At 32.3% G+C, this 144179-nt stretch overlaps 8 protein-coding genes across 10 annotated transcripts; 3 read left to right on the forward strand and 5 right to left on the reverse strand.

The window, feature by feature from the left end:
• Positions 1-1968: 1968 nt before the first annotated feature.
• On the reverse strand, positions 1969-22673 carry LOC129913832 (glutamate dehydrogenase, mitochondrial). Of its 2 annotated transcripts, XM_055992724.1 has the most exons (7): positions 21864-22673; positions 8681-9115; positions 8373-8530; positions 6516-6677; positions 6244-6448; positions 5780-5818; positions 1969-2660 (listed from the first exon to the last, which is right to left on the reverse strand). In XM_055992724.1, exons 1-7 carry the CDS (start codon positions 22270-22272, stop codon positions 2389-2391), a joined length of 1680 nt encoding a protein of 559 aa, XP_055848699.1. In that variant the 5' UTR covers positions 22273-22673; the 3' UTR covers positions 1969-2388. The 2 variants fall into 2 exon arrangements, with proteins under 2 accessions (XP_055848699.1, XP_055848700.1); XM_055992725.1 differs by lacking the exon at positions 5780-5818 and having other exon boundaries at positions 21864-22662.
• Positions 22674-25968: 3295 nt separating this feature from the next.
• LOC129913903 (programmed cell death protein 2-like) lies at positions 25969-31305 on the forward strand. Of its 2 annotated transcripts, XM_055992873.1 has the most exons (4): positions 25969-26254; positions 26318-26471; positions 26551-27515; positions 30409-31305. In XM_055992873.1, exons 2-4 carry the CDS (start codon positions 26364-26366, stop codon positions 30662-30664), a joined length of 1329 nt encoding a protein of 442 aa, XP_055848848.1. In that variant the 5' UTR covers positions 25969-26254; positions 26318-26363; the 3' UTR covers positions 30665-31305. The 2 variants fall into 2 exon arrangements, with proteins under 2 accessions (XP_055848848.1, XP_055848847.1); XM_055992872.1 differs by having other exon boundaries at positions 25969-26471.
• A 1945-nt stretch (positions 31306-33250) lies between these two features.
• On the reverse strand, positions 33251-38981 carry LOC129913902 (F-box only protein 9). The gene is made up of 3 exons (XM_055992871.1): positions 38617-38981; positions 34177-34910; positions 33251-34111 (listed from the first exon to the last, which is right to left on the reverse strand). Exons 1-3 carry the CDS (start codon positions 38617-38619, stop codon positions 33466-33468), a joined length of 1383 nt encoding a protein of 460 aa, XP_055848846.1. The 5' UTR covers positions 38620-38981; the 3' UTR covers positions 33251-33465.
• Positions 38982-42358: 3377 nt separating this feature from the next.
• LOC129915374 (uncharacterized) lies at positions 42359-43362 on the forward strand. The gene is made up of 3 exons (XM_055994875.1): positions 42359-42672; positions 42728-42897; positions 42954-43362. Exons 1-3 carry the CDS (start codon positions 42415-42417, stop codon positions 43342-43344), a joined length of 819 nt encoding a protein of 272 aa, XP_055850850.1. The 5' UTR covers positions 42359-42414; the 3' UTR covers positions 43345-43362.
• Positions 43363-45346: 1984 nt separating this feature from the next.
• LOC129914131 (proteasome subunit alpha type-2) lies at positions 45347-46232 on the reverse strand. The gene has a single exon (XM_055993203.1). The coding sequence runs from the start codon at positions 46122-46124 to the stop codon at positions 45420-45422; it is 705 nt and encodes a 234-aa protein (XP_055849178.1). The 5' UTR covers positions 46125-46232; the 3' UTR covers positions 45347-45419.
• Positions 46233-48770: 2538 nt separating this feature from the next.
• LOC129914688 (late histone H1-like) lies at positions 48771-52556 on the reverse strand. Its single transcript, XM_055994028.1, has 2 exons — positions 51782-52556; positions 48771-49093 (listed from the first exon to the last, which is right to left on the reverse strand). Exons 1-2 carry the CDS (start codon positions 52415-52417, stop codon positions 48917-48919), a joined length of 813 nt encoding a protein of 270 aa, XP_055850003.1. The 5' UTR covers positions 52418-52556; the 3' UTR covers positions 48771-48916.
• A 4031-nt stretch (positions 52557-56587) lies between these two features.
• Positions 56588-68479, forward strand: LOC129915827 (Fanconi anemia group D2 protein homolog). The gene is made up of 28 exons (XM_055995519.1): positions 56588-56761; positions 56836-57088; positions 59850-60129; positions 60186-60392; positions 60453-60591; positions 60651-60719; positions 60785-60957; positions 61943-62015; positions 62090-62259; positions 62320-62488; positions 62558-62721; positions 62779-62936; positions 63098-63299; positions 63357-63479; positions 63536-63815; positions 63875-64016; positions 64073-64262; positions 65592-65696; positions 65769-65925; positions 65991-66168; positions 66224-66424; positions 66491-66710; positions 66768-66960; positions 67018-67167; positions 67228-67395; positions 67459-67655; positions 67837-68040; positions 68103-68479. Exons 1-26 carry the CDS (start codon positions 56675-56677, stop codon positions 67618-67620), a joined length of 4413 nt encoding a protein of 1470 aa, XP_055851494.1. The 5' UTR covers positions 56588-56674; the 3' UTR covers positions 67621-67655; positions 67837-68040; positions 68103-68479.
• A 2089-nt stretch (positions 68480-70568) lies between these two features.
• Positions 70569-84120, reverse strand: LOC129914985 (ras guanine nucleotide exchange factor B). The gene is made up of 3 exons (XM_055994439.1): positions 83196-84120; positions 82811-83125; positions 70569-72019 (listed from the first exon to the last, which is right to left on the reverse strand). The coding sequence occupies exons 1-3, from the start codon at positions 84118-84120 to the stop codon at positions 70575-70577; spliced, it is 2685 nt and encodes an 894-aa protein (XP_055850414.1). The 3' UTR covers positions 70569-70574.
• Between the last annotated feature and the right edge of the window lie 60059 nt (positions 84121-144179).

Raw genomic sequence — 144179 nt, forward strand, 5'->3', positions numbered from 1 at the left:
GAATCCGAATCTGAAGTCAGAAAACTTTGATTGGCCTTCGTTTTTAAAATATTACCGTTAGAAAATGTCAAAAAACGTAATTTTGCCTGTTTTCGAGGTTCTGTTTTTATATGCGGTAATTCATTACAAACAAATTTGTAACGGTTATTATAAGAACAGATATTCTTCTTTCAAAAACTGTTTAAATTTTCCCGATATCTCTTTTATTGCCCGAAATATTTAAAATTAAAGTAGTGGTCTTTGATTCAGAAACAACCCTGGCCAACCAAATTAAACTTTTTTTGCCACAAGAATCAAAATATACTTTTCTGAAGGTTTTTGGGTTGCTGAACTCGAATCCACAATCAGAAAAATTCTATTAGCCTTCGTTCTTGAAATATTACCGTTATAAAATGCAAAAAAAGGATTTTTTTATAACGGTTATATTTCAAGAACGGAGGCTAATAGAATTTTTCCGATTGCAGATTTGAGTTTAGCAGCTCGAAAACCTTGTGAAAAGTATATTTTCGTTCTTGTGGCAAAAATTCTGTGACCAGTGACTTGAACTTTAGATTAAGTTTAGTTTCTCTTTGGCTTATTAAATGAAACTTAAGATATCTCGAGCAATAAAAGGGATATCGGGAAAATTTAAACAGTTTTTGAAAGAAGAATATCATTTCTTATAATAACCGTTACAAATTTGTTTGTAATGAATTACCCCACATAAAAACAGAACCTCGAAAACAGCCAAAATGACGTTTTTTAGCATTTTATAACAGAAATATTTCAAAAACGGAGGCTAATCAAATTTTTCTGACTTCAGATTCGGGTTCAGCACCCCAAAAACTACTAGAAAAGTATATTTTGGTTCTTGTGGCAAAAAAAAAGTTAAATTTTGTTGACCAGTGTTTTCTTAAAATTATAACTACCTTACATCTCCCTTCCATTCGGCCTTATTAATAAAAAATCTCAAAAAAAAAACCATCACAGAATCCGTCCGTAATGGAAAATTTGTTTTCTTCGGGATTCGTAGAAAATGGAGTTTGTGATAAGGATAAATTGCCCTGGCTCAAAAAACAAATTACCACTTTTGGCAAATAGAATTTAAAGTACCAAAATTTCCCGGTAATTTTTGACAGAAGATCAAAAAAGAATTGATTTTGTGAGGCAAATGGAAATTCACATGAGATGCCATTTGCCAAAAGAGGTTAACTTTTACTTTTTCAATTATAATTCGTATGGCGCCTTAAACCATTTTTCATAAGTTTCAATGTCTTTATTTTGGAATTCAGCCAACTTCCTAGAACATGTCCATAAACTATTTTTCGAAATGTATTAATCATTAAGTAAGAAATAATCTCTGTATCCAGTGTCTCGGCTTCAAAGTTTAACTAGTTCTATCACTTTGCGTGATAATCATTTTAGAAATGTTGTTTTAGAATTTATATTCAAACGGTCACTGTGGCGTATGTGGAACATTTTTTTTTAATTTTAACGGTTTAAATGCAAAAAAAAACTATAGTTGACCAAATCATAAAACAACTTTTATTTTGGTGTCTTATTTTTTCCCCCTGTAAAACTTCACCTGCAAGTTGGATGCAAATGATTTGTATATTGTCCCTGTTATATTCTTGGAGAATTGTGATAGTTCATTTTAGCTTATTTCTATCACTGAAGGATTCCACGATAAAAAAATAAATGATTCTGGACAAGGTTATTTAAATTTTACTTCGAAAATAGACTTGATAACTTTATTTCAAAAAAGGCTTAAAATGCAACCATAAAAGATTCTTAAATATTTAGAAGTCAAAATTTGATGTTTTAATTGTTTTTTTTTTTTTTAATTTTTATTTATTTAGTAAAATGCATTTTAATGTTTTACAATCTAAAGAAATAACAGCAACAAATAATAAAACAGATAATAGAAAATAAAATTAAAGTAAGAATTAATGAGAAAAAATAAAAAGGAATACACTTTTATGAATACAATGTTTTGTTTTGTTTTTTTATCTTGACTAAGTTTTTGCGAAGGCCGCTATTTTTTTTAATGATGACGAAAAGAAAAACGTTTAAAACTAAATTTTACTTATAAAGATAGACCGCGTGCTGAAGCTACTCGACTCGACTTCTGTATTTATTTTGTTCGTTTGGTCGATTGTGTGTGTGGTTTTTTTTTAACTTTTTTTTTTTATTTAATTTTGTTCGGTTATCTTTAATTTACTTATATGGCAGGAGTTGGAGATGAATTACATATATTTTGTTTAAACATAAATTCCTTTTTTTTATTTCTTGTTTAAGTTCATTCATTTTATAGCTTATTCAATATCCTTCATCAACGTCTCCATTCCCCTCGCTAGCGTTTTTTCATTTAAAAACTATTCATAGGTTGTTTTTTGTTCTTTTTCTTGCTTAGAAAGCTAAACCAGCATCACGGTAAGTGGTGAAGATCTTTTCGATTGAGTTAACATAGGCAGCTGTTCTCAAATCCAGACCCAAGTTATAACGCATAGCTGTCTTCATGATAGCACGAGCTGAACGCTCCATGGTGTAATCCAAACCAGAGTGGACAATGTCTTTTTCAGATGCACCAGAAATACGTTTTTGGAAAGATTCTGATGGTGTTACTGGGATACGGCCACCTACACGTCCGAAACGACGTTCTAGAGATTCCTGGACAGATTCTATATGGATAAAAAAAAAAGGAAAATATTGAAAAAAATGTTATTTTGATTAAGATATTGAATTACAAACATCAAAAAGCAAAAAACAAGAATTAGTAATGCTTGAGTTGAAGAATGGTGTTTAGAAACAAAATTATTTATATAAAAAATATGAAAAGCAAAGAAAATAAAATTAAAACATGCAAAAAAAGGATTTAACAAAAAGCATGTTGTGTGCTGTTAATAAGCAAATTAATGATAAAACAAATTTATTAATAAAAACAGTTACAATTTTTTTAATATAAACTCAGTAAAAAGATAAAGTAAAATTATAAAAGCTTGATGATGGTTTTCAAAATCGGTGAAGCTCTTAACCCGAAAAAAGGTGAAAAATAAATTTAGAAGAATACAATAGTTCTTAACGTAGGAATTTTTTTGTCAACTCAATCAGTACAACATATCACGCAACATTCATATTTAGTTGTGTGAACGTGTCTTTTCTCTGAGCTATACAAATTTACGACAATTTTTCCGATAAGATGCAAAAACACTTAGAACTATTTGAAAAGCTGCTAAGGGCAAATTCACATTGAAAATGGACAGCATACAACGCAAACAGTTTTCTCGAACCAAAGTAATTAGTAGTACAACTAAAGAAAGAATCTCTGCACTTTACGGTACGTCCGATTGCATCTGTCAAAATTGAAAGGAATTCAACCAAGTCTTTACTGATATACAATATCTTGTCATACCTCGAACTGCCCTCATCAAGTTCAGTTCTAAAATTTGGTTGTGTAAATATATTTTCTGATAAACAATTTTTTCTTGAGTTTTTGCCTCATTACCCTCTGAAATCTAACCAACAAGCTAAGAAAACTGAACTCTACAATCCATTAACAGTTCAAGAGGCGTTGAACCGAAATGATTCGAAGTTTTTGAAAACGGTCATGAAAAAGAAATACGATTCTTTGATTGAAAGTGAGACTTGGGTGTTGACTTATTTTCCGCTCAATAAGAGGCCAATTGGGTACAAATGGAGTTTCAAAGCCAAGAAGGATGCTATAGGCAAGATTTCCCGAATCAAAACTAATTTCTGCACGTTTTGTTTTGGGCATTCAAATCAAAACAGATCGCAAGAAGGGAAATATTTTATTAGATCAAGAACAATACATTAATGAAATTCTAAATCGTTTCAACATGATGGATTGTAATCCAGTTTAGATGCTTTTAAATGCTAATCAAAAATTGCAGTTAAACATAAACGGAACAGGAAATTAGTTTATACCGTTGGGGACAATAATGTATCTGCGTTTTGCTGTGCTGACTGGGCAAGATGTTCTTTTACCGGCTAGCAGCAGTGGCTCTAGAAGCAGCTTAATTGAAAATGTTCCAGAATTTCAAGCAGCTTCTGCGAACAGTCATTGCCTACAGCTTTCCAGTATGGTACACCATATCCAAGACAGCCATGAAGGAACTACAAATATTCGAGAGAAAAATACTGAGGATGTGCACCGGACTCATCTTTGACCGACAGCGGCAGAAATACTATAGCAACAAGCGACTCTACGAAGAAGCCAAAATCATACCACTGGACAAGTATCTACTGCAATCGGCGAAGGTAGGAAATATCGCCAACCATCCCAATCAACTAATGAGAAGAATGACAGCCCAACGACATCCGGAACCTAGGTACCTTTGCGCTTTGGATATACTGGCTGAGAACATAATTTCAATGGACAACGAAGAAGTTAACTTTTACGCCGGCACCCAGTCGGCTTACTACCGTGGCTAACGCCAACCAAACCAACCCAACTCAACAACCCCACAACTGGATATCCGGGTCTGAACACAATTTAGTCAGCAGACTTTTTAAATTAAGTTTATCCATGTAAAATATTTATTTATATTAGTCATTGTATAAGGTTAGGCCCCCTCTGTGCCAACAAAATTTTGTATCTATCAATGTATCTTAGACATAAGTTAATTTTAAGTCAATTGTAAATAACAAGTTCAATAAAAACAAAAAATTGAATTGAAAAATGTTCCAGAATTTCATAATCTTATTTCCAGTTTTTAAGTACGAGATAATCGTCGTGTTAGGGTTGCCTAGATTTAAACCTACTAACACGTTTCTTAGTAAATTTTGATACCAGGGGTCGAATCACCGCACACGATTACGATCATACGTTAACGTTTTGACTATTGCTCTATCTATTTAATCAGTAGAAAAAGTAAGGGACACATAGCAACAATACGTTAAAGAACGTATGCCGTAGTTCGACCCCAGGTTAAACAACCAAATTTGTTAAGTTAAGGTCAATTAAATTGAACAGAGACACCATGAAATCAATTTAGTGTCTAAGTACAGTAAGATCCGCTTAAGTGAAACCCGCTTATCTGAAACACTTTTCTTATTCTCAAATATTGTATTTCACTTCACCGGGGTTCGTTTAAGTGAAAAACCCACTTAAGTGAAAGAGGGACTATGCATTTTGCCGTTTCTCTTAAGCGGGTATATGTTGCGATTTTAATCTAGGTTTAATCTTTGGAAATTTGACGATTTTTTAAACATGTATCACCATAAAACATAGAAGGAGATACAAAAATTGCAAGTCAAAAGGAAATGAGGCAAGAAAGAAGTAATATTTCAATTGGAAGGGCGTATATCCCCATTGTGAAGTAGACCCTTCTCCTTAAAAAAAATACACCCAAGATATTTTAATGCAGTTAATTTATTTTGATTCCATGGGTATATGGAAAGGTTCAGGCCAAATATTATCAGTCCATTACTTTTGAAAATGAAAGAACCGCGAACTGAGTAAAAACAATACACCCGATGATTCTTTCCCACCAAATGATTGATATATACATGCTTTGAAGTGCCAAAAAAAATGCAAATGACGAAGGTTAAAACTAAATCGCTAACTCTATGTGACAAAATAAGGAAAAAAATAAAAAATATACAAAATCATAAAATGCAAAAGAAACCAACTTAAAAAAATAATAAAAAGCCGGATAAAATTTGGTTGAAAGGGAATTTTCTTCTTTTTTTTTTTTTGGTGATGGGAGAAAATTTTACGAATAAAAAAAATAAAAACAAAAAAGGATATAACAAGGAACAAATTGAAAAAAAACTGTACCGTCAAGAATAAATCTTTCGATAGACTGTTGGACTGAAGCTAAATAGTGGTAGAAGAAAATAAAAAAATATGTATTTTTATTAACTAAATAATAACTTAAAAAAATGATTGGTTTTAGCACTAATTTTAAATAAAAAATAAAAAATAGAAATTAGCCTATAAGCAAAATTAAAGATAAATAAAAAATAAATATCAAATTAATGGAAAATAGGCGCAATATTAAGATAGATGAATGAGTACTGTAAATAATGTTTGTTTGTTTTAAATCAAAAAAACAAGTAAAGAAATAAATAAAATTAAATAAAATGTAAATTGGCATAGCGAATATGTATGTTTCTTTTTTCAATATTATTTTTTTTAAGTAAAAAAGTGTAAAGTTGAAATTAATAAAAGCGAATTTTGAAACCCCAAAATGAATGTAAAAAAGTACTATAAAACCAAAAAAAATTTAATAAACAACTTACCCAGAAGATGATAATTGGATTCACGTTCATATTTGAATGTAAGACGTCCATATGAAACATGATTAAGATTTTTCAGCCATTCGAAGAATGATACTGTCACACCACCAGCATTGATGTACAAATCTGGGATAACCAAAATATTTCTATCAATCAAAATCTTGTCAGCAGCCGGGGTTGTTGGACCGTTGGCAGCTTCAGCAATAATCTAAAGAATTAAAGGTAAATTGTAGTTTTTGTATTTGAATTTTTGTTAAATATGTATATAGTCAAACCTTTGCTTGAATTTTGTGAGCATTCTCACTGGTGATGACTTTCTCAACAGCAGCTGGAATAAATATGTCACATGGCTCGAACATGAGGTTTTCTCCTGAGTATGGCTTAGCATCAGGGAAACCAACAATGGTGCCTGTTTCATTTCTGTAGTCCTCCAATTTCTGAAAAAATAGAAGAAAATAATAAATAAAATTAAGCTATTAGTTTTTGTATGGCCAGTATGCATTGGGATTTGGATACGAATATTTTCGACTAAGCAGTCGATTTAATACCCAGGAACTTTTTTGTAAAAAGTTTGAACTTCTAAAGAATACCTACATCTCTAATTTGATAATAATGACTTTTCAGTGAATTAGAAAAGTTTGAAAAATATTTTTATAAATTTTTTTAACTTGAATATTTTCCAAACTGTTAAATTAATAAAAAAAAATGTATAGAAGAACTTTTTTCTAAAGCAATCTGGTGCCTGCAAGAATATGTCTTGCCCGTTTGATAATTATAATTTTTCTACATATTTGTTACAGATTTAAGAAAAAAAACGAATTTTTAATGATTTTCTAAAACTTTGGACCTCGAATATCTTTTAAAACCTTTAAATGAACGAAAAAACTTTATTAAGCATTTTTGTAGCGCGTTCAATTTCCTACAAGAAAAAGAATATGTTAATAAAATTGCCAAAGAGTCGAGCTAATATTTAAAGAATATGTTTTAGAGGTGTCTAGCAATCAATTTTTCGGAGGATAAAATCAAAAAGATATTCGATTTTTTTGACCCACCCTAATATTCGAGATTGGTTAGAACTTTTCTTAAAAAAAAAAAAATTGAAGAACGTGTATTGTTTTTACAAAAAAGCGTTTAAAATTCAAATCTGTACATAATTTCAAAATTTTGTACGAAATCACTCATGGCATCAAATAACAGAAATCCTTTTTTGGTGTTTTTTGTATTATTTAATGAAAATTAAACAAGAGAGCTACTTGAGTGGGTCTATGTAAGCAGTGACTACGTTTAAGAACCAAAAAAACCATTTGTGCATAAAAAAAATTGGTATTAAAAGTTTACATCAAAGTTAAATCAGGCCAGAAATAATTTAAATTCAGATTTCATTGTTGTAAGTGAATAAGAAAAATGACTGCCAAAAACATCAATATGCACAACCACAACACACTTTACTTCCTCAAAAAAAAGAACATACACTTAAACCAAGTTGTCTTTGCCTTAATCAAGAACTGTGAAAGGTACATATGTCTTGTCTTTTTTTTTCCGAAAACAATCGACAATTTTACAACAAAACAGAAATTGCATATACTGCAAAAGAAAAAGACCATCATTTGGAAAAGTTTACGTACCATCGTAGTCCTTTTTTTGCTTTCCTTTTCTCATTTATTATATCGCATTCTGATTACAAACGAGAACTCATTACCTCATTTTCACATCCGTTTCAAAACAAAAAATCAATGTGTTCTATTTTTAAAGTCAGCAGACGATAGATATTTCTCTGCAATATGTGCACGTGGTATTGAACGTTGTATGTAAGGTTTATCCAATTTGAACAATTGCAACCACTTCCTGACATTTTCAACCCCATAAATACCCCCAAATACAAAGTTACATCTTACAACCTATAAAGGCAAGGAGGGAAAGAAGAAATTATTTGAAAACTTTTCAAATGAATTTAACTCACGTGTCACCGAGTATTACGAAAATAGATTTGTTAAACATTTTGGCAAGTACTTAAAAGAATTCTATACAAACATCTGGTCAAAGAATAATGCTATTAACAATGTTATGTGCATTTTAGGTAGTTTCTACAAATCCCACTTTTTTTCAATATTTTTCTTTTTTAAACTACATACCTTGGGGTCAATGCCATCTGGGTTATAGATTGATCCATCATGTTCAATAATTCCAACACATGTAGCACCAGCACGAACAAGGTAACGGCATGTGTGAAGACCTACATTACCGAAACCTTGAACGATAAATGTCTTGCCACCCCAACCGGGTGTGGTACCTGCAAGAAAAAAAAAAAGAGGAAGAGAATAAAATATAAATCCAAAATCTATATACATAAGCTTGCGGTTGAATTGCATAAGTCTCAAGTTCTAATGCAGTAGTGTGTAACTTATGCAATTTTGTGTCGCAATTGTCTGTAAACACTTACCAATCATACTCATATAATTGGCTTCATTGATGAAGTTCTCCAAACCGTGGAATACACCACGACCTGTAGCTGACACACGTCCATGAATACCACCTTGGTTAATTGGCTTTCCTGTCACGCAGGCATGGGCATTGATATCTAAATGACCGATTGTTTTGGCATATGTATCGGCAATCCATGACATTTCACGTTCTCCGGTACCCATGTCAGGAGCGGGTACATCAACACCGGGTCCAATGAATCCCTTCTTGGCCAATTCAAGAGTAAATCGGCGTGTGATTTTTTCGAGCTCATGTTCAGAATATGTTTTAGGATCAATCCTAAGACCAGCTTTAGCACCACCAAATGGAACATCGACGCAAGCACACTTGAAGGTCATCAAAGCTGACAAGGCTTTGACTTCATCACGACACACATCCAACGAGAAACGAATACCTGAAAAGATATATTTTATTTTTAAGTTTTGGAATTATAATTAAGAATTGTAATTAAGGTAAAAAAAAAAAAATAGGGTTTTGGATAAAGGAACTCAAGCTGATCATTTCGAAGGGTACAATATCATTATACTAATTACAATAAATGGTTCAAAAAAATTGATCATGTTCTGAATGTCGTAAGAGACTTGAATTAATGTCTGTTTCGAGAGACGCCAGAAGATTTATGGTCAGCGGTAACATGGATCCACAACCATGAGTTAAATAAAGGGGGCATCGAATTCGTACAAGTAAGAAGGAATGTTAAAAACCAGTTGAATCTCCTCAGAAGTTGTTATTATTATTAAAATGGATAGTAGGTAAGACATAAGACAAATTCTGTAAGTGCTGATAAATCAAGACCATTGAATGTCTAAGAAATCTTGATAAGATTTCAATCAAATAACTCGAAGTGTATAGAACAATAGTTAATAAAAGTTTTGTTCTTGTATAAACATTTATATAGATATAGTCATTCAAAATGTTATTTCTATTTCTTTGACCTGTATTGTTCATTACAAACTGCAATCAATACATTCTTATGCATAAAACACAAGATGTTTGCTTTTTTTTACTCAATCTTTTCAAAAAGAGGCTTGTCATTGACGTCATAAAATCTGCCTTCAAAGTATTAATACGTAGATTTTATAGTAAATTAAGAAAAACAACACCACGACAATCACATGCTTTGGCTTGTATTCAGAGAAATTGTTTTGGCGGTCATTGTAACGAACTTAATGACCTTTTGATTTCAGTTGAATAAATTTTACTTGGCATTGCAATCAATTAATGTGATTGTTGTTTTTTCTACTCCACCAGTTATATCAACCTATATGTAAACATTTTTAAATTCGAACATCTGTGTGTCTTAAAAAATATCTTTTTATTGTTTTAAATTTTTTTCTACAATCTTCTATAAGAAGCTGACAAATACATTCCTTCTTGTCAATTTATGATGTTTTTCGATAAGAATCGACTGGTTAAAGCTTTTATACAACATACTTTATCATTTACTTTTCCAAAACATTTATACATATTTTAACTAATAGTAAGGCTTTTTTCACGATAATTTGCGCTTCACTATAGCGAAAAAATTAGTCATAAACTAGAATTTTGACAAGAAACTTTTAAGTACCTACTACATCATATTTAACTCACGATAAGAGCCGATTAAGATAAGTGTAATATGTACTTAAAATAGATTGCAACATTCTTTGACAACAAAACCACTTAAAAATGAAAAATTTCACGAGACTTTTATTGAATTATTATTTTACACTTTGTGTATTTCTGTGAAGTAGGTATTTTTTAAAATAATCATTGGTTTTCTTATCATTTACGAAAATCTTGACGCTATCAGTTCGATTAATAAATTATAATATTTACAATTATGTGCACCTAACAACAAGCAGAATGCCAATTCATATTGCAGTCTTTTAAATATAGACCAAAGTTTAAATGTATATGTTCATCATAGAAAAATATTGAATGAAATAATGTCTTGTGAACTTAAAATATGATTCATCCCATCACAACAACTTATGAATGCATTTGCATTGAAATGAAAATTAAATTTCTTCTTGTATGTATTATACAATTATGTTAAATTTTTAGAAAAGAACCAGACCGTATGACTAGTCTTTAAAAAAAATATACATATCTATAATGGTCTATAAGAAAAAGAGAAAGGGGTTTAGCACAAAATAAACATCTATTTTAAATGAGCTTCAAAAAATGGCATTCATCCAAAAGAAATTAATTTAGCAAACAAAAGGTGTGAGATGGAAAAAATTTGCTTTTATCACAAAAAAAAACTTAGTTGTTATGACATAAAATATAATATGGGAAGTTTTTGTCTTCCCACACTCAAACATTTGCTTAGAAAAGTCATAATTATATCATAGCACGAACATAATTTATTTCGTGAAAAGTGGTTAAATTATTTAAATAAACTTTCTGTTATAATCGATTCTAACATAAGTTTTTCATCTCAATGCCTAGAACACATATTTTCTTAATTACTTGGTAGGCTTTGATACACCACGTAAGGTAGAACAAACAAGACCAAATGTGTTAATAAAGATACACCTCAGTGTGGTTTTATATCGTCTCTATAATAGCATTTAGTCATATTCTAATTCTCGATTTTAAATTGCATGGCCTGCATAGCCTTCTATACCTATCATTTGGTAAAAAAAATTATGTCTCTAATGGAAAATGATTCTGTGGGCTCATCCAAGAGAAATCCAGCTGCGACGTTAGTTTTTGTGATTTTCTCACATTATAGAGATATTTTATAAACAAAAGCCATATCGAAAAATCAGTAAGTTTGAGTAAATATTATAACTAATGGCTTATAGAAGAATACAGTCATTGAATTGTTTCGAATCGGTCCATTTTTTTACTTAAACTTGTTTTTCGTAAATATACTCCTACGAAATGGCAAATTTTTACTTGCGATATAGGTACTATAGGGCAAGTTTAGGATTCGTAAAAAAAATCGAACTCGAGATAACAATTTTACATGACATTACGATGATGGAGAATGCCAAAAAAGTGGGTCCGGCAATTCTGTCTGTCTGTCTGTATGTCTGTCTGTCTGTATGTACCTCGAGCTACAGCCAAATTATTCGAGTGATTTTGTTCAAACTTGGTAACAGTTTTGGGTAATTCCTTAGAGGACAAATTGAAATTTTTTTTAGGACCAAAACTAACGGTACCTGTCATATAACGGAAATAGAAAGCTAAATTTTTTTCAAAAACGGCTCTAACGATTTTAATTAAAATTTTTGAGTGTAGTATTACACATAAGAGCCAACTTCTTAAAAAAAAAATATTTTTTGTACCGTTATTAACGGTACCTGTCATAGAACGGTTTTTTTTGATTTATGAATATCTCGTTCAAGACCACCCCGATTTCAACGAAAATTTTTATACAAAAGCGTTTAAGTAAAAGTAATATTAAAATTACAGAAAATTTTCAAAAAACTCATTTTCAAAATTTTTTTTTGAAAAATCAATTTTTTGAAAACGGGTTTATGAAAAATTTTGAAATTTCCTTTTTATGTGTAAATAAATTATTTCTTCAAAATGGAATACCAACTTTTTTTTGAAAAATGTTAGAAAATTTTTATACATATATACAAAATTATTTTTTTAAAAAACGGCTCTAACGATTTTCGAAAGTTTTTTTCTAAAAATTCCTTTTTATACATGAAGTCAACTGGCAAACTTGGTTTTTTGTGAAAGATCATTTAAAACAGTATTTAATTAATTATAAAAACAGATTTTATTTTTTTAATTTCTTGAAAATATCAAATTTTAAATTTTCTTAATTTTCTTGAATAAAAGCTTTAATATTTGAGTAACTTTAAGCATAAGAGCAAGTACGTGCGACCCCAGTCATGCATTTTATTTTATTTGCAATATATAATTTTTTTAATTCAATAAAAGGCAAATGCATTAAAAAAACATTCTTTAATTCTTTAAAACCTGCTGAGTATTGAAGTTCTAAGTAATTTAATCAATAAAAGAGCAAGTATATGAGACCCACTCGTGCAAATTATTTGATATGATCTCGTGCACAAAAAAATATTTTTGAAATGACTTAACGTATTCAAAACAACAAAACCACAAAGAAAATTTTATTTCATATTCAGCTGCATCAAATGTTTTTTTATATGAATTGTGTGGATTGATTAATGTCCAATAAACACTATCAACAAAAATAACGGACATAAAATATTGCAAAAATCAATAAAATGAAAATTAAATATTTACTTTGTAAACCCAAACAAATTTGTGTTAATATTATGTGAATATAGCTATTAACATAAACGATCAAAGTTCAATTAACAATAACTAGGTAATAGCAATTGTCTAAATAAAAAGCATTTTTAATTGATTTATTTTTTTCATTTCTGATGGCAGAAAAAAAATTCTAGATCAGAACAAACGAACATTTTAAACATATTTTTGTATCATACTCTCGGTAAAAAACAGATTTTTTATCAGTGAGAAAAACAAAATAACTCAAATAGCATCTTTAAAAATAAATAAAAACAAATTTCACTAGGTGTTTACTTTCAGAGATCTATTTGTAGCCAAAACTAATATTTCTTCAAAGATCATCTGTGTTAATTTAGAACTGATCAACATTGATCATGTGTTGTTTTTTACAACTTCTCTCAACGTAGAACAACAACAGCGAAAACACACCTCTTGCAAGCCCCTCGATCGTGCGCACATTTAGATAAGTTGTAGAGTATTATTTGTCTAGCCAAGGATGGATTATTATAGTCTAACAGGCTCCTGAGTTAATTTTTATTCTTTCAAAATAAAGGGTGTGTTCGTAGAATTGTGACTTCATTTTCTAGGTCCCTTCTGCTAATTCAGTTGGAAATTATTATTATTTATTTAAAATTAAATTTTTTTGATAGACAATCTCATTTCGAAGCAATTTGAAACACGCTTTATAAATGTATAGCATCGACGATTTTTTTTTTGGTGATCTTACTGAATGAAACAGATCAAATTTATTATGATTAATGTTTATTTTTGGGTTTTCTCAAAGAATTAACCTCAAAATATTTTGCATGGGGAGCTGTTCAAATTTCTGGTTTCAATATTCTGCTTTTTAAAATTCTGCTTTTCAAAAATTTATGTTTTCCAAATTCTGTTATTTCAACGAAAATTCTTCATATCAAAGTTCTATTTATATTTGTTACAAAATTCGCCATTCAAAATTGTTAATAAATACATATTTGAACAAAAAAAATCTACTTATTTTTTCTTCATAAGATTGACAATACAAAATACACCTAACAAATTAAGTTCTCTTATTGTAACATCTGTTTCTATAATTATATCCCAATGTGGTTTAAAACTCAAAATATTTATTTTATCCTCCAAAGATTTGCCAAATTTTGTTCAGTAAAATGACCTGGCACTTGTATGTTAAGAAATAGTATTTCAAAATGGTTCATTAATCTCTCTTGATTTAGAAAAGTTACAGTTTTCAAAAGAGTCAAATTCGAAACAACATGTACAAAAATTAAAACAAATCGACCATTTTTAAGAAAAATTTCCCTCTCCTACTGAGTGAATTGTTCTAAAACAGTTTAATTATTCGACTTCGAATAACAAATATAATTCTAGGCTCTGACTTTTGGAAATGTTATATTCTTCAAGATCGTCAACAATGTTTTTTCCATAAATTATTCTTTAAGAGCTAAAATCGACAACGACTGAAAAAATCGTGTTGAAATTTTTTAATGCATTATTGAAAATGTTGCATTTAACATTACAGCTCAAAAACTTACGCATAAATGTATAAGCAATTGTGTACCAAAAACAAAGAAATGAAACTTCAAGATAATTTAACGGTTAGTTTGTAAATTTTGTTGGCATTAATGTTATGAATACTTAAAACATCATAAGTTTTAAATATTGAATTTAGGTTGAATAAAAACTTAAATTTAGCCTTTATTAACATTTAAGGCTTTTTAAAATATAGTCCACCTCTGGAATTTATTTTACAATTTCTAGAATTATGTATAATCTTTGAATGTAGCGCCCCAAAAACAAAGTAACTTTTGCTCTTTATTCTTGAATTTATCTTTGTCAAATTATTTTTAGCAAACAAAATAAATCTAAGTAGAAGGGTAGAAAAATTTAGAAAAATTTAGAAAAAAATGTTCGCTTTGAAAATAGGCTAAACAACGACAATCTATTGATAAGTAATATTTTTTTCATACTCGACATTTTGCGTTGTTTTATGTTTGTTTTTTTTTTTTTTTTAAGATAGATATACAGTAGCGAGCAAAAAAAATGCAAACGATAAAGGTTAAAAGAGTTTTACATGATAACTAAGTTATTTTACATCGTTATACTACCAAATTTGGCACACAATATTGAAAATGTTTTATTTTCACGAAACAGAGTCGATTTGTGGAATATCTTACTTCAAGACAATTATTTGGTCAAAAGTCTGCCTAAATATGCGTTTTTAGCCGAGCAAAAAAAATGCAAATGTGTAAAAAACAATAAAGTATAATGATTTATTCATATTTTTTGTTTATGTTTTTGGTTTTTTAGGTTCATATTTTATTAATATTTTGTTGGGAACCCTTTATTTGAAACAAAAGCACGGATTTTTTTGGTATTGAGTCTATTAAAGACTATCATAAATTTTATGGTATTTGTTCACATTCTGATCAAATTTGCTCCATCATAACTGTGCATTTTAAATGCTTTCGCTTTCTCATCACCCGATCTACAAGATCCTACAAATTTTTTTGTGGTATTGGGGTCGGGAGATCGCGTAAGACACTTCAGAACAGCAAAATTGGTCATTTTCAAAAAGCTTTTTTCTAACCGGCTGGTGTTTTTGGGGTCTTTATATTGTGTAAACAAGCTATTTTTGAGGCCAAACTTTGTGCAAGACGACCGGAAAAAAAAACCTTACAAAATTTCAATTAATAGCAGAAAGCGGTTTGATTTCGCGACGTGCCATATGCATTCGACAAGTGAAAAGTGAGGTAGGATTTTTTGAGCGATGAGAGCAAGTTCAACTTGTTCTTGTCAGATGGTTTTTACTGTCTTTGAAGGCCTCTAGGATATCGATATAACCCTATTTATCAAGCTCCTGCTATTAAACACGGAGGAGGTTTGGGGTAAGTACAAAATACTCATGAAAAGAAATTAATAGTAAGTTTTTGTTTAGGGTTCGTTTTCTCGAGAAGTGTGTCACTTGTGCCAAATGAAAAGAATAAATCGGATGAATGCAGAAATGTGCAAGGACATTGTGGAAACCCATATTTTCCACATTTTTAGTCCAATATCCCTGAATACAGATTGTTTACACAAGATAACGACCCCAAAAACACCAGCCGGTTAGAAAAAAGCTTTTTGAAAATGACCAATTTTGCTGTTCTGAAGTGTCTTACGCGATCTCCCGACCCCAATACCACAAAAAAATTTGTAGGATCTTGTAGATCGGGTGATGAGAAAGCGAAAGCATTTAAAATGCACAGTTATGATGGAGCAAATTTGATCAGAATGTGAACAAATACCATAAAATTTATGATAGTCTTTAATAGACTCAATACCAAAAAAATCCGTGCTTTTGTTTCAAATAAAGGGTTCCCAACAAAATATTAATAAAATATGAACCTAAAAAACCAAAAACATAAACAAAAAATATGAATAAATCATTATACTTTATTGTTTTTTACACATTTGCATTTTTTTTGCTCGGCTAAAAACGCATATTTAGGCAGACTTTTGACCAAATAATTGTCTTGAAGTAAGATATTCCACAAATCGACTCTGTTTCGTGAAAATAAAACATTTTCAATATTGTGTGCCCAATTTGGTAGTATAACGATGTAAAATAACTTAGTTATCATGTAAAACTCTTTTAACCTTTTTCGTTTGCATTTTTTTTGCTCGCTACTGTATCTAACTACTCTCTGAAGGGGTTGTGTTTCTTTTTAAAATTTTTTTACAATAATGGGAACTGTTAAGACTTAAGATTCAAATAAGAAGAAGTGCCCATTATGTAAATACAAATTTAAAATTTTATTCAGCTCTGTACTAGGACTGGTTTGCTTCTTTAAGGAACTACATTGTTGAACTTGGTTGGGCCTGTTTTATTTTTTGCATACAAATTTGTCATGTATGTATTTCTATAGTCTCGTGATTCCGGAATGATTGCTGGCTTATACACATGGTTCAGTTAATTGGTGACACAATGTGACATTTGCTTGGGCCAGATAAAACAAGATTTTAATACGATTCAGTTTCATTATCTTCCGTCATTTATTATATTATTTTTTTTTTTTATCAAAATATAACTGTGAGAATTAATTAACTTGTCAGTCATTGATGGTGGTGTGAAAGAAACAATAACAAATTGAGTATATTAAATGTTGGAATCATCATTTTTTGTTGCTGGGTGTTGTGTCTTTAAGCGTCCAATTAAATGAGTTTTATTTTAATCCAAATAAATGAAACAAATTGACTGCAATTAGTTTGTACAATTTAAATTATTTAAATTTGTATTAATTTCGTCAATAAGATAATATTTGCAACAAAATTGCAATCTACAGTTAAATTTAATCGAAAAATACTATAATGATTTTTGATAAAATGTCGATGTCAACATTTTTCTGGGCATAGTCCACCTGGGACCTTAATTTGGATTAAGGATGAATTCCGCTTAATCTGCCATAAATCTGTCTTGTTATTTAATTTAGATTTCTAGTAATTCTAGGTCCAGTAAGTTTAGTATTGGACGGTACTCTCTAATCAAATTTCAAGAATCCAGAGTTGGCCTAAAAGCGAAAAAATTTCGTATGAACAAAATTCAAAACAACAAAGACTGAATAATTTTAAAACTACACAAAAAAAAAAAAGAATTAAAAAATACTACGTGGCCTAGTTACTAATTTTTTCCTGAATTTGATTTTTTCTTTCCTACGAGTTTGTAGTTTGCCCTATGGTACCCAATATCGCACGGAAAATTGTACCAATCAATTTGGTGATGTAATTCTGATTTCATCTTATTACTTATTTATAATCACCCAATCAGTCAAAGCCTAATGACTCTCAATATTTTCTTTTTTGGCTGTAAACAACCTCACAATCTAGATTCATTCAAATATCACTTGATATAACCAGAACCACTTTTTTCTCATTGTACACAGCAACAAACAATGCACTTTATTTTCCCTTCATTAAAATGGGGTTAAGTTAAAAGGACCATACTCTCATATCAGACATGGCACATGAGGGGTATTATATAACTTTTGTCTCCATGTTTGTATATATTTTGATTCCAATCATCTCAGAAATATTGAAGTACAGTCTTTTGCTTACATGCAAATTGGTTGTCATGTTTATGTTTATTGATTTTAACTTATAAACACTTTTGCAAATTTTAAATGCAAACATTTATAATTTTCTTTCATGAGAGTTTTATTATATACTTTGCTTTTGGAATTGAATAATATGAAAATAGTCATAATCATATTATGACACCATAATCAGTCCAAGTTCGAATTAAATACCAATCAATTATTACATTTTGTTAATCTTGAAAATTAACACTGCCACTCTAATGCACGTGATTTTCTATAAAATTTTCAAAAACATACGAGGATTAATACCTACCTACTACTCGTATCGTATATAATTTTAAACCAAAAAAATAAAAACAAAACAAGTTGTTCGCTCGATTCGCGATTAGATTGTATTAATTTTATTTGCTTTTAAAATAATCATTATCAGATTGTGGATTCTAGAAATGGTGTCAACGTCGTCGTTTGTTGTCGTCGCTGCATTTGTATTACTTAGTAACAATTTCACCTGAGTCAAGCTTGTTATCATATTCAAAATTTGTAGGTACATATTGAAAAAGATAATAATTTATTTTTAGATACAAGTCCTGACGGTATTGTTTCTGACTACAAAAAAGATTCTGTTTAATTTAATTGAGAGGGTGTGTCATTTTTGGAAATATACTGTGATAATAAGTGACACTATGAACTGAAATTTCTAGGTACAAATGACAAGCTTAGAATCATTCTTATCACAGAAAATTAGTTATGCGAAGTAGAAAAAAAAATTGATAAGGACAAAAGAGACGAGACAATTTAAAGATTGCGGAAAGTTTTTGCTACCTAATTAATTAAGGTTTTAGTTAAGTTTTAATTTTTATCTATAGATATGAATATTGGAAACCTTTCACAATTTAAAATTTCCATAGTTATGACGTCAGGAAGAGTTTAAAAATCTTGATTTAAGTATTTGTACTATTCCACTATTAAAGAATTTTTACTGTAAACATATTTTCGGAACACATAAAATGAGGTCCAATTGAACGAACTAAAAGAAATGATTCAAATGTCCACTTAATATGGAGGAATTTTTACTCTGGGGATAGGGAAAATTACAATGAGTTTAAGTTGAAGCCAAATATAGAAACCATACATATTTAAATTCAGATAAAATTTATAAGATTTAATAACGTCTTTAGACTAGTGTTCAACTAAATTTAATGACATGAAAAACCCCTGAATTTTAAAATAAGAGATTATTTCGCTTATTTTGACACCGATTTCATTTATGAGCTCGCGCGAGGTCCGTTTTTTAATATAAAGTTTGATACAGATAACTTCAGTTTGTAGACTCTTTCCGTAAATTTACCAAAGCAAATTTTCGACGCTAGGCGGCCATCAATCAATTTGATATTAAATGAAAGAACTATAGCTTAGGTTTACTATGGACAATTTGCACTAAGAATTAATATTGCAATATTAATAGTGTTAATGCGTAGTGCAATTATAAAAAATATGATGCTGTCAGATTTACTGATGCTGATGATCTCTTCATCTCAGATGGTACTCTTAATCCGACCAATAAAACTCAAAATACATTATGGGTAAGCTTTCAGCGAATACTCACTCACAATAGCATCTACCTAACTGATGAGCCCAACTAACGTACCCTGAGCGAAACACATTATTTGGACTAAAGGTCATAACATAACAAACCAATAATATTAATTTTATGAGGAATGTTAGAAAAAATATAACAAGTTGTATTAAAATAATTACGAAAACACCTTTCAAATTGTTTTAACCTCCAAACAAATTAAACTATTTGATTTCTTTTATAACAAAGATTTTTTGATTTTTTGTTTAAATTGTTGGAGGTCTTTTTCTATATACAAATTTTTAAACATTTTCAAAACAAACAAAAAATTGGTATGCCGTTTTTTAGAAAGTGCTAATTTCAAGAAAAAAATTTTCAAAATATTGATTTAAAATGTTTTTTTATTTAAAAGCAGGATCTTATTTGCCATAATACACGTTTTTCTATAGTCAAAATCGTTAGACTCGTTTTTGAGAAAGACAATTTTTTTCAAGTTTGGTATTTTGCTGTAGCTTAAACCACAAAAGAATTCCAAAATAGAAAAAGGAGTGTATTATACATTCACACTTCTCTCTGCATTAGTTGCCCAATGGGTAGGTTCAGAAACGCAAGGCTGCTAGATATTTAGCCATTTAGGTACATTTCGCGTCTCTGATTGGTTAGCTGTCAAAGAAAATCCTTTTAATTTAGGCAATTTAATTGGACGTTCACTATAGAAAGTTAGGCAAGAAAAATCTCCCTAACTCGATTTATGGCAATCAGAAGCTTTTTGCTCGTTTTCTTTGACGTTTTAATCCGTCGAGTTCGGCTGCGAGCGCTGTTCCCTTTCGTTCCGTCCGACATTTCAGTCAATTATAGTTCTAAAAATACGACGATATGAAAATATGTACATAAATGTAGTTTCCAATTTTGTTTTGTTTCAAATCAAATGGTACAGGTGTCAAAATAAAGGAAAACGAAGTGGAAGGTGGATTTTTCATGGATTTTGGATTTTGTGGCTCACGTTTTAGGTATATATATTTTTAATATTACTCTCCTGAGCGTTAATATATACCTACCAATACTAATTTGAAATTTTTTTTTTTCATTTTAAAAAATCGTAAACAAATTGCGCGGTTAGCAACCATCTGAATTTGACTCTTGATTTTTATCTTAATTTTCATTTTCGATAATTTCACGCCCTTATTAATTAAAGCCAGTAAATTGAGTTATAAAAAGAAATAAATAGCTAGTACCTAGATAAGTATGACTTCCAGCTCAAAAAATTTGATAGTTTTGTTTTTTGAAATAATGAACATGCAACATGAATAAATTTTTATTGAATTACATTTTTTGATAAATAGACGATTATTTGCTTTATCAAACTATTGTTTACATAAGTTTAAAAAAAAAAACAGAATCAAATTATCAAATCAAAACAAATTTGGTTGGAATAGAAAATTGCATTAATTAATCGATTTTTTTTTTTAATTTAAGTACCTACCTAGTTTTCTTGGAATATAATTTACATAAATGCATCTTATACTTAAAAAACTGTTTTTAAATTTTTAAAAATCTAGTAAAATAATCGTAAACAAATTAAGTGGCTGGCAACTAAATGAATGACTCATTTTTTGTATCATTATCATAAGCTTCATATCCAAAAATTTACCGCCCATATTAATTAAATCCCGTTTATTATCACAACCTGCTGATTGAGTATTAAATAAATAATAGCCTAGTTGAATACGGGCATTTGATCTAATAACTTCCAAAGCATTAACTTTAATTGAATTTATTTTGATAAATTAACAATTCCCTGGTTTATCAACCAAAGTCTAATACAGAATCAAATTACAAACAAAAAAAAAAAGAAAAAGCTTCCTCCCCAATTTAAAATTATATTTTCTTGGACAAATTCCAAAGGAAATCACTTGTTGAAATGTACAAGTTACTCCCAGATTGAAAGGGATTTGTATTTCCTTCTACACAAAGGCATTTTTTCTTCTTTTTATATGATGATTATTAAAGTCCAATTACATAACTGAAAGACAAAAGAGAAGAAATACGAGCAAGCACAAGGAAAAAAAGGAACAAGTAGTAACGAAAAAGAAAACACAACACACACTATTGTGCAGCATTGCGGAATACGGAATACCTAAAAGCTGACCTGACACGTATCGATTTATTCATCAAACAAAAAAAAAGAAAAAACCTTTACAAGATGAAGGAATTACTTAAAGAAAAATGGTTTTTGTTTAATAAAAATTAAAAAAAAAAGGATGACAACTCACCTCCTTTTGTTGGAATACGATGTGTACTATGCTGAGCGCGATACCCGGTTATCATTTCATAATCTCCAGAATCACGACGCAGGGGGAATGCAATTTCAATGATATGGTCACATGGTTGCATAAGCATCAGAATGCCTTTGACTTTCTTGCGTTTTTCCTCATCCGAAATTTTACCCTTCATTTCGCCAATTAAACGATTCTCGGCAATTTGGCAACCGCGATGGAAGAAGTACTCAACCATGTCAAAGAAACGAGGATCCTTGTCGGTGGGGACATTCTTTAGACGATCGGGAATTTGATGTTCCGAATAGCCACGCGATTGAAGGAGTGCAGTTGGCATAGCTTTGACGAGAGTCGAAACATCCTGCTTGACAGCAGTGTGTCGAGCTAGATTCTTTAAATGGTACATAGTTTTTTGTTCTTTATTGAATTTGATAGGTATATAGTTTACAACAACAAAAAAGGAATTCACAAAATATTAATACATATATTTTAAATATATAAGAAAATAAGTAACTATCGTTCTGTTTTTGCACAACCGTTCACTGACCGACCCCGCAACGAACTGAACTGATCGAATGCTGAATGGCTAGAATTTATTTTATTTGGATTTAATTGTGTGTGGAGGAGAATGGAGGAACTTTATAAGTTTGCTTCTTCTTGATGGCTTTCGTGTTTGCTTCTCTGCACAAAAAAGCGCCTGGTTGGTGAAGTCGTTTCTGAAAGTGGTGAACTAGCGCTAAAATGGTATGTGTGAGGAATTTTTAAAATGTGTGAATTCTGGTTCTCTCTTTTGTTCTTAACAAAATCTCAAATCTCGTTTATAATAATTGAGGCTGCGGCTTTATTTTAAAATTTTCTTTGCGTTTTGCGAATTTTTTTCAAAGCGCAAGACGGCGCAACACCTTTGTTTGAGTACAAAGCTTCGGGTTTCGGTTCACCGCCAGTTGGTGAGGTGGGTTTGCGTGAAAAAAAAAATGCAAAAAAAATGACAGTTGCTGTCATTTTAATTTTCACCAATGGGCACGTTCAAAGACCTATCGGATAGGCTATCTGGGATCACAGTACACATAAAAAGGTAATATATTCCGAACTGACATTGGTCGCCAGATTTTCAAAACATGACACTTTGGCGACCAATGTCAGCTACCGAATTCTTAATTGTTTAAAATACGCACGAAAAACGCACAAAAACCGATAAACCACGCACACCACTAATTTTTAAACAATTATTTACCATTTTCCGCGATGAAACACGAAGAAAATTTGTTATTTTTCAATTTATAATATTTTTAAATGACATTTTATAAATTAAATCAAAAACAAATTTCCTGTTTACTGCGATTGAAATATAAAAATTAAAAGGCCGACCTGACAGATTGGTGCCCATTTTTGACAAACAAATTTTGACAACGTTCGGAATATATTACCTTATTATGTGTACTGTGATCTGGGATACCCGTATCTGGAATATCTCTTTGAACGAAAAGCTATCCAGATAGCTTGCCAAAGCAGCTACAAAAAAATATGTAAATATTAAAGAGAGAAAATTTTTTCTTTTGAGCAAATTCCTTGTTTTTTATTGTTGCATAGTTCTTGTAAAATCGATTTAACTTTAATTCTTGCAAATTTATTTTATTTTCAAGCTGAATAATCGCGAAAATAGTAATCAAAATAAACAACAGCCAAATATTTATCAGCTGATCACTCGAATACCTGAGGTATACCAGAAATTCTCGGATACCTTCAGATTATTTTTTGACAGAAAATGGTTCGTTTCTTTGCTAATTTTTAACATTGTTTACAACAACAAAAAGCTATCTGATAGCTTTATGTTAACTGTATTGAATTGAATTGAATTTTATTGAGTCTTCAAAATTAGGTTACATTTTATATCTTATTCTAACAATAGCTTTTATTGTACTAAAGTGGCTATAAAGTATTGCCTTCTTTTTCGAGTATTTTTTTTGTAAAGCCTCGTGGCTGTCAGTATTTATATAAAACTAAATATATGGTTGGACTGCTTTTGCTCATAAGCATTTAGTTGAATTTGTTTGTGACGGTAGTCACGGATACATATATACAATAAACTTAACCTATCTTAAAACTACATATATACGAAAACTGGCCAGTGCAGTGATATGCTTAATATCTAACATATTGCTTGAGATTTTTATTTTTTTTTCGTTTCTTTTCTTTTTTGTTTCTTTTGAGTTTATGAAGCGAGAGCGCCATATATACATTAAACATACAAGTAAAATCACATTGTAGCAAACAATAAAACATTCAATTTAGATGAAATTAAATCAATTAACTGGCGAATATGTTTTAAAGTATTTTAGATGTACTAGGGAATATGCTTTCAGTTTTAGCATCAGGTGTTTCGATGCGCCGTTATGATTCGTACCGCTTACTTGTATGGATATAGCGTGCGATGAAATGCCGCTATTTACTGTTGTGGTGTGTTATGTTGTACTGTTAGCACAGTTTAACTTTTTGTACATACTAGTTTCCCTGTTTTATGGCGATGTAATTATCCATCCTAGTCACTTTTTGTGTTATTATTAGCTGTGGCTAATTGTCTGTTGCTGTTGATGATTTATGTCGACTTCAAAGTCGCACGTTCTTTGCAGGACACACGAACGGGTTGGGGCATCCCGCAGACCCGTAAGTGACTCGTCCGGATCTCCATCACTATTTGAATTAATTAGCTGTGGCTAATTATCTATTGCTGGTGTTGACTTATAAGTCACACGTGTTTGTTGGACATACGAATGGGTTGGGGCAATCCCACAGACCCATTAGTAACTCGTCCAGATAATATAACTTTACGTTAAACTTTTACTAGCTCCAAGAGCTGCGACTGCCTTCGGCCACGACTGCCTTCGGCCACGGTTACTTCCAAACTCCCTATTGAAGCCTTTATGTTAACTGTTTGAACGTGCCCAATGACAATGCGTTGGTGAAATTTTAACCAGTTATGCCATTTTATTGAAAATTGTGGTACTTTTGTAGTAGAAGATCATTTTTGGTATCTACCCAGCAAACGCAGAACTACAGAAAAAACCGGTGAAATATGTACGTAAAAGAAGTACTTCTTTTCCACTGAAAAAAGATAGGAGCCCGGGAAAAAACTCAGTTATATACTTTCTGTATATAAGAATACGTGAAGCAGCTATCTCTTTCTTGCATGCAAGATGAAATAAATTTCCCCTCCATTAATAGTACAGACAAATGTTCTTCAAAAGTGCATCAGCGAAGCACTTCTGGAAGTGGTTCTGATGTACATTTTGCAGTACTTTTTTACCTACAGAAAAAACACTGAAACTTGTACTTTTAAAGTACTTATTTGGAGCACTTTCATCGGTTTATATCCGTACTGCTAAAATCTATATTTTAATTTCATCTGAAAATAAAAAAATCTTCAAAACAAACAAACAATTTTTTTAAACAACTATTCTTTAATATTTTATTGGAAAAACACAAAATAGTTTTTTTTGAAAAAAAAAAAAAAATAAATAAAAAAAAGAGATCCTTGGGCACGCGACTGTAGCCTGGCCAGTTAAGAAAAATGAAAAAGAAAAAAATACTCTGCAGTCTGCACTTTGTTTTCACTTAGTTTTCACAAATAACACTGAGAAGATTTTATTTATTTTTTAAGTTAAATTGTTCTATTTATCTATCAAATGGAGCACAGAAATGTTTTTTTTCTTAACGAATATGTTGCTGCGGCTATCAAGGTTTCACTAGAAAATATAAAATGCAGGAAAAGTCAAATCAATGGCGCGCCGCCATTACAAAAGAGACAAAACTTTGTGCATTGCATACATCGCTCTCTTTTCCTCCCATTTACCAAAGAGTTTATTTTTTTCAGGAGAAACAAAACTACAATATTTTGAGGGGAGAGATTTTGGTAAATAAGGAAACACATACACCTACAAAGTATAGACTTTGTTGGTGGTTGTAATTTCCCCTAAACTACTGAGGTTTGGTTTGCAGGGAAATGCAAATGGAAAACGACAGTAGATTTGTGATTTCCTCCCATCTAAATCTTCAGTAAACCTGCGCTGTCATTTTGTATATATCCATGACATTTGTGAATTTTGTACAGGACAAAAAATTTCCAAAATAATTTCCTTTTTAAAATAATTTCAATTAAAATTCAGTTTTTAAATTAAATAAAAAATACAATTACATATATTTATTAAACTCAATAGATTCTCATTCAATATTATTGAATTGAAACAAAAAACTGTCCAAAAAAACTCCGACCATCTACAAGAAAAGAAAGAAGAAAAAAAAAACCTGCACATGCCACTTGCACGTGCCCCTAATTGAAAAATTGCACTGTTTTTTTTCAATTGATTTCCTTCGATTTACACTATAGAAAGGTGTATATAGTTTCTTTTTTTTTTTGTATTGTTAATTTTAACAAAAAGCATGTCTTTATAAAGCAAAATTCTAAAAATCAATAAAAATCCAATCTTTCTTAAAAAAACAATGGCAAAAAGCAAATCCATTGTTTATCTTGGTTATGAAGATGAAGAGGTCACCGAAAAGCATAGGAATCTCATGAATAGTACTGTCAATAAAATTGGAGGATGTCCTGTAAGTAAATATATTATATATACATTGTAAATATTGCATAACACATTTTTGAATATCTTCCACAAAAAAAAAAAAAAAGGACTGGCCGGTTGCCGATATTAAAGTTCCAAATTGTCCAATCTGTAGCTCAGTTCGTCCATTGCTTGTTCAATTATATGCTCCTCTAGATAATTCCCAATTCCATCGCACTTTGTATGTGTTTGCTTGCTTGCATCCTTCTTGTTCAAGCTCGAGCAAAGGATGGCTTTGTTTACGCACTCAAAATCTAGACACGTCCCACTGCGACATTGAATCTGCCGCAGCGGCAGGTAATAAAAATAAGAAATCCTCCTCGGCTGCGCAAAAAATGTCCTGGTGCAGCGGAGTTGATGATTGGGGTGACGATGCTGATGATTTCAATCAGAATGAGGAAAATGGAAATGTGATAAAAATGGACAATTCGAGATTGTCCGATGACGAAGATGAAAGTAATTCAATGGAAAATGATTTAATTTGTGCTTTGGACAATTTGGATGTTGATGATAAGAATGCAAATTGTAATGGAGCACAAGGAGATGGTGGTGGTGGTGGCGGAAATGGTTGTGGTGCAGGAGTTGGTGCTTTTGGCACTGTCAATGTTCAGAATTGTTGTGCTGAAATTGAAGGTGGCGAGTCGGATGTTGTTTTGGTGGAAACACCTCAAATACCAGAACGTAATTTGATGGCTTTGTTGAAAGAAAGTGGAACGGATCCGTGTAAAATTACTGATCCAACATTGAGAAGTTTCTTTTTGGCTGTGGATGAGGAGAGAAGTGTTTCATCGCCAACAAATTATTTTGGATTGACCGATCATGTGCGGGATTTGTATCAGGAATATAAAAAGTTGGAAGATTCTTTGGGAAGTTCAAGTCCAGTGACTCCGCCAACTGGATCGGGTATTGGTGGAAGTGGTGGGAATGATGGAGCTGAAGGGGAGTTGTATGAAAAGGGGATACCCGTTCATGGGGATATTATGTTTCATAATTTCTTGTCTAGTATACAAGCTAATCCGGGACAGTTGATAAGGTGAGTTTACGAATGATTTTGATAAAATTGATACTCTTGCCATGCATAATATTCCGAAGCAAAAAAATACTCATTTAACTTTATATTCATTCAGATAATAATTTTCATTTTATTCCTGAATCAGTCAGTACAAGACAAGATTTTGTCTAGTGGGTATCGTACTACCATAGTCCGCTCAGTCAATTCAAAATACTTTATGGCTAAATGAAAGGCCCAATCCTTTGCCTGTTAACTGATCAAATATAATTATGACCTCAAGAACCAATTGACCCCAAAGATACAAAAGTTTTATATTAAATGTAGATAGATTTTGTATGAAGCCAAACTACTCTTATGTAGATTGCTAAAGACTGAAACATTCTGGATTGAAATTGTGTCTTCTTTGAATACCGCATTGATGTTGGTTCAAAATCTTAAATCATAATCGAAATGTCATGAACGATTAATACCTCTTTTTATAATGAATCATCATTTTGCTTTCGAGCAAAAAATTCAAAATCTTACAAACTGAACACTATTTTTCGTTCGTAAGAAGATGTCAAAACAGTTGATTAACCTTGCCTTATTTTTATTTGTATCTATTTGCGCTCTGAGTCGATTATGCATTGCAGAATTAAAAATTGTATAAGACGCGTTTACAAATGAAATACCTCTGCAATTTTATTGTGCTAACCTTAGGATAATAGGCGCTTTCTTGAATTCTTGGGGTATTTTTTCCCACACAAATATGTAGTTGAATATGTGCGTTCGTTTGTTGAGTTCATAAGTGTTACAATTCAAAAGATATTCTATACGATCCAGCTGCTTTAATTTCCTTGACTACATTTATCATTTCGAAAACCTCATTCAACCTGCATTCAACATTTCTATAATTCATTGTAATAATTGCATCTTATTATTTTGACTGAAATGAATCTTGGCGGTATAACAATTGAGTTTTCATTATATTTCAATTAAATTAATTTTGTGTATGTACATATCGGAGCCGTAAAGCAAAACTGTTCTAAGTCACAAAAAGCAAATTTTACATGGGACGATTTTTAAGTTTCAAATTGGTTTAAAGCCACAATTTTCTGCTCGTTTGCCATTCAAGTTATGTTTTTTATAAAGTTTGTTCTTTTCTCTCGAAAGTTTACCTCATTAGTAGGTGCATTCTATTTTTAAATATTTTTTAAAACTAAGGCCGTGTGTGAATTGCGTTAAATAGTTAACACCGTGTAAAATTTTTGACACTATTGGGGTGAATAAAAAAATTTCAAATTGTTTAATATTTTTCTCTGCCTATTTTCTGTCTCTTTTCTGCCATGAAACTCCTTTTTAATAAAAAAAAAAAAAAAAAAAAACAAAACGAAACCATCTGCAAAACAAAATTTTACTCAAATTTAACCAGGTCCCAGAGCCCAATAAATTTTTAACAGCTGAAAATTTTTTATTCACCTCAATAGTGTACAAAATTTAACCCGGATTTAACTATTTAACGCAATTCACACACGGCCTAAAAACCCAAAATTGGACATAGAACAATTCCTATACAAGTACGTTTTTTCCTTAGATAAAAAGTGGACTTAGAACAAAATATGATGGGACTTAGAACAATCAAGAATACTCGGGGTCATTTTCAAAAGGCTACTTCCCTGTTTTTATTGTTCTATGTCCCATTAAATTATATTATCTGCGGAATGAAATTTTTTTGACAAAAACGATTTTTAAATTCGGAAAGAGCACCCTTAAATTAGTAAAACTGCATCATTAACTCATTTTCGGTAAAAAGGATTTAGAACAATTTTGCTTTACGCCGACGATATGTAGGTGTAAAATAGTTACGTTTCATCCCACCCAGGCTTTTTAAATATCTGATTTCGTCCACAATTGCTATAAATCCACGTCTAAATGCACTCTTCAATACAAATTTGATGTAATATTTAAATATCCATATACTGTGTAATACCTGGTATCCCAAATTCTATTTGCCAAAAGAGATCATTTTTTATTGATCCGAGATCAAATCCAGATCTCAAATTCTATCGAGATTTAAACCTATTTCCAAACGCACTGTTGAACAACATTATAAAATCACAATTTTATATTTTACGGTTAATTATTTGATAAAAAACACTTTGAATGCAAAACACAAGTAAACGCGATTCCCATTTTCTTGGATGCATCAATAATGTGAAGATAAATTTTATGCACACTCTTTAAGACAGTTTCCATTTTTTAATGTATTTTCTAAATAACGGCTTTGTTTCAGATAAATCATCGGTTCCCGATAGATCATCGAAATCTGCCTGTTTTGTTTAAAAGATGGGGGACCTTCGAACCACTGCGTGCTGTTGTTGTGTTTTTTTTTTTTCCTATTTTCTTCTTTCTCTTCTTCGTTTCACTGCTTTGCATTGTATAATAAAAAAAATTAGAAATTAAATAAAATTTTAGAAGATTTTTTGATCTAACCAATCAGAGACCCGAAACTTGTACTTATTGTATCGACATAAATCATCTGCTATCATATTGCACAATGTTATTTTGCGGAACCCCATTCTATCAAAAAGCTCAATCTTCTGAGCTTCTTATATCTATTGATCTTTAATTTTCATATGAATCGAAAAAAAAATTGCCACTCCAGAATGCTCTTTTTAGGGTCCCTGTTTTGCTCCCTCCCACAATTCTTTGAAAGCGGCGATAGCGGCAATCTATTACATCCGTTTTTTTACTCGCGAATTTCATGGCAACGTTCGAATTTGAAGTTTATTGACCATGAATCCGGCTCAATTTCTCGTTCTCAAACATGGGAGATATTATCATTCATAAATAAGAAAGACGGCTTGCGATTTTCAGTTTTTTTTTTTTAATATTCGCAGCATGATCGAAGTTTATATTTCTTTCTATTTAATAGATACTCACGTGATGGCCATCCACTATTAATAGCACCACTAACTGAACCAATACCAAAATGTCCAAATTGTGGTGGCGAAACGGTCTGTGAAGTTCAAATACTATCCACGCTCATTCCCAAACTACGAATGCAACAAAACGATGATGCCGCTCCAATTGAATACGGAAATGTCCTGGTTTTTACATGCCTCAACAGTTGCTGGGATACACCTGACAAAATGCGTTACGAAAACATAATTGTTCAAAAGGAAATCTAAATGCTAATTTTTTAATTTAATTAACATTTCCATAACTAAAAGACAGTACCTAGAATGCTTTTTAGTAAACTTATCTAGTCATTTATTTTTATGCATTTTTCTATATCTGCTTTGGGGGCAGGTCCTTGTATGCTAGATAGATTGTAAATGCACATCTTAATTTTTTTTTTCTAACAGAAAATTGCACACTCAAAAGTGCTTTGTCAATTAAATAACTAAAAGAACATCATAAATATTTTTATGAGTAGAAACTAAAAATTAATAATATTTTGATGGAACATATCGTTTTTTATTATTTTTCTTTTATTAACCAAAACAAAAAAAAAAGAATATGAGGGGAAATAGAAAAGTAAGAAAACAGCAATAGGCTGAAATGAGTGATGTTCGTTTAAGAAAAAAAAAAAAGAAACTATGCAACGATTGATGATTGCATGTGAAAGTGATTTTTGAAAGTAAAAAACAAAATAAAAACGTATATTTACAGAATTGTATTGTAAAACACGAAGGAAATAAAATACCGTGTCAAAGTTTAAAGCATTGATGCTAAATGATAAATATAATTAAATATATTTCTTCCACTATGTAGATTTCTATTTACACCACAAACAAAAAAAAAAAAAACCTAACAATTATATTCAGAACAGATGAGCAGGAATACAAAAAAAAATGTAAAACATAAAAAAAAAACAAAAACTCAGTTATTTTTAAAAAAATGCATAATGTTTGTCCTTAATTAAAACTACATACATTGACATGTAACGGTGATAAAATATATATTTATTTGAAAAAAAAATAAGCTCATTTAAAATATTTAAATATAAGAAATCAATTGTAGTTCCGTAGTGTTTTCAAACAAACTAATTAAAAAATAGAAAACAAAAAAATAAAACTAAATGTAGATTTTATGAAAGTGAAACATTTTAAAATAACCTACTTATAGACAAGACTACTTTATTAAGAAAGTACGTACTTTTTTCCGCAAAATAAATTATAATGAATCAGTTATAGATCTTAACCAGAAATTAAATAATGTTTTCTTTACGAAGAAGAAGAAATCTGGCAATCATTGAGAATTTAAATCACACATAAACCGCACGGAACAGTAAGGAGGTAAGTTCGCGACAATGGACTCTGATATGTAATCTAAAACATCTAGGCTTGACGAACGTCGCGACGTATGCTTAATCTTTTATAGGATCCTAGGTCTCCACCAAAAGTCATCAAGGGTTGAACGAAAAGTAGAAGAGGAAGATGTGGAGAGTACTGAATACATCTCTGAAAATGGTAAAGGAACTTACGCGCATATCGAACAGAAATATTATGAATAGACAAGATGGTTTTCATGAGCTACCGTCTACCAAAAGATCATAAAGAACTTCAAAATCGAACAGTAAAATTCTTTTAAAAATAAACTATTACACAGAACCTTAACGCACCGGGTTGAAATTCAAAAAAAAATCACAGAAATGTATGTAAATCGTTCATGAAATCTTTAATGTAACTTACGCCAGATGTGGCCAGAAAGCTAAAAATACTAGAGTTAAGAGGGCTAGGACACATATATCGAAAACGCACTAACAACCTAAACTAACTTTGAGTTAGCAACTGGAGACAGCCAGCTGAGAACCCGACTGGATGTAGAGGCTTGTAAGCAAGTAAGTATGTACCTGCAATTAATATACGTTAACTAACTAAAAAATCAAGAATCAACTAAAAAACAAAATATATGCTAAAAACTGCATGCATAAAAAAAGATTTTTTAAGATGCCGGCAAGCTATATTATTAGTATATCCCAGTGTTCAAACTTTTTGAGCTAGCGACCCCCTTGAAGAGAAAAATATAAAATGGCGATAAAATGGCTTTACTCCACAGTAATCTTTTTTACCACACAGGTCAGTTGGCTGTCAAAGGGAAAAGTATTGACACAAGTTTTGAAATTAAAAACCGAATTATTGGTGTTTTTACAAGATTAAAATCTGAAAATTCGAACCATTTTTCTGGCCCTCCGTGGGTTTTAAAATTATCATTTCTCGCTGATCTCTTTGACCACTTAAGCATCCTCCAAAGAAGAGAGGAAAACATTATAACTGCAAAAGACAAAATTAGAGGATTTCTTGGAAAACTTCTGTTATGGTCTGTGTCTCTACAAGCAAACAAATTTGATTCTTTTCCCTGCGTTCAAAAGATCTTGAAGAAAGTTAATCCCATATTCCTCTCATAGTACAGAGTTTATTAAATTTGGAAATGACTTTTTTTTCTTTATTGACACTATTGAGTTACTTTCGAGAAATGGACTTTGAAAGTGAAAATTGCTGTCTTGAAGCCGATGATAAGATGTTGGGTCACGACTTGACATTCGTTGGTATTTTCCAGAATTTGCCTCAGTGTGAAGTTCCACTAACCACAATCAACTTCGGAGTCCAAATATAACGCATATTTTAACATACATCGTCTAGAGTCACTGTGGCGTATACGCATCTTTTTTTTTTTATATAAAAACATATATTTTGCGATCATATTTAATTCTTTCAGGGCAGTACCAAACTTAAGTTTAATGATCTATGAAAAAATAAAAACACAAAATATATTTCCACTTTTACAGTCCATTTATTTTCTTATTTACAAGAATTAAATTCACAATTCCATTATTTTTTTTTAAGCAAACAAAATGGTTTACATTCACTTTTGTTGTAACTTGGTTACATTATTTTTTTAATAGCATCAAAATATGTTATGTATTTATGTATGTATAATATAAAAAAAGACAAGTTCTACAAGCATTTTTTTTTAGTTACCACACTTACTGCAATGGTGCTTCAGCATCCAAATGATAGCTCCTTACACAGGAAAATCTCAACGGTGGATACTTTGAAGGAGTAAGCTCAAAATCACTTGAAACCTCCCGTTTATTACGAACCAAAATAATGGAGTAGTTCTTCCATTGCAACTGGCTAAAACGCTTCTTAGGTGTACTTGCAATATTAAATTCAATATAGTACGTAGTGAAGTTAGCCTCTATGTCATTTGCTCCGGGTGCAACACTGCCTCGACGTTTGCCACCCCCATAATAGTGATCACCTTTTGGAAGTCTCTGATTTTTTTTGAGCATAACTGTCACAGTGTCACCATGCAAGCGATAATGTCCACGCAATACTTCAGAACGCAATTGATTTAGATTTTTTAAGCGTGTAACTCCTTGTGCTGGCTCATCGGAAGACGTCATCATTAAGACAGTCCCATCGGGCATGAAACGTATGTAACGGTAGTATTCGACCAATTGAACTGGTCGATAGAATTGATCTTGAAAACTATTCTCGCCCAAACGTAGATAAGTTGTCTTGCTTATGTAACAACCATTAAAGTGAATGCGTTCTCGTTCAATGAACATCTGTCGCCAGCTGTCGTATGGTGTTCCTGTGATGCATCCAAGATTAACTCCCCAAACTCTAAAATGTAAAAACAAACATCGGAAATAGGAGAAGTTTTTTTTTTTAAATCAATTCAAGCTCACTTCAAACATGCCTGCCTCCAGATTTCTTCATCTCTAGCACAAAGATAGATACCCTTGCACACAGCAGCACACTGCTCTAAAGATTTCATATCCAACTGCGTAGATACAACCCAACGAAGAATATACAAGAGAATCTCTGTTGGCAAATCGGAAATATGCATCTCAGTTCCAATGACACCTGGATCGCGATTACTCATGATCAGTCTTCCTTGTTTGGCTATGTCATTTTGAAACCGGATAAACAAATCCTTCTCTAGTGGTTCTTCGTCATCTTCCTCATCTGGTGGTACATCAACTTTTCCTTTGGCAGCCGTAACATTATTGTTATTATTTGGCTCATTTTCAATTGGCTGTGGAATCTTGCTTGCTTCGTAAGCTTTAAATTCAATATCAGGATCCAGCTGGACAGCTCGCCGATAGTATTGCAAAGCGTCATAGACTTTACCACGTTGCTCGAGTTCCACTGCATGCTTGAACAAATCTTCAGCTTGTACTTCAGGGCTAGTGCTGTTGTCCAACGACAATGATTTGTTGAGCGAAGCATTCTGGTTGTTTGTTGTTGGTTTGTCATCGGTTTTTAGCTCTTTTTGCCAATTCTCTCGAAACTCATCTAAAACTGAACGAAACTCATTTGCCATGTTATCCATTCTATTAGCCGTGGTAGTGTCCGACGACGAGGAGGATGAAGACTCGGCTTCACCTTCATCATCGCCATCTGATTTATTTCCACTTAGCTGTAAATATTCCAAAGTGATTAAACATTTTTAAAATGTTTTGTGTAAAAAATAACAGATTAAAAGTACAAAAAGTGATGTGCGTTTAAAGTTTAACTGAGCGCATGTCATATTCAGCATCAAGCCGAGTTTTCAATCGCAACGTTGATCTTTCCTCACATAGAAAAAATGTCTTCTTTACCGCTCAAAGACCCAATCAAAAGGGCCAAGAGTAAAAAACCAGTTGATGATACAAGTTAAATGTACGGTCATTGTGCGGTCATTGATGTGATGCTTTTTGCAACGAAACGACCAAAACGAGATCGCTACAATATCTAACGGCCAATTTCTCTACTAAGGACTAAGTCAGTACTCGGTCCAGCTAGACCAGGTGCTTGCACTGGTACTTAAAGTTAATATCTGAGTTAATACCAATTTGAGTACTAACTTTTTTTTATTTATTTTATTTATTTATTCAAATCAACGATCGTATAATCCACTAGCACTAGGACCGGTTATAGCCTAAAACTCTGTAAAGAAATTGGCAGTTAGATTTTCTAACGATAAACACAGAATGGGAATAACTCAATCATGAAATTAGAGGTGAAAAAGTTTGATATGGATATCGACAATCAAGGTATGTATATTGTTTTAAGTAAAAATTTATTTGTACATATATACAACTCAATGTTTTCATACCGTTGAGTTTAAGTATATCCTTTATCCTTTTGCAGAATGCTGGATATGTAGAACATTTTAAAAGTTAGCCCCTAAGAAAAAACAGCCTTTGAAAAAAAAACTTCTTAAAAACGACGTTTACAAATAGAGCCATTGAAAAAAAACTTCTTAAAATCGACGTTTACAAATAGAGCTTTATATTATTCCAGATGAATCTAAATCAACCTTATCTATGACAAAGGCTTTTTGATGAAAAACTTGAAGATTTGGATACAAAACTTATGGGTATAACAAAGTGTCCCCAAGAGAAAAAAGATGAACTCCTCGAAATTATCAAGTCCTTCAAACCAAATTATAAACGAAGATGGCAACTCCGTAAAAGAACAGAAGGGCGTTTCTTGGCTAATAATGAAGAGTGAATTAGCGAAGAAGTAACACTACCTGTTGGCATACTTCCCGGAAGGTCTAAAAGTCGCCCAAGCAAAGAATTCGAAAGCGTGTATCTGTTGATGAACCGACATTAGCGGTACAGATAATTCATATAGCGGCAGGAAATATTTATCAGGACTATAAAGTTCCGGAAAGCAACTGCGATTTGCAATAAAAATCCTAAAAACGAAGAAACACACCTGAAAACGCTTTGAGGATATTCGCCGAAGCCAATTTAAGTGCAATCAATACGAAGTGATTCATAAGACCAACAAAGATATCTATCTGTGCTATACCTACGTTTAAAAGGCTAAACAAGATTTTTACCCACCAAAAATTGCCGATGGTAAGCTCCAAGATTTAGTGCATCACACAACATCGCGATTGTGTAAATATTCGGAACCAGAACAACAGAACAACAGAGCCTTCAGAATAGGGAAACACATTTAAGTTGGGATGCGATGGATCTATTCAAAGTCAATACAAGCAGAAATTTGAAGATGACGTTAATAGTGTTAATTTTTCATCACCAATATGGTGCAGACCAATACGGATTCGTTATGTTAAAGACAATAAGGATATAACCAATGAAAAAATCGAATAAGTTGAAAATTAGGCCCAAAATCTTCAAGCAACAACAGTAAGCGACAATATAAGAATCAACCATGCTTCCAGAAATAATAATGCTTCGACCTTATGACAATGAGAGCCCTTCTGCGAAAAAAAAAGTTTCGCGATCGCATAACTCTAAGTTTCATAGCTAAAATGCAATACAATCTTTGTTATCTCTTAAAATTTTGAACACTTTTATATCATCGACAAATATTAAGCAATCCGTCCGCGATAAGACTGATGGAAAATTGTCTATGAATATGTCAGACAGCGGTGGGTCTAGATAGCTTCCTTCAGGAACACTTGAAATTACTTCATATTCTATTGGAGTTGATCCTAGATCACCAATTTTAACTATTTGTTTTCTACCAATAAGATAGGATCTAAACCAATTTTAATTTTTTAACTAAAATGAAGTGATTAAGTCTACTAAATGCTTTAACGAAATCGTTATAAACTACTTCCATTTTATATCGCTTTAAAGCATTGGTTAGAAAAGCTAGCCAAATTTGTTGTAGTTGATCGACCACTAAAGAAACCATGATGAAAGGAGACTGGGCAAAAATATATGGGAGCTGGTCCACCTAATGAACAGAAACGCCACCTATGAAAACAACTTAGGACTATGGAGTATATCAACATTCGAATATTTTTTTGTCGAGAACAATGGGAGATGGGTTAAATAAGCGACCGAAAAATATGAAAAACACTTTGCGAAATCGAATAAACAAAGAATTTTACTATATTAAATGATAGTATCATCAAGAATAATTTTATTCATGTTGAAAGCTTGTGGAGTGAACACGTCTTGATGTCGGGCTCAAAATAGATACCATTAAATCGATATTGCATGTGCACAAGTACCGATAGTGCGACGCACTGTTAATCTAGTGCAATAAAAGTGTTTAAAAGCATTTCTTACTTCCGCTTGGGTGTTAACAAGAATATATGTTTAGTATTAGATCTACTATGCCGGGACTGTATATTTGCTCTTAGTAAAAATGTTGCTTGTCCAGGTTCTATGTGTCGTCGCTTTCGCTACACAGAACGGTCAGATACAACTAAAAACTAGCGTCTGTTTCTTCCATTTCCAAAGACAATTAATAAATTTATTGGCAAAATATCCCGAAAACTCCCGGCGAAAAAAAGTCAGCGAAAACTAGTGCTGTTTACTATATTTCGTTACAACTCAATACAAATGTCACCTAGGAAAATTACAATCTTCGTTGCCATGTACTGCTTGAACCCAATGGTTTACATATTTGTATCCATATAAATAAAAATGATGTACTAAGACTAAGCTTTTAAACGATGTATATCTCATTCGTGGACGCTAGGTGGACCAATTTGCCCATTCTCCTTAGAAATTTGACCTTTTACTATAGTAGGTATATAGTTTATTTTTGACAATTTTGTCCAAAATCTTTTGAATAGTTGCGAGCTTACTGATTGGGCGATAATTCACAATTCACTATCTGTTTTTTTGTCTCCAAACATGAAAATTGGGTTTATGTACGACACTTTCCATTCATCTAAAGAATGACCATTGGAGAGGCTGATTAAAAATGAATTGGAGTGAAAAATTCAATGATTTAAAACAGTGTTTTAATGTAATATACCCAACGCAGTGTCCAGAACGACAACATCAACAATCAAACCCAAACTCAATTTTGAGACAGCAGACAATTTTGTATATTTATAGTAGACATATTCTCTCTGAACTTAACATGAAGCAAAATATAAATTGTCCTCCCACAAAAATTCCTGTATATAAGTATGTATCATGTTGTACGCAATAGTTTATTCCTGAAACGCAAAAGCCAAAAGCACATCGTCCCTATTTTTAACTGGGTGGTTGGGGGTATAGTAGAATGATTTGTATTATTTGGTAATCAATGTCATAGCCCCAGTAAAATGATGTACAAACAAAAATAGAACAATATTATTCAATAACCCCGCAAAATTGAACCAAAATATTTATATTTATAGCCCTTGTGGCCGGTCTTACCATGTTTTTTTTTTTGTCAATGAGAAGATTTGTGTTTTTACTTCCTCTTTTGTTGCGGGTCACTCCGTTTGTTATCTCTGGTTTTCTGAGTTCAAGGTCTCTTTTTCTTTACCAATCGTTTGAAGGAGGCTCAGCGATAAATAGCTCACGGTCACTGTACCTTATGATGAATGGGCGATTGTTAACTTCTTGATATTGCAATTTGATTGAGACTGTAAGTTGGAACCTTTTGGCCATATTATTTAATCGAGAGAAAAAACCAAATGGAATTTCTCACACACAACACACAATCTTCCTTCAAAAAATCCTAACCTCTTTTTTAATAGAGTTTAATCAAGATTTTTATATGTTTTTTGTTTTTCTTTTTTCTAAGCTTGAAAACTTAATGTTTTTATCTTCTTGATTTATAGTTCAATTATATTTTTATAATTTTTCAAAATATATTTGTGTTGTATATGGGCCCGGCCTTATATACGACACACAACACTCAATACTTTAGAGAGTAGTGGAGTGATGTTTGAAAACTGTTTTTTTCCTTCTAATTGCGCACTTGAATCATTCCGAATAAAATTAAATCCTTGCCTTGATGGGGGACCAATAAATTCTTCTTCGTTTGGAAGAAGAGGGTGAGTTGAAAAATTTATATTAAATTTATGCCAATTCAACCAAACACGACGGAGTTATTTTTGTTATCATTCCGAATGAGGTGAATAAAAAAGTTGTACAAGTGTACGAGAGGACACTTGATTGACCAATCAAATTCACAGGATTTACAAACACAAATGTAAATTTTCGTAACAAATCATCCTTTTTGAAGTGTTTTTCTTTTTTTTTATTCGCATATGGTGAAATGCAAACTGTCAGTTGTATGTATGTGGCTTTTGTGTTGAATCATCAGCTGACTGTCATAAAAATTTTCGATGAATGTGTTCAGTAAACTTTGGCGAACAGAAAGTTTCGCTCAGCGACTAAAACGCAAAATTCGCCTACCAAAATAGCGTCAAAAATGCATTCGCGCAACAGTTTGTAAAATAATTTGCCGCCATTTTGAGGTTAATCACATTATTAGTCATTAGCTGTTTTCCTTTGGGAACATTTATCTACTGCTGAGTACTTAAAACTACTTTGAACTACTTTTGCTATATTGAGTAGTAGTTCAAAGTAGCTTTAAGTACTAAGCAGTAGATAAATACTTCCCAAAGGAACGCAGCTATTCTCTTCTTCCCAAAGATGGGAATTGCATTGATTTCGTTGAAAGTGCGTTCCATTGAAAACCACAAGTAAACTACTAGTATTACTTTGCCACCTCCCAAAAGCCCCGTTCCTTTGGAGGTGGTAGTTTACTCATGAGTAGATAATCTATTACAATTACTACTAGAATTACTCACGCTTTTCTGCAGAGTAGATTGGAATTGCATTGATTCGTCGAAAGTGCGTTCCATTGAAAATCGCTAGTAAACTACTAGTAGTACTTTGCCACCTCCCAAGTGAAGAGGTCTAAATTAGCAAGGCTATTGTTACCTTCGCTGTGTTCTTTTGGGCTATAGTATCTATTGCCGATTGCATTAAACTCCTCTTCTTTTATAGAAAGAACCTCTGAATTCATTCAGAAGTAGGTAATAAAAAGTATTTTGCAGAAGAAACTATACTCCAAAGGAACTCGTTTAACTGGTGCTGTAGCTTGTAGCGCGCTCAAAGTAAAAAAGGATGAAATTAGTATATTGGTGCCAGAATGCGTAGCTGTGGCTGTAGCAAGGAAATTCGCTGTGGTACAAGTTGAGTCAACTTTTACTTCAATCTACAAGTGCAATGACTTTTGACGTTTCTAACAATTCGCTGGCTGAGAATTATAGGGTTGTATGTTTGCAGGGCTTTCCATAAAGGAGACTTTTAACGTGTCGATTTTTGCCGTGCGGCGAAGCTTTTCGACTCTTGTGAACGTGAGTCGCAGGCGACTAAAGTAACATCCCCATAGAAAAATCCTAGTCGACCGACATATCGTGCGGCTAAAATCGACTCGTGAAATGTGGGCATAAAACATACAACCTTATAATTCTCAGACAGCGAATTGTTCAGTTAAAATACTTTTTTCAACGCCCTTGACATTTGAGCGCGCCACATATTCTGTTCGTCTTTCCGACATTTTAAGCGATTTTATTTGACATCTTGTACCACTGCGATTTTCTTCGCTACAAGCGATTCTGTTCCACCAGTAAATCGCAATTAATGTCGAATTCCTTTCAATTGAAAAATCGAATTTTCGGCGATCTCGAAGCGAATTTTTTCTGAAAATCATGTTCCATAGAAAAAAAATTCGCCTCAAACGAAGCAGAATTCGAATTTTTTTTAATCCCTCTTTTTTGAGAGATTTACACGGATTTGCACACACACTTGGAACATTTGACATTTCTCAAACGTCAAGCTGAAAGTTTTCTTCGTGTTGTTTGTTCATTTGAGAACACCAACTTCAAATAAAGAGTAAATTTCAATAGAATATCGTATTTTTATTGCGGAAAAATAAAAAATAAATAAAAAAAAAACAATGTGTGATCAAAATATATTTTTCCTGGCATAGTTCTTGTGAAAAAGTCAAATTACTGTGACTTTTCTTCTCGTAATTGTCGTCAGAAAATTTTTTCTCTGTAAAACCATAGCATACGGCCAAAATAATAATTTTCTACTTCACCTTCACTCAGATCTTAGTAATAACTGCAATTTCCCTTTGATTCTGATTAAAATAAATTTATATTACCGAAGAAAATAAACAAAATTATTGATCAAAGGAATCTCTGGTTTTATTTTGCAGAAATTGTTTTGGTTTCAGCTTGACGTTCGTGTAAAAATTGTTGTCAAATGACACACATACAATCGCAAAAAGAATTCGGTCTGTTTTCATGTTCCTTTTTGACACCAAAAATTCGATTTTTTTGAGGCGATTCAAAAAATTGAAAGGAATTCGACATAAAAAATTAAAAACTAGATTAGTATGAGTCGCACCTTAAAGGACGCCACTGATAACGAATTCCACCATTCTCCATTGAACGCGCTCATCTACAAAAAAAATAAAATGCACGACTGGGGTCGCACGTACTTGCTCTTGTAGTTCAAAGCACTTTTATCTTAGTCTACTTGTAGATTTTAAAAGCTGCCTCTAAATTAAAAAAAAAAAAATGATATTGGGGAAGAGCCGACATTTAGGGCAAAATTTTGTGAAATGAAAAAATTTTTTTTTTGTTATTTGACTTTTTTGAGAAAAAATAAAAATGCAGTTTTATTGCCACTGCTTTAAATATAACGTATACAAAGTTTAATCAAAATCGTTAGAGCCGTTTTCGAGAAATTTGCAATATCGTATTTTTTTGTATGGGAGGTATACGTTCTAAACGAGATAGAAAAAAACAAAAAAAAACCAACTTTCAGAATTCCATAAAAATCATCTGTACCAAATTTGAAGAAAATCCGTCCACCCGTTTAGGCTGTGGAAATGTGTACAGATGGACGCACAGACGCACAGACGCACAGACGCACAGACGCACAGACGCACGGACGGAATTGCGAGACCCACTTTTTCGGAATTCTCCATCATCGTAATGTTGGTTTTGATTAAAACCTCAATTTTTTTTTTCGACACGAAACCAATACTTGCCCTATAGAGCAAGTAAAAACTATCGCAACAAATCTGTAATTTTTTATTGCAGTTTTTCATTTTCAAAATAAAAAAATAATAAAAAAAATTTTGTTTTCTTTTTACTTTTCCAAAATAAAAGCAATAAATAAATAAATATTAATCATTTAATCATGGAAAACTCTGTAAATGTTAATTTAGAAACAGATGTAGTAACTGGCGAAACACTAGCCCACTTTGTCACTTCAATTCTAGAATTTCTTTTATACCAACGAAATCAAATTCCATTTGTTTGCAAAACATTTAAATATTTAATTTCAAAATGGAAGAATAACGATACAAATGAAGATGTTGTTCCAAGTAATTTCCAGCTTGAAAGACAAAAGGATATGGCCAAACAAACTCTGGATTGTATTAAACTTATGGGAGAGGTTTGGTAACTTAACAACCTTTTATATTGCTTCTTTAACTTTATTAATTTAACAGGTAATAAGCAGAGGATTTCAACAAAGTGATATAACACGAGTGAGATTTTTATTTGGTTCGACAGCTATTCTACCAAAGGAAGCATACACAATCGTCGTTCCATCAATTTCTAGAACACACTCCTACGAACATCACAAACTGCAGACACATGTTCTTAACCAAGCTTTAATGTAAGTTCTAAAAATAATCTTGATACCTTCATTTCACAAATCTGTTCCATATTTAGTTCCCTCCTAACATCCGACTGCCTTTACAACACATTCTCCACAAATCTCTGTCCGACAAATGTTTTCCTTGAATTGAAAATGCCCGATCATGATGCAAATGGATGGGAACAAGTCTTTTCAACGGATTTGTGTGAATTGCCATCTAGTTGCAAACATATTGTAATAAACTTGATACATGTAATGCCTGCGGATTATGTTCAAACAAATTGTTGCAAAGATTTGATGATATTTGAAGATTTTGCAAACTTATCTGTTGAAAAGAAGAGTTCTGAGAAAATGGATAGTACAACACAACAGAATACAACACCACAAGTTGGATGGTGGGAAGCTTCAACTATTGTTAGAGGATTTAAGCAAACAGCTGTTAAAGGCAACACAATTTGGCAGTAGTTATTAGGAATTTCATCTTATTGATAATAAACATTTTTTTAGTTTTATAGAAATTAATGTATTGTAAGGGTTTACCTTGTACATATTATATTTTACCATATTTTTTATTCTTGGGTCTAATCGAGTAGGCACAGATTGGGCATTTTATGAATACAAACAAGTGAATCTGCATGAATATGGTCGCATGAAAGCATGTCTGCAGGATGGATCCTCAGCATCTTCTGACGATGCTAAGGAATAAGTCTTCTTTACATCGCTTATACAATATTCTGCAGGTATTTGAACGTCCTTCGCCTTTCGTCAACAATCTTATAGGTCCTTATCTGTTTGATTTTAGACCAAGAAATGCTACCATCGACCAATGATTCGCAATTCGGGAAAAACCTAGGAACATCAAATTAATACCTATCACCTGGGATGCCAGCACGTAACTTGGTTCTATCGAGGTTAACTCGATACAATCGAGAATCTTTTTTGGATCAATCGGGCATTTTTCATTAACTAAATTAGATGCTGCCCATACTCTGTTTGAAAAGTTTAAATATAATCGGTTCGGCCTTCGATGAAAAATACGCAAATAACCAAAATGTCAGTTTTCGAAAACGGTAACGCCAATCTGATTTTTTGAAGAAAACTTAAAAATCAATTTTGTTAAAATAACTTGCACCTTTACTCATACCAAATTTAATCGAAAGCCGTTTTCGAGAAAAAAAACCGACGGACGGCATGACGAAAACAACTTTTTTTAAATTTCTCCATCATCGTAATGTTGGTTTGGAATAAAACCTCGCAATTTGTTTACACACGAAACCAATACTTGACCTATAGAGCAAGTTAAATAGGTTTGAAGGTTGTCATTACGAATCGTAAATTTTAAATACACAAAATTATGTGTACATTAGAAAAATATTTAGACTAACTATGTTCAGAAATAAAGAAGAAGAAGATTGGTTTATTACAAATTCTATATACTACTGGAATCAGTAAAGTAGAAGAATATGTTCAGAAATGTTAGGGACTTAAAAATTCGTCAAGATATGTGTTCAAAAAAATGACGTTGACTAAAAACCAATCTAATGTGAGAGTAGGGAAAAAAAACTTTCATCCCCGAACCATAGAAACAAGCTTTATTGACATCTCAGGACATTAAGGTCTCAATGTAACAAAATAAAGATCGGATTAACATACGTCTGCATTTCTAATTCTGAATTGACAATTGAGACACATCCCCTTAATAAATGAAGATTATGGAGAAGACGAAGATGTTCGTCTGCATCATGTCTTTCGTTCATATTTTATTTATTATTTCGGATTCCTGACATGTGCAAACAACAGTAACAAAAACATTGCCAAAATTCCCGGTAGTCTGGCTGCCCCTGAAAGCACTTAAGTCATACACAATAAACTAACAAGCATGGGAGTGAGGACCTATGCAAACACAAACCGAAAGAAATTGGTGAGACAAACAAGTAACTTTCCATCGGTCATCTGGGCAAGTTGGGGTGCAATGTAGACCCATTAGCAAGGGCAAGAGCAACGATTCCCTTATAGGACCCTAGCCCTATTGCGACAATTAAACTCTTAATGTAAAGATGTAGGTACTCAAAATATACAATTTTTTGAAAGAAATCAATTTGTATGTAGAGCCGAAGAGCTATAAGCTTAGGGGCATAAGGAGTCAGCTCATAAGGAAGGCACAATAAACCAACAGGAATAATCTTAGGTACATTCTTAACGTTCGATTCGTTATTCATAATGAAGAGCTAAGTTCGTTTTATTATGGTTCTATCCAGCTCCTCGACCTTGAATTTAGATTTTGTCTGCAGAAAGAAAAATTGTTCTAGCTCCATAGAGTTTGCTAACGACTTGGAATTTTGCTTTTCGCCGACGATATGGTCTTTCAGATTACAGCTTTTGTTGTTCTGTTGAACTCTTAAATTGATTTGAAGTCCTCAAATTATAAAAAAAAACAAATAAAAAAGTACTTTTAAAGTGAAAAAACTTGTATTTAAAACCAGCATTTATTTAAAACCATACAATGATTGGAAAAAACTTAATTATTACAATTTGTTTGTTTATGGGATGTTTGCCAAATAATCCTTAACAGTATTGGCATCCAAGCGTTTGAAACCATTCTTGTCACAGATACCAATTTCAATGTTGTCTGCCGTCATCTTACCCTCGAATCCTTCCTTCAAAGTTAAGATAACAGTATGAACAGCATCATCAAGCTCCAAGTCCTCACTGTATCGTTTTTCCAAAAATGTCTTTCCATTTACTGCATTCTTGCCCATAGCAGTTGCCTTCCATGCAAAATATGCTCCAGATGGATCACATTGGAATAAATATGGACGATCATTGTCCCATCCACAAATCAAAAGTGATACACCAAATGGACGTACACCACCAGTTTGTGTGTACTCTTGCATTAAAGTTGCAACGCGTTGCACCAACTGAACAACTGGTATTGGCTCCTTATAGGTTAAAAAGTAGTTTTGGGCGATTTTACGAGCTTGTTTGACAAGAAGACGAAAATCTGGACCCATACCAGAATAAACCATACCAATGTGTCCAGTGATCATTTCAACTCGGTTAACACTGTGTTCTTCATAGAGTGATGATTTGGGCTTATTCTCAGTGGCCAATACAACGCCATTTGAAGCCATTATCCCGACCGATGGAGTACCGGCTGAGACAGCGGCCAAAGCATATTCGATTTGGACTAGTTTTCCCGATGGGCTGAAAGTAGTCAGCGAAAAGCTATATCTTTCAGAAGCCATTGTATTAATTTATTTTTTTATTTGCTACCATGAACAAAGAAAATAAAACAAGTAGAAAATGTACAAATTTAATTCCGGGACGTCGTGAGCAGTATGGTTATAAAGAAAATGGTGTAATGGTGATGATATGCTGAAATTTTGAAGTTTCATTAGTCCAAAACAAAGATTAATCATAAAAAGATTGAAAAGTATTTTGGCAAATAGTTTGCAAACAAACTGAGAATCATGAGTTTTACCGATGTATGTGTGGAAACACACACAATGTTACAAAGCAAAGGAAAACAAATGATGTCATATCATTATATTGTTGTTGTTTTATGTTCATCTATTCACGCACAGAAAATTCAAAAATGTCAACAAGTAAGATTTGTGCATGGTATACCATGAGGTTTGTGGGGTGAAACGTATGAAGCTAGTTAATCTTTAATATAAATGATCTATGATTCATACTATTTGCATCTCATTTTTGTGCGTTGTCATCGTGTTTCATTTGGCAATTCTTTTGTTGATTTATCTATCTGACTCTTTTCTTCTTACATATTTGCCTGAATTTGTTTTGTACTTTTTTCTCTTTTTATTTATTTCGTGACCTATTCACAATAGGTTTAATGTCGAAAATGTTGGCGCATGTTTTTCTTTTAAACCATGTTTCGACTAGTGAACAAAATGAGATTATTTCGCAAAAAGCCTACAATTGAAAAAAAATTAAAAATAATTGTGTTTGTCCATTTTATTGGACTTTATTTGAAAGAAAATATCTTTAGCTTTGCATTTGCACTTAAAGTCGTCTTGGCTTTAATTGTTAAAGCCTTCCACGTTTATTCCGGTAAATTTGAGCTTCGATCCAAAATTTATTAGGGGTATTCATGCAATGGTGTAGACTCCGGGTAAACCTAGTAAATTGTGGTAGACAACCTGTCAAACTCAAACAATATTTTGACAAATTTACCACTTTACCAGGGGTCGAACTACGGCATACGTTCATAAACGTTTTGACTATTGCTCTCTTTATTTTCTTAGAGTTTACACCGTTTCATTAGGTTCAGGGAAATCTCTGAGGGCTTAGAGATTTTTTAAGTGAGACAAAAAATCTCAGCCGAGCGCCCACTTTTTTTTCGGAGATTTCTGAGACTAACATTTTTTTAATTCATTTCTCAGTTTTCTTTGGGCCTTACCAATAATGAATCGCTAAACACACGTTTAAGTATCGTCGGGTTAAAATTTACCGTCGCGTTAAATTGGGTGTATACTAATAATCAAAATAAACACGCGTTTAACTAATTGTGCTTCTATTACCAGATCTATTACATTTGTTGTCAAAATGACACCATTGAAGTGACATTTTTTGCATGTAATGTAATAATGAACAAAAACATAACCACAAAATACCTACATACCTTCATATATTTTTATTTTGGTTGTAAAAGTTAAAAAATGGAGCCTAAAGCCTGGTACGCTGCTCGCGCTAAATTTTAGCTCCCATACAAATTATCGAAAAATTTTATCTGAGCTAAAATGGATTCCATACAAATTATCGATAACTTGTATGGGAATTTTATCTCAGCTAAAATTTAGCGCGAGCAGCGTACCAGGCTTAAGCAAGAAGGCCAAAAGTGCATAAAAAAAAACTTCATCTATCGGAAGTATGCCGATGAAAATTTGCAGATCTATTTCTTTTTAAGTTTTCTTTTTCAGCCTTTTCTGAAAGTAATGAATATTTATTAATAAAAAAGAGAAATATTAATAAACAAATAAATTTTTCCACTTACTTATTTAATAATTTGCCGCCAATATTATTAATTTTTCTCAACAATTTGTTGACTTGACAAATGTTTTTTTTTTTGCCGTCAAATGACAGTACAAATCGTGCGTTTTAATTTAACCGTGCGTTTATAGTTGAGTTTCCCAACTATAAAATTAACGTGGCGTTAAGCCTTAACCTGACTATTAAATTGGTTATTGGTATGGAGAAATATTTAAAGCTCAGTTAAATATTTAACTGAGCTTTAAATTTGATTATTAGTAAGGCCCTTTCTCTTTAATTATTTTTTTCTTATTATTTTGACGTTTGTTTTTTTGGTGGTGTGCAGATATAAAAGTGCTAAAAACATGAAAAATTTGAAGAATACATTATTTTGAGCTTGCTTCACGAAATAATTGTTTTCACAGTTGAGTACTTGAAGAAAAGTTGGAGTTGTGTCAAGTGGCAGTTGAAGTGTTGGATTTGAAAAAAAATTTGAGTCATGTGAGAAACTTGTACCACAAAATTATTTTGTTCTTTTTCAAAATGACATTGAGTCCTCAGAGATTTTTTCTTGTTTTCAAAATATTGGGATGTATCGTGACTAGAAATATCCCTGGGAATATTTCACTTGTTTCAAATCATTGGCACTAAATTTTCCAGGGAAATTTAGGTGTCATTTCATACGATTTTTTGTTCCCTGGAAATAGTCGTTCATTTTATTACCTTTGCTGACAATTTCCTTAGAGTTCAATACATTTTATTAAATTTAAATTCTTATTTAGAGTTTCCAAAAAATCACCTCTTATATTCCTAGAAGAGTTTCAGTCGGAATATGCGAATATTTAGGCGGAGTTAGCTAAGACCTAGAGTTTATAGCGATAAAGTAATAAAAAACATTCCAATTTAACGATTAATGATATTTTATTTGTATCATTAAAAAAAAATCTTTTACAGTGTTACCAGACTTGATATTTATATTTTTTCTTCGTTTGTGATTAATGATTTTTTATTTGTATCATTTTTATAAAAAAAAAAATCTTTTACAGAGTTACCAGACTTGATATTTATATTTATTTTCCCATTCTTCCTTTGTACACCATATGTACCGGTTACCATTGCCACCTCTTTTAGGTTTAGACTTTGTTAGTTTTGCCTTTTTTTTCATTTCATTTGCTTGTTCATCTGTTAACCACATGTTACTGTTTCTATTACCTCGAGTGCCAGCCTTTAGAAAAAAGAAAAGAAGAGCAATATAAAAACAAGAAATTAGAATTTTATGGTATTTATGATAAAATGAAAATAAAATGTTTGAATACGATTACAAGTGCATGTAGAATGGGAAGGTTCAGAAAGGTAAGGGAGTAAATATGTATTTAGTAAATTTTTGATTGGTCAACTGTCAAATAAAATTTAGGCAATTTTATTGGAAACTTACTTTTTTGTGCTTATTGATCAGAAAAAGTAGCTATATGATAACGCTGCAGTTAAACCTAGTTTTAACTATGTGGAGTATTAAACTATTAAAAAGTGTCTCTCTTAACAAAACCAATTGGATTTGAGGAGGTATTGTCGTAATCTAAATTATAAAAATTAAAAATGTATGCAAAATATAGTAGAATCTTATGAGAATCTGAGAAAACTAGATTTTGTTTCGGTATAAAAACGCAATTTTACAGTCAAATTGAAAAAAATTAGGTACATCAAAAGAATTATTAACTAACAAGACTTTCTTTGTATTTTATTAGGGGTATTCACGATCCGATGCAACTGGTCTTGTATCATTGCAAAAGTACAAAAGTGTAAAATCTTACAACACTACAACAACAAAATATACGGATTAAAATTTTACAACAGTCTTGCACTTTTGCTATACCCTAGACCTACCTATTGCAAAATAAAAATACAATAGAGTAAAATTATTTTTGACAGATGGCAGCTCACCGTCGCGTCGCCCATGATAAACAGTTTGTCTTTTTTATTCTGTTTATTATGGTTGTCGGCTTGTCGGTACTCATGTCCCGTAATTTAGTTTCTTTTGATGTAAAATAATTTGTGAAAATTTATTAACCCGAACAAAACAAAGAATTAAATTATAAAAAATGGAAAAAAAGAAGAAGCAACAGTGGAGGAACAACCCTGTTAAAAAAAAAACATCATTGATTTCATTCATGCTTCAATATTTACTATAGATAAGAGAAAGGGCGTTCACGATCTATTGTAAAAAATAAAATTTTACATTTTTACTAGGCCTGTTGCACCAGATCGTGAATACCCCTATTATTTCCTTGAAGTCTAGGGTATAAGAATAAAAATTGGCGTAAACATACCCCTTCTCATATGCTTCTTCTTTATGTCCATCCCTCATTCTAAGCCAAAGGTTTGACACTTTGTAGTTTCGCTTGAGAGGATAGAGGGCGGCAAAGTGCCCGAAAAACGATTTTTCTTAATTCTTAACAATAAAGTTGTTGTCGAAGATAGAAACTTTATATGCCATTATGTAAATCGACGGTTAAACTTGCCTGTTTTTTCAGATATCAAAAAAACCTCTTAAAACAACTTTTAAAAAATGAAAGAAATAAAAGAATAGTTTATTTAATACCTCAACTCAACTATTTTTTTATTTCTTTCATTTTTTTTTCAATTATTTAAGGTTTGAGGTTTTTCGATTTCTGAAAAACAGGCAAAAACGACTTACGAATTATGAAGTTTAACCATCGAAATAGTTAATAAACTACTGCGTGTTCTAAGGAATAAGGTTTGGTGAAACAAGTTGCGACTTTTAAATTCTTATTCAATCTCATTCACTCATTAATCACTCAAATTTCATAAATTTTTGACAAAACAACTGAATACTGTGAAGATGAATTTAACATCTGGAAACAGACCACCAAATTTTATTTATTTAATATGTATTAAATAATATTGGATTTAAGTTATAGGATTTACGTTTGGATTTAATTAGTGAATATAATAGATTTTTATTTATTATTTTTCTTTAAACTAGTATGGCGTAATACCACGTTAAAATAAATTTTACTATTTCGTGGGCTATAGGTCTTTCTTGTATTTTCTAATGCTTAAAATTCGTACAAGTCAAAAAGGTCACGAAATAAGGAATAGTAATACTACGTTTTCACCTACCCAAAATCCGAAATTTAGCTTAGATTTATTCTTATTCTACATTTTTGGAGGCACTTTTAAAGTTAGGGAATTTTTCACCCTACCTTGAAAAGTGCCCTAATTTCAAAAGTACTTCAAAAATGACCTACCCTCAAAAATAAGCCTGAGTTCTTGATCTTCCCTTAAAATTTAGGTCCATATTCATGTTCATATATTTTAAAACCGGGTCTAGCTTAGGCTAGAGTCTAAAGTTATTATTAAACAGGTTAGAAGCACCTACTTTCTATAGAAAATTGGTCTAAATAAGAGCTTATCAAAGAACCATGGTATGGCTCATGGTGCCAGTCTTTTTAAAAGTGCTATACCTTCAAATATAAATTGCATGTCTTTTTCATAAACAAAGACCATGATTTTATTTATGTAATTTATATAATATAGAAGATTTTTAAACTAGGGCATTTTTAAAATTTGGTCCTTTTTGAAGATAGGTCTTTATTGAAAGACTCTTCAAACTAGGGCATTTTTATTTTAAGGTAGGGCATTGCCCCTCAATGTTCACCCCTCTTGCCTACGGCCCTGAGCAAAATCCCATAAGAAACTTTGGCTACTGGGATGTACCTATGGGTTAGAATTAAGGCAGGTAGGTATTTCTTTTGTATTTAGGTATATCAAACCATATAAGTTTCTGGTAGCACACAAATTCCAAATTGCAACCATAGTGAGCAACTAGAGATTCTTATTAGACCTTAGTCGCTACTGTAATTAGATAAAGTTTTTTCTAATAAGTTTTTACCTTGGGTTTGTCCACGTTCTTTTTTTGAGGAGTCTTTCTTGATACGTTGACTGGCTTGTTACCTTTCTTCTCACCAGTTTTCTTCGTCAAAGCTTTGTCACTGACTTGGGCAGTTTTTGATTTAGCAGCGGCACCTGCTTTTTGTTTGGAGGCAACACTTTGTTTAGCTGCAACTTTCGATTTAGTAGCAACTTTTTTGTTACCACCTGATTTTATTTCAGTATCACCTTTTGACTTATAGTTGGCTTTAAGTATATCAGAAGTTTTTGGTTTAACAAGACTTCTTTTTTTAACAGGTGCACCCTTGTCAGTGGATTTTGTGTTGGGTTTCTTGTTTGCCACCACTTTTGGCAATTTAAAGGATCCAACAGCACCTTGACCTTTTGTTTGTATTAAATTACCATTTATTACGGCACTTTTCAAATAGTTTTTTATAAATCGAGAATGTTTTTCAACATCAACTAAATAATTAGCTGCAATGTATTTTTTGATGGCCTGCACCGAAGAGCCTTTGCGTTCTTTCATTGCTCCAATAGCGGTATCCACCATTTGTTTAGTGGGTGGATGTGTTGCTGATGGCTTCATCGATTTTTTATCGGCATTGATTGCAGAAGATGAAGTGTTTGTTTTCGGCATTTTAGAGTGTTCTTTTTGTATTCTTCTTTTGATTAAAATTTTTATTTTTCGATAAAATAAAACATAAATTACTGAGAAATCAAGTTTGCTTGCTGTTTGCCGATGAGCAAAGTACAAAAACAAACAATTTTAACGCGCCAAGTGAAATAATCAAATATCAAACGGTACATTTCAGAGATTGTAAAACTGTAGCACTGTTTCTTTTTTATTAATTTATGTGTACTCCAGGGTTGAAAAATCGTCTTTGAGCATTGTATCGAAAGTGAAATAAAAAGTGTATCGAATTGTACTTTTTGAATCTTTCAAATTTTATTAAAGAACAATTCGAAAAATTTATTTTAAATAAACGAAAATCTTTGTTGTACAAATATTTGATCCGTTGTTCAACAACTTTTATCTTCTGAAATCGGTGGTAAGGTTCCGGTTTAGCACTGGTGCAAGGTACACATATGTAAAAATAGCCACATCCATGCTTGAACCGAAGTTGACCCGAAGCTAATCCACCGAAATCGGTGTACAACTGGCCCTAAGACAAACCAAAAACTAAATTAATTTTTTTATTCAAAAAACTTTTGAGGCCATTTTTTGATTTGTTCTTTGTTACTGTGATCCTATTTACAGTTTACAACTGCAAAACACTGATGTTTCCTTACAACTCAAAACGTTGGTCCTATCAAAAAGAACCTTTCGTGATATATAACTACAACGACCACTTTTTGCAAAAAGTCAAAAAGTGAAAATTTTCAAACTCATTTTGTAACAATTTCTCCGACCACAAAATTGAAAATAATGATGGAGAAAGCTTATTTTTGGGTTTAAAAAACAATTTTTGTAATTTTTTCCAAAAACAAATAGCTCTAGAAAAAATTAAATTTTTTTACTTTTGTAAATTTCCCACTTTTTCACTTTTGAGGTCATTGTAGTTAAGGCTTAAATGTGTAAATTTTCAGAATTATTGCAGGTGTATTAAACTTTAACATATAGACTTTTAGGTATAGTCAATGGCTATGAAAATTGAGGTATATTTTCCAAAAATAAAAAACCTAACCTGTGCCAATTTTTTCTAAACAAAAAAGTAATGTCCTGAAAAGAAAATTTTATTTCTTTGAAGAAAATGATATAAAGACTTTATAAATTCACCCTTGACCGTTTAATGTTCTATTCAAATCATAAGTGTATTTGATTAATATTGCAGTTTTAACAGTATCTTAGAAGAATCGATAAGAAAAAATTGATCCAGAATACTTTTTACATTGATATAAGCGGAAGGACAAAACTGTATCGAATTTAGTAATAGTGTATTTGTGTACTTTAGCCAAGCCAAGTGTATCGAAAAAAGTACAATCGTATCGACTTTTGCAACCCAGAACACACTCACATTTAAGGCTCTAAACACAAGGGCCAGTTGTGTACAAACGTGGTTCAGCTTTCGTGGCAAACAAAAACTTCAGTAGTTTGCAGGGTTGTAAAAAAAATTGAAAAATATTTTCATTAAATACATTTTTTTTGCAACTGAAAAGTATCTGTATTGAAAAAAAAAATATTTATTGCAACTTAAAATATTATTTTTTTAAATATTTGCATTAAAAAAAAATTGTATTTGAAATAAAAAAAAAAAAAAGAGTGTGTGTACACATGTACACTCGACTGAAGTTATACTTCTCATTCAGTATACATATATAAATGAATTTCATTTGATATTTTTAATTTCTATTTTTTTAGTAAAATATTTCTTTTTTTATCATAAAAAAAAAATTCCGGTACAATCCGGTTTTTCGACTTTTTTCAAAATTCCGAGAAAATCGCGTTTGAAAGTTGGGGTAAAATTTTTTTTCGAAAAATCCCCGAATCTTTGAACGCTCCTGGAAGCTAAACCGCTTGAGAGCAATTTTTGGGAGTGATGCCAAATGATAGCTTGTGTCATGGGCCTACGCTTTGCACATTCTCAGATTTTTAAAAAATCATCTTCCATGTTAAACCGCCACATCATACATATTTTTTCAGAATCGGGCTTAACTTTTTTTTTACCTTTAAGTTCACCCGGTTTGAGAACGCGTGCACCTACAGGGATGGGAGTTGTACCCAAATGTAGGTTAGAGTCCTCGCTACCTTTTGGCATCAAAAAATTTTTTTTCATTTTTTTTCAAAATTCCGAGATATAGGCGTTGGAAGTTGGGGCGCTCACTTTCAGCTCAGCTCAAATGAGCTAAGCTATGGTACCTAGCTCAAATTTGAGCTGAGCTGTGAGCTGAGCTGAAATGTGAGCTTTTTGCAACCCTGGCAACTTGCCACATGGAAATTAACACCTGCAACTTGCCACACGCAACTTGCCACATGCAACTTGCCACACGCAACTTGCCACATACAACTTGCCACATGCAACTTGCCACATACGACTTGCCACATGCAACTTGCCACATGAAACATGTAACTTGCAACGTGTTGTGTGTTTTATGTTTGCCGTACTGCGGCGTACTGCATTTTTAAATACTTGCCACATGCAACTTGCCACATGTAACTTGCCACATGCAACTTGCCACACGCAACTTGCCACATACAACTTGCCACATGCAACTTGCCACATGCAACTTGCCACATACGACTTGCCACATGCAACTTTCCACATGAAACATGTAACTTGCAACGTGTTGTGTGTTTTATGTTTGCCGTACTGCGGCCTACTGCATTTTTAAATACTAAAGTACTGCCTACTCTAAAGGTGAAACGACAGCCCTGCTACCCAGGGTGATCGCGTCATAATCCCTTTGACATTCTTGTCAAAAAGTAAATTTTCATACTCACCCTCCCATAAGAAGTATAACTTCAAAAACTGCATTGAAAATAAACTGCAAATAGAAATATTTTGCATTGGAAAGAAAATATTGAAAAAAAATAGGGGTATTCACGATCTGGTGCAACAGGTCTAGTAAAAGTGTAAAATTTTATTTTTTTACAATAGATCGTGAACGCACCTCTTCTTATCTATAGTAAATATGGAATGGAATCCATGATATGAATTATATCAGCTTCACTTTTTTTTTATGGAGTTGTCTTTCCACCGATGCTTCTTCTTTTTTTTTCAATTTTTTTATAATTTCATTCTTTGTTGTGTTCGGGTTAATTTATTTTCACAAATTACATCAAAAGAAACAAAATAAAAAAGAATAAGAATAAAAAAGATAAACTGTTCATCATGGGTGACACGCGACGGCGAGCTACCATCTGTCAAAAAAATTTTACACCATTGTATTTTTATTTTGCAATAGGGTTAGGGTATAACAAAAGTGCAAGACCATTGTAAAATTTCAATCCATACATATATTTTGTTGTTGTAGTGTTGCAAGATTTTACACTTTTGCACTTTTGCAATGATACAAGACCAGTTGCATCGGATCGTGAATACACCCCTAATGCATTAAATATTTTTTTAATATTCGTCGAATTTTCCTACAATTTTGAATATTTGACCATACATTAGGTTCAATGTTATAGTTGAAATAGCTAATGGTCAAATAGTCAAAATTGTAAGAATTTTTTTTTTCAATGCAGAAAATTTTTGATTTGCAATAAATTTTTGTTTTCTATGCAAAATATTTTTATTTGCAATACCTAAAAATTTTATGCAAATGCAAATTTTTTTCAATACAATTTTTTTTAATGCTAAATATTTTTAGTTGCAATAAATATTTTTTTTGCCAATGCAAATATTTTGCAGTTGAAATAAAATTTTTTTTCAATGCAAATATTTTTCAGGTGCAATTAATATTTTTTTTCTCAAGCGAGTTTTTTTTTATTTGCAATAAATATATATTTTTTAATTTCAAATGCATTTCTTTAATTAATATTCTTACCCTGGTTGTTCGTTTGAAAACACGACCACAAACAAAATGATTGCGAAAATGTATGTGTTTCAAACTTGTTTAATATCAATTCAAGTGTCAAATTGAAAATAAAAAATTTGAACTGACCTCATTTGCGAAATTATCAATTTTGGGCTCTAGCTCTAGTGAAAACAGGAAGCTTATGTCTTGCATGAAACATCGCGCAACACTGTGTTTCAGCCTTTAATCCGGTAATACAGATAAACAAAACAAACAGTTCCACCGTTTGAGAATCTCTGAAATCAACCATCGTATTTTTATTTTTTTGACATTTCAAATTCAGCGCGCCTCAGCGGGTTATTTGATTTGAATTTTTTGTTTTGTTTTCGTCTGCTCGATTTTGTCTCCGAATTTATTTCTTGTTTTGTTTATAAAAATGTATAAAAATAAAAGATTCAATAAAGGTACGAAAACAAAAGCTCCTTTAAATACAATTGGTGAAGATACAACAATTAAAATCCCGGTAAGTAATGTATTTTATTAAAAAAAAAAATAAAGGCTCCTTATTGGACTTACACAAATCTAATTAAAAACCAGCGATTAGAAAATCCAATTGATAAAGAAAATGAAACCAATAATGAGAATGACAACAACGAAAAAGAACTCTTTAGCCAGGAAGCTTTGGAAGCAATCCCAGCATCTCAGGAACCAACCCAAAGATATCTTTCACAAAGGAGCACACTCTGTCGCACTCAGTCGCGCAGCACTCAACGACCACCTACCACATATTTTGAGTTGGTTTTAATAAAATCAGGCGTGAATCTGGATTCTCCTGATAATTTTGTTATTTGTAAGTTTGTTTTTGTTTGGGCCAAAACACTTTTTGATGCCTAAAAGTTTGTCTCCATGATTGAATTTCAATTTCCTCTAGGAAGAAGTAGGCATAAATAAGTAGAAAAAACTATAGGGACTTATAAAATGAACACTATTTACGTATACAACAAAATATAATTTAACCCACATTTTGATTGACATTTTAATACATCATTTTAATACATCTTGGTAACGCAGTTGTTTTTCATACAAAATATTGGTGTCCCAGAACATCAGTCTCATGATATACATAAGAATTTTTCATATTCTAAAAGATGATCCAAAACTCGAGAGTCTGAGCTGACGACCTTGATCTCACCTGTGAGATCGATCGAGCAGAGCCAAATTCGGACTCGGTTTCATATGCAAAAAAAACGAGATCAAGTTCAACGGCTTTTTCTCATAGAAGTTGAGATTGATCACAAAGCTTTCTGTGTAGATTATTCGTGGAGGCGCATTTTATTTTATGTGAAGTTAGTTATGGGAGAGGAATTGTTCTTTGAATGAAAAGTTATGCTATTATGTTCAGTAAGATATCGGTTAGTATACAAGGTAAAATAAAATCTTGTTAAAAAAATTAATTAAATGGCTAATATGAAAAGTCGTTTCAGCAGTAAAGCCTAGTTTAAAGTCCAGGATTCAGAAAATGTTTCAAAACATAACTCAAAGTAAATATCTTCAGCTTAATTTAATATTTTTTTTTTCGATGTGATTTGAAGCTGGGTGTTATAATTGCAACTTACTTTTTCTATTTGCATTTAAGCACATTTTTAAAAAAATATAATAATAAAATTTATCTATTAGCTTTAATTGTTTACAGTTAATTTTAACTTTACAATTAAAAAAAATGGTATAAAAAACTGAAAACGGGTAATCAATAACAAAGTATTAAGGGGTTTGTCATGTTAGATTTAAAGTAACCAAGATATAAAAAATTGAAATCATTATGGCAAAAGAACTGTACCGACTAGCATGTTTATAACTCTTGAAACTGGTGTACGCAAGGTTTTCTCCAACTCCAATTTAAAATCCAGACTTTCCTATAAAAAAAATTGTTTTGCTTCTTTCTTTAATAATCGTATGTCTACCTAAATAAATTGAATAAATCCTTCCTAAATGGACACTTCTGCAACATAATTTACCTGAAATTAAAATATTTTAACCATTTTCTGTGAAGTGAGTTAGAGAAATACCATGGTTAACAGTTTGTGAGATCGATCTCATGTAATCCAGCATTTGCTCATCTTTTTGCATATGAAAACGAGCTCGATCTCATGGAGAGCTTTCATTGTAAGATTGATCCTTCTGAGATTGAACTCACTACATAAGCTCTAACGGTAAATATATTTTTTGCATGCCATCTTAAGAATGGTTTAAAAATAAAATGCACGGCTGGGGTCGCACGTACTTGCTCTTGCAGTTCAAAGCACTTTTATGTTAGTCTACTTGTAGATTTTAAAAGCTATATTTAAATTTTAAAAAAATTGATATTTGGGGAAGAGCCGACATTTAGGGCAAAATTTTGTTAAATGAAAAAAAATTTTTTTTGTTATTTGACTTTTTTGAGAAAAAATAAAAATGCAGTTTTATTGCCACTGCTTTAAATATTACGTATACAAAGTTTAATCAAAATCGTTAGAGCCGTTTTCGAAAAATTCGTAATATCGTATTTTTTTGTATGGGAGGTATACGTTCTAAAGGAGATATAAAAAAACAAAAAAAAACCAACTTTCAGAATTCCATAAAAATCATCCGTACCAAATTTGAAGAAAATCCATCCACCCGTTTAGGCTGTGGAAATGTGTACACATGGACGCACAGACGCACGGACGGAATTGCGGGACCCACTTTTTCGGAATTCTCCATCATCGTAATGTTGGTTTTGATTAAAACCTCAATTTTTTTTTCGACACGAAAGCAATACTTGCCCTATAGAGCAAGTTAAAATGAGTAAAGAGATCGATCTCATCTTTTTGCATAAGACCCAATATCTCGTATACGGCGTTGTACTTGAACATTGTTGCCAAAGTTAAGAGTTTTCAATTTTATTCCAATCAAAGTAAAAACTTATTTAACATAATATTTAAATAATTAAAAATATTTTACATTGTGTCCCCAGTAAGGAATACAATTTTAGCTACACTGCGTTACCATGTGAAAATAAATATCAAGTTACTTTAGCTTTATTTATTGTAACTCCTTAAATATGAGAGATAATGTTTTCAACTTGCGCTTTAAAAGCCAATAAACGATGTGCAATATAGAAAAACTTGAGTCGACACTTTCGGATGTATTACAAGCTTATTTATCAAATTATTTTACTACTATATTCTAGATTTATTAATTTGACGGTATTTAAATTATATTATGTTAAGTTGAATCTTTTTTATTTTGTTTTTCAATCTAATAGTATCAATCTTCCCATCCCATTTCAAAACTCAGAACTTCAAAACTAATGTTCATCGGTATCTCCTTTCAAACCCCTCCCTATTTTCCTAATGCTCGTACTGTGTTCACCATATTAAGGGTACATTAATCCCTTTAGTGCGCGCTTATTATAAAAAAAAATCTTATTTTGTAGGTGAGATAATACTCTGGTACTAAGATTACCATTGCGTCACCCTTCCAATTTTAAATTAATTTTTTTTTTTTCAAAATTCATTGCCCTATTTAGGCATCAAAAAGTATTTTAGTCCGTATACCTGATCCAGAAGATCAAGATAACCCTTTATTTCTAGCTTGTGATCATGTCGCATTTGTTTGTAAATTCCGAGAAATATTCGTTCAATGTCAAAACTATCCATCCAATGTGGAAACATTCAAAACTGGCCTTAAAAATGCTTTGAATGACAAGAATCTGGCAATGAAATTGCTTAGTGGATGTACCATTAACTTGCCAGGAGACGAGAATCCGTATTTATCGCAAGACAGTATGATGGTCAATTTCCTAATGATTGACTTTCTTCAGGAAATTGCAATAAATGTTCTATTGGATAAAGTTGAAGAAATTTCCAAAACGTAAGATCTATTTGATTTAAATTTTAATATAATTAATTCCAAAGTCCAATTAATAGAGAAACCTCTGCAAGTTCAGATGTTCCAATTCTTCCATTGATGTTGTCTCAGTTGCGATATGTGACACAGTCTCATGAGGATTTAATTTACACACGAATTGTTGATATATTCGAAGGAGCTGTTACATCTGTTCAATGGGATATAATTGCCAATGCTGAAATGGTTTTTAAATCATCCAAACATGATGCTTTTGCTGAGATGCTGTTGTAAGTTCAAATAATCGGAATATAGTCTGCCACTATTAACAATCTGGTACATCATTTCAGAAACAATTTTGCAAGTAATAAAGATGTTTTCCATTCGATTACAACAAAAACTTTTACCAATTTGTGCCTATCGCCAAAGATGCAAACCAAATTAAGAAAGAAAGCAGTTAACTATATTAAGGATGGATGTCCGCCAAAGGTAATAAAAATATCTCTCTTCTTTTTTTTTTACTTTAATTTTCAATCATTTAATTTTAGATGCTTCCGTTGTTGGTTAAACTCTTTTTAAAAATATTGAATGAAGATGACGAAGATGTTCTACGTGATGTAATTAATATGATACCTTCAAATGTTATAAAATGAATAAGTTTTTAATTTTTTTTTTCTCATAGCTGGTAACCGACTTAAGAGATATTTTAATGGGAGAGTTTGATTGTAGTAAGCCAGAAGTAGAAAAATCACTTGTAGATGTCTTTAATAACATAACTCAAGGATTGACGAGGTCGAAATCATTTTTCGATAGTTGGCAGAGACTTATTCAAAATCTAGCACCTGCTAATTTTAGGTGAGTAAAAAATTGAACTCAATTGAATAAGGACAAATCTAGTCCTCAAAATGACCAATTACACTGTCCAACACACAGCCCGTAAACCAAATATAAAACTGTCCAACACATACAAATTTTCTAGACCGTTGTCTATCATTTTTTACTAAATGGAGGGTGCTGATTCCGAAAACAACATTAGTTTTTTTCTAGCAGCTCTAATTTTTAAAAGGCATATAAATTTATCGAATTAATGCCTCCAAATATGAAACATTAATTATTTCAAAAACTAGAGCTGATAAAAGAAATTAAATCCAAATTCATAAATAGATATAATTTTTTCTGTAAAATTTAAAAATATAGAAAATTTTTGGCCAGTCTTTTTTTTCAGTTTTCAATTAATTTTTATTTTATTTTAAGGCTTCATCTTAAAACAATTTTTTGGCAATTTATTAATCTAAAACAAAGTCAGATGGTAATCCTTATATACATTTATGTACCTTAAAATATTAAAAAAAAAACTCTTGTAGCGTTTCCAAGATTATAACTACATAATTTATTTGCCAATTTGTTTCGTATAATTTGAACTCAATAAAAAATAAAAATGTTATTGCTACTGACTTCAGCAAGGCGTTCGATAGAATCTCACGTAAAATTATGTCGTTTAAATTTAAAAATCTGAGATTTCCTCCTAGTTACATTCAATGGAATCCTTAATATCAAGCCATATTTAGATCAACAATTTCAGACCCATTCATTGCAAGGTCGGGCGTTCCACAAGGAAGTCATTTAGGACCTATCGTTTTTATTCTGACAATCAATGACGTAGAATAAGTGATTCAGTGAAGTTCTTTAGAAAAATTTCTTCGTCAAACTACGCTCTATTTTTGCAAGCCGATTTGAAGAATTTTTTCGTTTGGCGTTATTTTAACGTAAACTTTCACACTATCTATGATCCCCCAATTATATCAAACTCTTCATTCATTATGTAATTGAAATTTTTCAGACCCATTGATTTTGTCATTTTATTAAAAATGATTTCAATCAAAGAAGAACGAAGCAATTCCATTGAAACTATTGTAAGTATTCATAATATTAAAATTTTTAATAAAATACATATTTTAAAAATAATTTTAATATGTTTTTGTTCTAGATACGCCGTCGAATAAAACTTGAACACATAACAATCGATATTCTAACTGTTACCAAAGACAAATATGCGCCTATCTTAGGTCAGCTAATAAATATCTTCCTTCAGATCTTACATGATTTCCTTAAAGAAAAAAATAAGCTCATATCTGATTTCGCTAGAAATTCATACAAGTAAAAAATTAATATTTTTAAATATGTACCAACAAATAATAAAATTATTATTTCTCTTAGCATAATCTTTGGAGTTAGTGAATCGACACAAAAGGATATCCTGTTAAAACTTGTTGAATTGACTTGTGATAAATCACCTTCGAGTATGACAACAGCCGCATTGGAATTAATAAAAGATATACGAATAAAATATCCAGCAAATGTACAAAATTGGGGAATGGTTTTAATGGTATGTCGGTATTTTACAGGGATGAATATGAATTTATTTTCTATTGTTGTTTTTGCTGCTGTCTTACAGCCTCTTTTAGATCGAATTAGTGACATGAATTTACCACAAACTCGTCTCGTTATGGAATTACTTTGTTCGATTGCATTTCCTGCACCGCCACTTGATGAATGTCCAGCATTGCAAGATCAAATCGATATGTTGGTTAAAAAACAAATTATCAATCGAATGCCCAAGTGAGTTGCCATTCACTCATTTCAAACGTATGAACGTTAATAAAATTTTCAAAACAGGGTAAAGAAACAGGGAATCATAGGAGCTGTACAAATGATCGACAATGTTGCAAGGATCGACGAGGAAGAAACGGATTGTATGTATGATTTAAACACATCATATAATACAATTGAAGAACTTCCAGAGGGGAGAGGCAAGATTGCTGCAAATTATATTTGTAAGTATTTATAGGGTGTTTTTTAAAACTCAGCCATTTACTGTTCAATTGAGAACATAATTTTCGGGAATACTTTTTAAAATAAAAACCTATGTGCTTGTGTCGTTTTGAATGCACATATCTAACCATTTGAAAATATTACAATAAACTTATTTCTTCAGCTCGAGTGCATTCAACAACTTTATATTGCCCTGAATCTTTGGCCTTATTCTATGATGAGCTGGCAAGCGTTTGCTCTTCAAACAACCAACGGAATGAAAACGCACTTTGTTTGGATCGACCTTTTGTAATTTGGTTATGTGAGCTTATAACATATTATTTTCAAAATAGTTTTGTTATAGAAGATAATCCCAAGGAAGAATTGTAAGATTAGTTTTAATACGATTGAATATCAACTGTTTAACTCTAAAATATTTTCAGAGGAATTAAACTTTCTTATCAAAAATGTATCAACACACCAGAAGACACAAATACGCCAACTGAAAGTGAATTGGTTCCAATTGCTGTTAACATATCTCAACTGGTTTTGAGTCCTTCAACAGAGTAAGGGTTCTATTCACAAATAAATAGCTTTATTTGATTTATTTTCCTTTTTACAGAGCGTCATCTTCTATTCTTGTCTTGGCTCCATTATTTAATCTTATGAGAGTTTTGCATTTTGCTAGATATGATGGTAGTCTTGAGATGATTAATGCTCTTCTTGGATGTGGTATTATTTTGCCAAAAGTATTCGAAAATATCGACAATGTTGATATCTTTTATGAATATGACGAAGTTCAAAGTAAATACATTTTGGATATTTACTTTCACACCGTCAATTGGATACGTGAAACAATTAGTTCATTTTCTTGTCAGAATGATCCAATGATTCGTGGAAAGGTGAGTCAAGATTTGTATCTTCAAAAATTAATCTTATAAAAATTAAACATATTTTCTAGGTACTCATTCGTCTGGTAGATTTGATAAAAATTGAAGAATCTGTTCGAAAATTGTTGGTTCATGCTCCAGCTGATTATATTCCACCGATTTGTCAATTTATGACGATGCCTACTCCTCCAGTGCCGATTAAAAAAACTGCTGGTAATGAAATTCTATTCAAGAGTGAATTTTATTAAATAATAATTTTTGTTTAAAAGGACGAAAGAAACCATCAGGCAAGGGAGGAGAGAAGAAGAAAAACCTAAATGCATCATCAGAACCAATGGAAACAGAAGCTACTATGGCTAACATGACAGTTGCAAGCACAGCAAGAATAAGTACATCTAAACCGACAAAATCATACTTGGGAAAATTTGAAACAACATACGGACCAAAAGAAATTTACAGGTAACAGTTGATTCTTGAGAAATTTGGTTTTACAATTTTATAAATTTATAAAAGCTAAAAATTAAATCGTGGTTCCTGCAGAATAATTTGTGTGCGGTTAAGAAAAAGTTAATGTCAGTTTGAGTACATGGTTAAAATAGGATACTTCTTAGTTCATTTTGAGACCGGAGTTCATGATCACAACATTTTTAGGTACAAATTCTAAGATCCTGAAACAATGTGTATAGTAATACGATTAGTGTTGTTCTCAAGATGCTTGTAATAGCCCTAAACGATAGTCTCTGAATTAGTATAATAGTTATAAGATTGGTTGTTTTATCGCATTTTTGGATGTGAAAGTAATGAGCAACCAAAATGGCTGTTTAAGACAACCGTTTACCACCCACACCAACCGTTACCAAATATTTATTCCCTACACCATCTAGCAAATTTGAGATCTGTTGTTTCCATACTTTTTTAGCGTGCGTTGCGTTGCGTGTTGGAAGGTTGGAACAAACCGTATAAAAATCATTTTCAGTGATCAAGTGCGTATTTTACTAGAGCGACACGGAGAATGTACTGGCACGGCCACATTGAGCGAATGGGCAAAAATGAAATGTGCCAACTAAAATGATCTTTGAGTTCCAGCTATGAAGTTGGAGACGGCAAGGAAGACGGAAACGTCAATAAAAAGTCCAAGTGATATGTGCTTTCACCAAGATGGTATCACCAGCTACACAGAGAGTGTAAAAAACAATTCATAAGAAAAAAATTAATTCGAAACGACCGTTTTCATTGAAATGTGTGACCGAATCATCGAAAAGTGCAATGCCAGTTTGGCTATGATGATAACTGAATACAGATTCCATTACTAATGTTATCCTTTGATCATATTTTACAAAAGAGATGCTCAATGATCTATCCTATCATCCTTAAATACTCTGCCTTAAGCCATGAAATAGCTTACTTGGTCTTAAGTAAGGCGGTTGGTTAAAACTCTATTTTTTGAGTTTGATTGCTGGATCTCAATGATCTGAACATGATCCTTACAAAATATTGGCATTTACAATATGGATATGCTAATAAATGTAAGCTCCTTCAAGATGGTCCACACTTTTCTTTAGAAGTCAATAACTATTGGCAATCGTTGCATCAACCTCTCAAAAAAAAAAAAAAAAAAACAGCCTTATAGAAGAATTAAATTGAATGGAGTGAAGAAGTAAAACTATCAAACTAAAGGGTGTTTGTTAATCTGAATGAATTAAGGCTATCGGAGTTAGGCTAGGAAAAAAAATATTTTAACATTACCAAATTATTAAAGATTTCTTTTTCTTTTAAAATTATTTTCAGACAAATGAATCCAGACATAATGTTAATTTTAAAAGCTAACTTCAGTATTAAATATCCTCGCCCCGAAGAAGAAATTCAAAATTCCATTGGACTTTTAGAATTCAAGTAAATATGCTCTTGAATTTAATTTACTGTTTTGCACTAAACTAATACTTTTCTTTTTGGCAATCATTCTAGATTCATCATAACCGATGTAGTGAATAAATTAGAATCAATAACAGGAGTTAAAAAATTCACCACAGACCAACAATTGCAGTATATAAGTTATCCAATTTATTTTATAACCGATATTGTTAATCAATTTCTTGATCCGATTATGAATAATTTCCATGAGGTTTTTAACTCAAACTTATTACAAAGTACCTATTTTAAAATCTCAATGTTGATTTTATTTATTAGATTTCAACTGCTATTCTAACAACAGTTCAACGTGTAGATGGTGCATTGGGCAATGCTGATCTATTCACTGATGAAATGAATTATCTAAAAATTTGTTTTGGTTTGTGTCTTCGTTTGTTAGCTGCTTTATTTTCTTGGTCTGGATTTGGTGATGCTGCAAATAAGAAAATTCTAAAAGGTTCGATATAATTAAATTATTTTTAACTAGGGTCATTTAATTGGATTGTTTTTAGGAGCTTTACTCGGAGTCTTGGGAAAATCAGTTCGTCAACAATATATCAACAAGGATACGTCAACTTTAGCCTTTGAGGTTTTTAATAAATGTCGCGCAACTGAAGCCAGTGCAGTCGATATTAAATCAGCTGTACATCTTTATCATTTGATACAATCTCTAACGAAATTTGCCACGAAAAAGGATTTGGAACAAGATACAAGTAAGTTACTAATTTAGGACTTTGATATTTGTGTTTTAATCGTTTTTTTTTTTTTTGTTTATTAAGAAAACCTTTGCAAAGTTTTACTTTGTCGAAAATGGTTTAATTTTGATGGAACAATGGAACGAGGCACAATATGTAATATTTATTTAGACGAACTCGTCAAAGGATATTTAAGAAGATCCGATTTCCGTCGCCAAAAGACTATATTGACAGCAATTCTGGAAGAAACGAAATTTTTGAAATCCAAAGAAAATTCCCTACGATCGTTTCCTAATTTTAATAAGTAAGTTTATTTTGAATGTATAACTTATACCAAATATTAAAAAACCTATTTTCTTAGGGCAAATTTTCCAATGCTGTTCAGAGGACTTTGCGAAACTCTTATAGGCACTCTAAGTGCTGCAGTAAGTGAATCAAAGCAAGGTGGATCAGATCAACTTAGAGTTTGGGAGAAAAGTTGTGAAATATTAAATACCCTTTTGGAAATCGTACAATCTTTGGATATTCCAAGAAATTTTTCACTGTTTTTGAAAGTATGTTTTAAAAAACTCGGTATTAAAAGTATATTAATTTTTTCTAATTTTCCTAAGCATGCACATTTTTATTTAAAAATTGTTCTTCAACATGGATTGGCTGTGTATGAAAATTTCCTTAGAGAAAATCCCGAAAGAGTCAATGAATTGCTGAAGAATCTACAAGTGACTACAAGATTTTTACACAATCTTTGTTGTCACTCGAAAGTAAGAGAAATGACTGTTTTTGAGATTTCTTAATATCTCTCATATTTTTGATCTTCCTAGGCTCTCAAAAACACATCAATTTTGAGTCTTATACCACCTCTGCGTGAAACTGTAGAGAATTTAGTATTTCGTGTAAAAGCATTGCTGGCGGCAAACAAATGTGCATCAGTCTTTTGGATGGGTAATCTTAAAAATAAAGATCTACATGGTGATGAAATCTTATCACAGGTAAATATGATTTAAATTGTTTTGTATGGCTCTTTAGTATGCTAATTTTTATTGCATTTTAAGACCTCTTCATGGAGTTCGGCAGCAAATGATGCAAATAGTGATGAAGAAATTCCAGATGATGATGCTAGCATAGAAGAAACTATACTTGGTGATAATGAAAATGATAGCAATGCGACGACAATGAATTCAATAACTGATGCATCAAGAAGTACTTGTATTTAAAAAAACAAAATGGAAATATATAAACAGTATTAAACGTAATAATTTTGTTTTTTGATTTAATTCTTAAGGTTATTTTTGAAACAAATTGAATCTCCATTTTGCAGCGTCATTTATAACTTTTTACAATTTCTTTTGTGGTCTTATTAAGATTACAAAAAAATTAGATTAGTATTAAAAGAAGTTAACCTGAATAATTTCGTTTTGGATTTTTCTTAGAAAGTTGAACAGATGATTCACAAAATCACACAAGTAACAGGATTCATATTTCTCAGTTCGCTTATTGAAAATACCGTCAAGACAAACAAAAAGTAACACCCTTGCAAGTCCAACAAAAAAATTGTCAGAAGAAAACTACATAAATTGTTACTTTAAACAAATATGATGTTACCCTTTCTGGCTGCCAAGAATGGATTCAAAAATGTATGGTTTGAGGCTCTTATCCATATATTTTACTTTCTAGCTTATTTTTTTTTTTCTTCCAGGAACTTCTTTGTACAACTGGAGAACTACAAATCAATTATGAACTGCATCACATGTGGTGTTGCTCAAAACTGAAAATTTGTACCCTTTCTCTATAGTTTTAAAAACCTCCGAGCAACCGACTGGAAGTGAATTTTAAAACCTGCTTTTTGCTAACAATTTATTAATTTGACTTCTGCAGAAAATGGTCCATTGGAATCAAATCATCCGTCAGAGCATCATCTTGAATCTCCAAAATCAAAACAAACTATCAGCTTAATGCACCACCAAATATCTAGGAATCAACTTTAAAGAGTCTTTGAGATTCGATCCACTCTCTTATTCCTAATGAATAGAAGGACCGGCTGAAACTAGCCAACAAAAGTCTTGATCTAAAACAGCTTTTTTGAACCTTTCAAGCAAATTATGAAACATGTGAATTGGGCCAACAAAACATTTTGATCTTTAAGATTATGAACACAGTGATCAATGGTGTCTCATCTACGGATGATGCCTATGTAAGTATGAAATTTGAAATATTCTTAAACTTGTAAACATCTTATAATTTACGACACAACAGGAATAAGCTTTTATCAAGTTATGCTATACGTCGTAGGAAAACTGACGAAAGTTTAGATAAAATACTTCACCTTATAAATTACTCAACATATAATTTAAAAATTGTTGCCGACATGAAAGTACTTACATTTTTGGTTTGGAACGCAAAGTGGACTACCTCTCTTGACTGCGCAGTTTTTCAAAAATTGCAAAAAAGTGTTCTCGAAACGAATTGAATTAAAACTCATCCAAAGGGTCCTTGTTGGACTACAAATACGAAAACTTATTCAGAACCAGTTCTTTTCTTACTTCTTAGTAAGGTACATGAACCTAGATTTTTTTTAAAGTTTTGGAAAAAATTTTTGAGTGCGTACGAGCAAGCGGACTGCAAAATGTCAATCAAAATACACTAACTTCATTAACATCCAGATTTTTTCCCGTAAAACTGGGCCAATTCAGTAAGGAGATAGAGTAACAGAGACAAGAAGAGCATTTCCATTAAAAATTTGGATTAATATAAAAACGTAAGTTATTTATTTATGTTTAAATTTTAAATACTTTTTAATAAACACCTCTTAAAAAAAAAAAAAAAAAAAAATAAAATGCACGACTGGTTGCACGTAATGCTCTTGTAGTAAATGTTACTTAAGCCCGGTAATTTTCCTCTCTATGGACTCATCTAAAACCCTTAACAAGCAAGTTTGAAAATCGCTCCATTAATTCCGGCTGCACTTTGTGGTATGAGTAGATCAGGAAGACCATTGGCAATTGAACTGAAAAAAATTGGCAACTTGAACATGAGCTTTGCTTGGCTCGAAATCATAAAGATCGAAAGTTCCTTGTTTTTTAATCATTCTCATTCCATACTGTGTAATATTTAATTTTTCTTACTATGAATTAAAAAAAAAGTTGAAACCGATATGAATCGAACCTAGAACTCCTGCGTGAGAGTCCAATGCTCATCACTTCTTAGCATACTCGTGTTAAAGGGTTTTAGAAATTGTCGTTAGGATCTTCGCTCAGTAAATGGACTCGAGATTGTCGCGCAGGATTCTGCAGCTCAGCCTTGTCATGAGTTCTATTTTTGTCTTGAATTCCAATCTTTATGAGAAATCTCATGCAAATTGCCAGTACAAACGGATTCTTTTAGACTATTTTTTTTAAGTAATCATTAGATCTCAGCGAAAAATCCATTTACTAGAAAATCCATGAAAATCGATGAAACCTTAAACATTGAACCAATTCCAAATAAAAACACAAGCAAAATTTATTTTTTTTTGTTTAAAACATGTTAAACATAATTTTTATTTTTAAATATAAGCACATGTAACGTTATTCGTGCGTTTTAAAAAATATATGTTAATATTGATTGTTGATATACATACAATAAAGTCTAAAATTTTAATCTAACTCTAATAAAAAATATTTATTTTTTTTTTGTTTGTATTTTTTTCTTACAATTATATAACTTTTTTGTATGTTTTTTTTTTTAAGTTTTATATTTTTTTTTATATTTTTTGTATTTTTTTTTTTTTGTGTTAATCTTAAAACATTTTTCCCACAAATTTAATAATATATATTTTATAATGTATTTAAGAGATAATAATTATTAATGTTTATTTAAAACATAATATTCATATATATGTGTAGGTTATGTCTACTTTTATATTTTTTTTTTCATTATTTTCTAAAACACAAACATGAAACAATATATTGAATCTTTTTTATTTTTAAATGTTAAGTATAATACATTACTCATATAACATTCACTTAAACTCTACACAATACAGATTACAGATTACAACGAATTTTTTTAATTCTACATGCATACATCACTATTTCACTATAAAGCTTTTAATCTCAACTAACGGACTATTAATTTCTACAGATTTTTTATTTTTTCCAAAATTTTGTCTACTATTTTTTATTAAAAAAACTTAATTTGTATTTCCCAATTTGCGGTAAAGTATATTTTTGAGCCTCTGATGTTGTTTTTCGAGGTGTCTCATTTTATTTTTAAGTTCTGCATTCCTTTGCTCTTCATGCTCTTCTTCGGCCAACAAGATCATTTGCTTTTCCTTGTTCTTTTGCCGAGATTGGCGACTGGCTTCGTTATTCTTGCAACGATCTTCAATTCGCTTGCGTTCGCTTTCGGGCAGATTACGAAGGATTTCGGGATTGGGCAGGTCACTGTGTTGTTTTGGTGGACGACCACGTGGTTTACGTTTGAAGCCGTTAGCACTGCCATATTGAGACACCGCAGGAGAATTGGGATTTGTTGAGTAGACAGTTGAGCTGCTACTATTGCTGGGTGAAGGTGTGGCATATAAAGGTTCTTCGCAGATGTATGAGGAGGCAATGCTGGGAGGATTTTCATATTTTGGCTCGATGAGGGTGAATGAATCTGTGACAAAGTCTGGTGGAGCAAATGATGTGCCACTCCAGGTGGGTGAGGAGCTCAACGAGTGTGTGCTCACATCGAAATCTTCTGTCAGCCATTCATCGACCATGTCACAGACCTCAGGAGTGTCTGGAACTTTAATGGTCGTTAAGGTGTCTTCGCACCTTGTGTCCGTCACGAGCCTGGTCATGGGTATATTCATCCTGGATTTTTTAGCGATTTTTGTTGGCAAAGCTCCGAAATGATCACTGTTTCTTTTTAAGGTTGTGTTGGTATTTTGTTGTTGTTGTTGCTGTTGTTGTTGTTGTGAAGCTGCTTCCAACTGTTTGAGTATCTGTTCGAGGTCTAATGCCTCCTCGTCTGCGCTGCTGTTGCTTTGACAAACCGGACTGGCTTGTTGTTGTTGTTGTACAAGTGTTGGTTGTTGCTGGTGTTCTTCTGTTGTTATTGGTGATGGTTCTATGGATAATGGTGAAAATTCAAGATCATAAACTAATTCATCATGACAATTGTCATCCATATATTTGTAATTATGCAATTCGGAAGTGGCTATACAGTCACTTTCGGTTGGCAATGGTGACCCAGGTGATACTTCAATATATGACGAGGATGAATTATTATCCGAAGAAGATGAAGAAGAAGAATCTGCAATTAATTCGTCGTCAATGTATTGTGTGAAAAGTGATTCAGATTCTAGTGATGTTGTTTCATGTCCGATGATGGTGGATGGTTGTGTTAATGTAACCAGCTCTTCGCTGTATGGCATACGAAGGATATTGTAAATGTTTTCTTCTCCTGGTATTTCTTTCAATAATTGTTCTTGTTGTTCTTGTTCTTGTCCGTTCTCTGGTAGCAGCTGCAGTTGTTGGCCTGCATAATTTACATTCATCTGGTTAATGGTCATTTCGTTGAGTTCCTGAAGCTTGTACGTTCCTTTAGTAATATCAAAATCGCTGATGTTGTTTGTTTCGATAAAGTAATCTAGAAAAATGAAAGAAATAAAATAAAAATTAAATTATGTTTTAATATATTTTTTAAGAAGACAAAAAAGATATAAGTATTCTTTTTTATTTTGTTAGCTAATCTAAAAAATCCGTGTTAAGTTTATTTAACTTAAAAGAACTAAAATCTAGCTATCTACCTAAATAATTTCAAAACTTTAAAAAAATTTATATAAAAAAACTTCAAATATTAATCATTTATTCGATCATTAAAAACTACCAATAAATGAAAAGATCCCTTCCTTCACTGCTCATTTTTTTTGAGCATTTAAGATCAACTATTAAAAAAATCTCTTCTTTAAAGCCCCTTCCCCAATTCACATGAAATTTTCATATTACCTACTAAGAATTGATGTTTCAAATCTAATGAGATCTAATTTACAAAACCAAAAAAACAAAAAAATTTTTACTTCCACTCGAAGTTATTCCTTTTGCCATTATATTGGCAATTGCTTAAAACCCTCATTAATATTCAACAAAAAATCATCAGCTAAAATCAAAAGCTGTTAATTTTGTTTAGAATTCTATTTTCCTACCATTGATCTCTTAAAAACATTAATTTATTCATGTAACAATCATTACCTACTTTAATTGTAAAAGTGTTATATTCATTCTGTCTTTATCTTTGTGTTAATAGAGGGAGCCACATTCTAAAACATTTTATTTTATGACAGTATAACAGTTTACTTTATAATATTATCTTTCTTTTTTTTTGCATAAAGCGAGAAACCTTTGTGTGTTTCACTTTTCATGTCATTTTATTTAGAGTAAAACAAAACTGTTATATTCTGTGTAGATATCAGTTATTTTTCTTGCAGTTCTAATTCACAATGGCACAAGGAGCCATTTTGTTTGCAGCCATTTTGTGGAAACTTCTTACCACTTGTTTTTTTTTTTTCTGTTACCAAAATTATTAAAATCTTTATTCGCAATAGAATTTTATTAAATACTCATTTCTTTGCCCGCTGAAAGCATTTGCATTCATTCAGAAATCAATTTTTCTTGCAGTTAAAATTCAAAATAAATATTTATTGCACGTATTCAAAAGTGATTGCATTAAAAAAAAATTGTTTTAACAGCCATTTTATTTCAACCCTTTTGTAAAATCTCAAAAAAAAAAAAAAAAATTAAATTTAAAAATTTCCGAAATCATAAAACACAATTTTGTAACTAATTAAAGTGTAATATGATCGATTATCATCATTCACAATAAAATTGTATTGCACTCGCAGTCATCCATTTTGTTTTAAAATGAAAAGCATAATTTGTTGTCTCTTTTCCTTACAAAAGCTAAAATTCAATTTTTTTTATTCCTAAAAAAATAACGATAAATTATTAAATACAAATCTCAACCCTAAATTGCGATTTTTATTCCCGTTTGTGTTGCTTGCATCCAGAAAAAACAGTATTAATGACTTTTTGCATTCAGCAAAAAAAAAAAAAAAAAAAAAAAATAGAGACCTAAGCTCACATTAAACAAAAAATAAATTATATTCTTGTCTCTTTTGTCAACAAAATCATTTAATTTCATTCACAATAAAATTTGAATGCATCTCAATAATTTTCTTAATCGCCATTTTATTTTTTATCTATGTGGCTTGTTAAAAAACAACAATAATAAAAAAAAACAGTTTAGTTGCAGCTTTAATTCACAATATACAATTTATTGCACTCTTCAATATTTTGAATTTCCCAAAAACTAATTAGAAAAATTTATTATTTAAATTATTTAAAAACAAAACTGCATTGTGCAAAAAATATGGAGTTTAAAAAATATATATTTTTTAATCTCCACGTAAAACTGCTCTATGTTTGCTATTTTTGAAAAAAAAAAAAAAATAAAAAAAATAACTAATTTTCATTCACAATAATAATTAAACTGAATCTCATGTAAATTTACAACCGCCATTTTGGTCATTTGCTCTGTTCGCCATTTTAACTACGTTACAAAAACAAGAATTTTTTTTGCAATTCTAATTCACAATAAATATTTATTTAAGATTTTGAATTATAGTGTTCTCACTGGAAAAAAAATTGCATCCATTTTTTGTAAATTTCAATTTGAAAATTATAAGGAATCAAAATAAAAAAAAAATTCAATGTCGATGTACTTTAAGAAAATATTTTCTGAACTCTCAAAAAAAAAAAAAAAAATTCAATTTGTAACTGCCTATGCTAATTATAAAAAAACCAATATTAAAAGAAAAAATATCTTAGTTCTCGGATCTTTTATTGCTAAATCATTAAATGTCATTCACAATAAAAATTTACTGCATTTTTACTTTTTTTTTAAGTCAACGTTAAACAAATACAAACTGTCAAATTGTCTTGCAATTGTTATTCACAATAAACATACTACAAATTGCAGAAAAAGTTCCCATGAAAAAAAAAAATTATAGCACTTGCATCTATATTATGAAATGCTATTTTGGAAAGAACTAGAAACTAAAGTTTAAAAATAAGAAAAAATAACACCAAATCATTATGTCGATGTCCTTAAAAAAAAAAAACAAAACGTTTGGAAATGTTTTACTTTTCCACTCACTAATGAATTCAAACGCACTTCCTAAACAAAAAAAAAACTGCAAACTGTCGATCCTGCCTTTAAATACTATAAAGTATCTATAAGATATTCAATTTCTTCATACCTCAATCAAGGATTGATGTTCTTCCTAAATGTTTTATATATATAATTTTTATTTTTGGAAAATATTTTTGATTATTTGATTTAAAACTTTTGAATTAATCAAACTAAACCGAACTCATCAATTAACCAGATACGACTGTGAATCTAAACTATCGCATGTCGTGGAAATGTATCCGTATGCTCCCCCATAATATTTTTGTTACTCTTTTTTTCTGAATTGGTGGTGTCTCTGAGTACCACCTACCGGCTACCACTCTTTAATAAAATAACTCCAAAGTTGGGGGCCGGGCCACCTGATCAGAAGGGCTTAAAAAAATCATCCATTACAATTTGTTTTAGATTCGATCACATCAAAAAGTAAAAAAAAAGAGTACAAAGTGTCAAATAGATAAATGACCAATATAATTCTCTTTTAAGTTTTCTGTTTATAAGCTTTCTCTTTTTATTTTATTTTCTCTCATGTATCTCTTTTTTTATATCAGACAAAATGTATTTATTCGCTATGACTATGATAGTGTGCGTTCCTCCTCCATTTGGCATAATTTGTGTAACTGTATTGTGTATCTGTGTGCCGGACAAGCGGCAAACGCGCTCTACAGGTGATGAACAAGCTTGAACATGTTTCATTTTTCATAATAAACAAATTTTGTTTCTGGTTCCTATCTATAGACAAACTTCGTGAATGGATTTGCTTTTCATATGAATTTCGTTTGTTATTTATTTTTGAGTGCCAAATGAACTTTATCTATTAGATATTCATGTTTTTATGGTTTTTTTTTTCTAGCTTTTCTATCTGATACCTAGATTTAATTTTGACTAAACTATGTTTATTGATATTATTGAATTTTACGCGTTCCCTGTTATCAGTTAGAAGCATTTATATCTTTCCAAATGACGAATTTGAATAGTTGTTAACCAAATGATTAAATTGACACTTGAATGACATTTTATCTGCCAAACTAACTGGGTGACAATTAAGGTTCGCAATTATTCGAAGATGTAACTGTGACATAAATGAACCAACTTCAATCAACTTTGTGCTACGCAATGTGCTTCATTTTGGCATTACTTATCGTTCAACGATATCATTTTTTTTCTTTTGGAATCTATTAACGTCATATCTCCCGTTATAAAAGAAAAACTATTTTTATATGACAGTAGTGCATGTTCGAAAAGATTTCGAAGAATATTTTGACAACTATAGTATCGATATGAGTGAAAGTGACACCAATGTCACATCTAAGCTACCGGCAAAGGGCATTTTCCCCAAATGTCATTTCATCGAGTTTGTGAAAACAACTTTTATGACTTTTCTATTGTACAAATTGAACCAAAAATAATAGAACTAACGTATTTTTATCTCTTCACCGATTTCATTATTGCACTTGAAAATGCCTAACTAAAAAGTTTTGTATCTATTGAAGTGTAACTATATGCCGGCAAAGTTTACACCAGTGAGTCACATTTTTTTTAATGGTAGGCATTCGAAATTGCGCTTCAACCTTTTTTTTGGATTGAGTTTCTTTCAATTAAAATCAAGCAGTATCTATTCCTCATTCAGGTAGATAAGCACCAACTTGGCATCATTTAAAAAAAAAATCCCCCAAATAAAATCAAAGGCAATCGCCAAAACACATTTCTGTAAAGCTATTTGGGTATTCACAACCAAATCATAGAAAGTAGAGAACAAAATTCCCAGAAATGATAAAAGTTAAGCAAACAAATAAATCGAAATGAAATAAATAAACCAAATTACCTGTTCAATCGACTTGATGAAATGGCTGCTGAATAATAACTAATTTGTCTTTGAACTCCGAGAACCCTTTTATACCCCAAAACAAACTAAAGAGATGAACCAAAAACGTCAAAGACTGCAAATGAAATCGAATTTCATTCAAATAATGTTAATGTAGGGAAGAAGAGTGAATAAATATAATGATGCAAAAAGCACGCATTCTATCTTTTGCACACCAGCATAAGTGTATAAAAAGTGTGTCAGGAATAAAAAAAAAGGGAATCCAAAGAACTTGGTGGTTAAAACCCAAACAGAAGATTGAACTTGAACATGATTTTCAAGATACAAACTCAGACACAACATGAATATATCAGAAAAAGTAGGAGGCTAAATGTATATGTAATAGAGTGGCTGGCTGGTGGCGTTTTTCACGAAAGAAGAGCAACACATTTTGTTGGATATAAAATTGCATGGAAATCTATCTGTTTCATGTTTTGTATTAGACACCTACCACCAATTCAAATTTGTATGAAGAAGCTTTAAGAGAAAAGAATTTTTCATCCATACATGTGTTTGTTTTAAGAGATTCCAGTAGAGAGTGCAAATAATTCGCCAGCAAAACAATTGAAAGCGATGATTAGGATGACTCACTTTTTTTTTTTTTAATTTTTTCGTTTGGTGGTAGAAAAGGTAATGTATATACGCACTTAAATTCCAATGCATTATTATGTTGATGGACACAAGAACTTTTAGAAGGTTTTATCTTTCGATTTTTTGAAAAAAAAGATGATTATATGAAGCAATAATTCAATAACATTAAAAGAAAATTTTCGTACACTATGGCGTATACGCACTTTTTTTTTTAAATTCAAGTTTTAACATGAATCATTGAATGGGTCAATGACCTTCAAATAATTATCAAGTTCACTGGATTATTGTTTGTACTTTTTTTGCTCATATTTTGAAAGCTTTTAACATTTGAGTCATTTAATTGATGCATATTTTTTCACGGTCCAACCTAAAGTTTAACCCAACAGAAGCTCCAGAAAGTTGGAAGTGTTTGACTTTGTAAGTCGCAGAAAAGTTGATAGTAATCGACAGCACTACATGCGAGCTTTGTTGGACAATATCGGATGGCAACGAGTTAAAGTTCCATACAATAAAATCGTCATTGCAACGACTGTGATGTTGATATCGCACGGTTGAACGAATTTCACCATCAAAATGCAGTTGCATTAGATGATTGTTATCAAGTTGATGTTTTTGGAAGCTAAATAAAAAACCACTTCAGACAAAGGGTGATGGGAATGAAATGTAGAAAATGCTTTTACTTCAATTCCAATTCTTAAAGGGTGACATTTTTCCATCAGCATTTTGTACATAATTCTCTAATTGAAGTACCTATTTACTAATTTTTATTCATATAACCCAAAAAGTCAATTTTGTGACTTTTTTCTGGAAAATCAATGACACTTCAAAAGGTCGAAAATACAGTTTCTTAAACTTCGTCAATCTGCAAAATGATCCAAAATAAGTATAAAAAATGTAGGTACCTAATATTTGTAGGTAATTTTTCATTTCAACTCCACAAATTTTCAATACAGTCTTTGTGTGCTTTTGAAAACCCAAGAAAACAACAAAACAAACGAGATAATTTGGGAGCAATATTTCGAACCGTTATGTAGATAAGCAACTTTTTACACGTTACACAACATTAAAATATTCCTAACGATTAGTTGTGGACAAAATGTTTGCCACACTTATAACTTTTTAACATTTCAAAGTAATAAAAAATGTTTACTAAGGGTAAATTCACAAACGTCAAATTTTTTGGTAGTGATTACGCATCACTGCTTTTTTGCGATGCTGATCGTTGCTCAGCTGATTACGATGCGATGCTGATTGACAAAATGTTTAACGTAAAAAAACAATTTTTGCTTTATGATGGACGTGGTACTAATAAAAAATCTTTTCTATTCTATTTTTTAATCTAATCTTATCTAAAAATCAGTTTCCATAATAGTTTACATTTTTTATTTATATTATAAGCGTAAAAATCGTGTTAAATTGTAGACAAAATATTTCTAAAATAGTTAAAATTAAGCGCCAAGTAGTGACGTCAACGTTGCTAACATTCAGAATTCGAAAATAATTTTTGTTTAATTTTTGTTTAAATTTTCTTGTGTATAAAATGGCGGCCATACAGAGATAACCAAAACAAATGCCAAAATGGCGGATCGATTTGTTATCTATCCCTTCGCTACTTGATTTCTAATTCAAATCTCCAATAATGCAATGTTTTGTTTTTATTTTTGTAAGTTTTAATTAAAATACCCAATTAATTTATATGTTAAATTCTTTTTTAAATTTTAATTATAGAATGAATCTATTGAAATGGGTAAATACCAAAGCAAAATGAATGACAACGTGTCTGTCAAACAGATGTCACAAACGTCATTTTTATAACTGTCTATTTACAATTTAATGTAATGATTTAATAATTGAAAGCTAATTAATAAAAGACGTATTTAATTATAACCATCTTTTAAGATAAACGTGGTGTTTAGCCATTGGTTAGTGGCAAGTGCATGTGGTGCAATCAAAGTGCGACGCGTTTTTTATTACTCATGCCAAAGTTCATGACATGGTGTTATACTGGCTGTTTAATTGATTTGATTTGACTTTAAAGAAACCTCGAACTTCAAGTGAAGCGTTGAAGATGAATTAGTGAAATGAATTGAGAAAAATCTTGTACATTTTTTTTATTTACCTATCTAAGCATTATTCCTTTAATCAAATCAAATTAATCGCATAGTTGAGGCTTTCATACATAAATCAACCAACATTTTAAAATTTTATTTATCACAAAAACCCTTATGTCATTCTTAACACCCTTGCAATTATTTTATTGATGTCTGCACTAAAGTTAAAAAGCAGTTAAATTGTACCGGGAAAATCCATCATTTGTATTTCCCTTCTTTTCACCCAGTTAGAATGTTTATTTATCAACTTGTCGTTAAAGGGTGCAAAGCTAAGAGAAGAAATGTGCGTGTAGATACGAGTATTTAGGTGGTGTTTGTGAGGTAGATTAACTTTTTCTCTGTTTTTAATATTTCTCTTGACATTGGAGTTACTAAACTAACACTAAAATACCAATATTATAGTTAAGAGATATTCTTTAGTGTGTTTGTGAGGGTAGATACATTTTGAAGGGAGAAAAAGCCGCAATTTAAAGAGATTTTTTTGCATACCTACAGCTGATTTCGGCATTTCACAATGGGCACGTTCAAAGAGCTAACATAAAGCTATCGGATAGCTTTTTGTTGTTGTAAACAATGTTAAAAATTAGCAAGGAAACGAACCATTTTCTGTCAAAAAATAATCTGAAGGTATCCCAGAATTTCTGGTATACCTCAGGTATCCGAGTGATCAGCTGATATACATTTGGCTTTTTTTTATTTTGATTGCTTTTCGGGCTATTATTCAGCTCCAAAACAAAAAAAAATTGCAAGAAATAAAGTCAAAGCGATTGTGCAAGTACTTTTCAACAATAAAAAAAATGTAATTTGCTCAAAAGAAAAAGTTTACTCTTCTCAATATTTACATATTTTTTTAGTAGCTGCTTGGGCAAGCTATCTGGATACCTCTTTGTTCAAAAAGATATTCCAGATACGGGTATCCCAGATAGCCTATCCGATAGGTGTTTGAACGTGCCCAATATTAGCTAATTTTTCCTAATATCAATCGAAATTATTTCTTGAAATGCCACAAGTAATGATAGGTTAAATGTACACAAATGAGTTTTTTAAGTCCAAATCCTAAAAAAACATATTCCATACCTAAACCACTTTTTTAAATTTTGTTGAGATATTATAATCGTTTTGTCTGTTGCCAGCTTTTCACGAGTCCATTTGCCTATGCGGCTAGACTGTGGGGAATAAAAATGACTATTGAAAATGTAAATTTCATACGTCACACATTGGAAGGTTTCTACTCGCAAAAATCAATTTGTGAAAAGCCGGCAATAACACTATGAAAGCTTTTTTGAGGCGCATTATTGACTAGTTTAGCGATATTTGGATTTTACGAGTGCTATCCGGCAAAAGTTTTCATTCTCTTAAAATTTCATGAATGTCCCGACAGAGTAGGATTTACTGATTCTGTCAACCCCATTGAACGAACATCATTACTACTTTGTCAAATTGACAGATAAAAAGAAAAAAAAATTGTGATTTTCAATATTTCACACATTTATACTTCATAAACAAATGTCAGTTTCATCAAAGTGGAAATTTCAAAGTTAGTGAATAAACATTACATTGCAATTTTTTCATTAATTTCTATGTAAAAAAATATATATTTTTTTGAAGGTTAGACATTTGAATTAGATTGAAAATTTGCTTTTTGACAAATGCATCAAATGACGTTTACCTTATTAACTAACCGACGATTATATCCAATTATTATGGTGTGAACTAACTAAATTTTTAAAGGCATGTTTACACGAGTTAGAAAAAAGTTTTGGAAGAAGTGCGATTTCTATGAGTGAGAAATATATAATTTGAATTACGTTTGCACACTCTTTTTTTACTCCAGTTAAAGGTGACAGCGTAGTTTTGCCTTCAAATGAAGTAAAAATAAGAGGAAAAAATTTTACAAGGTTCTGATCGTTAAACATCGACGTTATCTTTCACTCTTTGATTCAAGTTTACTTGGTAGCCAAACGAAGTTCGATTGCGATACAATCAAACTTTTTATATTTACAGATCCAATGTTTTGCTACTTGCAAGAAATTTTATATTGCAAACATGTTGTCTAGTCAAATACGTAAATAGAAAATTGGCAGGTAGTATGTACAAGTACATCTGCCATCGCAAGGTAATTGGTTGCCAGGAATTTCACGTGAGGCCGAAGTGTTATAAGAACTAGAACTTACCAGTTCACGTTTCAAAGATTGGAAGTGATTTGCTTATTTTCTGTTTGTTTGTAATTTAAAAGCTTTTGAATATACATAGAAATCTTCAAAACCTGCGCTATTAGCTTCAAATTTGCTATACAATAGTGGCAAGTACCCTATACTTTTCAATTTTTTAAGTTAAAAGTTTGACTCCAATTGAAGATGACATAGCACCTTTTTCCCTATTTTTTTCTCGCTCTATTACCAAAAAAAGTAAGAAAAATTCAAATTTTCACGTCTATAATGTAACGTAAATTCTGATTTTTTTAGATATAGAGCAAGTAAAAGCTTCGAACAAAAGGTACCTTGCCATTTTAATTCTTATCAAAAGGTAATAAACTAATCTAGTATTAAGTTTCAAAAATTACGTGTCTCTTTCTTTACCTCTCAATCTACTACATTCGTTATCAATTAGACATTTGTGATTTTCCAGCTCGGTGACAGACACTCAACCAAAGTTCATTCAAATAAATATTTGAATCCCTGATGGTAAATTGTTTTGCCTGTATGCAAATCATCTACATTGCTTCATTTTTAATCTGTTGTGAAGAAAAACGACTGACTTTATACATTTACATTTCATATAATGAAACAATAAAATCATTCTAATCTAATCTATGACATGTCCATGACTTGTCAGATTGACAGCAGTCGCGTTCTTTGAAGGTAGTAGACTTCTCATGTCATGAGTAGATAATTAGAAGATCTAGTACTACAAACAACACATAATATTCTGCTCGATAAGATAGGAATGTGTAGTTTTTGTACTAGATTTCTACTCACTTCCACTTCCAATGAAATGCGGCTTGCAATAGACTCGTTTTTTTAGAGGTGCTAGACAACTCAAGAGTAGATGATTAGTTAATCTAGTACTACAATTAACACATGATCTTCTGCTCGAGTAGATAGGATGTGTAGATGATAGTACTAGATTTTTACTTAGACTGCCACCTCCAATGAAACGAAGTTTATAGCCATGTTCCACTGGAGGGGGTAGTTCACTCATGAGTAAATTATAAATTGATCTAGTACTACAAATAACATAATTTTCTGCTCGATAAGATAGGAATGTGCAATTTTTGTACTAGATTACTACTCATTAGTAGTATACCACCTCCAAAGGAATACGGCTAGCCTCGTCTTTTTAGAGGTGATAGACTACTCATGAGTAGATGATCTAGTACTACAATTAACACATAAACTTCTGCTCGATAAGATTGGACATGTAGACGTAGATGGTAGTACTAGATTTCTACTCATTAGAAGATTGTCACTTCCAGAGGAACGCATGACGCATCCAATGTAACAATTTAGTTAGGCTTTTATATATGATCCTGACCCCTATACGCTATACCTATAACCTAATTTCGGATTTTTGAGATTAAGCTAACAAAAGTTAGACAGACGAAAAAAAAATCGTTTAAAGACTTACCGTCAAGACATGCTGGAGCCATTAACTCTTCAACTGCGGCAATTTGCAGTGCTCCATTCAAATCCTGGTACTCGTCTCCAGGCAATTGAATCTCCATCATTTTGGTAGATGGCGTTGTTGTTGTCTCTGTTGTTGTTGTTGTAATCTTTGTTAAATCCAAATCTGTAGATGTCGCGCTTAAACTTTCTTCCGTTATCGTATTCAATAAATTGCTGTTTTGCTGCTTCTGATTTAATAAATTCAAATGCGCTGATATATTGTTCTCTTGTTCCGGGCAGAGTATTATTCTCTGGCCGTTTTTCCCGTTTTCGTTCACTATAATTTGCTTTAGTTTTACTAAACCATTCGTTTTCGATTTCCTTTGTTTCATTAATGGCGTAGGCACAATCGACCTTGCCAAAAAGGGTACACTTATTATTTGATAAATTGGACTTTGCGATTCCAATATCGTCGTCTCTAGGTTTTTCTTCTGCTTGTCTAGCGTTTTCTGTTTCTCCTGAATAATTTGTAATTCTCTTAATTGATTCGCTTGTAATATCTGTCTTGCCCTTTGATAGGTTGACTGATTCCTTAAAAACTCTGTCCGTGCCCGGTTCAGATTGGGTTGAGTCGTTATAGAATTTAATTGCGTTTGCGCTTGCGTATGCGTTTGATTCCTTAAAAACTCTGTCCGTGCCCGGTTGAGATTCGGTTGAGTCGTTATAGAACTTAATTGGTTTGTATTCCTTAAAAACTCTGTCCGTGCCCGGCTGGGATTCAGTTGAGTCGTTGTAGAATTTGATTGGCTTTGATTCAGATTGGAATTCAGAGATGGCGCTAGATTCGGAGACTGAGTTTGATTCAATATTTGATTGCGATTCAATATCAACGTTGTCGGTTGATAATTCGACAATGATTGTTGATTTTGATTCTGAGCTTGATTCAATAATAGTGCTTGGTTCTGGGTCGTTACTACTTGGCTTTGATTCGAAAGTTGGGCATATGATTCCTGGCTCAATATCTCGTAGTTCCTCGAAGATGTAGGTCTTTGTTGTTGGTCGAGATGTTGCGATTGTTGAGTTTGTTGGGGAGATTGTTGTAAACGTTTCACCAATATCGGTCTGCCTCTTCTTGGTAAATGCGGCGCTCTCAGTTGTATCAATTGCTTGGTTGTCGTTGTTGTTGGATTTTTCTGCTGATTGGTTGTTGTTGCGTGAGTCCTTTGAGTTGGCGTTGGTTGTCTTGTTTGATTGTGGGTCGTTGTTGTGGTTGTGTTTGTTGGTGTTCGCAGGCCGTGACTGGCAGGATGAGGCGTTGTTTTGGGCAGCCATTTTGAAGTCTAAAAAAGTTAACAAGAAAATGATTATTAGAATACGTCGTAATGATTTTTTTTTGTTGCTTTTTTTCATGGCGGACTGATTATAATTTGAAATTATAATCGGGACATCTTAAACTTAAAAAACAAGAAATCGATTGATACTTCATCACATGGATAATAGTACACGAATATGTTGTTTTGCATTTACCAAATTCAACATCTTGTCTAGATATAAGAATAAAATATATGCCAAGTATTGTGTGTTCTTTTTAATTAGGAGTTGTGGATCAATCAGGATAAAAAAAAATTTTACAAAATTTTGGAACAAATAAGGAATATCTACTAAAAAGGGGGAGGTTTTCTTTTTTTTTTTTTCTGTGAATAAAAAGCAAACTTTTGTGGTTAATAACTGAGCATAGATATTTCATTGTTTTTTTCGAAAAAGATTTGCAATAATTTTCATTCTAAAACTTGAAGATTTTATTTTACATATTATATTTATTTACTTTAATACATTGATATTAATTTAGTTTTATAATGATATTGCAAATCTTGATCGATTTATCCATCCTGTTTTAGTACCTTTAGGTGGATTTTTTTGTTGTATTTTTGTACTTACATAATAATATCCTTTAGTTTCTGGCAAAGGAATTGTAAGATTAACTCTTAACTAGCTCTTAAAAGAGTCTTGCGCGGTTTTGTTTTGCCTCAAACTGTAAAGAGAAAAAGAAATACGAAATTAAAATTTAGTTCTAAAATTTGTTTTAATAGATTTATAGCTAATCAAAATAAATAGTAAAAAATTACTCGCGTTGGGCACCAGTTTATAGATTAAAAGCTCAGTGTGTCTTCTTTAGACAACTGAGGCCAGTTTTTTCGCTGAGTAAACTTTGAATTAATCAACACTAAGTTCCAGTCATAAAATTAAAAAAAAAATCGCGTTGGGCGCCAGTTTATAGCCTAGTATGTCTGCCTTAGAGAAGTAAAGGGCATTTTTTTTGTAGTTTTGACCCTAATTAACTGTAAATGCATTTACAGTTGTAGAATTAAAAAACTTTCGTTGGGCGCCAGTTTATAGATAGGTAAAAAGCTTATTGTGTCTTTTTGCTTTGCAGTGTTGACCCAGTTCCAATTATAAAATAAAAAACAAACTCCCATTGGGCGCCATTTCATTGGGTTAAAATTTGGGTTTGATTTTGGATTTTGGCTTACTGAACGTAAAATTAAAAGTTTGAAGGCGACCTCTCCGCCCCCCTCAAACATTTGCTGTCGGCTGTTAGTATATACAGGGTGTCCCAAAAGTTAACGTCGAAACGAAAACGGTAGATAGGGTAGGTGTGACAGTTATCAGAAAAATAATTTAAAAAATCGCAGCCATATATTTTGTGAGTTATGGGCATTTGAAAAAAAGTCGAAAAAATGGTCACACTGTGACGGTTTTTCATGTGCCGTGACTACAAATCTTAATTTTTCTCACTTTTTGTTCTTTTGTTACGGAACCTTGAATAACCCTGCTTCCAAATGCAATCAAAAATTTTAACTCAGCTGCATCAGTTTTAAAGCAAATATTACTTTTTTGCCCAACTAAGTACTAAAAAATTTTACAGGACTCTAATTCAATGAACCGTAGTGTAAAAAAATGCACTACGATGTTTCGGCAAGTTACCTTAAAAGTTGGTGTGTTCTCTTTTCAAAATGGTATAACATTGTTGAGAATATTTCATAAATAACCGAGATAAAATTTATTTTCTTAAGAAATCTGACTTTTTTATTAGGTAATTTTTTCATATTATTTAAGTTTTTGTATTCTGAAAGGTTCTGGCAACTTGCCGAAACATCGTAGTGCATTTTGTTTACACTACGGCTCATTGAATTAGAGTCATGTAAATTTGTTTAGTACTAAGTTGGGTAAAAAAGTAATATTTTCTTTAAAACTGATGCATCTGAGTTAAAATTTTTGAATGCATTTGATAGCAGGATTATTCAAGGTTCCGCAACACAAGAAAAAAATGAGAAAAATCAAGATTTGTAGTCAAGGCACATGAAAAACCGTCACAGGGTGAGCATTTTTTCGCATTTTTTTCAAATGCCCATAACTCCCAAAATATATGGCTGCGATTTTTTTTATTATTTTTCTGATAACTGTCACCACCTACCCTATCTACCGTTTTCGTTTCGACGTTAACTTTTGGGACACCCTGTATATGGCTGCGATTTTTTTTATTATTTTTCTGATAACTGTCACCACCTACCCTATCTACCGTTTTCGTTTCGACGTCAACTTTTGGGACACCCTGTATATATATTTTTTTGTTTTCTAAAATACGGACATTCCAAAGTAATGAAGAGAACAAATAGATGCTTGTTATCTAGTTTATCTTGTTGAAAAAACAATTTATACTTTTGAAACTTGGTGAGTCATAAGGGCTCATCACATACATAGTTGATATCCAAGAAGTTTTACGAAAAACTTATTAAAGTAGCCAAATTATTCATAAGCAAAGGTAACGGAGAAAATCGTACGCAACTTCTCCTTTATTGTCTGTGAATAATTTGGTTACTTTTAATTGGTTATGCGTGAAACTTTTCGGACATCAACTTTATGATGAACCCTTAAGACTCACTAAGTTTTTAGAAAATAGATTGCTTCTTCAACGAGATAAACTGGATTACAGTCTATATGCCGAATTTTTTTTTAAGGAAAAAATTACCTTCGCAGGAGACTAAACTCCAAAATACAATCTAAGCTGGAACTATCATAAAACAAGAACAATCCTAAAAACTTGTGTGTATTTTCATTAAAATTAGTTGAGTAACAGTCACAGTATTGCAGCATTACCCAGGTAACCACAGCTCCAGGGTTACCAGAAAACATTTTTCTTTCCATTATTGCGGCACCTGTTAAAAAAAATGTTGTGTGCTAACCCTGCCATACTATTTTCTCCATTCACACAAGAAAAGATGTAAAGCCTTGTATCTGTGATAAAAAGTTAAACTTGTGTTGGGCGCCATTTTTAAGTATTGGGTTTTTTCCTATAATTACTGCCATTCAATTTTCTTTTTCATGTCAGAGCAGAATATAAGTATCTTGTCAGAGAAATTAGAATAAACAATTGTGTGGACTTTCGTTAGAATAAATTGAGAGACAAAATCACAATATGGCATTGTTATCGAGGTAAACATATCTCCAGGGTTACCAGAGAACAGTTTTTAAAGATTGAAGCACCTGTTAAAAAAATTATGCATGGTAACCCTGCATATTTTTTTCTGTATGAAAACATACACAACTGTATAGCCTTGTATTTAAAGCAAAAAAAAAACTGATGTTGGGCGCCATTTTTAAGCATTGGGTTTTTTCCTACAATCATCGCCATTCAATCTAATAGATCTTCTCTATTATTTAAATATTAAATATAAGTAACTTTCTATTATGATCGGCCTTCAAACAGTCAATAGAAGAACAAAAAAAAAAAACACATTCACAATGGAAACAACATTTTATAAAATGAAAACAAAAAAAACTACCTATTAAAAAATAATTAAAAAATTCTATTTTAAACACCTATTTTATTTCAAAAGAATACCCACGTATATAATTAAAGTCAAGAGATAAAATAATGTGTTGTTTTTCAAATAAACAACACCTGGGTATGTTTGTTTTTTATTTTTTTTTATGCATGCAGACATTAATGTATCCATCCAAAAGTTTATAACCTTCTCGAAGTTTCTGAGAAGTTTTTTCTTACTTCTGATGTGTTCATCAATAAAGCTTAAAGCTTTTTTTTTTTCTTATATTTAAAAGCTCTTTTTGGTGATATTATTAAGAAAAAGTTTCTATCGGTATTTTATTTAGGTATGTTTGTATTTATTCAACTTAACTTTAAATGGAGGCAATACAAATGGACAGAAAAAATACATATAATAATTTTAATAGCAGACTTTATCTGTCAACCTTGAATCTACATTTTGTGTGTTATCTGTTTTTGACAATCAACTCTATTAATGAGTCCAATTTATAAAAAAAAGCTCTGTTTGTTCGCTACTGATAAAATTGTCCGATAACTTTTCAAGCTAATCAAAAACAATTTTATGAGGGAAATTGCGACTGAGAAAAATAATAAATTTTTAGCACGCCATGGCAACTTACATTGTATGAGTAATTATTTTTCTAAAATGAATAGGTATCGTTTCAATGGAAAATAAAAATTGCCATGCAATTAGAATGATTGAACTTTAATTGCCGTGAAATAAAAATTTTATACGTGGCATGCCACAAAAAAAGAGAAGACGACGACGTACATTATTAAATTTAAATGTTTCGTCGATAAAACGAAAAACAAAAAAAGAAACATACAAAAATAAATTCAAATTCCGAGAAGAATGAAAAACAGAGAGGAAAAAAAACATAAAATTGTTCTCTATCTCTTTCTCTCTCATTATGAGAGATGGTGATTTGTATGTACCTATACTTTTCGTGAGTTTTAATGACGATGACGTGCGCGATCCATACTTGATTTAGATACTTATTTTGTCCAAATTAAATTTAAAAGTTTAAAATCATCGAGTCAGCAAGAGTTCAAAAAAATGAACATGTGGAAAGAATAAAAAAACAGGAATTTTTTAATGAAGAAATTTCTAAGTATAGAAATTTCGAAATTTTTTTAACTTTCGAACTCGAATATGTTCGATTTTACATTTTTTTAAATGATTTTACTTATATTTTTTACTTAATTTTACTAAGTTTTTTTTTACTTATATAAGAGATTGGTATACTTACTTTGAAGTTAAAAATTCTTATCCACGAAATGGGAAAGGGTTTCGAAATAGATATAAAAAAATCTATTACCAACAAGCTAGAAAATGTGTTTCTAGCTTGAAGTTTTTCACACACACGATTTTTTGTGAAGAACTTTTTAAAGTCCTTTTAGGAGTCTTATACAAGTGTTTTTTATTAAAAACACTAATTTATTAAGTTTTTTTGACAATTTTTTATCCGGAATTCCGGAAAGGAATAATATTTTATGTATATTTTACAATAATACACTTCTGTGTATGCTAACGGAACGCGGTAAAATGAAAACCGTGCGACATGTAGGTACGCTAACGAATTACTGCTCGTTGTGAAATTCGAATTCAGACAGGTTTCTTGTCATGAGTCTTTAATGAAATAAAATGATAAAGTTGCTTTAGTATTGGTTCAATAAAGGGGAAATTGAATTGAGAGTGTGTTTGTGTATAGTTAAGATAGTTTCACAAGTGGGAAGGGAAATTTTTGTTTTCATTCAAACTGAATAGAAAATTTCCCATTATTTATTTGTTTTGTGGGGTTATTTGGTGTACCTAAAATGTACTTCTTGTAGCGCATTCGCTGTTGGTTTTTTCTTCGGCAAAAATTTCAAATGAATAACAAAAACAAGTTTGTTTTTTTTTTTTTGTATCTGAAAAATTTCTAAAAGATATATGTAGGACATATTTACACAGATACAAATAGATACACATGTGTATTTGTGTCGGGGGAATTTACTTAATGGATAAAACCCAAGTCTTTGTTTGTGCGAAACACAAAAATGATGCGTCATTGTTGTTTTGAATAAAATTTTCACTGCATATATTGTGGGTTGATTATTTTCAATTAAGAAAAAAAAAAAAAATAATATTTATTTGGAATTTAACCTTTTTTTAAAAATATAACATGACCTTACATAATATTGAAATATATAAATTCAAAAACATTTTTTGTTTTTTTTTCGAAAGAGTTTTGTGTATTTATGTATCGATTTTTTGTGTTTATACCGGCATTTTTATTTGACAGGATATAAATATACCTAAATAGAATTTTCTAGATGTCTACAGTTTTGAAAAATTATGTACATACTACATATTACGTTGTATGTATTTAAGTGTGATTTGACCTTCCACTTTAATGTCAAGTTTATAGGTACAGAGCGTTCAGGGTAAACAATTTGTTATTAGGTATGTGAAGGAATGTAGGTCGTTTTAATATTTGAAGGATTGATTCAACGCGATAGGTACAAGGTGGTTGGTTTTGTTGTTTCATGTAATTTTTTTTTTTTTTTTGATATGTTATGGATTTTTTCTGTTAGAGATGTTTATGGAATTGTGGGTATATACTAGGTGTTTTAAGGTGTGAGGAAAGTGAAAACTACTTTTAAACTTACAAATGAATGAACAATTTGTGAGTAATTTAGATTTAGAGCGGAATTCATAGTCGTCACTCAAGTACAAATTTTTCTCAATCAAACGCTTAAGAAGATGTTTTTAGAATTTTTAAGATTTTTCAGTTGGTAGAATTTTTTGAACTCGATCAATTTTCATCAAAAAAGCGAAAAAACACGTATTTTTATTTTCTCACGCTATTAAACCCTAACAACCTATACAAATGTTTACACCATCTGAAAGCTTATTGTCTAAGTTCATAATACAGTTGAAACTCGATTATCCGGGATTCGATTAACCGGGACGCTCTATTATCCGTGATGAAAATATTTGAAATTCTTTCTCGAAAATAAACAAAATTTATTAATTTAAACTCTATTATCCGTTATAAACTCTACTATTCGTAATATGAGAAAATGAAAGAAGAAAATTTAACTAAAAAATACAAAAACGGCACTCAAAAATAAAGAAAATATTTTAAATTTTTTTTGTAGAGAGTCTTATTTTCTTATTTTTCTTTTGAAAAGTAGAATTATCCTGGAACAATATATATCATGATTTACTGCTAGTTGACCGCATTCACATTAATTCAATCGAGGAAAAGCAAGGGGTAAGATCCCCTGTCACACAATAGGTGTGTTTTTTATTACCACCGGGCTTAGCTGGACAAAAAAAGCCTCGGGACTTAACTCGAAATCTTGGCAGCACTGCTTATTGAATTTTCCGAAATCAGCAGGCACAAAGAAAATGAAGAGTTTTCATCGCTTTCGAATTTTCTTGTATTTTCTGTATGTTATACAAAGAGATACAAAAATGTATGCTAGCAAAACTAGTTAAATAAATTTTATGATTATAAACGTCAGTTTTCCCGTTTGTAAACCAATTCTAAACAATTTATGAAAAAATTAGTTTAGTACCACAGATTTAAAACTGTTCAATTTTAATTGGAGGAAGCAGTCGGAAGCTTTTCGTTGTTGTTTTCTATGAATTTTTGATAAGTTTTCACCCGTCGAGTGCGGTTGGAAGCACTGCGCTGTTCCCCTCCGTTTCATCGGACGCTTCAGTCAATTATCTATTATATATATTAAAGTTTGGTTTTGTGTACGTTCGCTTACCGGCCATACAGACTGACTCAATTTCTTAATTTTTTTTTTAAATCAAAGAGGCATAAGAGGAGAAGGTTTAAGGCAAAAAAAATTCAAGATTTTATAGGGTAAATAGGGGTAACACGACATTGAAAAAAGAGGCTATTTTCTAAACGGTAAGTCGTAAAGAGTTGACTTTTTTTTTAAATGATAGACAAATTTATTCAATAGTTAAAAAAGGTATTGAAAAAATTCAAAAAAATTTCAAAACCAAGTTGTGAGGGTTTTTTTTGCAGTCATAGACCTTCGACAAAAGACTAATTAGAGGTACTCAAAATTTTGCACAGAAATTTGAGTTACACCATAGGAAAGATATTTACAAAAAAAAAAATTAGGGGTCTAAAACGGATTTTTTTCATAGGCCCTGTATTTTGAAATAAAAATTTTTGAAAAAAAACCTAATTTTTAGGGACATTTTTGAGTAGTCTTTTATTTTTTTGGAATTTTTAAAAGTTTTTTTAGGTTTTAATCATGCGCATGCATATACAAACTTTTGAATTTTTAAAATGATTTTTGAACGAATAACGGGAAAAACAATTTTTTTTTGTCCCAAGTTTCTTGGCCGTTTTTAACAGTTTTTTATTTTTATCTTTTTTTCTTTAATAGATAAATGAATGAAATTTACAGTGTAGATAGATAATAGGCAAGACTAGATTTGTACAAAGTTTCAATTAATTTTGTAATGACAAATTTGAAATATCGGTAAAATAAAACTCTATTTTCCAACACGTTACATCTTTTGATCTGGAGCTTACAAAAATTTGATTTATCTTTATTGAGCATCCTGATAATATTACCTTTCATTTGATATATCACACATAACGCTACATTAACTAGCGTGTGAAAAAAAAATTATAAGTTTTTTTCCTTTTTTTGATGAAAACGTTTTTAACATAGGCCACTTTTTTTTAAATTTTAAAAGTGAATATTTTTAAATTTAAACTTTTCAAGTTTTGATTTCCTTTTTGTATTGGGAATTATGACAAATTACAAAGTCGAAAATAGAAATAAATACAAGAAATGGCGGAACGAAGTCCGCCGGGCCAGCTAGTAGTTCTATATCTTTAAGCCCAGGGATATCATCGGGCTTTACAACTAAGCCTAAGCTAAGGTGTTGCTGCATTTAACATGTAAATTGATTAGCCCTCACTACGCTTTTTTTGTCGAGCTAAGCCCGATGGTAAAAAAAAATAAACATAAACATGCAACAATTTTTTAATTTTCCTTAAAGTTCATAATACTCGTAATTAATCTCTTGATATTGTAATGTACATATGTATGTTCAAACAAAAATATGAATTGCTACGTTTATGGAATAATTTTTTTATTGTTTTCTTTTTTTTTAATATTTTTTTTTAATAAAAACTTAAAAACATATACATTTTTTCTTGAAAAAAATTCTATTATCCGGGATTTTCGATTATCCGTACTGGGCCCGGTCCCGACCATTCCGGTTAATCGAGTTTCAACTGTATATATATTGATCAGGTCTATGAGACATCTACAAAAAAAGCTAGAATTTTTTAAACTCGATGAAATTTCATCAAAAAAAGCAAAAAAAAACATTTATTTTCAACCATGTCGAATTTCCAAACTGAGATTACGGTACTTCCTACCCTGGTGGCTGGCCATCGGCAACAGCGGTAAAAAGATGATATCCACAGGTGTTTTGAGGTATTTTTCAATTTTTTCAATTTAAGATTGTGTAACTTGTAGAGCACATACCGTTATTTGTGATATATCAAATAAAAAGTTAAGTTATTTGTATGTTATTTGTAGGTGCACTAAATCAAAAGATATAACATCTTTTTACCGTTATCGCAAAAAAGAGTAAATAATGTTCATATAAGTAAAATTTTGACTTGAGCAACGACCATGAATTTCGATGTTTGTATATTTTATTTGACATTATAATCTTAAGAGAAAAATTCATTAAATTTAAGCACTTATTTGACGAAAATGAAGATTTTGGGTAACGCTTTGTCAAACTAAATAGATTTCTGTCTCTTGGGGTCCAGTTTTTCAGAGGTAAATTAATTCAGAGCTGTTTGATCGTACAAATTAAACTCTTGTTAATCCATCCATAAGCAGATTTTGAGATTTTCAGTACGGTCTATTTGCTTATGGATGGATTAACAAGAGTTAAGTTTGTACGGTTAACCAGGTCTGAATTACCCTGTGCAGGGACGGGTTAGAATATTCCTGCAGCGCCTCCCCGCTTGTCGTAAAAGGCGACTAAAGGAGCAAATTTATCTAGGTCACAAACACCAAGGTGAACCTAGCGACACTTAACACCTGTAAACTTTCCCAAAAGTGTGCATGCCAGTCCCTGGGTTGGCACGACTGGAGATCACCGGTGCTGTTAAAGAGAGATCAAATACAAAACTGGAGTACGAAAACGCGTCGAAAAAACAACAACAACAACAACGTTTCGCAAGATTTTGTGAACTGAAGCATTATGGAAGTACTCGTCCAAAGAAATGACACTACCCCGCCAGGCACTACCATTACTAATGGTACTGATCCTGGACCGAGTAGCAATGCTCGGGTCAGAGCTAGACGGATTCCGGGGGCTAGCAAAGTAATGCCACAGATTATACAAAATCTGAGAGTTGCGAGTTGGAACGTTGGGAGTATGACAGGTCGAAGCTTCGAGCTGGAAGAGATGATGATAAGAAGGCGAGTAGACATCTTGTGTGTCCAAGAAACGAAATGGCGTAACACGGGAAATAGGGCCCGTTTCTTGGATACAAGGACAAAAAATTACAAGATGTTCTACTATGGAACGGAAAAGGGTAAGAACGGAATCGGAATCATCCTTGCAAAAGACCTCTTAGGCAGCATATTGTCCATTTCGAAATTCAGTGACCGTTTGATGTCCCTTAAATTGGTGATTAAAGGAAAGTTGTGGAATATTGTCACTGCATATGCTCCCCAAATTGGATGTGAGCAGGTGGAAAAAGATGCATTTTGGCTAGATTTTCACAACCTACTTAAGGACATCCCAAAGGAAGAGTTTTTGTTCGTGGGCGGAGATTTAAATGGACATGTCGGGAAAACAAACGAAGACTATGAAGATTGCCATGGAGGCCTCGGATACGGCATCAGGAACTCTCCTGGTGAAGACATCCTGAGCTCGTGCAAAACATATGGTCTTATCGTACTTAATACCATGTTCATCAAACAAAGCCGACACCTGGTCACTTACAGCAGTGGTGGAAATGAGACACAGATTGATTACCATTTGGTATCTAGTTTCATGAAACCTCGGGTCAAGGATTGTAAAGTGATACTGGGAGAAGCGATCGCCCACCAACACCATCTCCTACTGACAGAATTTTTTATGGAGACAGTGAACGACAACAAAAAGACAAAGACTTTTGGGAAGATCAAATGGTATGATCTGGATAAGGAAAAAGGCGAAGCTTTTATTTCGAATATGCAAAACTATCTGTATAACAACACCAATATATTTCGAAATGAAGAGAGTACAGCACAAAGTATGTGGGACCTCCTACAGCGAACTTGCATAGAAAAAGCCAAAACACTTTTAGGGGTTTCAAAAGGACACAACCAACAAGGCAAAGAAACATGGTGGTGGAATGATGAAGCTAAAGCAGTTGTAAGTAAAAAGAAAATGGCTTTCAAAGCTTGGTCGAAGTGCCCCTCTAATAATACAGAGCAAAAGTCACGCCTCGAAGTGGAATACAGAAACTGCAAGAAAGAAGCGAAGAAGATATGTGCCCAAATTCAAGCCAAGAATACGGAAGACCTGTATCGGGAGCTAGATGAAATTTCTTCCCCGACTGCTGGTGCTATTCAAGAGCTACGACAAAACGTGAATAAGGGCGCAACCATCTTCAAAATAGCCGCTCAAAGAAGAAGAAATGCTCAGGAGATCTGTTCGCCAAAGTTTATTAACAATGCTCAAGGCCAACTACTTGTGGAAAACGAAGAAATCCTCCACAGGTGGCGACAGTATTGTGACGAACTTCTAAATGAACAATTTCCAAGGCTACACTTTCCAATAGCTTCACCTAACTTAAGCGAAGTATCCGATGTCACAGTCGAAGAAGTTAGTGAGGCTGTAAAATACTCCAAAAAGGGAAAAGCTGTTGGGCCAGACGAAATACCCTCAGAGTTTTGGAAAAAGATGGGAGACATCGGGTCTAGATGGCTCATGGTTCTTGTTTCCAAGCTTATACGAGGTGATCGAATGCCTAATCAATGGAGGGAAAGTTATCTTCTTCCAATATACAAAGGGAAGGGTGATACTCGAAGCTGTGATAATTACCGTTCGATTAAGCTGATGTCACACACCATGAAGATCGTTGAGCGAGTCTTGGGTAGCCGACTGCGAAAAATAATAAGGCTATCTAATGACCAGTGCGGGTTTGTTGCGGGTAAATCAACCACAGATGCAATCCAGAGTATCAGAATCATTATGGAAAAACATCGAGATTCCTTGGAGGATTTGCATGTGGTATTGGTTGATTTTGAAAAAGCATTCGATCGACAACCACGAGATCTGATATGGGTGGCCCTCAGACAACGAGGAGTTCCGGAAACCTATGTGCGGATAATTATGGACATGTATGATGGAGCAGTTACTAAAGTAAGATGTGCAGCTGGAGTCACCGAAGAATTCGAAATCACAGTAGGTGTACACCAGGGAAGCGTCTTGAGTCCTCTGCTCTTTATTACCGTTCTTGATTACCTGCTTCAAGGCAAAGTGACGGACCCAAAAGTGCATCAGTTATTCTTTGCTGACGATCACAATGGGGCAAATCGACCCAAAAGCTGGCAATAATTAATAAAACCAAATTGCAAATAAACTTAATTTTTTAATATTTTCTAATAGAGTAATATCCATCCTTTAAAAAAATTATTTTAATTTTTTTTTAGTCCTTCCCGTTTTTTCACAACACAGTTTTGTTTAAGCTTAATTAGTAGTCAGCTGAGCCAGTAGTGAAATTGTCGATTTTTCATCGTGATCTTTGAGAACAGTTTTTCATTTTTTTTGTTGATTCATTAAAAATTTAAGTATGCAGCCTTCAACTTCGGGTATGTAAGAGTTATTTAAACAATTTTTTTTTGTTAAATGTAAATATATATGTAAAATTTTAGTGAAGTTCCGTGATCAGTTTTTTCAAAGGGTTATTTTAGAGGTTCTGTGAAATCCATTGATTTTTAAATGTGTTCCGAGTGGGATCGAGTTGTGTTTTATGTGATTTTAAAATGTTTGTGATGTTTATTTTGTGATTCCGTCAAAAAAAAAACGTGCTCGTTTTGCACCCTTTTTGTGATATGTGAATTTTCGTAACTTTTGAACCTTAACTTTTTTTTTTTTATTTTTTTCGTTGCTTTAGGAATCTCTTCAAATTCAATTTTTTTTACAAGAACGCAACTTGTAGAAATTATGAAAAGATGTGAGAGTGTTATGATTGAGGATCAGATGGATTTTTTAAAAAAATATCTTCTAAATATGACAAAAAGTACCGAAATTGGCCAAGTTAATGAATTCAATAGACTTTTTTCGCATTTTAAATCCGAGTTCAAAACGCGGTGATTTAATATAAAAGATAAAAGATTTAATGCAATAAACGAAAATTGGCTCAATACCTCAATTGTTTTTAAAAAGGCAGAAGAATCTGCAAAGAAACGTGCTCGTCCAAAAAAATTGCAGTCTTATCCCCCAGAAGCACCTGCGCTATTGAAACCCAAGCATTCCCGAAGCAAACATTTTTGTTGAAACTAACGTATCTGATGACGAAAGTGATGAATAAACTTATTTTTTAATTTTTTTTTAGTTTTTTTTTAATTAAATTTAAAAAAGTCGATGAAAATAAAAACTTTAAATTAAAAAAAAAGATTTTTTTTTTTAAATCAGATTTTCTCTACAATAAGGGTAAAGTTGGATAAAAGCATGGATAAAAGTTATGTCAGATAAGAAATTAATATATTATTAAGTATCTTGAGCCTTAAAATAACCTTTCAATCTGAAAAATACTAACATTTTTATTAGATCCCAAATAAGTGGGCGTTTTATAGGCGTGGCAATTATAGCATTAGATATGGCCTAGTAAGGGTCTCAGAAGCATATATACAAAATTTCAGGTTCCTAGCGCTTACGGTTGATTTAATAATACATTTTAAGGCATTCTACCCCACTGTGCGATGGAGCCATCATAAGTGAAGACCCGATATCCCTGCAACGAGCACTTGATGTATGGGTGGATGTTCTAGAAGGTAGTGGGTACCGCATAAGCGCGAAAAAGACAGAATATCTATGCTGCCCATTTTCTGATCCACACAGGCCTATTCCTGACATTTATTTGAATGGTGTAGTGCTTCCCAAATGTGAAAATTTTAAATATCTGGGGTCTATGATAAATAACGAAGGTACTTGTGATGACGATATCAATCATCGCGTAAGCGTAGGGTGGATGAAGTGGCGGGAAAATTCTGCTATCTTCTGTGATCGAAAAATGCCCCCTAAGCTGAAAGGAAGACTCTACACCGCAGTTGTGCGTCCAGCACTGACATACGGTTCACAATGTTGGACAATGTACAAAAAGTATGAGAGTAAGTTAACGGCAGCTGAGATGAAGATGCTTCGTATGACAGCAGGAGTAACAAAGCTGGATAAAATTAGAAGTACGAAGATCCGAGGAAGCCTTCATTGAAATTGATGAATTGAATTGTCATCTTTATCATTTTTGAAAACAAACAGGGTCTTTTCGTCTGTCACAGGTGGGACAAAAAATAGAAGTCCTTTTGAGGTTTTATTAAAATCGCAATTAGAGCTTCTTAAGGTAAATTCATTTTTTTTTTGTATGTGTGGCTGGGAGTAAGACTTATTTATTATGTGTTTTTCGGTCGCTTAAACCGAAGTTCATTTCACTCGATAAAGTCTGGTTTCTAGATAACCTCAAAAAGTATTTACAAGAATCCTGAGCCGCTTTCTGAGGTTATATGAAAAACCTAACGTGATGGGGGTAAAATGAATTTTAAATTCGGTTTCAGCGACCGAAAAAACACTTAATTACTCGTAACACAGTAGTCTCACCCCAGGTCAGGATCTCCGGACTTTTTTTTGTGAATGTTTACTTACATATAATCCATCATGGTCCTTTTTAATTTTAAAATATTTTAGGTTATTCTTCCGTTAGATACTGCTTTAGCATTTTCATATTGACACTGTTTTTTTTTTACCAAAATATCCTCACTAGGATTTTCAAACATTGTCTCCAAGAAGTCAATTGTTTCTCTAATGGGTATGAATTATGGCAAAAATTTGTTTGTTCTGTATTTATTACTATGTAATGTAATGTAATGTAATGAGGAATAACCCAATATTATCATTGAGCCAACACCAAAGTATCCCTCTAACCACAAATTTTGTCTTAAATATTTAAAAGAAGCCTTTTTATTTTTGATTTTATTGCCAAATGAGACCAAATTTATTAAATTTTATTGATTCCTCATTTTCATATACACCGAAAAAAAAATTTGATAATAACAGCTATCAAATTAACATTTTTCAATGACAAAAGTCGTCCAACAATTAAAATATCAATTTTGATATTTTATCATTTAATTTTGACATTTTTTAATTTCAGGTGGGACTAGGGTTGCCAACCGTACTGTAAAAAAGAGTATTGTGCTCTATTTCAAGTATGTGTACTCTATAATCTATAACTCTAAAAGAGTACGCCAAAATACTCTTCTTTTACTTAAGACTGTGTACCCTGTACCACCACATAAATTTGTATTATTAAGTTTAAAAAAAACGAGGCATAAAATATTCGACCTTAAAATTTCTAAATTTCAACAATTGTAATTTAGAGAGTACAAATCACAATAATTTTGATCGTTGTTTTAGTACGACGATTTGTTTTGTGTTTACTTCTTAGTCAGCTTTAAAATTTTACTTTCTTTATAAGGAGTAAAGCTACATATTTTGAAAAACTTAAACTTTGTTTATTTTTTTTATCGAAAAAATGAATCGCAACTTATGCAATTTTCTTGACCTTGCAATGTTAATTCATCGAAATAAAAAGAAATAAGAAGCTCAAATAATAATACCTTAATTTTTTACAAAAGAAAATCTTAAGGTTTTAGATATTAAATAAGGTTAGGTAGAAATGGCTGTCAGGAAAACGACTGACACACTTAGACCACTTATTGGTCCGTTGTGATACCATGATTTTGCAAGGAAATTCCTGACCAGTTGGAGCTTTTAATGAAGCGGTGAAGGTTGAAGATGTCAGTATTAATTAATTCACTAGTATCTTCTAAGAAATATTTTTCCAAGTATTTTGTACGTCTACTGGAAAGGGCAGGACATGAGCAGAGAAGATGTTGGATTGTGTCTTCTTCTTCCTCATCAAGGCAACTTCTACAGAAGTCGTTGGAGACTACGCCAAGTCTTATGGCGTGTCTACCTTTGAGGCAGTGTCCTGTTAAGACACCTATTACAGAGCTGATATGAAACCTGCTTAGAGATAATACATTTTTTGAACTGCTTGATATTAAATAAAGAAATAATATGAGTTTTGAATGTGAAATTTTGGAGTCATACACAACACATAATGTTTAAAACAACAAAAAAATGTTATGTACGGCAAGAAGAACAAAAAAATACATTTTCAAGACTTGAAATAAATGGTACTCTTCTTTTTTCAAATGTACTCTTTTTTTTCGTCTCTAAAATCAAATATAATCTATTCTTTCTTAAAAAAGTTGGCAACCCTAGGTGGGACAGTGAAAATTTCACTTTGACAATTAAAATATCATTTTGACATTTTTTTAAGTTAAAGTTGTTAAAGTGGATAGTGAAAATTTCACTTTGACAATTAAAATATCAATGTTGACTAGATTTTACGTTTTAGTTTATTATAATGAAACCTGTTTCTTTCCTTTTCATTTTTATTATTTTTATTATTTTTATTATTTTAAGAATTGTCTTTCTTTTTTCAAAACATTACTTAAAGGGAATATTCTTTACAAAATAATTGTGATATTATTTTTTCTATTATAGGTGATATAATTGTTTTGTTATTTTCTCCCAAATTATGTGAAGTAAAATCTTAGTGCCGATCAAATTTTCTCAGTAAATCAGACATTTTACTTCGAAAAAACACAAAGCGCCTTTAAATTAGTACACATTAAGAATTTTTTATTCAATATTTTTCAATAATTTGGAATGAGAAATTGATATGAAAAAATGATAATAAAATATCAAAAAATATTTCCAAAATGTGACATTTAAATATCATCCTGATAATAAAAATGTTGTTTTAACATTTTAAATATCAAAAAACACATTTTATAGAGCATTTTTGGCTGATATTTAAAAAATATTAATTTGATATTAAAAAAAATGTTTAATTGATATTGGTTTTTTTTTTTTTTCGGTGTACCTACAGTTCTTTTTTATTGTAGTATGAAAACTGAAGGTCCACAGTAGATGGCAATCCTTTAACCAATCAATCAACTATTACAATCTGTAATAGTTCCAGTTTTACAAAAAAAAAAAATTCAATTCAATACCCGTTTGTTGCTCCTAGTGACAAAAAATAAACATTGACCTTATCTCCCTAATAAATCTAATCTATGAAACTTGAAAACATTTTTGACTAGAAATGAATCCCATAATTCAAATTCAATGTACCTATTCTTGGTATTTCACAACCAACTTTTTAATAGTATCTGATAATAATAGATTTTAAATCATATTATTTCTAATCAAACCTACGTCAATTAACACACGAACGGAAACTCCATTATTAAGATTAGATTGCGTGTCTCTAGGGGCCAATAAAAAAGAAAAGAGTTAATTTCCAGGAAGTATTTTATTAATGTTTTATATAAGTAATATAGGGTAAATCACGAATTGATTTTTGGCATAGTATTTTTATTAGAGAAATGTTTCATATTTGTAGCATTGGTATATTAATTATTAACTCTCTATCGGCACACGGGTGCGAATTTGGCAGGACAAAAATAAAAAAATTACGATTTTTCAAAAAAGTGGTCACAAAAAAGTCTCTTCATAAGGGTGAAAATATTTTTTTTCGCAATTGTGAATACAATATTCGAATTCCTCGGAATATTCTACATCAATTTCATACTTGATTCTCTATAAAATATTGTGACCGAAAAAAGTTCTAGCGACATGAAAAAGTATAAACCAAATTCGCACCCGTGTGCCTATCACGTCACAAAAAATAGGTGTGCCTACAGAGATTTAAGGATAGCTTTTACAAAACTGTGTAAATGTTAAATTCGTTTTCAAATTCTTGATCTGTAGTTTAATTTGATTTAAACGACTCTAAAGCTTAAATTGTGTTAGTACCAAAATGGTTAAAGTCTTAACACAAGTGAACATTTTCAAACGTACTTTTTTTTATAGTTTTTCCGAATAGAAACCTATAAAAATGAAACAGAAAGCTTAGTTTGTGGTCTAAAAAAAACTATTTGTGTTATTTTTTTCATAAAAAGTGCAAAACAAAATATGTATTTTTACTATTGCAAAAAGTGGAGAATGTAGTTACGGCTTTAAATAGAAGAACAAATTCCACCAAAAAACTCTATCGTCAAATTCGGAGATGGAGATTGCGTCACTTCTTCACGTCACTTTTTCAAAATGGCGATTTGGTGTTTACAATAGGTCTGTTTGGTGGGTACTGCCTAAAACAGAAATATTTCTGCTTTTTTCAACATTTTTAGCCCAATTTCTGTTTGGGTACTCTGGTGTAGTTTTGTACAATTATTGTTCTTCGATTCGGAATCCCAATTGAACAGTTTTTTTTTATATTCCGAAGAATCTGAAGTTTGGTGTGATTGTATTGGTTGAGTTTGACATGTGTCACATATATGTGTATTCACGCCAAATTTCCTTGACATTGACATCTGAGATCTGACATTTAAATCTATGAATGTTTGAGTGTTTTTAAAACCAGAAGAGAAATTCTCTTTTTTTTTCCAGAATCAGAACTGTCAGTTTTGCTCAGTTGATTGCCAATTAAAAACGCCATTAAATTAATGAAATAAAAGTGATGCCAAATCGCATAAGAAATATAAAAATAAAATTCTGAAAATACTTTATCTGGATACAAAAATGTTGTTAAAAGTATACCTACCAACTTAAGGCTATTTACCCTTTCTATCTACACTCAATAATTTAACTAAATACATATTCATACAAATTAATAATTTTTTTTGTTTGATGTTGCATGATAAAAACAAATTAGAACTTTTTGATTGACGCAAGTATGAATAATGTTTATTTTTTTTTAAATCCACCAATTCGATTAGATAAAAAGCCACTTAACTCAATTGATATACATATGTATATCATAGGTAAAATATTATTATTAAATGTGTTTGTATAAGGCAGCCATCCCCACTTCAATTGAAGTTCTCCTTTTTTATGCAAAAAAAATAAAATTGGTAGGTGGTAATAATACAAAAATAAAGTTAATTGGTTTCAATATTTCAACCATCAATTCAACTGTTGGAAATGGAAAAACATTGGGAAATTTTTTTTCCATCAAATAAAAAGATTTTTGTACCTTTTCACATACAAACACAAAAAAATCCACAAATTAACTTTGGTTATTGACGATTGGTTAGGTGAAGAATTGTGAAATTCAAGAAACGCAAAAAAGCTCTAACCCCACTCAACAATGAGTCCACTTCAACTTGTTTTTGTCAAGTGAATTTCTGGGAATCACCGCCAATATATTGTAAAAAAAAAATGTATAGATATAGAAACGAAGGTATACTTATCCATGTTCTATAAAAAAAAAAAAAAATGTTACAACCATAGCATGGATGAGTCACGCAAAAATAGAAAGTCATGTGAGACGCCTTACAACCGTCAATGGTATGATGAACTTTTTGTACAAAAAGCTTACAGGCGTGTGACCAGAGTTTGTTTAGTGTAATGCAAGGTAAATAAAATTAAAAAAAGATGCTGAAATCCTCTTTATTTGTACAAATAGTCCATTGAAAAGTTACAAAAATTTGACCGAACCTTGAATTTTGGGTAGGACAAGATTTTTTTGTTTTGATCTGTAGGGGAGGTTAATGTGAGTATACGATCCAGTTTTCGGGGTTGACAGCCCCCCCATTTGGCCGCCATCTTGGAAAAAGGGGTGTAAACTGTTTTTATCGATATCTTGCGAACCGTAAGTCCCACAAAAAAAATGTCTAAAACGATTTTGTAGATAATTTATTTCTCTACAATTTTTATTAAGGTACTTTTTTCTGTTAAATTGCAAATAAGAAAGTTATACTTGAAAATAGATGTACATTTTCAAGAAAAAATTCTTTGAAGGGCCGTAGCTTTTTTTCTACAATTTTTAATTTCTGGAAAACGGCAAGACTTTTTTGCATCCGGTTTTCTGTTTTTGTTTGAAAACACATTACAGCATTGAATTTTGAAAACTTAATTAGTACTTAATTATATAAAATTTTGAAAAAAATTAGTTCAAAATATTTTTGTCGTTAAATTTTTTAATTAAAAATAATATAAAAAAAGAAAAGGGTTTCGGCTTTACAAAAAAATATAACACGTTAAAATGGGTGTAACCGTTGATTTAGTAATTTTTTTTCAAAAGTAAGACATTTTATTGAGAAAATTGCACTCCTGACTAAACGTTACGGAATGGGCCCCCCGAACTTTGATTTTTTTCTTGTTTAAACCCAACCTACATATCCTTTTGAATCAGTCTGTATTGAAGTAAAAAAAATAAAATAAACATAAAAGTACGAAAATAAATTGTTAGATTTTTTCTGTAAAACCATTGCAGCAGCTTTATATAAACGAAATCTGCAAAATGAGCACACCAAATTGTTGGAAATTAAATGATCTTTAAAAACTGTCATGAGTATTTTTTCAATAAAAGTTGTAGAAAAAAAGCTATGGCCCTTCAAAGAATTTTTTCTTGAAAATGTACATCTATTTTCAAGTATAACTTTCTTGTTTGCAATTTTACAGAAAAAAGTACCTTAATAAAAATTGTAGAGAAATAAATTTTCTACAAAATCGTTTTAGACATTTTTTTTGTGGGACTTACGGTTCGCAAGATATCGATAAAAAACAGTTTACACCCCTTTTTCCAAGATGGCGGCCAAATGGGGGGCTTTCAACCCCGAAAACTGGATTGTATACTCACATTAACCTCCCCTACAGATCAAAACAAAAAAATCTTGTCCTACCCAAAATGCAAGGTTAATGTAACATTTCAATGGACTAAAAGTAGAAATATGTAGCAGTATTTTCAATGAAAGATAAAAAGTACAAAGTCCATTCAAATCAAATGAAGAAATGGAGTTCACCTCGGAATCGATTTTTAAAAACCTCTAAGTTGTGTAGATGTGTATATTCGTTTGAACATTCTATTAGATAGTTGGCTTAGCAATACAATTTTCCACTTTTCGATAGTAGCATGAAATTTATTAGTAGTGTCCAATGTTCAAGTTATTTGGAGATTCTGGATCAATTTAGGTTTTATCCGGAACGGTAGTCACAAGTATTTTTCGTTGCTGCACATGTTTTAAAGCGCTTCAAAACATGAACAATAAAACATTCTTACTGATGTGATACATTAATTTGAGGTATTTTCTTGTGACTGATCTAGTTAAACCATAACCATTTAACCATCATGTAACGAATTTTTTTTACCGAATGGCGCTTTTCTGAAAGAACAGCAGATAAACGAAAGTTTTCTTGAATTTCTACCTTGATAATGAAAGAATTGCAAATTTTCAGCGGAAAAATATTCATGGTAGACTTTTCATTGCAATTCTAAAGATTTTTTCTTTCTATGTTTATTAGAAACCTTTTGGACCATGGGTTAATTATGAAGGTATATTGTTGAAAGAAATTGTTTAAGCAATTTAATACATATATATGTATTGCATTCGATACGAAACTGAAGCGTGTATTTACCAAAACAAGCAAAAGATCGCATAGGATGAGAGGTTTAAGTACCTTTATTTAGTAGTAAGGGGCAATTTTCTAAAAAAAAAACACATATTACATATTCTATAATCAGCAGACGACCGAGATACTTCTTACAATACCTCATTTTTCAAATACTGAAGTAGTTTAGGAGTTATGCTGGAAGAAAGCCACCTAAATACACAAAAAAAAAAAAAAAATGTTAGGTATATACGTAACTCTGCTTTTTGTTACTTAAAAGTTTCATAATTTTCTTCTATGAGTATTGACATGGAGCATAAAAAAGGAGGAAGGTGTTGTTGTAGAAAGTTGAAAATACTTAAATTAAATAATAAAATTTGTTCAGTTTTTGGCAGGATTTCAAACTTAGGTAATAGATTTCTTTACAAACAATGCAAACAAAAAATGCAACAACTAACTAAATGAATTTCAATATTATCTATGCAAAAACAAGAAACCACTATTTTTATATCTTTGCTTTTAAATGTCAAAGATAAAAGTTCTGCCTTCAAGAAGTTCGGCAACATGTTTTTTTCATATTTAATGCATTAAATCAGATGAAAGTGTCAGCTTTCTGTGAAAAAGAAAGGATGATTTTTTTTTTTAAACAAAACAGATTTATTAAGCAAACTCTTGAATTTCTTTTAATTAAAAAAAAGAACAAAAGAACAAAGATGGACAATGGACTGGACAGTTCAAAGTGTATTGGTAACAAAAATTTGTCACTTATTTAATCGCATATTTTTACATAGAAAGAAGTTTCAACAAGTTAAAAATAAAAACATAACAAAACACAAAATAAACATAAAGTTTGTTTTGATCTATTAAGGTGTCAAGTTTCAAATGGTAGAAAAAAAAGGAATAATGGCTGAACAAATGTAACTTGAACAAAAGGAACAATGGCTGATCAAATTTGAAGTCCATTTTTAGAACCTTTTTTGACATTTTCGGCTTTTTGTTTATCAAATACAAAAACAAAATCACATGGAGAGTGAATCCGTGAACAATGGGCACGTACAGGAAATATAAGGGACTAGATATTTAGACAACTTAATTTTCTGAACGGAAATTTGAGTAAATTGACTAAATTCGTTTGGACATGATGTTATTGTCAAATTTCGAAATGTACTTAAGAATTTTACGGATCGCATGGGGCAGACACTAAATTTCACTTAACTTTAATAAATAAATAATATTAGTAATAACCGATAATACAAAATATATGTATATAATAAAAAATAATCAGCTGTCATGTTGACAAAAAAACTTTTCTAAACTTTTAGGGAAAATTTTCTTGCCTAACTTTCCAGTTAGCTTTCCAATAAAATTACCTAGATTGGAAGAATTTTGTTTGACAGTTGACCAATCAGAGACAGAGAAATTACCTAAACACACGCAGTGTAAAACGTCTTGTCTCTTTCACACAATCTACTGATTTTTTTGTATTAAATTTAAAAAAAAGGCGTATCATTTGGGCTCAACTGACTGATGCATTGACTGCTAATTTATTTTCTTTACCTATAGACTATATTTTAATGTACTGGAATTTTCTAAAAAAATAAATACATACATGTATTGTGCCTCAGAAAAATTAGAAGGATTCTTTAAATGCGATATCAAACATAAAACAAAAGTAAATCAAAAATGTAAAAAATCTCCATCCATTAAATATGAGAAAACGAGCCCCCAAATTTAGTCTTGCCCATAGGGCCTCAGTAGATCAACGTACGCCTCTGACTCTTATCAAAAAAAAAAAAAATTACTTCGATCCAAGAAGTGATATCAATCATAATCATTTTAATCTCTGCTTATCTTTTACGATAAGCCAGATCCTACTTCAGAAAACTGGTATAACAGTATAACAATATAAACTTTTCTATCTCTTTCTTAGTACAGAGGGAGATGACAATACTATCGGTGCTTCGAAATGTCATATAAACAAAATGGCTGCCTCTTCTTGGCAAATCATAAATATTTATGTAAGCCGAGCGACAGCTCAAAAATTATGTTTTTTTTTTTATTAAAAATAAAACAAAAAATTGGTTAAGAAACCATTTAAATCGAAATTAAAATTTATATAAATTAAATGCACTTGGCAACACTTAAACTTAAACAACCACACTAAAAATATAGATATTTGACAGTTATAAAACATAAACATACCCCGCATCATGACTCCGTATTCCTTGGCTAGTGTCATAAAATTATTCCACTTTTTTGATAACAATTCAACACGCAAACGTAAATGACAAGAATGACAAATATTATCTTGACAATGCCAATAACAGTATCTATATGAGTTATCTCTAATATTTTGACAAATAATTGATTTTTGTTGTTGCATTTGATTAACTCTTCTGCAGGAGTTCGACATCAAAATGCCTCTGACACTTGAAAAACCGCCGCAAAAATCAAACTTCCCGAACTTTGTCTTTTTAATAAACTTCAACTTTTTAGCTGATAGTGTGTTGAAGGTATTAATCATAAATAGAGCAATGATGCTCAAAACAGTCAAAATGACGTTAAAACAACAGTTAACAACGCCAACGAGTAGGGTTACCGTAGATTGAGTGTTAAACTGCAGCATGCAATTATTTTCAGATGTCATATTAGTTTATTGACAGCGAAAATGGACTTCTTCTATTACTTTTTTTCACTTCTTTTTTAATTTTTCTTTTATTTTATGATTTTTTATTTAAGAAATCAATAAAAAAGATATTAAAGGAATTTCAAAAATTCACGAAATTCACTTCTTAAAACTTTGTTTATACTTTATGATGCAATACCTTGTCGATTGAAGGCAATGTCGATCAAAAGAAAAAATAAAATAAAATCAATTAATTTTATGCTAAATAAGAAAAATCCCTTAATCGATATGACCACGATTCCATGAATACTATTACAATATTCGTGATTTAACAAAAATTCAAAATTATGTTAAAAGAGATTCATTAGTTGCACTTGCACTTGTTTTAAGTAGGTTGAACTCTTTTTTCTCTTTTTTTGAGACCAACGAGGGGATATTTATTGTACAACGAGGGAAATTTTTTGTTTTACTGATTTAGTGACGAATTTTTCATTAAAGAAATTTTATTCTTTGTAAACATTTAAAAGGTAATATAGTTGAGGTAATGAATTGTCATAGACAAAACGTTTTCTTTGCAATGCGCGAACAAGCAGTACAAATTATTATTTTTAACACGATGAAGTACAATACGAAACTGGGGATGATAATAGAAATTAGGCATAGCAGTGACGGAGTCGTCGGTCTTTTTCTTTTTCTTTTTCTTTTGGTTGAGTTAAAGCTTTTTTTGTTGTTAAACTTTACTTGTCGATTGTGCTTTTGGGTTTTGAAGGCGGATAAGAGTATTTGTATTATTATTTGATAGTATCCGTTAGGGGTATAGCTTTTTAATGCTGAATTAACACTGAGTTCATTTGGTGTTATTTCGTATTTTGATGTTAGTTAACTAAAAGTTAAATTAGAAAATTTATGCAAAAAAATATGAATTCTTACACAAATAGCACAAAAAAGTATAATTTTGGTGTGACACTTATTAATTCATTTGAACAAAAAGGTACCAGGCGCTCATAAATTCCAGAAAAACAGTAGGTATCCGATATATTTGTAAAGCACCAAATTTATGATCCCGCCTCAAGATTTGACACTTCTAGCCTCAGGATGGACTTAAGAAATTAATTGTGCCAAAAAACACTTAGAAAAAATTCAGTCTTTGAACAAAAAGGTACCAGGCGCTCATAAATCCCAGAAAAACAGTAGGTATCCGATATATTAGTAAAGCACCAAATTTATGATCCCGCCTCAAGATTTGACACTTCTAGCCTCAGGATGGACTTAAGAAATTAATTGTGCCAAAAAACACTTAGAAAAAATTCAATCTTTGAACAAAAAGGTACCAGGCGCTCATAAATCCCAGAAAAACAGTAGGTATCCGATATATTTGTAAAGCACCAAATTTATGATCCCGCCTCAAGATTTGACACTTCTAGCCTCAGGATGGACTTAAGAAATTAATTGTGCCAAAAAACACTTAGAAAAAATTCAATCATTGAACAAAAAGGTACCAGGCGCTCATAAATCCCAGAAAAACAGTAGGTATCCGATATATTTGTAAAGCACCAAATTTATGATCCCGCCTCAAGATTTGACACTTTTAGCCTCAGGATGGACTTAAGAAATTAATTGTGCCAAAAAACACTTAGAAAAAATTCAATCTTTGAACAAAAAGGTACCAGGCGCTCATAAATCCCAGAAAAACAGTAGGTATCCGATATTTTTGCACCAAATTTATGATCCAGCCTCAAGATTTGACACTTCTAGCCTCAGGATGGACTTAAGAAATTAATTGTGCCAAAAAACACTTAGAAAAAATTCAATCTTTGAACAAAAAGTCACCAGGCGCTCATAAATCCCAGAAAAACAGTAGGTATCCGATATTTTTGCACCAAATTTATGATCCAGCCTCAAGATTTGACATTCTAGCATCAGGATGGACTTAAGAAATTAATTGTGCCAAAAAACACTTAGAAAAAATTCAATCTTTGAACAAAAAGTCATCAGGCGCTCATAAATCCCAGAAAAACAGTAGGTATCCGATATATTTGTAAAGCACCAAATTTATGATCTAGCCTGAAGATATGACACTTCTAGCATCAGGATGGACTTAAGAAATTAATTGTGCCAAAAAACACTTAGAAAAAATTCAATCTTTGAACAAAAAGGTACCAGGCGCTCATTAATCCCAGAAAAACAGTAGGTATCCGATATTTTTGCACCAAATTTATGATCCAGCCTCAAGATTTGACACTTCTAGCATCAGGATGGACTTAAGAAATTAATTGTGCCAAAAAACACTTAGAAAAAATTCAATCTTTGAACAAAAAGTCATCAGGCGCTCATAAATCCCAGAAAAACAGTAGGTATCCGATATATTTGTAAAGCACCAAATTTATGATCTAGCCTGAAGATTTGACACTTCTAGCATCAGGATGGACTTAAGAAATTAATTGTGCCAAAAAACACTTAGAAAAAATTCAATCTTTGAACAAAAAGGTACGAGGCGCTCATAAATCCCAGAAAAACAGTAGGTATCCGATATTTTTGCACCAAATTTATGATCCAGCCTCAAGATTTGACACTTCTAGCATCAGGATAGACTTGAGAAATTAATTGTGCCAAAAAAACACTTAGAAAAAATTCAATCTTTGAACAAAAAGGTACCAGGCGCTCATAAATCCCAGAAAAACAGTAGGTATCCGATATATTTGTAAAGCACCAAATTTATGATCCCGCCTCAAGATTTGACACTTCAAGCCTCAGGATGGACTTAAGAAATTAATTCTGCCAAAAAACACTTAGAAAAAATTCAATCTTTGAACAAAAAGGTACCAGGCGCTCATAAATCCCAGAAAAACAGTAGGTGTCCGATATATTTGTAAAGCACCAAATTTATGATCCCGCCTCAAGATTTGACACTTCTAGCCTCAGGATGGACTTAAGAAATTAATTGTGCCAAAAAACACTTAGAAAAAATTCAATCTTTGAACAAAAAGGTACCAGGCGCTCATAAATCCCAGAAAAACAGTAGGTATCCGATATATTTGTAAAGCACCAAATTTATGATCCCGCCTCAAGATTTGACACTTCAAGCCTCAGGATGGACTTAAGAAATTAATTGTGCCAAAAAACACTTAGAAAAAATTCAATCTTTGAACAAAAAGGTACCAGGCGCTCATAAATCCCAGAAAAACAGTAGGTATCCGATATATTTGTAAAGCACCAAATTTATGATCCCGCCTCAAGATTTGACACTTCTAGCCTCAGAATGGACTTAAGAAATTAATTGTGCCAAAAAACACTTAGAAAAAATTCAATCTTTGAACAAAAAGGTACCAGGCGCTCATAAATCCCAGAAAAACAGTAGGTATCCGATATATTTGTAAAGCACCAAATTTATGATCCCGCCTCAAGATTTGACACTTCTAGCCTCAGGATGGACTTAAGAAATTAATTGTGCCAAAAAACACTTAGAAAAAATTCAATCTTTGAACAAAAAGGTACCAGGCGCTCATAAATCCCAGAAAAACAGTAGGTATCCGATATTTTTGCACCAAATTTATGATCCAGCCTCAAGATTTGACACTTCTAGCCTCAGGATGGACTTAAGAAATTAATTGTGCCAAAAAACACTTAGAAAAAATTCAATCTTTGAACAAAAAGTCACCAGGCGCTCATAAATCCCAGAAAAACAGTAGGTATCCGATATTTTTGCACCAAATTTATGATCCAGCCTCAAGATTTGACATTCTAGCATCAGGATGGACTTAAGAAATTAATTGTGCCAAAAAACACTTGGACAAAATTCAATCTTTGAACAAAAAGGTACCAGGCGCTCATAAATCCCAGAAAAACAGTAGGTATCCGATATATTTGTAAAGCACCAAATTTATGATCCCGCCTCAAGATTTGACACTTCTAGCCTCAGGATGGACTTAAGAAATTAATTGTGCCAAAAAACACTTAGAAAAAATTCAATCTTTGAACAAAAAGGTACCAGACGCTCATAAATCCCAGAAAAACAGTAGGTATCCGATATATTTGTAAAGCACCAAATTTATGATCCCGCGTCAAGATTTGACACTTCTAGCATCAGGATGGACTTAAGAAATTAATTGTGCCAAAAAACACTTAGAAAAAATTCAATCTTTGAACAAAAAGGTACCAGGCGCTCATAAATCCCAGAAAAACAGTAGGTATCCGATATATTTGTAAAGCACCAAATTTATGATCCCGCCTCAAGATTTGACACTTCTAGCCTCAGGATGGACTTAAGAAATTAATTGTGCCAAAAAACACTTAGAAAAAATTCAATCTTTGAACAAAAAGGTACCAGGCGCTCATAAATCCCAGAAAAACAGTAGGTATCCGATATTTTTGCACCAAATTTATGATCCAGCCTCAAGATTTGACACTTCTAGCCTCAGGATGGACTTAAGAAATTAATTGTGCCAAAAAACACTTAGAAAAAATTCAATCTTTGAACAAAAAGGTACCAGGCGCTCATAAATCCCAGAAAAACAGTAGGTATCCGATATATTTGTAAAGCACCAAATTTATGATCCCGCCTCAAGATTTGACACTTCAAGCCTCAGGATGGACTTAAGAAATTAATTGTGCCAAAAAACACTTAGAAAAAATTCAATCTTTGAACAAAAAGGTACCAGGCGCTCATAAATCCCAGAAAAACAGTAGGTATCCGATATATTTGTAAAGCACCAAATTTATGATCCCGCCTCAAGATTTGACACTTCTAGCCTCAGGATGGACTTAAGAAATTAATTGTGCCAAAAAACACTTAGAAAAAATTCAATCTTTGAACAAAAAGGTACCAGGCGCTCATAAATCCCAGAAAAACAGTAGGTATCCGATATATTTGTAAAGCACCAAATTTATGATCCCGCCTCAAGATTTGACACTTCTAGCCTCAGGATGGACTTAAGAAATTAATTGTGCCAAAAAACACTTAGAAAAAATTCAATCTTTGAACAAAAAGGTACCAGGCGCTCATAAATCCCAGAAAAACAGTAGGTATCCGATATATTTGTAAAGCACCAAATTTATGATCCCGCCTCAAGATTTGACACTTCTAGCCTCAGGATGGACTTAAGAAATTAATTGTGCCAAAAAACACTTAGAAAAAATTCAATCTTTGAACAAAAAGGTACCAGGCGCTCATAAATCCCAGAAAAACAGTAGGTATCCGATATTTTTGCACCAAATTTATGATCCAGCCTCAAGATTTGACACTTCTAGCCTCAGGATGGACTTAAGAAATTAATTGTGCCAAAAAACACTTGGACAAAATTCAATCTTTGAACAAAAAGGTACCAGGCGCTCATAAATCCCAGAAAAACAGTAGGTATCCGATATTTTTGCACCAAATTTATGATCCAGCCTCAAGATTTGACACTTCTAGCCTCAGGATGGACTTAAGAAATTAATTGTGCCAAAAAACACTTAGAAAAAATTCAATCTTTGAACAAAAAGTCACCAGGCGCTCATAAATCCCAGAAAAACAGTAGGTATCCGATATTTTTGCACCAAATTTATGATCCAGCCTCAAGATTTGACATTCTAGCATCAGGATGGACTTAAGAAATTAATTGTGCCAAAAAACACTTGGACAAAATTCAATCTTTGAACAAAAAGGTACCAGGCGCTCATTAATCCCAGAAAAACAGTAGGTATCCGATATATTTGTAAAGCACCAAATTTATGATCCCGCCTCAAGATTTGACACTTCTAGCCTCAGGATGGACTTAAGAAATTAATTGTGCCAAAAAACACTTAGAAAAAATTTAATCTTTGAACAAAAAGGTACCAGGCGCTCATAAATCCCAGAAAAACAGTAGGTATCCGATATTTTTGCACCAAATTTATGATCCAGCCTCAAGATTTGACACTTCTAGCCTCAGGATGGACTTAAGAAATTAATTGTGCCAAAAAACACTTAGAAAAAATTCAATCTTTGAACAAAAAGGTACCAGGCGCTCATAAATCCCAGAAAAACAGTAGGTATCCGATATATTTGTAAAGCACCAAATTTATGATCCCGCCTCAAGATTTGACACTTCTAGCCTCAGGATGGACTTAAGAAATTAATTGTGCCAAAAAACACTTAGAAAAAATTCAATCTTTGAACAAAAAGGTACCAGGCGCTCATTAATCCCAGAAAAACAGTAGGTATCCGATATATTTGTAAAGCACCAAATTTATGATCCCGCCTCAAGATTTGACACTTCTAGCCTCAGGATGGACTTAAGAAATTAATTGTGCCAAAAAACACTTAGAAAAAATTCAATCTTTGAACAAAAAGGTACCAGGCGCTCATAAATCCCAGAAAAACAGTAGGTATCCGATATATTTGTAAAGCACCAAATTTATGATCCCGCGTCAAGATTTGACACTTCTAGCATCAGGATGGACTTAAGAAATTAATTGTGCCAAAAAACACTTAGAAAAAATTCAATCTTTGAACAAAAAGGTACCAGGCGCTCATAAATCCCAGAAAAACAGTAGGTATCCGATATATTTGTAAAGCACCAAATTTATGATCCCGCCTCAAGATTTGACACTTCTAGCCTCAGTGCCAAAAAACACTTAGAAAAAATTCAATCTTTGAACAAAAAGGTACCAGGCGCTCATAAATCCCAGAAAAACAGTAGGTATCCGATATTTTTGCACCAAATTTATGATCCAGCCTCAAGATTTGACACTTCTAGCCTCAGGATGGACTTAAGAAATTAATTGTGCCAAAAAACACTTAGAAAAAATTCAATCTTTGAACAAAAAGGTACCAGGCGCTCATAAATCCCAGAAAAACAGTAGGTATCCGATATATTTGTAAAGCACCAAATTTATGATCCCGCCTCAAGATTTGACACTTCTAGCCTCAGGATTGACTTAAGAAATTAATTGTGCCAAAAAACACTTAGAAAAAATTCAATCTTTGAACAAAAAGGTACCAGGCGCTCATAAATCCCAGAAAAACAGTAGGTATCCGATATATTTGTAAAGCACCAAATTTATGATCCCGCCTCAAGATTTGACACTTCTAGCCTCAGGATGGACTTAAGAAATTAATTGTGCCAAAAAACACTTAGAAAAAATTCAATCTTTGAACAAAAAGGTACCAGGCGCTCATAAATCCCAGAAAAACAGTAGGTATCCGATATATTTGTAAAGCACCAAATTTATGATCCCGCCTCAAGATTTGACACTTCAAGCCTCAGGATGGACTTAAGAAATTAATTGTGCCAAAAAACACTTAGAAAAAATTCAATCTTTGAACAAAAAGGTACCAGGCGCTCATAAATCCCAGAAAAACAGTAGGTATCCGATATATTTGTAAAGCACCAAATTTATGATCCCGCCTCAAGATTTGACACTTCTAGCCTCAGGATGGACTTAAGAAATTAATTGTGCCAAAAAACACTTAGAAAAAATTCAATCTTTGAACAAAAAGGTACCAGGCGCTCATAAATCCCAGAAAAACAGTAGGTATCCGATATATTTGTAAAGCACCAAATTTATGATCCCGCGTCAAGATTTGACACTTCTAGCATCAGGATGGACTTAAGAAATTAATTGTGCCAAAAAACACTTAGAAAAAATTCAATCTTTGAACAAAAAGGTACCAGGCGCTCATAAATCCCAGAAAAACAGTAGGTATCCGATATATTTGTAAAGCACCAAATTTATGATCCCGCCTCAAGATTTGACACTTCTAGCCTCAGGATGGACTTAAGAAATTAATTGTGCCAAAAAACACTTAGAAAAAATTCAATCTTTGAACAAAAAGGTACCAGGCGCTCATAAATCCCAGAAAAACAGTAGGTATCCGATATTTTTGCACCAAATTTATGATCCAGCCTCAAGATTTGACACTTCTAGCCTCAGGATGGACTTAAGAAATTAATTGTGCCAAAAAACACTTAGAAAAAATTCAATCTTTGAACAAAAAGGTACCAGGCGCCCATAAATCCCAGAAAAACAGTAGGTATCCGATATATTTGTAAAGCACCAAATTTATGATCCCGCCTCAAGATTTGACACTTCTAGCCTCAGGATGGACTTAAGAAATTAATTGTGCCAAAAAACACTTAGAAAAAATTCAATCTTTGAACAAAAAGGTACCAGGCGCTCATAAATCCCAGAAAAACAGTAGGTATCCGATATATTTGTAAAGCACCAAATTTATGATCCCGCCTCAAGATTTGACACTTCTAGCCTCAGGATGGACTTAAGAAATTAATTGTGCCAAAAAACACTTAGAAAAAATTCAATCTTTGAACAAAAAGGTACCAGGCGCTCATAAATCCCAGAAAAACAGTAGGTATCCGATATATTTGTAAAGCACCAAATTTATGATCTAGCCTGAAGATATGACACTTCAAGCCTCAGGATGGACTTAAGAAATTAATTGTGCCAAAAAACACTTAGAAAAAATTCAATCTTTGAACAAAAAGGTACCAGGCGCTCATAAATCCCAGAAAAACAGTAGGTATCCGATATATTTGTAAAGCACCAAATTTATGATCCCGCCTCAAGATTTGACACTTCTAGCCTCAGGATGGACTTAAGAAATTAATTGTGCCAAAAAAACACTTAGAAAAAATTCAATCTTTGAACAAAAAGGTACCAGGCGCTCATAAATCCCAGAAAAACAGTAGGTATCCGATATATTTGTAAAGCACCAAATTTATGATCCCGCCTCAAGATTTGACACTTCTAGCCTCAGGATGGACTTAAGAAATTAATTGTGCCAAAAAACACTTAGAAAAAATTCAATCTTTGAACAAAAAGGTACCAGGCGCTCATAAATCCCAGAAAAACAGTAGGTATCCGATATATTTGTAAAGCACCAAATTTATGATCCCGCCTCAAGATTTGACACTTCTAGCCTCAGGATGGACTTAAGAAATTAATTGTGCCAAAAAACACTTAGAAAAAATTCAATCTTTAAACAAAAAGTCACCAGGCGCTCATAAATCCCAGAAAAACAGTAGGTATCCGATATTTTTGCACCAAATTTATGATCCAGCCTCAAGATTTGACATTCTAGCATCAAAATGGACTTAAGAAATTAATTGTGCCAAAAAACACTTGGACAAAATTCAATCTTTGAACAAAAAGGTACCAGGCGCTCATTAATCCCAGAAAAACAGTAGGTATCCGATATATTTGTAAAGCACCAAATTTATGATCCCGCCTCAAGATTTGACACTTCTAGCCTCAGGATGGACTTAAGAAATTAATTGTGCCAAAAAGCACTTAGAAAAAATTCAATCTTTGAACAAAAAGGTACCAGGCGCTCATAAATCCCAGAAAAACAGTAGGTATCCGATATATTTGTAAAGCACCAAATTTATGATCCCGCGTCAAGATTTGACACTTCTAGCATCAGGATGGACTTAAGAAATTAATTGTGCCAAAAAACACTTAGAAAAAATTCAATCTTTGAACAAAAAGGTACCAGGCGCTCATAAATCCCAGAAAAACAGTAGGTATCCGATATATTTGTGAAGCACCAAATTTATGATCCCGCCTCAAGATTTGACACTTCTAGCCTCAGGATGGACTTAAGAAATTAATTGTGCCAAAAAACACTTAGAAAAAATTCAATCTTTGAACAAAAAGGTACCAGGCGCTCATAAATCCCAGAAAAACAGTAGGTATCCGATATATTTGTAAAGCACCAAATTTATGATCCCGCCTCAAGATTTGACACTTCTAGCCTCAGGATGGACTTAAGAAATTAATTGTGCCAAAAAACACTTAGAAAAAATTCAATCTTTGAACAAAAAGGTACCAGGCGCTCATAAATCCCAGAAAAACAGTAGGTATCCGATATATTTGTAAAGCACCAAATTTATGATCCCGCCTCAAGATTTGACACTTCTAGCCTCAGGATGGACTTAAGAAATTAATTGTGCCAAAAAACACTTAGAAAAAATTCAATCTTTGAACAAAAAGGTACCAGGCGCTCATAAATCCCAGAAAAACAGTAGGTATCCGATATTTTTGCACCAAATTTATGATCCAGCCTCAAGATTTGGCACTTCTAGCCTCAGGATGGACTTAAGAAATTAATTGTGCCAAAAAACACTTAGAAAAAATTCAATCTTTGAACAAAAGTCACCAGGCGCTCATAAATCCCAGAAAAACAGTAGGTATCCGATATTTTTGCACCAAATTTATGATCCAGCCTCAAGATTTGACATTCTAGCATCAAAATGGACTTAAGAAATTAATTGTGCCAAAAAACACTTGGACAAAATTCAATCTTTGAACAAAAAGGTACCAGGCGCTCATTAATCCCAGAAAAACAGTAGGTATCCGATATATTTGTAAAGCACCAAATTTATGATCCCGCCTCAAGATTTGACACTTCTAGCCTCAGGATGGACTTAAGAAATTAATTGTGCCAAAAAACACTTAGAAAAAATTCAATCTTTGAACAAAAAGGTACCAGGCGCTCATAAATCCCAGAAAAACAGTAGGTATCCGATATATTTGTAAAGCACCAAATTTATGATCCCGCGTCAAGATTTGACACTTCTAGCATCAGGATGGACTTAAGAAATTAATTGTGCCAAAAAACACTTAGAAAAAATTCAATCTTTGAACAAAAAGGTACCAGGCGCTCATAAATCCCAGAAAAACAGTAGGTATCCGATATATTTGTAAAGCACCAAATTTATGATCCCGCCTCAAGATTTGACACTTCTAGCCTCAGGATGGACTTAAGAAATTAATTGTGCCAAAAAACACTTAGAAAAAATTCAATCTTTGAACAAAAAGGTACCAGGCGCTCATAAATCCCAGAAAAACAGTAGGTATCCGATATTTTTGCACCAAATTTATGATCCAGCCTCAAGATTTGACACTTCTAGCCTCAGGATGGACTTAAGAAATTAATTGTGCAAAAAAACACTTAGAAAAAATTCAATCTTTGAACAAAAAGGTACCAGGCGCTCATAAATCCCAGAAAAACAGTAGGTATCCGATATATTTGTAAAGCACCAAATTTATGATCCCGCGTCAAGATTTGACACTTCTAGCATCAGGATGGACTTAAGAAATTAATTGTGCCAAAAAACACTTAGAAAAAATTCAATCTTTGAACAAAAAGGTACCAGGCGCTCATAAATCCCAGAAAAACAGTAGGTATCCGATATATTTGTAAAGCACCAAATTTATGATCCCGCCTCAAGATTTGACACTTCTAGCCTCAGGATGGACTTAAGAAATTAATTGTGCCAAAAAACACTTAGAAAAAATTCAATCTTTGAACAAAAAGGTACCAGGCGCTCATAAATCCCAGAAAAACAGTAGGTATCCGATATATTTGTAAAGCACCAAATTTATGATCCCGCCTCAAGATTTAACACTTCTAGCCTCAGGATGGACTTAAGAAATTAATTGTGCCAAAAAACACTTAGAAAAAATTCAATCTTTTAACAAAAAGGTACCAGGCGCTCATAAATCCCAGAAAAACAGTAGGTATCCGATATTTTTGCACCAAATTTATGATCCAGCCTCAAGATTTGACACTTCTAGCCTCAGGATGGACTTAAGAAATTAATTGTGCCAAAAAACACTTAGAAAAAATTCAATCTTTGAACAAAAAGGTACCAGGCGCTCATAAATCCCAGAAAAACAGTAGGTATCCGATATTTTTGCACCAAATTTATGATCCAGCCTCAAGATTTGGCACTTCTAGCCTCAGGATGGACTTAAGAAATTAATTGTGCCAAAAAACACTTAGAAAAAATTCAATCTTTGAACAAAAAGTCACCAGGCGCTCATAAATCCCAGAAAAACAGTAGGTATCCGATATTTTTGCACCAAATTTATGATCCAGCCTCAAGATTTGACATTCTAGCATCAGGATGGACTTAAGAAATTAATTGTGCCAAAAAACACTTGGACAAAATTCAATCTTTGAACAAAAAGTCACCAGGCGCTCATAAATCCCAGAAAAACAGTAGGTATCCGATATTTTTGCACCAAATTTATGATCCAGCCTCAAGATTTGACATTCTAGCATCAAAATGGACTTAAGAAATTAATTGTGCCAAAAAACACTTGGACAAAATTCAATCTTTGAACAAAAAGGTACCAGGCGCTCATTAATCCCAGAAAAACAGTAGGTATCCGATATATTTGTAAAGCACCAAATTTATGATCCCGCCTCAAGATTTGACACTTCTAGCCTCAGGATGGACTTAAGAAATTAATTGTGCCAAAAAACACTTAGAAAAAATTCAATCTTTGAACAAAAAGGTACCAGGCGCTCATAAATCCCAGAAAAACAGTAGGTATCCGATATATTTGTAAAGCACCAAATTTATGATCCCGCGTCAAGATTTGACACTTCTAGCATCAGGATGGACTTAAGAAATTAATTGTGCCAAAAAACACTTAGAAAAAATTCAATCTTTGAACAAAAAGGTACCAGGCGCTCATAAATCCCAGAAAAACAGTAGGTATCCGATATATTTGTAAAGCACCAAATTTATGATCCCGCCTCAAGATTTGACACTTCTAGCCTCAGGATGGACTTAAGAAATTAATTGTGCCAAAAAACACTTAGAAAAAATTCAATCTTTGAACAAAAAGGTACCAGGCGCTCATAAATCCCAGAAAAACAGTAGGTATCCGATATTTTTGCACCAAATTTATGATCCAGCCTCAAGATTTGACACTTCTAGCCTCAGGATGGACTTAAGAAATTAATTGTGCCAAAAAACACTTAGAAAAAATTCAATCTTTGAACAAAAAGGTACCAGGCGCTCATAAATCCCAGAAAAACAGTAGGTATCCGATATATTTGTAAAGCACCAAATTTATGATCCCGCCTCAAGATTTGACACTTCTAGCCTCAGGATGGACTTAAGAAATTAATTGTGCCAAAAAACACTTAGAAAAAATTCAATCTTTGAACAAAAAGGTACCAGGCGCTCATAAATCCCAGAAAAACAGTAGGTATCCGATATATTTGTAAAGCACCAAATTTATGATCCCGCGTCAAGATTTGACACTTCTAGCATCAGGATGGACTTAAGAAATTAATTGTGCCAAAAAACACTTAGAAAAAATTCAATCTTTGAACAAAAAGGTACCAGGCGCTCATAAATCCCAGAAAAACAGTAGGTATCCGATATATTTGTAAAGCACCAAATTTATGATCCCGCCTCAAGATTTGACACTTCTAGCCTCAGGATGGACTTAAGAAATTAATTGTGCCAAAAAACACTTAGAAAAAATTCAATCTTTGAACAAAAAGGTACCAGGCGCTCATAAATCCCAGAAAAACAGTAGGTATCCGATATATTTGTAAAGCACCAAATTTATGATCCCGCCTCAAGATTTAACACTTCTAGCCTCAGGATGGACTTAAGAAATTAATTGTGCCAAAAAACACTTAGAAAAAATTCAATCTTTTAACAAAAAGGTACCAGGCAGTCATAAATCCCAGAAAAACAGTAGGTATCCGATATTTTTGCACCAAATTTATGATCCAGCCTCAAGATTTGACACTTCTAGCCTCAGGATGGACTTAAGAAATTAATTGTGCCAAAAAACACTTAGAAAAAATTCAATCTTTGAACAAAAAGTCACCAGGCGCTCATAAATCCCAGAAAAACAGTAGGTATCCGATATTTTTGCACCAAATTTATGATCCAGCCTCAAGATTTGACATTCTAGCATCAGGATGGACTTAAGAAATTAATTGTGCCAAAAAACACTTGGACAAAATTCAATCTTTGAACAAAAAGGTACCAGGCGCTCATTAATCCCAGAAAAACAGTAGGTATCCGATATATTTGTAAAGCACCAAATTTATGATCCCGCCTCAAGATTTGACACTTCTAGCCTCAGGATGGACTTAAGAAATTAATTGTGCCAAAAAACACTTAGAAAAAATTCAATCTTTGAACAAAAAGGTACCAGGCGCTCATAAATCCCAGAAAAACAGTAGGTATCCGATATATTTGTAAAGCACCAAATTTATGATCCCGCGTCAAGATTTGACACTTCTAGCATCAGGATGGACTTAAGAAATTAATTGTGCCAAAAAACACTTAGAAAAAATTCAATCTTTGAACAAAAAGGTACCAGGCGCTCATAAATCCCAGAAAAACAGTAGGTATCCGATATATTTGTAAAGCACCAAATTTATGATCCCGCCTCAAGATTTGACACTTCTAGCCTCAGGATGGACTTTAGAAATTAATTGTGCCAAAAAACACTTAGAAAAAATTCAATCTTTGAACAAAAAGGTACCAGGCGCTCATAAATCCCAGAAAAACAGTAGATATCCGATATTTTTGCACCAAATTTATGATCCAGCCTCAAGATTTGACACTTCTAGCCTCAGGATGGACTTAAGAAATTAATTGTGCCAAAAAACACTTAGAAAAAATTCAATCTTTGAACAAAAAGGTACCAGGCGCTCATAAATCCCAGAAAAACAGTAGGTATCCGATATATTTGTAAAGCACCAAATTTATGATCCCGCCTCAAGATTTGACACTTCTAACCTCAGGATGGACTTAAGAAATTAATTGTGCCAAAAAACACTTAGAAAAAATTCAATCATTGAACAAAAAGGTACCAGGCGCTCATAAATCCCAGAAAAACAGTAGGTATCCGATATATTTGTAAAGCACCAAATTTATGATCCCGCCTCAAGATTTGACACTTCTAGCCTCAGGATGGACTTAAGAAATTAATTGTGCCAAAAAACACTTAGAAAAAATTCAATCTTTGAACAAAAAGGTACCAGGCGCTCATAAATCCCAGAAAAACAGTAGGTATCCGATATATTTGTAAAGCACCAAATTTATGATCCCGCGTCAAGATTTGACACTTCTAGCATCAGGATGGACTTAAGAAATTAATTGTGCCAAAAAACACTTAGAAAAAATTCAATCTTTGAACAAAAAGGTACCAGGCGCTCATAAATCCCAGAAAAACAGTAGGTATCCGATATATTTGTAAAGCACCAAATTTATGATCCCGCCTCAAGATTTGACACTTCTAGCCTCAGGATGGACTTAAGAAATTAATTGTGCCAAAAAACACTTAGAAAAAATTCAATCTTTGAACAAAAAGGTACCAGGCGCTCATAAATCCCAGAAAAACAGTAGGTATCCGATATTTTTGTACCAAATTTATGATCCAGCCTCAAGATTTGACACTTCTAGCCTCAGGATGGACTTAAGAAATTAATCGTGCCAAAAAACACTTAGAAAAAATTCAATCTTTTAACAAAAAGGTACCAGGCGCTCATAAATCCCAGAAAAACAGTAGGTATCCGATATATTTGTAAAGCACCAAATTTATGATCCCGCCTCAAGATTTGACACTTCTAGCCTCAGGATGGACTTAAGAAATTAATTGTGCCAAAAAACACTTGGACAAAATTCAATCTTTGAACAAAAAGGTACCAGGCGCTCATTAATCCCAGAAAAACAGTAGGTATCCGATATATTTGTAAAGCACCAAATTTATGATCCCGCCTCAAGATTTGACACTTCTAGCCTCAGGATGGACTTAAGAAATTAATTGTGCCAAAAAACACTTAGAAAAAATTCAATCTTTGAACAAAAAGGTACCAGGCGCTCATAAATCCCAGAAAAACAGTAGGTATCCGATATATTTGTAAAGCACCAAATTTATGATCCCGCCTCAAGATTTGACACTTCTAGCATCAGGATGGACTTAAGAAATTAATTGTGCCAAAAAACACTTAGAAAAAATTCAATCTTTGAACAAAAAGGTACCAGGCGCTCATAAATCCCAGAAAAACAGTAGGTATCCGATATATTTGTAAAGCACCAAATTTATGATCCCGCCTCAAGATTTGACACTTCTAGCCTCAGGATGGACTTTAGAAATTAATTGTGCCAAAAAACACTTAGAAAAAATTCAATCTTTGAACAAAAAGGTACCAGGCGCTCATAAATCCCAGAAAAACAGTAGGTATCCGATATATTTGCAACAAATTTATGATCCAGCCTCAAGATTTGACACTTCTAGCCTCAGGATGGACTTAAGAAATTAATTGTGCCAAAAAACACTTAGAAAAAATTCAATCTTTGAACAAAAAGGTACCAGGCGCTCATAAATCCCAGAAAAACAGTAGGTATCCGATATTTTTGCACCAAATTTATGATCCAGCCTCAAGATTTGACACTTCTAGCCTCAGGATGGACTTAAGAAATTAATTGTGCCAAAAAACACTTAGAAAAAATTCAATCTTTGAACAAAAAGGTACCAGGCGCTCATAAATCCCAGAAAAACAGTAGGTATCCGATATATTTGTAAAGCACCAAATTTATGATCCCGCCTCAAGATTTGACACTTCTAGCCTCAGGATGGACTTAAGAAATTAATTGTGCCAAAAAACACTTAGAAAAAATTCAATCTTTGAACAAAAAGGTACCAGGCGCTCATAAATCCCAGAAAAACAGTAGGTATCCGATATATTTGTAAAGCACCAAATTTATGATCCCGCCTCAAGATTTGACACTTCTAGCCTCAGGATGGACTTAAGAAATTAATTGTGCCAAAAAACACTTAGAAAAAATTCAATCTTTGAACAAAAAGGTACCAGGCGCTCATAAATCCCAGAAAAACAGTAGGTATCCGATATATTTGTAAAGCACCAAATTTATGATCCCGCCTCAAGATTTGACACTTCTAGCCTCAGGATGGACTTAAGAAATTAATTGTGCCAAAAAACACTTAGAAAAAATTCAATCTTTGAACAAAAAGGTACCAGGCGCTCATAAATCCCAGAAAAACAGTAGGTATCCGATATATTTGTAAAGCACCAAATTTATGATCCCGCCTCAAGATTTGACACTTCTAGCCTCAGGATGGACTTAAGAAATTAATTGTGCCAAAAAACACTTAGAAAAAATTCAATCTTTGAACAAAAAGGTACCAGGCGCTCATTAATCCCAGAAAAACAGTAGGTATCCGATATATTTGTAAAGCACCAAATTTATGATCCCGCCTCAAGATTTGACACTTCTAGCCTCAGGATGGACTTAAGAAATTAATTGTGCCAAAAAACACTTAGAAAAAATTCAATCTTTGAATAAAAAGGTACCAGGCGCTCATAAATCCCAGAAAAACAGTAGGTATCCGATATATTTGTAAAGCACCAAATTTATGATCCCGCGTCAAGATTTGACACTTCTAGCATCAGGATGGACTTAAGAAATTAATTGTGCCAAAAAACACTTAGAAAAAATTCAATCTTTGAACAAAAAGGTACCAGGCGCTCATAAATCCCAGAAAAACAGTAGGTATCCGATATATTTGTAAAGCACCAAATTTATGATCCCGCCTCAAGATTTGACACTTCTAGCCTCAGGATGGACTTAAGAAATTAATTGTGCCAAAAAACACTTAGAAAAAATTCAATCTTTGAACAAAAAGGTACCAGGCGCTCATAAATCCCAGAAAAACAGTAGGTATCCGATATTTTTGCACCAAATTTATGATCCAGCCTCAAGATTTGACACTTCTAGCCTCAGGATGGACTTAAGAAATTAATTGTGCCAAAAAACACTTAGAAAAAATTCAATCTTTGAACAAAAAGGTACCAGGCGCTCATAAATCCCAGAAAAACAGTAGGTATCCGATATATTTGTAAAGCACCAAATTTATGATCCCGCCTCAAGATTTGACACTTCTAGCCTCAGGATGGACTTAAGAAATTAATTGTGCCAAAAAACACTTAGAAAAAATTCAATCTTTGAACAAAAAGGTACCAGGCGCTCATAAATCCCAGAAAAACAGTAGGTATCCGATATATTTGTAAAGCACCAAATTTATGATCCCGCGTCAAGATTTGACACTTCTAGCATCAGGATGGACTTAAGAAATTAATTGTGCCAAAAAACACTTAGAAAAAATTCAATCTTTGAACAAAAAGGTACCAGGCGCTCATAAATCCCAGAAAAACAGTAGGTATCCGATATATTTGTAAAGCACCAAATTTATGATCCCGCCTCAAGATTTGACACTTCTAGCCTCAGGATGGACTTAAGAAATTAATTGTGCCAAAAAACACTTAGAAAAAATTCAATCTTTGAACAAAAAGGTACCAGGCGCTCATAAATCCCAGAAAAACAGTAGGTATCCGATATATTTGTAAAGCACCAAATTTATGATCCCGCCTCAAGATTTAACACTTCTAGCCTCAGGATGGACTTAAGAAATTAATTGTGCCAAAAAACACTTAGAAAAAATTCAATCTTTTAACAAAAAGGTACCAGGCAGTCATAAATCCCAGAAAAACAGTAGGTATCCGATATTTTTGCACCAAATTTATGATCCAGCCTCAAGATTTGACACTTCTAGCCTCAGGATGGACTTAAGAAATTAATTGTGCCAAAAAACACTTAGAAAAAATTCAATCTTTGAACAAAAAGTCACCAGGCGCTCATAAATCCCAGAAAAACAGTAGGTATCCGATATTTTTGCACCAAATTTATGATCCAGCCTCAAGATTTGACATTCTAGCATCAGGATGGACTTAAGAAATTAATTGTGCCAAAAAACACTTGGACAAAATTCAATCTTTGAACAAAAAGGTACCAGGCGCTCATTAATCCCAGAAAAACAGTAGGTATCCGATATATTTGTAAAGCACCAAATTTATGATCCCGCCTCAAGATTTGACACTTCTAGCCTCAGGATGGACTTAAGAAATTAATTGTGCCAAAAAACACTTAGAAAAAATTCAATCTTTGAACAAAAAGGTACCAGGCGCTCATAAATCCCAGAAAAACAGTAGGTATCCGATATATTTGTAAAGCACCAAATTTATGATCCCGCGTCAAGATTTGACACTTCTAGCATCAGGATGGACTTAAGAAATTAATTGTGCCAAAAAACACTTAGAAAAAATTCAATCTTTGAACAAAAAGGTACCAGGCGCTCATAAATCCCAGAAAAACAGTAGGTATCCGATATATTTGTAAAGCACCAAATTTATGATCCCGCCTCAAGATTTGACACTTCTAGCCTCAGGATGGACTTTAGAAATTAATTGTGCCAAAAAACACTTAGAAAAAATTCAATCTTTGAACAAAAAGGTACCAGGCGCTCATAAATCCCAGAAAAACAGTAGATATCCGATATTTTTGCACCAAATTTATGATCCAGCCTCAAGATTTGACACTTCTAGCCTCAGGATGGACTTAAGAAATTAATTGTGCCAAAAAACACTTAGAAAAAATTCAATCTTTGAACAAAAAGGTACCAGGCGCTCATAAATCCCAGAAAAACAGTAGGTATCCGATATATTTGTAAAGCACCAAATTTATGATCCCGCCTCAAGATTTGACACTTCTAACCTCAGGATGGACTTAAGAAATTAATTGTGCCAAAAAACACTTAGAAAAAATTCAATCATTGAACAAAAAGGTACCAGGCGCTCATAAATCCCAGAAAAACAGTAGGTATCCGATATATTTGTAAAGCACCAAATTTATGATCCCGCCTCAAGATTTGACACTTCTAGCCTCAGGATGGACTTAAGAAATTAATTGTGCCAAAAAACACTTAGAAAAAATTCAATCTTTGAACAAAAAGGTACCAGGCGCTCATAAATCCCAGAAAAACAGTAGGTATCCGATATATTTGTAAAGCACCAAATTTATGATCCCGCGTCAAGATTTGACACTTCTAGCATCAGGATGGACTTAAGAAATTAATTGTGCCAAAAAACACTTAGAAAAAATTCAATCTTTGAACAAAAAGGTACCAGGCGCTCATAAATCCCAGAAAAACAGTAGGTATCCGATATATTTGTAAAGCACCAAATTTATGATCCCGCCTCAAGATTTGACACTTCTAGCCTCAGGATGGACTTAAGAAATTAATTGTGCCAAAAAACACTTAGAAAAAATTCAATCTTTGAACAAAAAGGTACCAGGCGCTCATAAATCCCAGAAAAACAGTAGGTATCCGATATTTTTGTACCAAATTTATGATCCAGCCTCAAGATTTGACACTTCTAGCCTCAGGATGGACTTAAGAAATTAATCGTGCCAAAAAACACTTAGAAAAAATTCAATCTTTTAACAAAAAGGTACCAGGCGCTCATAAATCCCAGAAAAACAGTAGGTATCCGATATATTTGTAAAGCACCAAATTTATGATCCCGCCTCAAGATTTGACACTTCTAGCCTCAGGATGGACTTAAGAAATTAATTGTGCCAAAAAACACTTGGACAAAATTCAATCTTTGAACAAAAAGGTACCAGGCGCTCATTAATCCCAGAAAAACAGTAGGTATCCGATATATTTGTAAAGCACCAAATTTATGATCCCGCCTCAAGATTTGACACTTCTAGCCTCAGGATGGACTTAAGAAATTAATTGTGCCAAAAAACACTTAGAAAAAATTCAATCTTTGAACAAAAAGGTACCAGGCGCTCATAAATCCCAGAAAAACAGTAGGTATCCGATATATTTGTAAAGCACCAAATTTATGATCCCGCGTCAAGATTTGACACTTCTAGCATCAGGATGGACTTAAGAAATTAATTGTGCCAAAAAACACTTAGAAAAAATTCAATCTTTGAACAAAAAGGTACCAGGCGCTCATAAATCCCAGAAAAACAGTAGGTATCCGATATTTTTGCACCAAATTTATGATCCAGCCTCAAGATTTGACACTTCTAGCCTCAGGATGGACTTAAGAAATTAATTGTGCCAAAAAACACTTAGAAAAAATTCAATCTTTGAACAAAAAGGTACCAGGCGCTCATAAATCCCAGAAAAACAGTAGGTATCCGATATATTTGTAAAGCACCAAATTTATGATCCCGCCTCAAGATTTGACACTTCTAGCCTCAGGATGGACTTAAGAAATTAATTGTGCCAAAAAACACTTAGAAAAAATTCAATCATTGAACAAAAAGGTACCAGGCGCTCATAAATCCCAGAAAAACAGTAGGTATCCGATATATTTGTAAAGCACCAAATTTATGATCCCGCCTCAAGATTTGACACTTCTAGCCTCAGGATGGACTTAAGAAATTAATTGTGCCAAAAAACACTTAGAAAAAATTCAATCTTTGAACAAAAAGGTACCAGGCGCTCATAAATCCCAGAAAAACAGTAGGTATCCGATATATTTGTAAAGCACCAAATTTATGATCCCGCGTCAAGATTTGACACTTCTAGCATCAGGATGGACTTAAGAAATTAATTGTGCCAAAAAACACTTAGAAAAAATTCAATCTTTGAACAAAAAGGTACCAGGCGCTCATAAATCCCAGAAAAACAGTAGGTATCCGATATATTTGTAAAGCACCAAATTTATGATCCCGCCTCAAGATTTGACACTTCTAGCCTCAGGATGGACTTTAGAAATTAATTGTGCCAAAAAACACTTAGAAAAAATTCAATCTTTGAACAAAAAGGTACCAGGCGCTCATAAATCCCAGAAAAACAGTAGGTATCCGATATTTTTGCACCAAATTTATGATCCAGCCTCAAGATTTGACACTTCTAGCCTCAGGATGGACTTAAGAAATTAATTGTGCCAAAAAACACTTAGAAAAAATTCAATCTTTTAACAAAAAGGTACCAGGCGCTCATAAATCCCAGAAAAACAGTAGGTATCCGATATTTTTGCACCAAATTTATGATCCAGCCTCAAGATTTGACACTTCTAGCCTCAGGATGGACTTAAGAAATTAATTGTGCCAAAAAACACTTAGAAAAAATTCAATCTTTGAACAAAAAGGTACCAGGCGCTCATAAATCCCAGAAAAACAGTAGGTATCCGATATTTTTGCACCAAATTTATGATCCAGCCTCAAGATTTGACACTTCTAGCCTCAGGATGGACTTAAGAAATTAATTGTGCCAAAAAACACTTAGAAAAAATTCAATCTTTGAACAAAAAGGTACCAGGCGCTCATAAATCCCAGAAAAACAGTAGGTATCCGATATATTTGTAAAGCACCAAATTTATGATCCCGCCTCAAGATTTGACACTTCTAGCCTCAGGATGGACTTAAGAAATTAATTGTGCCAAAAAACACTTAGAAAAAATTCAATCTTTGAACAAAAAGGTACCAGGCGCTCATAAATCCCAGAAAAACAGTAGGTATCCGATATATTTGTAAAGCACCAAATTTATGATCCCGCCTCAAGATTTGACACTTCTAGCCTCAGGATAGACTTAAGAAATTAATTGTGCCAAAAAACACTTAGAAAAAATTCAATCTTTGAACAAAAAGGTACCAGGCGCTCATAAATCCCAGAAAAACAGTAGGTATCCGATATTTTTGCACCAAATTTATGATCCAGCCTCAAGATTTGACACTTCTAGCCTCAGGATGGACTTAAGAAATTAATTGTGCCAAAAAACACTTAGAAAAAATTCAATCTTTGAACAAAAAGTCACCAGGCGCTCATAAATCCCAGAAAAACAGTAGGTATCCGATATTTTTGCACCAAATTTATGATCCAGGCGCTCATAAATCCCAGAAAAACAGTAGGTATCCGATATATTTGTAAAGCACCAAATTTATGATCCCGCCTCAAGATTTGACACTTCTAGCCTCAGGATGGACTTAAGAAATTAATTGTGCCAAAAAACACTTAGAAAAAATTCAATCTTTGAACAAAAAGGTACCAGGCGCTCATAAATCCCAGAAAAACAGTAGGTATCCGATATATTTGTAAAGCACCAAATTTATGATCCCGCCTCAAGATTTGACACTTCTAGCCTCAGGATGGACTTAAGAAATTAATTGTGCCAAAAAACACTTAGAAAAAATTCAATCTTTGAACAAAAAGGTACCAGGCGCTCATAAATCCCAGAAAAACAGTAGGTATCCGATATTTTTGCACCAAATTTATGATCCAGCCTCAAGATTTGACACTTCTAGCCTCAGGATGGACTTTAGAAATTAATTGTGCCAAAAAACACTTAGAAAAAATTCAATCTTTGAACAAAAAGGTACCAGGCGCTCATAAATCCCAGAAAAACAGTAGGTATCCGATATTTTTGCACCAAATTTATGATCCAGCCTCAAGATTTGACACTTCTAGCCTCAGGATGGACTTAAGAAATTAATTGTGCCAAAAAACACTTAGAAAAAATTCAATCTTTGAACAAAAAGGTACCAGGCGCTCATAAATCCCAGAAAAACAGTAGGTATCCGATATATTTGTAAAGCACCAAATTTATGATCCCGCCTCAAGATTTGACACTTCTAGCCTCAGGATGGACTTAAGAAATTAATTGTGCCAAAAAACACTTAGAAAAAATTCAATCTTTGAACAAAAAGGTACCAGGCGCTCATAAATCCCAGAAAAACAGTAGGTATCCGATATATTTGTAAAGCACCAAATTTATGATCCCGCCTCAAGATTTGACACTTCTAGCCTCAGGATGGACTTTAGAAATTAATTGTGCCAAAAAACACTTAGAAAAAATTCAATCTTTGAACAAAAAGGTACCAGGCGCTCATAAATCCCAGAAAAACAGTAGGTATCCGATATTTTTGCACCAAATTTATGATCCAGCCTCAAGATTTGACACTTCTAGCCTCAGGATGGACTTAAGAAATTAATTGTGCCAAAAAACACTTAGAAAAAATTCAATCTTTGAACAAAAAGGTACCAGGCGCTCATAAATCCCAGAAAAACAGTAGGTATCCGATATTTTTGTAAAGCACCAAATTTATGATCCCGCCTCAAGATTTGACACTTATAGCCTCAGGATGGACTTGAGAAATTAATTGTGCCAAAAAACACTTAGAAAAAATTCAATCATTGAACAAAAAGGTACCAGGCGCTCATAAATCCCAGAAAAACAGTAGGTATCCGATATATTTGTAAAGCACCAAATTTATGATCCCGCCTCAAGATTTGACACTTCTAGCCTCAGGATGGACTTAAGAAATTAATTGTGCCAAAAAACACTTAGAAAAAATTCAATCTTTGAACAAAAAGGTACCAGGCGCTCATAAATCCCAGAAAAACAGTAGGTATCCGATATATTTGTAAAGCACCAAATTTATGATCCCGCGTCAAGATTTGACACTTCTAGCATCAGGATGGACTTAAGAAATTAATTGTGCCAAAAAACACTTAGAAAAAATTCAATCTTTGAACAAAAAGGTACCAGGCGCTCATAAATCCCAGAAAAACAGTAGGTATCCGATATATTTGTAAAGCACCAAATTTATGATCCCGCCTCAAGATTTGACACTTCTAGCCTCAGGATGGACTTTAGAAATTAATTGTGCCAAAAAACACTTAGAAAAAATTCAATCTTTGAACAAAAAGGTACCAGGCGCTCATAAATCCCAGAAAAACAGTAGGTATCCGATATTTTTGCACCAAATTTATGATCCAGCCTCAAGATTTGACACTTCTAGCCTCAGGATGGACTTAAGAAATTAATTGTGCCAAAAAACACTTAGAAAAAATTCAATCTTTTAACAAAAAGGTACCAGGCGCTCATAAATCCCAGAAAAACAGTAGGTATCCGATATATTTGTAAAGCACCAAATTTATGATCCCGCCTCAAGATTTGACACTTCTAGCCTCAGGATGGACTTAAGAAATTAATTGTGCCAAAAAACACTTAGAAAAAATTCAATCATTGAACAAAAAGGTACCAGGCGCTCATAAATCCCAGAAAAACAGTAGGTATCCGATATATTTGTAAAGCACCAAATTTATGATCCCGCCTCAAGATTTGACACTTCTAGCCTCAGGATGGACTTAAGAAATTAATTGTGCCAAAAAACACTTAGAAAAAATTCAATCTTTGAACAAAAAGGTACCAGGCGCTCATAAATCCCAGAAAAACAGTAGGTATCCGATATTTTTGCACCAAATTTATGATCCAGCCTCAAGATTTGACACTTCTAGCCTCAGGATGGACTTAAGAAATTAATTGTGCCAAAAAACACTTAGAAAAAATTCAATCTTTGAACAAAAAGTCACCAGGCGCTCATAAATCCCAGAAAAACAGTAGGTATCCGATATTTTTGCACCAAATTTATGATCCAGCCTCAAGATTTGACATTCTAGCATCAGGATGGACTTAAGAAATTAATTGTGCCAAAAAACACTTAGAAAAAATTCAATCTTTGAACAAAAAGTCATCAGGCGCTCATAAATCCCAGAAAAACAGTAGATATCCGATATATTTGTAAAGCACCAAATTTATGATCTAGCCTGAAGATTTGACACTTCTAGCATCAGGATGGACTTAAGAAATTAATTGTGCCAAAAACACACTTAGAAAAAATTCAATCTTTGAACAAAAAGGTACGAGGCGCTCATAAATCCCAGAAAAACAGTAGGTATCCGATATTTTTGCACCAAATTTATGATCCAGCCTCAAGATTTGACACTTCTAGCATCAGGATGGACTTAAGAAATTAATTGTGCCAAAAAAACACTTAGAAAAAATTCAATCTTTGAACAAAAAGTCATCAGGCGCTCATAAATCCCAGAAAAACAGTAGGTATCCGATATATTTGTAAAGCACCAAATTTATGATCTAGCCTGAAGATTTGACACTTCTAGCATCAGGATGGACTTAAGAAATTAATTGTGCCAAAAAACACTTAGAAAAAATTCAATCTTTGAACAAAAAGGTACCAGGCGCTCATAAATCCCAGAAAAACAGTAGGTATCCGATATATTTGTAAAGCACCAAATTTATGATCCCGCCTCAAGATTTGACACTTCTAGCCTCAGGATGGACTTAAGAAATTAATTGTGCCAAAAAACACTTAGAAAAAATTCAATCTTTGAACAAAAAGGTACCAGGCGCTCATAAATCCCAGAAAAACAGTAGGTATCCGATATATTTGTAAAGCACCAAATTTATGATCCCGCGTCAAGATTTGACACTTCTAGCATCAGGATGGACTTAAGAAATTAATTGTGCCAAAAAACACTTAGAAAAAATTCAATCTTTGAACAAAAAGGTACCAGGCGCTCATAAATCCCAGAAAAACAGTAGGTATCCGATATATTTGTAAAGCACCAAATTTATGATCCCGCCTCAAGATTTGACACTTCTAGCCTCAGGATGGACTTTAGAAATTAATTGTGCCAAAAAACACTTAGAAAAAATTCAATCTTTGAACAAAAAGGTACCAGGCGCTCATAAATCCCAGAAAAACAGTAGGTATCCGATATTTTTGCACCAAATTTATGATCCAGCCTCAAGATTTGACACTTCTAGCCTCAGGATGGACTTAAGAAATTAATTGTGCCAAAAAACACTTAGAAAAAATTCAATCTTTGAACAAAAAGGTACCAGGCGCTCATAAATCCCAGAAAAACAGTAGGTATCCGATATATTTGTAAAGCACCAAATTTATGATCCCGCCTCAAGATTTGACACTTCTAGCCTCAGGATGGACTTAAGAAATTAATTGTGCCAAAAAACACTTAGAAAAAATTCAATCATTGAACAAAAAGGTACCAGGCGCTCATAAATCCCAGAAAAACAGTAGGTATCCGATATATTTGTAAAGCACCAAAGGAGATGGGGCAAAATTATATGGGACTTGGGCCATGAGCGTACATTAATGAGACTAGTCTCGAATTGAAGCTGGAGCTTAGTATATTCAATATATGAAGTTTTTTTTTAAATCGAAAGTCAGGGTCCTGAGATATACGGCTCCAAAGTTCGTTCTGATAACCATTTTCTGTCCCTTTTATATGCAAATATCATTAGAACTATAAGAGCTATATGTAAGTTTTTGATGTCAAATGAAAGGTTTTTTTTGTGCCTTTTCAACAATATATAACACATATTACACATAAAAAAGAAACGGCGAAAAAATAAAGAAAAAGTAAAATATTTATGAAAAAGAGAGTAATCCTGAACAAGTTTAAGGTTGACCTGAAAAAACGACAAAAACTAAGGATGAGGCTTTGTTCCTGAAAGCCTCTGCAATAATAATCCGCTTTTACCAAAATCGGATTAGATATTTTTTCGAGATATCCCCGTAAAAGGGTTTTTTTTTTGTGAAAAATTCATACCAAAGCAAGGCACGAGTACGATAACTTAGGCGCCGAGAATTGACAACGGCTATTTCTAGAGGTGTTCAAAACAAATATTTTTTCTTACGGGAGGGGGGGGGGGGGGGGTCAATGTCCCTCCCTTTAGGCGGGAGGGGCAATTTTCAAAAGAAATACTTGAAATCATAAAAAAATTATTAAAAAACAACGGCAACACTTACAGTTATCAATTATACTTTTTTCAAAAGCTAGAGTTATACACTTGATTTTAATTTTTAAATCAAGATATTTCAATCAATCGTTTTTGAAATAATCGATTTCAAAATCAACATTTGGGAAAAATAAGATTAAAAAAATACATTGGATACTATTTTTGTCAAGTTTTTCAATGAGAAATTGATTGATGAGTAAATTGTCTCAATAATTTCCTAATCAAACACTGAAAACCATATCTTCTTATGCCTTGCTTCTAGTTTTTGAGAAAAATGAAAAATAGAAAAACTAATTTCTTAATCAGATTTTTATTTTCTTGGCTGTTTACCATTATCAAAAATCAGAAAAGATCGATATTCATACATAGAGTCAGTAAAGAGCTTTGTTCTTCTTAAAAAAAAACAACATTTGGGAAAAATAAGATTACAAAAATACATTGGATACTATTTTTGTCAAGTTTTTCAATGAGAAATTGATTGATGAGTAAATTGTCTCAATAATTTCCTAATCAAATACTGAAAACCATATCTTCTTATGCTTTCTAGTTTTTGAGAAAATTGTAAAATAAGAAAACTTTTTTCAAATCCTTCAGTGGATTAAGTTTTTGGGGACTATTCTCTGCACCATCAGGGCTCGCCTGTGGTGAGCGTACAATGGGAATCTAGTTTTTTTTTTTAAGAAGAACAAAGCTCTTTACTGACTCTATGTATGAATATCGATCTTTTCTGATTTTTGATAATGGTAAACAGCCAAGAAAATAAAAATCTGATTAAGAAATTAGTTTTTCTATTTTTCATTTTTCTCAAAAACTAGAAGCAAGGCATAAGAAGATATGGTTTTCAGTGTTTGATTAGGAAATTATTGAGACAATTTACTCATCAATCAATTTCTCATTGAAAAACTTGACAAAAATAGTATCCAATGTATTTTTTTAATCTTATTTTTCCCAAATGTTGATTTTGAAATCGATTATTTCAAAAACGATTGATTGAAATATCTTGATTTAAAAATTAAAATCAAGTGTATAACTCTAGCTTTTGAAAAAAGTATAATTGATAACTGTAAGTGTTGCCGTTGTTTTTTAATAATTTTTTTATGATTTCAAGTATTTCTTTTGAAAATTGCCCCTCCCGCCTAAAGGGAGGGACATTGACCCCCCCCCCCCCCCTCCCGTAAGAAAAAATATTTGTTTTGAACACCTCTAGAAATAGCCGTTGTCAATTCTCGGCGCCTAAGTTATCGTACTCGTGCCTTGCTTTGGTATGAATTTTTCACAAAAAAAAAAACCCTTTTACGGGGATATCTCGAAAAAATATCTAATCCGATTTTGGTAAAAGCGGATTATTATTGCAGAGGCTTTCAGGAACAAAGCCTCATCCTTAGTTTTTGTCGTTTTTTCAGGTCAACCTTAAACTTGTTCAGGATTACTCTCTTTTTCATAAATATTTTACTTTTTCTTTATTTTTTCGCCGTTTCTTTTTTATGTGTAATATGTGTTATATATTGTTGAAAAGGCACAAAAAAAACCTTTCATTTGACATCAAAAACTTACATATAGCTCTTATAGTTCTAATGATATTTGCATATAAAAGGGACAGAAAATGGTTATCAGAACGAACTTTGGAGCCTTATATCTCAGGACCCTGACTTTCGATTTAAAAAAAAACTTCATATATTGAATATACTAAGCTCCAGCTTCAATTCGAGACTAGTCTCATTAATGTACGCTCATGGCCCAAAAACGCCCCATCTCCTTTATGATCCCGCCTCAAGATTTGACACTTCTAGCCTCAGGATGGACTTAAGAAATTAATTGTGCCAAAAAACACTTAGAAAAAATTCAATCTTTGAACAAAAAGGTACCAGGCGCTCATAAATCCCAGAAAAACAGTAGGTATCCGATATATTTGTAAAGCACCAAATTTATGATCCCGCGTCAAGATTTGACACTTCTAGCATCAGGATGGACTTAAGAAATTAATTGTGCCAAAAAACACTTAGAAAAAATTCAATCTTTGAACAAAAAGGTACCAGGCGCTCATAAATCCCAGAAAAACAGTAGGTATCCGATATATTTGTAAAGCACCAAATTTATGATCCCGCCTCAAGATTTGACACTTCTAGCCTCAGGATGGACTTTAGAAATTAATTGTGCCAAAAAACACTTAGAAAAAATTCAATCTTTGAACAAAAAGGTACCAGGCGCTCATAAATCCCAGAAAAACAGTAGGTATCCGATATTTTTGCACCAAATTTATGATCCAGCCTCAAGATTTGACACTTCTAGCCTCAGGATGGACTTAAGAAATTAATTGTGCCAAAAAACACTTAGAAAAAATTCAATCTTTGAACAAAAAGGTACCAGGCGCTCATAAATCCCAGAAAAACAGTAGGTATCCGATATATTTGTAAAGCACCAAATTTATGATCACGCCTCAAGATTTGACACTTCTAGCCTCAGGATGGACTTAAGAAATTAATTGTGCCAAAAAACACTTAGAAAAAATTCAATCTTTGAACAAAAAGGTACCAGGCGCTCATAAATCCCAGAAAAACAGTAGGTATCCGATATTTTTGCACCAAATTTATGATCCAGCCTCAAGATTTGACACTTCTAGCCTCAGGATGGACTTAAGAAATTAATTGTGCCAAAAAACACTTAGAAAAAATTCAATCTTTGAACAAAAAGTCACCAGGCGCTCATAAATCCGAGAAAAACAGTAGGTATCCGATATTTTTGCACCAAATTTATGATCCAGCCTCAAGATTTGACACTTCTAGCATCAGGATGGACTTAAGAAATTAATTGTGCCAAATTAGGTCCAATTTATTCACACTCCATTAAATTTAAAGTCGCCATTAAAAAAGGGAAATTTTAAAATTTGTATGCGATTTGACAGTTTTATAATTTTTAATGGAGCCTTTAAAAATAATGGAGAGTGAATAAATTGGGCCTTAGAAAAAATTCAATCTTTGAACAAAAAGGTACGAGGCGCTCATAAATCCCAGAAAAACAGTAGGTATCCGATATTTTTGCACCAAATTTATGATCCAGCCTCAAGATTTGACACTTCTAGCATCAGGATGGACTTAAGAAATTAATTGTGCCAAAAAAACACTTAGAAAAAATTCAATCTTTGAACAAAAAGTCATCAGGCGCTCATAAATCCCAGAAAAACAGTAGGTATCCGATATATTTGTAAAGCACCAAATTTATGATCTAGCCTGAAGATTTGACACTTCTAGCATCAGGATGGACTTAAGAAATTAATTGTGCCAAAAAACACTTAGAAAAAATTCAATCTTTGAACAAAAAGGTACCAGGCGCTCATAAATCCCAGAAAAACAGTAGGTATCCGATATATTTGTAAAGCACCAAATTTATGATCTAGCCTGAAGATTTGACACTTCTAGCATCAGGATGGACTTAAGAAATTAATTGTGCCAAAAACACACTTAGAAAAAATTCAATCTTTGAACAAAAAGGTACGAGGCGCTCATAAATCCCAGAAAAACAGTAGGTATCCGATATTTTTGCACCAAATTTATGATCCAGCCTCAAGATTTGACACTTCTAGCATCAGGATGGACTTAAGAAATTAATTGTGCCAAAAAAACACTTAGAAAAAATTCAATCTTTGAACAAAAAGTCATCAGGCGCTCATAAATCCCAGAAAAACAGTAGGTATCCGATATATTTGTAAAGCACCAAATTTATGATCTAGCCTGAAGATTTGACACTTCTAGCATCAGGATGGACTTAAGAAATTAATTGTGCCAAAAAACACTTAGAAAAAATTCAATCTTTGAACAAAAAGGTACCAGGCGCTCATAAATCCCAGAAAAACAGTAGGTATCCGATATATTTGTAAAGCACCAAATTTATGATCCCGCGTCAAGATTTGACACTTCTAGCATCAGGATGGACTTAAGAAATTAATTGTGCCAAAAAACACTTAGAAAAAATTCAATCTTTGAACAAAAAGGTACCAGGCGCTCATAAATCCCAGAAAAACAGTAGGTATCCGATATATTTGTAAAGCACCAAATTTATGATCCCGCCTCAAGATTTGACACTTCTAGCCTCAGGATGGACTTTAGAAATTAATTGTGCCAAAAAACACTTAGAAAAAATTCAATCTTTGAACAAAAAGGTACCAGGCGCTCATAAATCCCAGAAAAACAGTAGGTATCCGATATTTTTGCACCAAATTTATGATCCAGCCTCAAGATTTGACACTTCTAGCCTCAGGATGGACTTAAGAAATTAATTGTGCCAAAAAACACTTAGAAAAAATTCAATCTTTGAACAAAAAGGTACCAGGCGCTCATAAATCCCAGAAAAACAGTAGGTATCCGATATATTTGTAAAGCACCAAATTTATGATCCCGCGTCAAGATTTGACACTTCTAGCCTCAGGATGGACTTAAGAAATTAATTGTGCCAAAAAACACTTAGAAAAAATTCAATCTTTGAACAAAAAGGTACCAGGCGCTCATTAATCCCAGAAAAACAGTAGGTATCCGATATATTTGTGAAGCACCAAATTTATGATCCCGCCTCAAGATTTGACACTTCTATCCTCAGGATGGACTTAAGAAATTAATTGTGCCAAAAAACACTTAGAAAAAATTCAATCTTTGAACAAAGAGGTACCAGGCGCTCATAAATCCCAGAAAAACAGTAGGTATCCGATATTTTTGCACCAAATTTATGATCCAGCCTCAAGATTTGACACTTCTAGCCTCAGGATGGACTTAAGAAATTAATTGTGCCAAAAAACACTTAGAAAAAATTCAATCTTTGAACAAAAAGTCACCAGGCGCTCATAAATCCGAGAAAAACAGTAGGTATCCGATATTTTTGCACCAAATTTATGATCCAGCCTCAAGATTTGACATTCTAGCATCAGGATGGACTTAAGAAATTAATTGTGCCAAAAAACACTTAGAAAAAATTCAATCTTTGAACAAAAAGTCATCAGGCGCTCATAAATCCCAGAAAAACAGTAGATATCCGATATATTTGTAAAGCACCAAATTTATGATCTAGCCTGAAGATTTGACACTTTTAGCATCAGGATGGACTTAAGAAATTAATTGTGCCAAAAAAACACTTAGAAAAAATTCAATCTTTGAACAAAAAGGTACGAGGCGCTCATAAATCCCAGAAAAACAGTAGGTATCCGATATTTTTGCACCAAATTTATGATCCAGCCTCAAGATTTGACATTCTAGCATCAGGATGGACTTAAGAAATTAATTGTGCCAAAAAACACTTAGAAAAAATTCAATCTTTGAACAAAAAGTCATCAGGCGCTCATAAATCCCAGAAAAACAGTAGATATCCGATATATTTGTAAAGCACCAAATTTATGATCTAGCCTGAAGATTTGACACTTCTAGCATCAGGATGGACTTAAGAAATTAATTGTGCCAAAAAAACACTTAGAAAAAATTCAATCTTTGAACAAAAAGGTACGAGGCGCTCATAAATCCCAGAAAAACAGTAGGTATCCGATATATTTGTAAAGCACCAAATTTATGATCTAGCCTGAAGATTTGACACTTCTAGCATCAGGATGGACTTAAGAAATTAATTGTGCCAAAAAACACTTAGAAAAAATTCAATCTTTGAACAAAAAGTCACCAGGCGCTCATAAATCCCAGAAAAACAGTAGGTATCCGATATTTTTGCACCAAATTTATGATCCAGCCTCAAGATTTGACACTTCTAGCATCAGGATAGACTTAAGAAATTAATTGTGCCAAAAAAACACTTAGAAAAAATTCAATCTTTGAACAAAAAGGTACCAGGCGCTCATAAATCCCAGAAAAACAGTAGGTATCCGATATATTTGTAAAGCACCAAATTTATGATCCCGCCTCAAGATTTGACCCTTCTAGCCTCAGGATGGACTTAAGAAATTAATTGTGCCAAAAAACACTTAGAAAAAATTCAATCTTTGAACAAAAAGGTACCAGGCGCTCATAAATCCCAGAAAAACAGTAGGTATCCGATATATTTGTAAAGCACCAAATTTATGATCCCGCCTCAAGATTTGACACTTCTAGCCTCAGGATGGACTTAAGAAATTAATTGTGCCAAAAAACACTTAGAAAAAATTCAATCTTTGAACAAAAAGTCATCAGGCGCTCATAAATCCCAGAAAAACAGTAGGTATCCGATATATTTGTAAAGCACCACATTTATGATCCCGCCTCAAGATTTGACACTTCTAGCCTCAGGATGGACTTAAGAAATTAATTGTGCCAAAAAACACTTAGAAAAAATTCAATCTTTGAACAAAAAGTCACCAGGCGCTCATAAATCCCAGAAAAACAGTAGGTATCCGATATTTTTGCACCAAATTTATGATCCAGCCTCAAGATTTGACATTCTAGCATCAGGATGGACTTAAGAAATTAATTGTGCCAAAAAACACTTAGAAAAAATTCAATCTTTGAACAAAAAGTCATCAAGATTTGACATTCTAGCATCAGGATGGACTTAAGAAATTAATTGTGCCAAAAAACACTTAGAAAAAATTCAATCTTTGAACAAAAAGTCATCAGGCGCTCATAAATCCCAGAAAAACAGTAGATATCCGATATATTTGTAAAGCACCAAATTTATGATCTAGCCTGAAGATTTGACACTTCTAGCATCAGGATGGACTTAAGAAATTAATTGTGCCAAAAAAAACACTTAGAAAAAATTCAATCTTTGAACAAAAAGGTACGAGGCGCTCATAAATCCCAGAAAAACAGTAGGTATCCGATATTTTTGCACCAAATTTATGATCCAGCCTCAAGATTTGACACTTCTAGCATCAGGATGGACTTAAGAAATTAATTGTGCCAAAAAAACACTTAGAAAAAATTCAATCTTTGAACAAAAAGTCATCAGGTGCTCATAAATCCCAGAAAAACAGTAGGTATCCGATATATTTGTAAAGCACCAAATTTATGATCTAGCCTGAAGATTTGACACTTCTAGCATCAGGATGGACTTAAGAAATTAATTGTGCCAAAAAACACTTAGAAAAAATTCAATCTTTGAACAAAAAGTCACCAGGCGCTCATAAATCCCAGAAAAACAGTAGGTATCCGATATTTTTGCACCAAATTTATGATCCAGCCTCAAGATTTGACACTTCTAGCATCAGGATAGACTTAAGAAATTAATTGTGCCAAAAAAACACTTAGAAAAAATTCAATCTTTTAACAAAAAGGTACCAGGCGCTCATAAATCCCAGAAAAACAGTAGGTATCCGATATATTTGTAAAGCACCAAATTTATGATCCCGCCTCAAGATTTGACCCTTCTAGCCTCAGGATGGACTTAAGAAATTAATTGTGCCAAAAAACACTTAGAAAAAATTCAATCTTTGAACAAAAAGGTACCAGGCGCTCATAAATCCCAGAAAAACAGTAGGTATCCGATATATTTGTAAAGCACCAAATTTATGATCCCGCGTCAAGATTTGACACTTCTAGCATCAGGATGGACTTAAGAAATTAATTGTGCCAAAAAACACTTAGAAAAAATTCAATCTTTGAACAAAAAGGTACCAGGCGCTCATAAATCCCAGAAAAACAGTAGGTATCCGATATATTTGTAAAGCACCAAATTTATGATCCCGCCTCAAGATTTGACACTTCTAGCCTCAGGATGGACTTTAGAAATTAATTGTGCCAAAAAACACTTAGAAAAAATTCAATCTTTGAACAAAAAGGTACCAGGCGCTCATAAATCCCAGAAAAACAGTAGGTATCCGATATTTTTGCACCAAATTTATGATCCAGCCTCAAGATTTGACACTTCTAGCCTCAGGATGGACTTAAGAAATTAATTGTGCCAAAAAACACTTAGAAAAAATTCAATCTTTGAACAAAAAGGTACCAGGCGCTCATAAATCCCAGAAAAACAGTAGGTATCCGATATATTTGTAAAGCACCAAATTTATGATCCCGCCTCAAGATTTGACACTTCTAGCCTCAGGATGGACTTAAGAAATTAATTGTGCCAAAAAACACTTAGAAAAAATTCAATCTTTGAACAAAAAGGTACCAGGCGCTCATAAATCCCAGAAAAACAGTAGGTATCCGATATTTTTGCACCAAATTTATGATCCAGCCTCAAGATTTGACACTTCTAGCCTCAGGATGGACTTAAGAAATTAATTGTGCCAAAAAACACTTAGAAAAAATTCAATCTTTGAACAAAAAGTCACCAGGCGCTCATAAATCCCAGAAAAACAGTAGGTATCCGATATTTTTGCACCAAATTTATGATCCAGCCTCAAGATTTGACATTCTAGCATCAGGATGGACTTAAGAAATTAATTGTGCCAAAAAACACTTAGAAAAAATTCAATCTTTGAACAAAAAGTCATCAGGCGCTCATAAATCCCAGAAAAACAGTAGATATCCGATATATTTGTAAAGCACCAAATTTATGATCTAGCCTGAAGATTTGACACTTCTAGCATCAGGATGGACTTAAGAAATTAATTGTGCCAAAAAAACACTTAGAAAAAATTCAATCTTTGAACAAAAAGGTACGAGGCGCTCATAAATCCCAGAAAAACAGTAGGTATCCGATATATTTGTAAAGCACCAAATTTATGATCCCGCCTCAAGATTTGACACTTCTAGCCTCAGGATGGACTTAAGAAATTAATTGTGCCAAAAAAACACTTAGAAAAAATTCAATCTTTGAACAAAAAGTCATCAGGCGCTCATAAATCCCAGAAAAACAGTAGGTATCCGATATATTTGTAAAGCACCAAATTTATGATCTAGCCTGAAGATTTGACACTTCTAGCATCAGGATGGACTTAAGAAATTAATTGTGCCAAAAAAACACTTAGAAAAAATTCAATCTTTGAACAAAAAGGTACGAGGCGCTCATAAATCCCAGAAAA

This window comes from Episyrphus balteatus, chromosome 3 (assembly GCF_945859705.1).
Source record: "Episyrphus balteatus chromosome 3, idEpiBalt1.1, whole genome shotgun sequence".
In the NCBI taxonomy this organism is placed as follows: Eukaryota; Metazoa; Arthropoda; class Insecta; order Diptera; family Syrphidae; genus Episyrphus; species Episyrphus balteatus.

Excerpts from the sequence above, each read along its gene's own strand:
- LOC129913832 (XM_055992724.1), bottom strand. The coding sequence starts at position 22,272 with ATGTACCATTTAAAGAATCTAGCTCGACACACTGCTGTCAAGCAGGAT. Across the intron at positions 9,116-21,863 it reads TCGTATTCCAACAAAAGGAG|GTATTCGTTTCTCGTTGGAT; the intron begins GTGAGTTGTCAT and ends ATATCTTTTCAG. Across the intron at positions 8,531-8,680 it reads CAATTATATGAGTATGATTG|GTACCACACCCGGTTGGGGT; the intron begins GTAAGTGTTTAC and ends TTTTTCTTGCAG.
- LOC129913903 (XM_055992872.1), top strand. The coding sequence starts at position 26,364 with ATGGCAAAAAGCAAATCCATTGTTTATCTTGGTTATGAAGATGAAGAG. Across the intron at positions 26,472-26,550 it reads ATAAAATTGGAGGATGTCCT|GACTGGCCGGTTGCCGATAT; the intron begins GTAAGTAAATAT and ends AAAAAAAAAAAG. Across the intron at positions 27,516-30,408 it reads AATCCGGGACAGTTGATAAG|ATACTCACGTGATGGCCATC; the intron begins GTGAGTTTACGA and ends TCTATTTAATAG.
- LOC129913902 (XM_055992871.1), bottom strand. Across the intron at positions 34,112-34,176 it reads TGGAGGCAGGCATGTTTGAA|AGTTTGGGGAGTTAATCTTG; the intron begins GTGAGCTTGAAT and ends TTTACATTTTAG.
- LOC129915374 (XM_055994875.1), top strand. The coding sequence starts at position 42,415 with ATGGAAAACTCTGTAAATGTTAATTTAGAAACAGATGTAGTAACTGGC. Across the intron at positions 42,673-42,727 it reads GTATTAAACTTATGGGAGAG|GTAATAAGCAGAGGATTTCA; the intron begins GTTTGGTAACTT and ends TTAATTTAACAG. Across the intron at positions 42,898-42,953 it reads GTTCTTAACCAAGCTTTAAT|TTCCCTCCTAACATCCGACT; the intron begins GTAAGTTCTAAA and ends TTCCATATTTAG.
- LOC129914131 (XM_055993203.1), bottom strand. The coding sequence starts at position 46,124 with ATGGCTTCTGAAAGATATAGCTTTTCGCTGACTACTTTCAGCCCATCG.
- LOC129914688 (XM_055994028.1), bottom strand. The coding sequence starts at position 52,417 with ATGCCGAAAACAAACACTTCATCTTCTGCAATCAATGCCGATAAAAAA. Across the intron at positions 49,094-51,781 it reads AGAACGTGGACAAACCCAAG|GCTGGCACTCGAGGTAATAG; the intron begins GTAAAAACTTAT and ends TTTTTTCTAAAG.
- LOC129915827 (XM_055995519.1), top strand. The coding sequence starts at position 56,675 with ATGTATAAAAATAAAAGATTCAATAAAGGTACGAAAACAAAAGCTCCT. Across the intron at positions 60,393-60,452 it reads GCTTTTGCTGAGATGCTGTT|AAACAATTTTGCAAGTAATA; the intron begins GTAAGTTCAAAT and ends ACATCATTTCAG. Across the intron at positions 60,720-60,784 it reads ACGAAGATGTTCTACGTGAT|CTGGTAACCGACTTAAGAGA; the intron begins GTAATTAATATG and ends TTTTTCTCATAG.
- LOC129914985 (XM_055994439.1), bottom strand. The coding sequence starts at position 84,120 with ATGGCTGCCCAAAACAACGCCTCATCCTGCCAGTCACGGCCTGCGAAC. Across the intron at positions 83,126-83,195 it reads CCTTTTTGGCAAGGTCGATT|TGAACGAAAACGGGAAAAAC; the intron begins GTGCCTACGCCA and ends AGCAAATTATAG. Across the intron at positions 72,020-82,810 it reads GGCTCCAGCATGTCTTGACG|ATTACTTTATCGAAACAAAC; the intron begins GTAAGTCTTTAA and ends TCATTTTTCTAG.